Genomic DNA, 144179 nt, shown 5'->3' with positions numbered 1-144179 from the left:
TCGGGTATGGTCCACCTGACATTGTAATAAGTCCCTAAGTCTGAAAACAAGACTCCTAGTAATCACCTATTGTTAATATATAAGTAACATATAATTATTCAAAAATAACTTTTGTTTTAAATAGTAAATGTAAGACGGTATAACAAAAATTTCCATATAATTCTATGCAAAATAATTGTTGACAAAGAAATAAAAGAAAAATCACTCTTCAAAAGTATGTCATTTGTATAGAAATAAAATATTCTCTTTCAGTTAGTAAATGTCAGTAAAAACAATACCAATCTAAAATTAATATACCTTGTCGTTATATTTTTAAAAACAAATATTTTTTAATATAATATGTAAACAACCTGTCAAAACCAAATATTAATGTCACTTAATCAGACTTATTAAAATAACACCTGCAAACAAAAAAGAAGTTTGTAAATTTGTTACAATTAAAATAGATTAAATAAGTAAATTACAATTTTTAAATTATTCTCAAAATAATATAAATAATTTGAAAGAAGTTTTCAAGGCTAAAAAATATTAAGCAAAATAATTAAAAACTTTTGTTTTGCCAATAATAAAAAAAAATGTTTAATGTAATTAACCTCCAAATGTTAATTTAAAACAACATAAATAACTACTTAATTAACATCACACAACAAACATCCCACTCTGATATATAAACTAAATGTAGATAAATGTAAAAATGTAAAATGAAATGTGTTTTCATCATGACCAAAATGTTTATAATGTATTTAATTACTCCCCTTGCTTATCCACCATAAACAAAAAAAACCTTCACAAAAAGTTCTCAAAATCTATTTATAATCTTAAAAAAATATATATCTTATCCCACTTTTTTTAAAATATGGAATTTTATTTCCCAAAATCAATAAGGTTATAACCTGAAAAAAAAGTTGGTAAAAAAAAATGTAAACATTAGAAAAACCAATAATCGTACAATTCAAATTGTAAACAACATTTAAATTTGCAACAAAATAAAAGAAATATTATGATAAAGTTCCAATAAGTAAGAAAACATAACAAAATTAAGACTATTTTTAAATTTTAAAATCTCAATTTCATTGTACTTTGTTTTTAACAGACTTATTTCACATAACAACAATGAGCTCATTAAAATGTCAGTTTGAAATTTTGCGATCAACACCGCCTCATATTAGGGATTTGACCAACTACTGGTCGGTGGTTGAACATGACAGAATACAATGCTTCCCAAAAAATTTGAAATGACTCCCATTCACTTCTATGGGAGCCTGTGTTCGCCCCAACAACACAAACTCCTATAGGGGAAATAACTATCTGCGGAAAACCATACACTATGACAAGTGTCCTTATAGGAGCCCCAAAATTCAGTTTCCAACAGCCTTTTTACGGGTTGGACATACCAAGTAAGAATGGCTGTCAGAATAACAAATCGTAATGGGGCAGTCGTAAACTGTATATGCAGAACTGTACGGATCACCTCAGACCAAGTCAGTATCTTCGATTGCCATCCGTGACCGATTCAGAATGACCAAACAGTTCCCCTTCCGACCGTGAGCATTTGAATCGGTTAGGAAGATTTTATTCCGGCTGACTCGGGCAGATGGGTCATGACTCAGGCGATGGGAACCAGACTGTATGTCAGATGCTTTCAGAAGAAGAAAATAATGAGGGACTTAATTTTGATTATTTTTAACTTGTTATTACATTCCAGGATATTTGAACATTGCAATATTGTTTAGAAGATATTTAGGTAACACACATTTTTTTCTGTTAAGTTTGTTAACATACCAACTTCAGGACCAATTGTGTTTCTACGCTGTGGGGTTCCCGACGCAGCCTTAGACTCTGTTTGCATGCCCCCTCTACCGTGGGCATTCAGTGACAAACAACTCCACGCCTTAGGAGAACTCTGCACTTGTCACCTCTGGACTGTGAAGAAGAGGACCAAAGGTGTCCCAAAATCACTGATCATCGTAAATCCTGGCTTTGCCAAACAATGACTTGCATTGTGAATCAAATTTTAATTTGATGAATTTCTTCTTTGCAGCCTACTGCCACTGGAAGTAAACCGATGTTGCTGCCATTGAACTTGCCCATATTAAACTTAACAGAAAGTGGGTTCTGTTGTAAGTTGCATCGAAGACATTATATTGAATATCTGTTTCTCCTCCTATAGGACAATTTTGGAGCCTCTGAAAAATGCATTGGCGACATTGTAAACGTAAAAATGTTTATCTTGCTAACCGAACTTAACTGATCTTATTGGTTTTTGGGCCAAAATATATATAAAGGTACGTGTTTTTTATATATTTGTTTCAATCTACTTGAGTCGTGTGAATCAATGTTTGAATATTGTGTGTGTTTGCAGTTGTGTAACACTCCTCGCTTATGAGCATAAGGATACTCTACGACACTACCACGTAAAAGAAACCTTTGGATTGATAGAGCAAGCCATGCCCATTTATTTTTTAATACTAGGACTCTTTGTACAGAGTATCGATTTATGAAATACTATATAAAGAGCCAGCTTCCTATAGGAAGGGGCAAGGCCATCCGGATTGTAAGCCAAGAGCAAGACCAGAAGCCCAACAAGTCCAAGTTGCATGCGAGCAGCGTGGACACAACCCAGCATCTAAGTCACAACATCTGTTTTGGAAAGTTTTTTATAATGCAGCCTTATGAAACATTAAGACACGCCTCACTTAACAATGTGGCTAATTCTTTAAAGCATTTGGGGACACATAAAAAAATGTTGGCCTTTGCTTAGGGGTACCAGCTATTGTGTCCAAACAGCATGTGGAGCGCCTAGGGGCTCTGAGGACAGTTGTAGACCGCAGCTGGAGCCGCTCGGCTTGTTAGATGCCCATCACCCTCAGACACAACATGTAAGTGGACTTTAGGAATAGTGTTTACCTCTCTTCAGCCCCAACACGTTGCATTGCCCTAAAGGTCTTGCAGATTTGATTAGCAGTTAGGCATGGATTTGAGTGTGCCTGTCACAGGAAGGATCGCCCCAGGTACGCTGCTGCTGTGGACGGTCATTGACACTAGACGAGAGTAGTCCAGCCACAATACCAGGGAAATTTCAAGAAGAAACAGTTTAAAGTCCACAGACTGTGAACAACAGCTTATATATTATAGTCTTCTGACATGCTAGAATGAAAACCGAGTCAAATGTCAATGTCAACCACTTTTCACTTGAAACAGGATTGTCATACATGCTCTCGTTCCTTGGATTGAGGGCAAGCACAGTGGTTTCTGTACCCTGTTGACACAGTGCTTTTCTGCCCCTGGAGTCCTGCACTGGTGTTCTATGCCTGGAGTGCACACAGAAACCTAATTCTGTTGGTTTGGAAGTGGAGATTCCATTTCTGAACATCTGATTCGGTGAGCTACTTCTTACCCCTAGATGTAACTTGACTGTCGTAGATGTCCAAGCTCAAGTCGAAGTACATGCACCAACTCTGATTATGTGAAGCTGTCTCCAGTGTGACTATGCCTACTGACTCAAAAGCAGAAGACATGGTGCTGGTACCCCCATGTTTTCATCTTTGGTTCTAGAAAACCTGCTTCGTAAGCACTGTGATATCATATGATCCATGTGTTCAAAAGTGACATAAGTGTAAATTCTTTTACTAGGCTTCAAAGCCGAGTTATGTACATTAGTTCTTTTGTTTTGGATGAGGTGAACAGTGGCATGTGTTTTAGACTTATTTTTCCCCTTTACCTATACAGCAACTATGGTGGTGTTGAACCGCTTTCGTTTGATAACTGTCAATTTATGAACCAGGGAATAAAGAACGCTGACCAGCATTTTTACTATGTCTCTGGTCTATAGCTTTCTTGATACCACTAGAGGTCGAGACGTTGGTAGGCATACACTTCACTGTGTTCTAGTTTAGTTATAATACACCCTGCCAGGGGACTTGGAGAAGGAATTTTGTATAGTCAGTTGTTCTCCACAGGTAACTGAATTCAGGTACCTCCTTCCCTTGTAATAGCAACCTTTCCCTTCCCTCCCACAGAATCATTACATACGTTCTCCTCAAAACATGGTCTAACCTGCCCTTTGTCGATACTACTCTCTGTTCAGCGGATGCACCTCCTTGATGTGGCATTGGTAGGGGTTACCTGTCCCACACAGAGCATGACTAACCCAGGGCCCAATTACGATGCGGCCTGTCAGGGCTGCGAACATCGAGGGAAGAACTACAGCCCGCGTCGTATTGTCCGTTTGGATTCTGTACAGACAGACCCATTTCAATAAATTAGTTTGGAAGTGAATCCAATGTGGTTTTCAGAATGTCTTACCACGGGCATCGATAGCCCGTCAGCCATTCAGAAGTCATGCAGTAATCACTCACCTTGCTATATTACTGTAGATAAATTACAATGGCATATTACCACTGCAATTCTGTGCAGGCCTTTCTGACACTGAAAAGCATTGGGAATCTATGTTTGGGGCCCCCCAGCATGGACAATATTGGTGAAAGGATGCAGATTGGCAACCTAGGGGATACCTGTGACTCACTACTTTAGATCAATGGATACAATTGCTGGTAACTTAAGTTACCTGCGACAGGGTGCAGAAATTAAATGCACCCATGCTCTTTACAATGAGAGCATGTACTCCTGGCCGGCTCCCTATGGATTTCTCAGGGTGCATGACTTATTCAAGTGAGAAGCTGCATAGGCTTAGCATTTCTAACTCCAACTGTAATCGAAAATGCATCTTTCCGGATATTTCAACTGGTCCCAGTATGACCACTTGTACTAATTGCGGAACAAAGATTCAGCTCCTAGGGCATAAGATAGCCAACAACAAAAAAAACACAACTAGGGCAGGTATAAGTAACAGTATCAAATGTCTGTTACTTAATGCTAGGTCCCCAGTAAAACATAGCATTGAACTGGCCCACCTCATAGAAAATGAAGGGACTAAAATAGCATTTATAACGGAGGCATGGACAGATGAAGCTTCTGGCCCTGACATCGTGAAAGCCACACCCCCCGGTTATAACTGCCATACCCAGAATAGAATTAATAAAAAAGGGGGCGGATTAGCCATAATCTACCATGAATCTTTTAAAGTCACTTTTAACAACTCCACCAACGCTGACTGTGAGGCATTGGACTTTTGTTTTCGCCTCTCCCATCGATATACTTTTAGAGGTACCTTACTATATAGACCACCTGGTCCCAAAGCAGGCTTCCTAACAAAAGCTAGTACCTGGGTTGAAAACGAACTAGGATCGAGTTCTTCTCAATCCTAGGTGATTTCAACTTCCATTTAGAAGTGGAAGAGGACCCAGACACTATTAAACTCACCGATCTATTTAAGACAATAGATCTAACTCAACGAGTTGCTGGACCCACGCATAAAGCAGGTCACACCTTAGACGGTATTTTCACCAATAACACGGAAGTTACCGTGAATGAAATATTACCTATGACTTGGTCGGATCACAATGCTATCATTTTCCTGATCTCACCTTCAATGCAAAATTTAATAAAAACCACGACCAACCACACGGAGTATCGCTCCTGGAAAAAAGTTAATGCCGATGTCCTTAACAATCTGCTGAAAAAATCTCTCCCCATTATTTCGGATGATTTGGAGGCCGCAGCCACTGACTACTCCATGTGGTTGGACTCAGTATGTACGGAATTGGTCCCTAGGATAACTCGCCGCAATTTCAGAGTTCATCCATCCGCCCCATGGTACTCTCAAGACCTGAGAGAACTGAAACGTGAGTGTAAACGTTTGGAAAGACTATGGCGCATTAATTACGACTCACAGGACAAAAAACGCTATAAGGTTTGTTTAGCTCAGTATAAACAACATCTCTTTAAAACCAAACAAGACTTTTTTTGCCGCCAAAATTAAAAAAGCAGGAAACTGCTCCAAGGAACTGTTTAAAACGGTTAAATCCCTAGCTGAACCTACCACCCCCCAGTTCGAATCCAGCCAAGAATTGTGCGACAAAATAGCAAACTTTTTCTTTGAAAAAGTGGATAATATTTTTTCAACCTTTACCCATTCAACCATTTTTGGGGCGCCAAACTCACACGACTCCTCTAATAACTTCAGGACGCTAAAGACTTTCTCACCCACCTCCCCTGTGGAGGTTCTTAAACTTCTAGATTCGACTAGATCAGGCTCCCCGATGGACCCCTGCCCCCTTTCAGTACTCAGGCTAGCCCCCGAACCAGTCACGGAAACCCTCACATCTATTTTTTAATTCTCTATTTGTCAAGGGTTACTTTCCGAGGACCTGGAAAATAGCCTCCATTATACCGCTATTAAAAAAAACCCAGCTTGATCCTCTGGACCCAAATAACTTCAGGCCCATATCAAGGCTGCCTCTCCCTGCCAAACTAATTGAGAAAATCATGAACACACAACTAAGCAGATTCTTGGATGCGGCCCAGGGATTAGACCCTACGCAGTATGGATTCAGATCAGGACATAGCACCGAATCGGCGCTGGTCAAATCAACAGAAGAAATTAGAGAGACTTTAGACCAGGGTGGTAAGGCGGTTATGATCATGTTGGATCTGTCTGCAGCCTTTGACACGGTCCATCATGGTTTATTGATGGACCGGCTTCAAGAAATTGGAGTCAAAGACAAAGCTTGGAGCCTTATCAAGTCCTTCCTAGCAGACAGATGATGTCATGAGTGATGTCACTGACCATGTCATGAGTGATGTAATATGTGACGTCATCAGCAGTGCATTGCGGGCGCGCGAGTTATAGTTAGCTGAACTAACTATAACGGGGGAATTTCATTGGTTTTGTACGAGTGAAATGTCCAGCTAACTATAACATGTGTGAAACCTATGGTTTTTTCAGTGAATTTGCAAGGTTTTTTAAATGCTAATTCCTAACTATAACGTGTGTGAAACCTATGGTTTTTTCAGTGAATTTGCAAGGTTTTTTAAATGCTAAGTTATGTATTTTTTATTTATATTTTTAAAATATTTGTTTTTTAAAAAATTTCCTATGCATTCATTTATATATTATCTTTATCCTTTAATTTTGTTTGGCTCATTTTTTTTAAAATTTGCAATTAGGATAAAGTTGAACAGCATAGTTAATATTTTCTATTAGGTTATGTCCTTTTTTTTTTTTTATATTAATTCTTAGGGTGCGCGCTCAGAGCGCGCACCTAGTACGTTTGCGTAAGTTTATTTAGAATTCCGTTTTACATTAGTTACGTACGCATACATACGTTTTCTTTCGCGCTCGGAGCGCGCACCCAGTACGCATGCGTACGTACGCGTACGTACGCATGCGACCGTACGCATGCGTGCGTACGTATGCGTACGTACGCATGCGTGCGTGCGTCGTACGTGCTCCACGCGGTACACTTCCGTATACGCGTAGAGTACGCGCGCTGTCGTTCGCGTATACGCGTGTGCTACGTATGCGCGTTACGTACGCGCATACCACGTATGCGCATGCGCTCGTACGCATTTGCGCATGCGTAATTGCCGGGTGCGCGCTCCGAGCTTGCTCCGTGCGCGCACCTCGGGTTATGTTCATAATAAAACAACACTTCTAATTGGTTTTCATTACTTTCAGTTTCTGATTGTTTCAACACCACACCCAATCCCCTCATTGCAAGTCATGTGATCCACAATAATGACTTTTGATTGGTTTGAAGTACTTTCAGTTCCAGTTTCTTCCAACACCACTCCCACTTTCTTCATTATTAGTTCTGATTCCCTTGGAGAAGGAGCTAATCTGTTGTTGAGAGACAATGGCTGACCAGCAACCATCTTCAGAGAGTGAACAGGACACTCTTGAGAGACAGAGGAACAGGAAGCAGAAAGACAGCTTTATATGGCAGTTTTTTACTTTCCCTGAGGGACAAAAAAAAGTGAATGCACCGATAGTTACTTGTGTATTGTGTCAAAAAGTCTTATCACGTGGGAATGCTAACAAGAAGTATTCTTTTAGCATACACACAATGACGAGGCATGTTGAGGCAATGCATCCAGTATCTTTTCGTCGAGCTTCTGGAGCAAACCCTCCACCTGCTCAGCCGACGTCATCTGCAGCAGCTCAGCCGAGCACATCTTCGGCAGCTCAGGCAAGCACTTCTACTGCGATGGTGCCTTCACCTTTTTCTACTCCTCTTGTTGGTCCACCTTGTTTGGCGAGGTTGTCTACACGGTGCACTGATTGCGGTAGTCTTATTTCTGTGGGGGAGACCAGTCTTAATCTCCTTCAACGAAAATTTGATGCGCATCAGTGCTCTAGGCCATAGATGTTTTTTCTTTTTTTTTGTTTTTCTCTTCCTGTTTCCCTACATTAACTCAAGGGCTCTTTTCAGAGCCACCTAAAAACTAAGCCCAAAAATATTTTTGGGGGATTTTTTTTTTTTGGGGTGCGTGCACGCTGCGCGCACCCAAGGAGGTTTTTAATTTATTTTTATTTTTTTATTTTAATGAACAAAGAGAGGTGAAGAAAAGGAATCATGAAAAGGAAGGATTAAGAAATACAAATATTTTTTACTTATTTTTAAAAAAACTTATTTTGATAAAAAACATTTTTAATAATTTGCAAGGAAACAGAATTTCATTTTTTAATTTTTCTTTCAAGTTCTGAAAAAAAGAAAAAAAATATTAATATTCAATCATACATTTTATAAAGCAGTACATGTTTTTACATATTTTACAAAGCAATTTTTTGCCCTTTTTTTGCTGTTTTCAGAATTTTTTAATTTTCACTAAAAATAGTGAAAACAATTTTATTCATCATTTAACAGCGGGCAAAAAAAAAACAATCAGAAAGATTGTTTAAAAAAGCCCCAAAACTATCCACACTAAAATATACCTTGTTACAAATGTTACATATATATTACAAATACCTTTCTAGATGAATAATTTTTTTTTAGATATTCCGTCTTTAAACCTTGTTGCAAAAGCACATATGCCAAAATAATATCTATCAAAGAAGTCCACAATTGTTTTTATTACTTTTCCTTTAGGCCAAATAGTTATTTCAAAATCCTTTTATTACTTTTCCTTTAGTCCAAATAGTAATTTCAAAATCCTTTTTAAGTGATATCTTCAATTATAATCCTTTAAAATTACAAAAAATGCTTTCTTCAGATGCAGTTTTTATTTTTTTAAATTTAGGTTTCAGAAAAATTAAGTAAGAATTGGGTAAATCATAAGGCAAACGTTGCTTGAAAATCAATTGGGAATCATTACACAATGCCCAGCCTTTTTCACATTTAAGATAAACTGTGTAATGTCCCGAAGTTACAGTAGGTCCTTCATGAAAAATTATTGCAACTGTAACAAAAGTTTTTCCAGAAATTGATAATTGTTTTCCTATAAACTTCTTTATTAAAGTATCCAATTTAGAACCATCAGCTCTACAACGTTGCATCATTAAAATAACATACTGACCGTATTTCTGTAAAAATAACGTGGAAAACATGTCAGATTTACATTCAGAACATTCCATGTTATGATTGGCATCTTTAACTAATTTACTAAAAGTCACTGATTTACTTTGTGGTAATGGTAAATATATGAACCTTTCAGAATCAACATTACTACTGCATGTGTTCATACAGTTTTCACAGCAATGTTCCCATTTATAAGAGACACCAAATAAGTTTTCTACTTCTACTCCTTCATCTTCAAGTACCATCAGCATATATATTAAGAATTCCTGTGCATCTTGCTGGACATTTTGACTAAACTGTGTACTTCCTGAACATACATCTAAAAGATTTCTAACATCAGAAGCACTTTCTATTTTAGTTTTATCATTACTCAGCTTCTCATAGAGGAGACTCAGCAAAGAACAGAATCTTTTTTCATGATTTAGTATTATCTGCTCTTGCAAAAAATCAAGATAAAATACAACATTCAGCACTACATTTGCGTAGCAGTTGACACCAGAGCTATTTTCAAAATGACAACCAACAACCTCTTCCACACTGTCCTTTTTCTTTTTGCTTGCAGTCTCATCACTCTCTTTTTGTTTTCTCTTCTGTACATCCTCATTACAGATATTCTCAAATCTCCTTTTCCGACAAACAACACGTTTTTCAAACACAGGATTCTGACCTAAATGAGGAGCATAGCTCCTTCTTAATCTATTATACTCCTTTACACAGTTTGCATCAGCACTTACTTTTGAATCATCAAAGTCTATCATGAATAACCCAGATAATTTTTTCACGCGTGACAAAGCAACATATGCCATACCTTCTTTAAACACAGTAGATCCAATGTTTACAAAAGCACTGTCAACAGTTAATCCTTGAGATTTGTGAATAGTTACAGCATATGCTAGAGAAAACGGAAACTGCTTCCTACGCACATATAAGTCTTTCACAAGCAAGAAACGAACTGAACAACGAAAAATGTCTTTAACCTCTTGTATCTGATCAAATTTTATTTTTAAATATTCAATTCCAACTTTTTTCTGGTAATTAATAAAACCCACAACTCTTCCCATAGCTCCATCCACTAAACCTTTCTCTACATCCAAATTACGTCTTAAAATTACTCTACAGTTCATACATACATAAAGATTCTTTTCCAAACCAGCTGTTTTTGAAATGTTTTTCTCCAGAGAATCCAATTTAGTACCCAATTTGCCTGTCAATATAACAGTTATTCGTTCATGTTCTATTTTATCCACAGCTTCCAGTTTTATGATCTCTTCATTTTCCAATTTCAAAAGTTCTTCATTGAATACAGAGCATTCATGTAGTGTTGGCATTAAGCAGATTACAGTATTTTTTTCCGCAATTTCCTTGTATATTTTCTCTGGAACTATTTGTTCTGTTGGAAACAAATTACTCAGCAATCGACTCTGTAATGCTTTTCTGCCATGTTCTGTGAGTAGTCCAATTCTTATATCTTTCAGAATACTTGCATAGTCCTCATCATTGGCTTGCCTCATATTGGTAATGAGTTCCTTATACTCAAAATATGTCCAAATATTTACATTGCCTATACTTCCTAATGACTTTTTCGTGTCTTCATGTGTAAGAGTATGGAATACCGGTTGTCCTTTAACAGGAGTAAGTTGCAAAAGATCTCCAAAAACTATGACGTGTTTTCCTCCAAATAGGACGTCAAAGTCTGTCTTCAGAATTTGCAGCATTCTTAAATGCACAAAGGCAAGCATTAAGTTTGATACCATGCTTACCTCATCAATAATGAGTACTTTCATTTTCTTCAATACTCTTGAAACTTCCAAGCATGCTTCTCCTGCTAGTTTGTGGTACTGTATTTTGTTCTCATGCTCTACTGGTAACATTAGCAAACGATGTAAGGTAACTCCTTTGATGTTATACGCTGCTAACCCAGTTGGAGCAGTAACAACACAAGACAAAATGGATTCCCTTTTCTTCTGTAGGTAGCTTCTAATTACATTAATTAAGAAACTTTTTCCAGTTCCTGCTTGTCCACTTACATACATTCTCATTGGTTCAAAAGATGTACATGAGCACTCTTTATTTTCATGTAGTAATCCGTGATCAATTTTTTGTCTGACTTCTTCATAAATTTGTTTTTGTTCTTCATTCAGTTGCTCCTCCAAATATGTTAAGTCTACTAAATCTTCTTGAGCTTGATTCATAGCTGTTTCCACTTCGTTCATAGCTATTGCTGCTTCATTTTCGATGATCGGTTGTCCTAGAGGATTTTGACTGAATCTCCCAGAACTTTGACTGTCTTGAGAACTGTCTCTAGCTACTTCAGCTGCAATTGTTGCTTCTTGTTCAATTTCTTCATTTAACATTTGAACATAAGTTGTGAAAGTACTACATTCGATGCTGTCTTTCCTAGCATTGAAGGAATCTTCATAGCTCTGAAATTCTCCAAGAAGTTCGTCCTCTGAACGCCATGGTTTAAACAGCTGCAAAAGTGCCAAGTAGTAAAATTCCTTTTTATCAGGAGTGTCGCAACTCAGCTTCCGGTGATTTATCAAACTTCCTTTTGTTTGCTTCACCAAACATCCTTCCTCACCAATGACTTTATATTTTCCATTGTTGATATCTTCTGTGACATTCCGTTTAAACATAAAGTTCTGCAGCACTTCATAGAGACACATGTTCTCAAGGTGATGACTTCTTTGTGGGTAATATGTGTCCAACATGTTTGTTCTTAAAATGTCTGTACTTTCTGGTTCGAACTCTGCTAAATATTCAATTTCTCGAATAGATTTCAGTACCCGATTTCGCATTCCTGCAAGACCTAAACTTGCCCAAATTATTCTTCTGGATTTCGAGTAAAGACTTGCAGATGATAACCTATCTGAACATTCGTAGGATCCAATTTCTCGATGCGATAACATCTTTAAACTGAAACTGTATAGCTTCTTACTGACAGTCTTCTCATGAGAAATCTCTTCCCACATTTCCTTCAATTCTGTTTTCTCAGATTTAGTGATGTATGATGTGACATACCGAGCAACAGCAATAGAATTGTCTGCCTCATACTGAATATCCATGTTAGCATTCCACATGGATAAAATGACTGGGTTGTAGTCATTTATGTATTTCGACTCTTCTTTTCTTCTTAGGTTATAGGTATTTTTTGGCGATTTTCTTGTAATAGTATGTCGCACAGCTGACATAAAACTGTTTACCCTTCCTTTTGAAAGGACAGGTCTTGGAAATCCAAATCGACATTTTGTGTAGAATTTTTCTTTGCTCTTGTACTTTCTTCGACAGTATTTTCCACACCGATGATTTTGAAAACGTAGAACTTGCTCTTTTAACTTTTTCTCTTGTGTGCTTTTAGGTATAGCACATGTTGCATATTCTTCAATAAAACTTAAAACTGCTTCATCTGCATCTGTTCCAAATTTTGGGGCATCCTTGATCCACAACAGCATATGAATATGAGGAGCACCTCTTGCTTGGTACTCTTTTCTCCAAAAGAAATCCATAAATTCTCCAAGAGGTGGATTTTTTTTATTGCAGATGAAGGACATCATAGCCTCAAATCTGTGATTGAAATATCTGCAAACATTAACCGGATCCAATGAGCACAATTCTCCTGCTGTCTTGTATTGGATGTTTTTAATATTAGAATTTGCCTCTCGAAGAAAATCCAGTAAATCATCCCAAGCATACTCGGCACAGCTTAGGGTAAGAAACCATGTTGGAGTTCCTAAATTCCATAACATGCATTTTAATTCTCCATGGCGTCGGTACCAATATTCATTCGTCCCACGCTGACAAGCCATCAGATTGATCAATTGTGTTTCCAAATGATCATCTCGGTGCTGCACTTTGTCCATAAAATCCTTAGCAGACACATTATGTAGATGTACTCCACTTTTTAAAATGTGATTTACTGCATAAGATAGTGCAGACAAGTCGCTTTCAAATAAAAGATGAAACAAATAAGGAATACTTTGACGAAATCTTGAATCTTCTGCATATAATCTTGTAGTCCGATACTCAGAAGCTGGTATCTGTTCTGGGCGATCATCGTATCGTCCACCTTTTCCTGTAGGAAACAGCTGGGGAAAACATCGAGCTTCCAAGCTCTTCTCCCATACACTAACGGGAGTTCCTTTTGCTTTCTTCATCTGAAACAGATCAATAGTGTCTCCCATAACTTCTTTAGAATGAAGAGGATGTATGCTAAAATGTTCATAAATTTCTTCTTCTTTTGACTTGTCCACTTTTTCAATTTGCCCAGTTGGTGTTTCTGTGTCTTCTTGTAAATCTTCTTCATCTTCATCTATATAAATTGATTCATACCATTTATTATTCCTTTTCAAATATAAATTTGCTCTTTGTACTTTCCGTACATCTACCAGCTCCTGCCAAATCTTCTTATTCTTTGTAGGTACACCATTAACCAGAATAACTAATGGTTCAGTTTCCAAACTATCTACATCAATAGTTTCCATATTTTTTTTCAAATCCAATGGCAAATACACCACTCTTCCTTTTAAACCTCTCAGTAAATCTGAAGGAGGTAATTTACCAGTTTTGGGCTCCATACGTACTATGGTCTGGAACGGATGAACACATTGAATGAGTATAGACTCATATGTATTTAAATCAGAAAGTTCGGCAGGAATAGCATCCAATTCTAAATTATTATGTACAGCTCTGGTCGGCATTCTATTTTCTTCTAACTTATTATAACAGTATTTACAAATACGCTGATCTTCACCCAATTCAAAACAATTTTCCAGAAATATATATGTTGCAAAATCCTTCCACTTATAATTATCTTCATTTTCACTTTTTTTATACAGATCAACATTCCTTGTTTGAATTTTGTAATGGCTTCTCCGGCAACAAATACAAGTAATATTTGGTCTTTCATTGGAGATGATAGTACATTTTGTCATTTCATCTTCAAAATTTTTAGTAACAGTGAGTTCTACATTCTCTTCCACATTTTCCTCATTAACTGTGTCCTTTTCTGCACTTTCTTGTTCTGGACCGAAGTAACAAAACTGAATCTCATCAGTAACCTTCACTACATCTGATACAGATCCACGGAACAGAGCATTATTTAACTCCTTTAACTTTACTGCTGGACTTTTAGCAAAATACAATGTTCTCACAAACTTTCTCATTTTAGTATGATGAACAGCCAGCATCCTAAAATGGTGAAAAACACTTTGACACACTTTCCTAGATAGACAAGCCAGAGAATGTCCTTGCAAACCAGTATTCTCTCTCACTCTGCATGGATCTAGTCTTTGAAGCACCTTAATCTTCTGTTTTACACTCTTTTTACTATATTCTCTTAGAAACTCACGTAATTTATCAATAGATTCCTGACGCACAGTACAAATACTACTACAATTCCAAGTGTACACTGGGGCTTTTGGACGTCTCCCCATAGCCTCAGCAGCCATCACTTCTTCCTCATTTCTTGGAACCATTTTCTCCTTTTCCATCACACAACCATCTCTAACTTCATATGCTCTACCATTGGTGTCAACTGCATGCAACAAGCTATTACTTTGAAGATAACTCTCTTCATTAAAAAATGGTTCAGTACTTGATCTGTGCTTCCATTCTCCCAAGAACACTTTACAAAAGTTACTTTTTTTCACTTCTCTTTTCCTTTTGCTTTGTGACTTCATTGCATTGACTAATTTATCTAATCTACGCATCCTATTCAAAATTAAAATAAAAAGTTTTCTTTTTATTTCCAAAGCCTTACTTACAATATTTTCTATAAAAAAAAATTCTTAATAAATTTTGTTTTTTTCTTATATTTTTTCACATCTTTTAGCAAATTTAACATCACTCTTCTCTGAAACATTTTTTTCGACGAATGTTTTTAAAATCTAATTTTCGTGTTAAATCACTTTTACTTACTTCTGATTGTACATTAGCTTTTGTTTTTTGCTGTTGACTCTGTTGTTGCTTTGTACCTAAACCACTGTTTGTTTTACATTTATTTTTTCCATTTTTTTTTTTTGAAGATCTTTTTTAAGAAATCTCTACTCTGCTTACCAGTAGACTTTTTCTTTTTGCCATCACCAGCTTTTCCTCCTATTTTTTTTTTCCAGTTTTGTCCAGATATAGTTGTTGTTGCTTTTCTTTCCTCTTTCTTGTCCTTAAAGGCATTTTTTTATTTTTTCACTGTTGCTCAGCAATACCTGCAAGAAACTGTAAAAAAAAATACGTTTTTGTAATTATAATTCATTTAAATTTTTTTTTTTTTTTTTTTTTTGAAAACCTTTATTGACAGTTCAATCAAGAACAAGTATGGGCCTACAACCCCCCGGGGCCGGCCGCTAAGCAATCAGAGCAAAAACAGGCAAGTGTAAACACAGGCAGCACTTCGGGGAGCAGAATCGTAATGCTAATACTGTGAACAGCGTAGGTAGGGCACCAGGAGAAAAAGGTTTTCATTTTATAATGAGACAAGGCAGAAGGATCAGGTGCCAGACAATTTTAAAACAGCAATTACAAATATGCAGAGCAATAAACGTAAGTGATTTACAGCAATCCATTAGGTCAATGGCGCAAACACAGGAACATCAGGATGGGGAAGAATATCATAAGCAGTTGCGCCTGCAGTCCCACGCCAGAACTCCCGGAGAGCACCCCGGAAATTGTGGTACACATGGAGCGGCAACGAGTCATAGCAAAGGAGGTGTATCACGCTGATCCCAGAAAAAGGAAAACGAAAAGAATCAGAGAAGAAAAAGGAGGCCATGGAAAAAGAGATAAAAGACTAAAGAATCCCCTCCCCCAACCCCCCACCCTGCACCTCTGCAGATGAGTACGGCCCCCCCCCCAGCAGTGTGCCTGTCGCCCTGGAACCAGACCCGAAATATAGGAGAATAGGGAAAAAGAAGTAGGAAAAGAACCCCACCAGACGGGGGGTAGAGAAAGTATTAATAAACTGGAGGAGGGCCTTCAAAACATACCCCCGGCTTCTCCCTCCCGCACGGTAAGTTTCCCCCAAAGTGAACAATAAACGGCACAAGATCTATCTTCTCAGAGAAAAATGGGGAGCATCATGCACCTATTATGCTGTTAGCTATGCCAGGAGAGCACGCAACCCATGAGCCCGCCCGTCCACTAGATGACCACCCCTGAAGGATCAGCCTCATCCCTGACCACTCTTTGGGAGTCTGCCCATGCCTACCCCTCGACCCAGCACCATATCCGATGTTCCAAGGTAGAGGATTGTCCAAAAACGTCCGAGAAGCGACGCACACAGATGGGGTGGAAGTCTCTGAGCATCAACACAGTCCGCAGCGTGGAGAAACAGGCTTCCCAGTGCTGCCCAAGGATATACACTGCACTCCAGGTCCAGGAAGGCAGAAGCAGCCAAAGCAGACAATAGTTGCTGGAGTTGTCTCTGGGTCGCAGGAGGGCACGTACGGGACGAGGCTACCACCTCCCACTCAGGTCTAATGCCTCCGGGGCAGATCAGGTCCTCAGCTGGACGAACACACTGTAGCATACTGGCCGGAGTGTCCAGCTGTGCACTAACCTCAGGGGTGGCCGCCAAAGTGTCCTCCTGTGCGCAGTGTGGGTAGTCCCTGTGTACGTGCGGACAGGCGGGCCGCCACTGCCCCAACGCCGACGCCACACCGTCGAGCTTACTCCCCAAGACCCCGACACCATGAATCAAGGAGGAGTGGAGAGCGCCAAGGGCCTCGAGGAGGGCGCCGTACCCCAGCACCGCTCTCTGCGATCGCGCCGCCACACTCCCGAAAGTCGCACTCTCACAATCCCGCTGCGACCCAGCGGACAGGATGGTAGGCTTCATCGCAACAAGATGGCCGCCAAGTATGCCCGACCCTCACCGGGGCCGGGACCCTGGGACAAGCGTCTCGATGTCCACGTCGCTGGTGACCGGGTTCCGGGGGCAGGCGAAGAGTTATCCGTTGCGTGGTCACGGGCAACAGTCGTCCCCACTACGGACCAGCTCCCGTAAAAATTCGGGGGCGGCCCGCAATGATCAGGGCAGGATACGGGCGGCGGCCGGGCAGCTCACCATCAAAGGCAGGGGCAGCCACCGGAGGATCTGAAAATTGCACCCCCGGGCATGCACTCGGTCCGCTACGCTTGACAGTAGAGACGACCACGACAAAATGTAGGCCGAGTTTGGCACCGCTCCGGTGGACCGACACCACCCAGTCACAACAGGCCGCTGTTGTTGAACTGCCACCCGGCCACGGCGTCCACTCGAGGTCCCGGCTCCAGGGCCGCACAGGCCGCAAAGTTCAAATGCACATTTCTCCGGCGATACCGCAGCCAGAAACCTCGGAGTCACACAGTCGGGTGCCACTCTCCTTCAGAAACACGACCGCGTAGCACAGGTTAAGGATCTCGTGCAGGATATCCGTGCGGGATGCGGAGGTTCACGGAGCCGGGAGTCTACGCTGCCGTCCCGGTCGCCATCTTGGCTCCTCCCTCATTTAAATTTTTTTTTAGCTTTTCAATAATTTAAAATGTTTTAGCATTTGACTCTCATTTGTGATTTACTGATTTCTGCTGAGTGCTAACCACCACTTTTGAAGAAAACAAGCAGTCCCTTTCCTGCAAGTGCATGTTTTACAGAACAACTGCAACACAAATTACAACTCTGGCCACAATTTCTGTGCGCACACAGCCTCATGGTGTGATTCTAAGCAGAAAACAGAATTTGATTGGCAATTTCAAAGCACATTTACTACTGTGGTAGAGCAAGTGATAATTACTGTTACAGCCTGACACATTTTCCTTGTAGATTACAGAGGCAGAAAAGAGCACATGTCCTAACAGCTACTTCATACCATGAGCATGTGCAACCTGGGTGAGTGACTACACTAGAGCAAAGGAAATGAGCCTTGGTGACGTTGAATGTGTTTGCGTTACACAGTGCTATCTGAAACAGCACACAGAGCTGAGTACTACGCATGGGAGTGTTGGAGAAGCTGCTGCGTGTGTGCCAAGAGTGTGTTTCTGGAGACTGTGTATTGTCTGGTGCAAGAGAAATGAGCAAAGAGACTTCCAAAACTGCATGAAGACTGCTGGGATGTATGTAACAGTGCATGTGTGCTAAGGGTTAATTTCAGTTTTGAACATATGGCAACTACCTGTGCCTTTGCTATTTTGAAAGGAAAATCTACCCTGTTGGTTTCAAATGTTTTAGCTTTTGCCTCTCATTTGCGATTTAGTGATTTCTGCTGAGTGCTAACCACCACATTTGAAGAAAACAAGCTGTCCCTTTCCTGCAAGTGCATGTTTTACAGAACAACTGCAACACAAATTATATCTCTGGCCACAATTCCTGTGCGCACACAGCCTCATGGTGTGATTCTAAGCAGAAAACAGAATTTGATTGGCAATTTCAAAGCACATTTACTACTGTGGTAGAGCAAGTGATAATTACTGTTACAGCCTGACACATTTTCCTTGTAGATTACAGAGGCAGAAAAGAGCACATGTCCTAACAGCTACTTCATACCATGAGCATGTGCAACCTGGGTGAGTGACTACACTAGAGCAAAGGAAATGAGCCTTGGTGACGTTGAATGTGTTTGCGTTACACAGTGCTATCTGAAACAGCACACAGAGCTGAGTACTACGCATGGGAGTGTTGGAGAAGCTGCTGCGTGTGTGCCAAGAGTGTGTTTCTGGAGACTGTGTATTGTCTGGTGCAAGAGAAATGAGCAAAGAGACTTCCAAAACTGCATGAAGACTGCTGGGATGTATGTAACAGTGCATGTGTGCTACGGGGTTAATTTCAGTTTTGAACATATGGCAACTACCTGTGCCTTTGCTATTTTGAAAGGAAAATCTACCCTGTTGGTTTCAAATGTTTTAGCTTTTGCCTCTCATTTGCGATTTAGTGATTTCTGCTGAGTGCTAACCACCACATTTGAAGAAAACAAGCTGTCCCTTTCCTGCAAGTGCATGTTTTACAGAACAACTGCAACACAAATTACATCTCTGGCCACAATTCCTGTGCGCACACAGCCTCATGGTGTGATTCTAAGCAGAAAACAGAATTTGATTGGCAATTTCAAAGCACATTTACTACTGTGGTAGAGCAAGTGATAATTACTGTTACAGCCTGACACATTTTCCTTGTAGATTACAGAGGCAGAAAAGAGCACATGTCCTAACAGCTACTTCATACCATGAGCATGTACAACCTGGGTGAGTGACTACACTAGAGCAAAGGAAATGAGCCTTGGTGACGTTGAATGTGTTTGCGTTTCACAGTGCTATCTGAAACAGCACACAGAGCTGAGTACTACGCATGGGAGTGTTGGAGAAGCTGCTGCGTGTGTGCCAAGAGTGTGTTTCTGGAGACTGTGTATTGTCTGGTGCAAGACAGATGAGCAAAGAGACTTTCAAAACTGCATGAAGACTACTGGGATGTATGTAACAGTGCATGTGTGCTAAGGGTTATTTTCAGTTTTGAACATATGGCAACTACCTGTGCCTTTGCTATTTTGAAAGGAAAATCTACCCTGTTGGTTTCAAATGTTTTAGCTTTTGCCTCTCATTTGCGATTTACTGATTTCTGCTGAGTGCTAACCACCACATTTGAAGAAAACAAGCTGTCCCTTTCCTGCAAGTGCATGTTTTACAGAACAACTGCAACACAAATTACATCTCTGGCCACAATTCCTGTGCGCACACAGCCTCATGGTGTGATTCTAAGCAGAAAACAGAATTTGATTGGCAATTTCAAAGCACATTTACTACTGTGGTAGAGCAAGTGATAATTACTGTTATAGCCTGACACATTTTCCTTGTAGATTACAGAGGCAGAAAAGAGCACATGTCCTAACAGCTACTTCATACCATGAGCATGTGCAACCTGGGTGAGTGACTACACTAGAGCAAAGGAAATGAGCCTTGGTGACGTTGAATGTGTTTGCGTTACACAGTGCTATCTGAAACAGCACACAGAGCTGAGTACTACGCATGGGAGTGTTGGAGAAGCTGCTGCGTGTGTGCCAAGAGTGTGTTTCTGGAGACTGTGTATTGTCTGGTGCAAGAGAAATGAGCAAAGAGACTTCCAAAACTGCATGAAGACTGCTGGGATGTATGTAACAGTGCATGTGTGCTAAGGGTTATTTTCAGTTTTGAACATATGGCAACTACCTGTGCCTTTGCTATTTTGAAAGGAAAATCTACCCTGTTGGTTTCAAATGTTTTAGCTTTTGCCTCTCATTTGCGATTTAGTGATTTCTGCTGAGTGCTAACCACCACATTTGAAGAAAACAAGCTGTCCCTTTCCTGCAAGTGCATGTTTTACAGAACAACTGCAACACAAATTACATCTCTGGCCACAATTCCTGTGCGCACACAGCCTCATGGTGTGATTCTAAGCAGAAAACAGAATTTGATTGGCAATTTCAAAGCACATTTACTACTGTGGTAGAGCAAGTGATAATTACTGTTACAGCCTGACACATTTTCCTTGTAGATTACAGAGGCAGAAAAGAGCACATGTCCTAACAGCTACTTCATACCATGAGCATGTGCAACCTGGGTGAGTGACTACACTAGAGCAAAGGAAATGAGCCTTGGTGATGTTGAAGGTGTTTGCGTTACACAGTGCTATCTGAAACAGCACACAGAGCTGAGTACTACGCATGGGAGTGTTGGAGAAGCTGCTGCGTGTGTGCCAAGAGTGTGTTTCTGGAGACTGTGTATTGTCTGGTGCAAGACAGATGAGCAAAGAGACTTCCAAAACTGCATGAAGACTGCTGGGATGTATGCAACAGTGCATGTGTGGTAAGAGTTAATTTGTGTTTTGAAAACAGACTGCCCCATTCCTGGGTCTGCAATTCTTACAGAACAACAACTTCACAAATTAAATCTCAGACAACAATTCCTATATGCACACAGACTCATGCTGTGTTTGTAGGCACAAAACACAGGCTGCCCCTTTCCTGGGACTGCAATTCTTACAGAACTAATGCTAATTTCAAATGTGTTGCCATTTTCCTCTCTTTTCTTTCAAAGTGATTTCTGCTAAATCCTAACCATCACAATTAAAAAGAAGCTGGCCTTTTCTTTCAACTGCAAGTCTTACTTTTCAACAGCAACACAAATTAAATCTCTGTCAACAATTCTTCTTTGCACACAGACTCATGGTTTGATGGTAGGCACAAAACAGTATTCCTCATTGTTACCAGTACACATTAACTTATGGTGAAAACATACTCCATAATATCTTACAAGTTCAAGACAGTTAAATATCTCCCAAACCTCAAAATGTAAAACATAACTTTTGAAGAAGATTCACAATTCTAATATTTATCTCAAAAATCACCACAAACTTCCCCTCTCAAACTCATAACTCACCTTTAAAATTAGTTAGTTGTGAAAGAAATGTGCCACTCAAACAGCAGACTATCAGAGTCAGAATATCAGAGCTCTACACCTCTCTCCTCTCTCCAGAACCAGTAAATGGCAATGTTTCCCTCTCTTTTTTCACACATATACATGTTAATTTCAAATCTCAGTGCTTCCCACTTTTTTTCAAATGAAATCACACATTTCTATTGGTTGAAAACTTCAACCCCTTTCCAAATGTACCCTTCCCCCAACTTGACTTCTGCCTGCTACCATAGCAACAGCTCATGGAACACTGCTGTGAGGAGAGAGGTCAGAAGTTCAGCACACAATGTTTCAAGTCCAAAGAGCAAGAGTGGTTCACCTGTCCAACCTAACAGCAAATCCAATCTAATCTTCTGTGGGAACACAATTTTCTGAACCAATACAAAACATGCTTCTAAAAATATACACATACAGCCTACTTTTTTCTGTTAAAAGATTTGAATCAGCCAATGTGTTCTTTTTATGTTAAAAAAATATGTATGCCTCCATTTTACAACTGTCTTTCATTTCATATTGCCTTTCTACTGAAAGACACCTCCTGAGTGCATCCAGATCTCCTTGGAAGATGTTCACAGTGTGGATTGTAGGTCACAGCTATGTCTTCTGGAGTGAAAAGTTTGCTGAAAAAAGAGGTATGGTGAGAGACCTTGCTTTGCCAAATGTAGACATTAAATGGATTGGTCAGAGAGGGTTAAAGTGGCACCAATTAATGCCTTTGGTGAAAACCTTTCTACATCTCCCGCAGCCTAACCTTATTATTGTGCACTGTGGTGGTAATGACCTAGGCACTCTAACTGGGGTAGGTCTGGAAATGCTTATTAAGGACACCTTTGTGCAATTGATGTCGCTTTTTCCACAAACTGCATTTGTATATTCTAATATATGCCAAAGGCAAAAGTGGAACTGGTCCAACCAATTTTGTCCACAGATTGACAAAGCAAGGAAGCACGTCAACAAATCTATTTCTGCTTTCCTCAGAGACTATGGTATGGGTTCTATATACCACAACAAATTGCGTTACAACATGCAAGACATTTATAGAGGAGATGGTGTACACTTCACTGATGAAGGCAACAGAGTCTTCCTCTTGAACTTTAGACTCTGCATCGGTACTTACTTGTAGGTACCAAAAAACACACAATGAACACAAGGGCTCTTTTTAGAGCCACCTTATATCTAAACACTTAAATGCGATTTTTTATTCTTTTCTTTTTTTAGTTTTTTTTTCGGGTGCGCGCTGGGTGCGCGCACTCGGCGAATTTTTTTTTAAAAATATTAATCTTTTTTTTTTGCCCTACAAGGTCCTACTGTGACCCCCTTACAATGCCTAGTGGGTCAATATCTCCCCACTCTGCCCCCTTTACACATTCTCCCCCTTTGTTTCTCACCCCCTCTTTATGCGAGAGACAAAATGGCGGCCGCCGCTTCCTGATTTCCACTGATTCGAATGTTTACTTACTTCTAACAACCAATCAGAAGTGCGCTCGCGCACTGCCGAGTGCGCGCACCCAGCGCGTACGCTGCGCGCTTACAGATATATATATTGTTTTAAATGCTTTTTTCTCTGGAAATACTGAACAGATTTACACCAAACCTGCAAAAGGCACTTCATGGACCTTTTAGCTACCTCTCTGCCAAATTTCACATAATTATGTTAAGCCGTTCAGGCTGTAGCTGCGACTAAAGTCCCTATGGAAAAATCCATGGGGAAAACGTGTTTTGGGACCCCCCCTTTTTCTCAGCCCCCGCTTTACGAATCACCCTGAGACTTCCAGGGTAGGAGCTGAGCGGAGCGCCCCATTAGTTTTGAAAATTTCGCAAGGATTCGTCAACCGGCGCCAAAGTTATTCAAAATAGAATTTTGAGATTTCCTATGGAAACTCGGTCCTAACTATAACTATCTACTGGCGACCGCCAGTAGATAATATATATATATAAATGTATATATATATGTGTGTATATATATATATTTTTTTTTGCACCAAAAAACAAATAAAGTAATAATTTAATTCTGTATGTAAATTCAATGTTAAAACTATTATACAGTAACACGTTTTGCCAATTTTGTTTGGTATTCAAATGTATATTAAATACCCAAAAAACCTTGAAGAAAAAAATAATACATATTAAATAAATGAATAATTTAATATTTGAAAATTCTATGTAACCATAAACGTAATAATAACAAATTTAAAAATGTAGATTATACTATAAAATCTGTCAATTGAAAGATATAATATTCCCACTAAAATGTATAAAAAAGTAGTAAAAATGTTAAAATTATAATGTGTAAAATGTACGCTACCCACAAAAGAAAATCCTACATTAGTGACAAAGTTGGATTTGTGGAGGGCTAAAAAAAAGTATTTCCATTTCAATAAGCACACAAGTAGGGAAAGAGTTATTTGACAAAGGGGTCAAATTTACTATTGAGACTCTAGTAAGCGCAATAATAGGGAATGAGTTGTATTGCATAGGGGTAACTATTATTAATTACTACTCCAGTAAGTGGAATATTATAAACAGACGAACTTACTTAAACAAAATATAACAGTTTTTAAATAATACTAAATACACACAAAAATTAAATTTGAAAATACATAATATCAAACAAAAGTTTTAGAATAACAAAAAAAATATCATAAGCATTTATCTCAAACACTAATACCAAAAAAAAAAATATTTCAAGAACTATATTATATATATTTGTTATAACTCTAAAAACAATTTGCATGAATATGATATCTGTAGGACCGTCAGTATCTGTAGTACTAAGATCTCTACACACGGGCGAGAGCCACATTAGGATGCAGGCCGAAAGAATTGCAGAGGGATCAACCGAGCAACATCTTCCAATTGCCTCAAGTAGCACAGTGGTCAGTACGATTGCATTCCACCACAATGGATTATGATGCAACATTCTGCCAACCACTTCGCGTAGCTTATGCTGACTTCAAAAGGCTGGTGGAACATTTTTTTGGGGGTATGTATCGGGGTCTGTGCCACCTATGACCCTCCCCAATGTTGAAATCCTTCCATGGTGCACCACCTAAACATACTTGCATGCCGTGCCTGCCATGTGGTACAGGGATGTTTGAAAACAGGCCTCCTTGGATTGAAGCTTGTGATGCGGTACTTTTCCATGCTTCAGCACAAGCCTTTATAAAATAGACATGTTTAGGAATGACTGAAAGGCAGTCTGATCATAAATTTGGTACGGTGCGACTAATGACTACCTGTTGGTCCGTCACATTCTTGCAACAATGGCGGCAGGACAGTCTTCCAAATGCAATCATAATCAGAACTAATGTTATTTACATGCAAAAGCAGACCACAATAAAAATATACAATAACCAAAAATTGTAAAAAATCAAATAACTCTAAAGACATTTATTATTAGTTTAAAAAATGTATACACTTTACAAATACAAAGTACACAAAAAGAATCTTAAACAAAGTATTCAAATGATATAATATACACAGGTTATTAAAATTGTAATATGTGAATATATTAATAGCAAGTAATAATATAACACACTATTTCTAATTATGAACATACATACAGTCAAAGGATAGAATAAAAAATCAACCAAAACATAATATACAAATTAAGATAATATTCTGTGCTCTTTTGATGATTGCCAGTTAAATTATTATTATTATTTATTAACTAGAGAAAATGAATTATATTAAATTAACTTAATTTCAAAAATGTTCCGACAAATGCCAAAAGTCCCACCAATTATATCAAATAAACATTATCAAAAGTACAGAGTAAGCATAAATATTTAACATTTCATTAATTATTAGGGATTAACATTGTATTTAATGATTAACATTACATTAATTCACAGGGTTTAAACATACAGGAATAACATATTGTATTACAATCAATCAATCAGTACATTTGTAGAGCGCACAACTTACCTGTGACGGTGTCAAGACGCTTGGGGGGGGGGCGGGGTTGCTGCTACTGCTCAAACAGCCAGGTCTTAAGGAGTCTCCTGAAGGCCAGCAGGTCCAGGGTCTGTCGTAGGCGTGTGTGGAAGGTGTTCCAGGTTTTTGCGGCGAGGTGGGAGAACGATCTGCCGCCGAAGGTCGCTCGACAGATGCGAGGGACTGTGGCAAGTGCGAGGTCAGCATAGCGAAGCTGGCGGTTCGGGGTGTAGAAGGTGAGTCGTTCATTGAGTCCAGTGTTGTGGAGAGCTTTGTGAGGGTGGGTGAGGAGACTGAAGGTGATCCTCTTGTTGACAAGGAGACAGTGCCGGTCTCTCAGGTGGGCTGTGATGTGGCTGTTGAGGGGGTTGTTGAGGATGAGGCATGCAGAGGCGTTCTGTATGCGTTGTAGTAATTTCTGGAGTTTGGCTGAGGTTCCTGTGTAGAGAGTTTTGCTGTAGTCCAGTCTGCTGCTGACGAGGGCATAGGTGACTGTCCTTCTGGGACCGGTGGGGATCCAACTGTAGATCTTGCAGAGCATGTGGATGGTGTTGAAACATGAGGAGGAGACAGCGTACACTTGCTGGACCATTGACAATGCGAAGTCCAGGATGACTCCCAGGTTGTGTGCGTGGTTAAAGGGCTTCAGTGCAGCTCCCAGTGCGGACGGCCACTATGAGTCGTCCCAGGCAGAGGGGGTGGATCCAATGATGAGGAACTCCGTATTGTCCGATTTCAGTTTAAGGCGGCTGTTCCTCATCCGTTTGGCGTTGGCCTCCATTCCTTCACGTTGGTCGATTTGGCGGTGGTGGGGGCCTTGGTGAAGGAGAGGATCAGATGGGTGGCGTCAGCGTATGAGACGATGTTGAGGTGGTGCGATTGGGTGATGTTGGTGAGAGGTGCCATGTAGATGTTAAAGAGTGTCGGGCTAAGGGACGATCCTTGGGGTTCACTTGGGGTACGTATTACAGAATAAAATCAATGGGCCCGATTCACAGAACTAACTTAGGACAAAATCCTAAACTTAGTACCATTTTGGTATTCACAGAAGGCTCTTACTCATTTTGGTATTCACAAAAGACACTTACTCATTTCGGTATTCACAGAAGTTAGGAGTCCTAACTTTAGGACTCCTAAATGCCTTCTGTGAATACCGAAAGTCTTAAAATTAGGATTTTTCTCAGTTTAGGAGTCCTAAAGTTAGGACTCCTAACTTTACTACTACTAAACTGAGAAAAATCCTAATTTTAAGGCTTTCGGTATTCACAGAAGGCATTTAGGAGTCCTAAAGTTAGGAGTCCTAACTATACTACTACTAAACTGAGAAAAATCCTAATTTTAAGACTTTCGGTATTCACAGAAGGCATTTAGGAGTCCATGTTCCCGATCCGATTTGGAAGGAGCAAATGCCATTAGGAGGCATTCCTAACCGCATCAGAATCAGGCCCTTAGTGTAACAATAGGGAAAGCCTTGGATAGCGTACGGGTAAAAAATAAATATTCACAATCCAAGTGCAACAGTTAGCAAAGTGCTGGGTATCGGAGGTGTACAAACTACTATTCCCACTCCAAGTGGGTGCAACAGTGGTGAAAGTGTTGGATAGTGACGGGGTAAAATGTACTATTGCCAACAAAATGAGTGCAACAGTAGGGAAAATGTTGGATAGGCGAGAGATAACATTTACTATTCCCACTCCAATAATTGTAACAGTAGTGAAAGTGTTGGCTAGCAGAGGGGTAAAAATTAAGCTTCACACTAAAATGAGTGTAACAGTAGTGAAAGTGTTGGATAGCGGATGGGTACAAATTTACAATTAGAAATGCAATGAGTGCAACAGTAGGGAAAGTGTTGGATAGTGGACTGGTAAAAAATAATATTCCAACTCCAATGAGTGCTACAGTTGAGAAAGTGTTGGTAAGCAGAGGAGCAAAAATTATTATTCATACTCCAGTGAGTGCAACAGTAAGGATAGTGTTGGATAGTAGCAAGCTAAATGTTAATATTCACACTGCAATCAATAAATAGAATTCATATTGTCTCTACAGTCAGTACCAAATTAAAAAGAATACAAATATTAAAAACAGCAAACTTATTTACAAACAAATATATATATATAAATATGATACAAATTCAATTGAAAATATATTTAATATTACATATTGAGCAAAACATATACTAAGGATAAATGCATATAACACATACCTATTAAGATTATATTGAATTAAAAAAACTTAAGAAATTGGCTTGACCCAAAAAAAAGAAAGGAAAACATTTATTTTTACTTAAATGTACTTATTTGTATTACCTCCCCTATAACACCACAAAAACCACCTCTAAATTTAAAAAACAGGGCTTACCTAATACACTTAGTAATTACCAATTAAAGAATATTAAGAATTAAAAAACGAAAAAAAATTATTAAAACTTAAGGAAATACCCACAATTTATACACTTGTAATTGCGAAACATCACAGCTAAAATTAAAATGTAAAAACAGAAATTAGACAATTAAAACATATTTTAAGTTATAAAGCTAATTTTGTTCAACTTGTAATTATAAACTTAGTAAAATTAATATACTTCACACCTTTTACCCCTATAAAAGTAAAATGCACACAACAAAATGATAAACGATAACCATAAATAAATATCAATGAATGAATTAATATTATAGAACAAATACTTAAAAATTAAAAAAATCAAATTTACTTACCACCCCACCCTTAAGCCCCTATAAACCCCAAAAGCCACGCCTAAAATAACTTACCCAGTTTAGATATTAAAATTTGCTAATAAATAGTTAATATTAACTAAGAAGTTATTCTAAATACATTTTTTTTAATTACTTCACAACACTTTACCCATAAAAACCCCACAAACTGCATCGAAAACAATTAGAAAATTAAAATAATTAGTTAGAAAATTATTATTATTAAAAAACAAACAATTCATAATAATTTTTAAATTACTACCCCCAATTTGCAATATAAAACCAAAAATAAATAAAAATTAAAAAACAAAACATAATCATTATGGTGTTAAAATTAATGAATTAACCTATTGCATTTTATAACATGACAGAGCTTAAAATTGCAATTGTTATAGACTTTGCCACCTACTCGGAAGCTTCTATTTTGACAGATTTCAGGCTGGAAAATGACTCTTAACACACTTATATTAGCAACAAAAGTTATAAACCCACTACCCGCTAGGGAAGTAAGAAACGTTAAATTTTATTACAATAAAATTGGTAACTCCTAAAAACCTATCACATATATTAAACAACATAAACAATTATTAATGAAATACATAAAGTCACATACTTTTAAAATATATACTACAATACATGAGAATAATTTCCAATTTTTTTTTTAAACAAGTAGATTATTTACAAAATTAATACAATTTAGGGCCATATGTAGGAAGCCAAATACCGGTCGGTAACAGCCGATTTTCGGTAAATATCCCGTTACCGACCGGTATTTTGGCTTTTGCTATGTAGGGGGCACATTTCAGGATTCGGTAATTTACCGAATCGGTAAAATTACCGAATCGGTAATTTTTACAGATTCGGTAAATACCGAATCCTGAAATGATATGTAGGGGGAGTGTCTCGTTGGTGTGGGGATTCGTTATTTACCACCAACTAAAAGTTGATGGTAAATGACGAATACCTGTAAAAAAGCATTTTTGAGCAATTTGAAGTGTGCAATGTGGCAGACATACATGCCCTTAGGGCATGTATGTGCGCCACATGTGCACATATGGACGAATCAGGGGTGCAACAGGGTGTCAATGTGACACCCTGCCACCCATGATGATGCCTCCCCCATTACCGATTCGGTATTTACCGAATCGGTAATGGCAACTGGCTTCCCATTCATTCCTATGGGCCTCCAGGCCCATAGGAATGAATGGGAAGCCAGTTGCCATTACCGATTCGGTAAATACCGATTCTAAAATACCGACATTTACCGAATCGGTAATAATTTACCTACATTACATTTACCAATTCATAAATACCGAATCGGTAAAATTCGGTATTTAAGAATCGGTAAATGTAATTTACCTACATATGGCCCTTAATGTATTATTTAAAATGATATTTGAGTTATAACCAATATTCTTAAACACGATATTCTCGCTTTAGAGATTTCAGAATCATGATATCTAAGAATAGATTTTTCTGTAGGTCTGCATTTACTAAACACTAAGGGCTCAATTAGGATGTAGGGCGGTGGCACCACCGCCGCGCTGGCGGTGCAGAAAAATGCCTTTTTCCGCCCGCTAGCAGCAGACATCACGTCTGCCATATTATTATGGTCAAACATAGGCCAATTCACGAATGCCGCGGTTCAACGGGCACCGCCATCAAAGTGAGCCCGCCACCGCGGCGATGGGAGCCAATGGAGAGCCTCCGCCGTGCGAAATGACGTCCGTCCCAGTCCACAAATTAGGATGGCTCAAGCAAGCGACGCACCGCAGCGGAGACACCGCCCAACCAGAGAAGGCGGAAACTCGACAGCGGAGTCCACACCACCCGGACACGACCGCAATGGACCCAGCTCTACACGTCTTTCCGGTGCTGTACCTGCTACATCAACAGGAAATTCATGGACCGTCGCGGACGCCACCGCAGGTACGCAATATCACAACACACAACCCACGGCCTGACACAGTGTCCAAATTCAAATCAGACAACCTAGAGGGGATAGGGACACATCCCCAAGGGCACCCACACATCACCCACCTGCCACAAATTCACCACGCAGCGTCCTGGACACATAGCTACCACCACCATGCAGCAATGTCCCGGTCACATCACCGCAGCAGCGAACACAAGCAAATACCTGTGCAATGCAGAAGGCAGGGCCAGTGCCAGGCATGGGCAGGGCACAAAGACCACAGGGCAACACCCACACACTAGCACACCCCATGAAGGCACATGCCATGTGCCCCCCCTGTGCACCCCATGCACAACAACAAGCCAGGGCAATACATACCCTGCACCACACAACCAACAATCATGGAGACACACAATGCAGGAGTGGCTGCAAAGGAACAAACAACACGCAGCACAGTAGCACAGGGCCAGGAAAACACACACTACACCACACTCAGCGAAAAAGACATGACGACAAGCAACAAATGAGCACACGCATGGAAGCAACATCCAAATGGACACACAGCCTGCACAGTCACACATACATGCCACAGACTGACACACACATACACACCCCACATGCCAACTGCAATGAAGCACAACAAATAGGGAAACCAAAGTGGGATGCACACAAATGGAAGGCCTTGGAGATGCACAAAAAGCATGTGTACATCACATCAACACAAGGAACAGAGCACAACACCCACACACCATCAAAGCACACATGGCTGGCACAGTCAGTGAAATCAAACCACAGGGAGACAGCAAGGCAAACCATGTATAGGCACAAGGATGAAAGGAAGGCCCTGAACTTAAACTGGGAACAGCCACACATACATACAACTACTTCACAGGAGTACGCAAGCAGCACTACACACAGGGACAATCTACATACCTCAGGACTGACAAATACCAGTAAGAATCTACGCAAATACCCCCCTCACACCAGCAGCACACAACACCGGTGCCAAACACACTGAAGCCTGCCAATACTTGACAGGCAATACACACACAAACAACCACACACCATGGGCTCAGCCACAAAAATCATAAACACACACACAGGGATGCCACCACAAATGTGGAAACAAATACAACAGACAAACACATCACCGAACTGAAACACACACAGAGCCACAACAACAACAACAGACATGCCCTGTGCAGCTAAACTGGGGAAAGGCAATGGGAGCACAGACACAACAGGAGTGCACAACCTCATCACCCAGGCACAATGCACAAACAACATTACACAACACACACAAGAAGTGCAACATCACAGAACAACACAGCCACAGCAAACAAACAACAGATGCACAGGCAGAACAATAACATAGTAAACATAGCATGACATCAGGAGATGCACAACAGGCAATCACAAGGCAACATACACACAGCACAGCAAGCACAACAAGCTGTGTGTGCACACCAAGCATACCAGACACACACAGAAATCAGTGACAGAACAGCAACCCACACAACACAATACAGCACAGCACAAAGACAACAGCACACCCAGGAAGTGAAGCAATAACACAAACAACACACATACATCCAACAGAACACCAAATAGGTGCACAAGTCTGGGACACAAAGGTGGAAACAACTTGACCACAGGACTGGGCAGCACACACAGTTGAACTGCATAGCAGCAACCATGTCTGACAAACAGCAGCAGAACATCACACATGACCCATTGGCCATGGATAAAGAACTGCACCACAAAGCACAGTAGCACAAATGAAGTCATGGGGAGGCGCACACACATACAAACCAAGGGGACAGCTCACAACCAAAGTGAAGTGTACCTGTCACATTGTGCATTGAGAGGCACAGGCTGCCTTTGTGGCATAGCGGCGGGCGGCCAGTGTGGCGGGCGCGTGCTAATCGGGAGTGCGGGACCGTCGCACCCTCAGCGGGCACTACTGTTTCCCGAGGGTATGGCGGGCGGACTTTGTCCACCCGCCATACTAATGGGGCCCTTTGCGTCCGCAATGATACCCACCGCCATCCTAATATAGTGGTGGGTAAATCTTAATGTGATGGCTATCATAATGAGCTCATAATATACTACACATCGCAAAGCCTTCAAGGTTATCATGGTAGTACATATAACTGTAAATATGTATTACACAACATATTAAAATGCACAAAAAGACAATACAAACAATACAGTAAACCTAACTACCTCCCCTCTAATATTAAATTAACTAAAATTAAAACTAACCTTAACCGATAACCGTAGCTACCAAATGCAAGCTTCTCTCTCCAAATGCGTCCAAACAAAAACAGGGATAGATGAAAAAATCTACTTGGACACCAAATAAAAAATGGAAAAAATATGATGTACCTTTGAAGTCAATATAACACAATATGATTCTAAAAATATATATAAAAAATGATATCACTTCAAAAAAATGTTATACAAATGTTTGACAAAATGATGAAATATATAGTAATTATTATTATAATATACATACATTTTTAAAAATATATACAAAATGGTTTGGTTAATTTGTTGTTGATTATTTGTAACAGAAAAAAATACACAAATGTTGCAAAAGTAATAAAAAAAATGTGTAAATATAAAAATATAATGTATGAAAAAAAAGATTATTATGTATAAAACTGTATTTCGGGTTCAAGTTATAAATTAAAAAACATTATTTAAAAATATAAGATTATTTAAGGGATGATTAGCATGCAGCTGTAAAAGCCTCCGACCCTTCATCAGAGCCTTTAAAGCTGCATCGTAATATGCCTGTAAGATTACTTTACGAGTGCCTCATTTTCATGATAGCAGTCGTAATGGAATTCAAACGGTCATTCAGGCTAACTTAGAGGCGTAAAAAATAAATTATGCCAATTCTGTATTGGGCAACCGACCAAGTGAGGTATCATTTTACTCGGAAGACTGAGGAGGACACTGTGGGGTAAGACATTTGTGCCAGCATGGTGATCACACACAAAATATGTGGAAAATGTGATTTTTAAAACTAAAATTGAGGTTTGCACGGAATTCAGGTCAGGAATATTTTTGGGGGGATACACGCAAGCCATACCTCCCTGTACACGCCTAGATGTCTAGTTTTGAGAAACGTTTAGTTTTTAAAAATGTATAAATTTGCTAGGTTTCGCTAGGTGCAGGCAGAGCTAGGATTCAAAATCCAAAGCTTGGCACTTTGTGGTAAATAAAATAAATATTACCGGACTGAATTTCATGCGGAATCTTAAATTAAAGTAAATAGCTCAAAATAACAAGAGGCAGAATCCGTGGTATAAGAGGTTTTCTAATGGGCTTTATTCCATTCAAAATGGCCGACTCGAGTCGCGGTCCTCAGGTTCCGTCACCACGAGGGTTCAGGAAGTGAAGTACAATAATTCATTAACAGACATGTATTTTTATAATAAGTGCATTACAATGAAACGAATGTAGAAGGCGTAACATTTGATAAGAAAAGTGACAAAACAGTGACATAATCGAAACTAGGCGTAATAAGGAATAAAAGAAACATGATTGGTTAGAATTATCAGACATAGGTGGATCTATAAGATAATATTTGGCATAGATGCGCGCGCGGCAGCATGACGTGTAATTGACGTGCAACTAGGGGGTGAAGGGGACTTGACATTTAGCTCTACATGTGGAGACGAGAAGTCTGGGGTCAAGTCAACCTAATCCCAAATCATATCTAACATCCTATGTTTAAAGAACTATGTTATCCACAAGGAAGAACTCTCGGACAGAATCTATTCTATACTGACTGTGTGCGTGTACAAGCGTCTAAGTGTCTATATGAGATGCGAGGGGCAGAAAACTTTCCATGGCAACAGGGCTATGAATCACTTGCAGGAGGACGGAAAGCTGAGTCCTTTGCTTGTGAGCTAAAGGAAATGTTTACCTAAATCACTGGACAGGAATGCATCGGCTGAAGAGTAAAATAGATAATTCGAAGGTGAAATACAACTTCTTGGCAGACAGGCGAAAACTGGCCGAGGCAGTCACCGTTAGCTGCACAGGGAGTAGGACAAAGTTCATGGATACAGATGCGAGCTCAAGCTGAAGCTGTCAAAGACAGAGAGCAGGGAAAGGCTTTGAGGACAGAATCGGGCCTACTTGCCTGAACTGTAAAAACGGAGTAACTTAGCCATATAAAGTCGGTGGCTTTTCATACTTAGGAATCGAATATCCAGCCCATTGATGGCGGATCTGACAGAGAACATGTCGACGGTAGACACACATATGTTTGCGTCTTGGAAACTGGAACTGGAGGGAACATACATGTACTTGTAACATGCATATAGAACCGTTGGGGTCCAAGATAGGGGACATAACTGATCAGGAAAATCCACATTTCCACATTCCCTCCTTGTCCCCTTCTTGCCCTTCACGAGACATCAATCTTCATCATTCCATTGATTTGCTCATGGAGCATCATTTCTTCTTCCTTCCGGTATTCTGAACGAAAACCTTGATGTGGAATACACGATGTGGCACACAGACCACAAATCGCTGGTCCACATTGTAGGCATAAACAACAACTGAAGAGCATAAGAAGGCCAATACCTAGGAAGGATAGAACTCTCCATCCCCAGGCTGATATCACACTCCAAAACCACCCGGACCACGTCCAAGTGCCTGGATTCTCGTGTATCTGGCTTACAATCTTATGAAGGCGTGTTATAGCTTTATATACAGATGGCGAATTTTCTGGTATGAATATGCAGCAGCTGGATCCGATGACCCTGCAAGCTCCGCCCCTATCGGCCAGGATGACGTCAAGGACAAGACGATTCTGGAGAACAACAATTCTCATCACTGATTGTTCCTCTGTCAAATTGCCTAGGGCGGCTATAGTCTCGTTTACTACAGCTTCAAGAGTCTTGGTGAGTCTGCGTATCAGCTTACTATTTGATATTGTACCTATATAGGGAAAGATACCTTTATTGAAATCTACATACTTGTCCCATGCTGTTTCAGTATAATCGACAACTGGGAGATCTCTTTGCTCTCTATTGTGTACTAAATGAACATTTCGATAATAATCAGGGGGAGCTAGGAAAACAGGTGGCAAAAGGAATGCTATGTAACAAGTACCATCCCAATCTAGAGGCAGACGCATATATGCCGTCTGACCACATATAAAGTAAGAATGGCGAGAAGCTCTAAATGAAGATTTACCTTGATCACTATATTCTACTGTAGTAACGCATTGGCTATGGCCCATGTGTATGGAACCAACTTTTCTTACACATAATTCACCCTTAACTGGAAATACTGACATAGTGGGCAGAATTAGTTCAACCTCGGATTTGACATTCAAAATCATAAGATTAGGCGTAAAATTACCTAATTGATACACTTCATTTTCTAAATCAGTTCCTGTTCTACTGGGGTGACCCTCCTTATTAGGGTGACAGACTTTGAATAAAACTAAATTCAGATTTCCCCATATCCAATGTTGTTGATAAACTGCTGTGTCTGGGTCTATGGAATTTAATAAACTAAACCATGCTCCACAGGAGCCATTGTGTGTGAACGGATGTGGAAAGAAAGGCAGAACTCCTCTGTTATTCTGATAGGGAGGGAGTCGGCCACACACCCAACAATTGGTGGCATTACTAGTCTGATGGGAATGATGTAACATACTAATGAATGTGTTATTACGCAGCGCAAGTCTATAGGACAACTCATGTGGCGGTAGGTCACTAAAAGAGTGTTCATCAGTTATATTGAAAACACGTTTAGAATCAGGATAATACATATGCAACAATATACTTGCAGTAACTATTAAAAAACTCAAGAAAAACAAAATTAGTAAAGTCACAATACAGTGGCTACGCAGTGATTTACAATACGCCTGTCGTTTCAACATTTCTCGGGTATTTTCTCTACTCAGGTCCAAGGGATACATGTCGGAGACAATTCAACCGCTTCACCTTGGAGAGGACTTAAACAATCAAATTGCTCGACTGTTTGGGCCTAAGCTTTAATTTATAGCACTGAGAGTCATTCTTTTCAACAAAAGGAAGTTTTGAATCAGTCTGTGAGGGAGTGCAGGGCACAGTGTCTATATCTGAAGGTAGTCCATGGAATTTTTTGACGTGACTTGAATGAATCCACCCTTTACGTCCCTCGATCTTCACGGCTGTTCTTGTGGTCAACAGGACCAACTTCGGTGCTTTCCACCTGGGCTCCAATTGACTTTTCCTGTCGAAATTTCTCACAAAGACAAGATTACCCGGAACAATGTCATGGGGTTTCGCCTCAGTGTTGTCGGGAAAGGCTGCAGCTACCTGTGAACGAGAAGATTGTAGTGCAGACATCAAGGAAGCCAAGTAATCTGTCAGCATGTTACAGTCAATGTCAGTTATTTTACGTGGTATAGGCGTCCCCCACATATTCGGTGGTCTACCAAAGATCACCTCATACGGGGATAGCCCTGTTCTAGAGTGTGCTACCATTCTCATATAAAAGAGTGCAACTGGTAATGCTACTATCCAGTCGACACCTTTCTCTCTACATATTTTGGACAGTCTGATTTTCAGTGTCTGGTTATGTCTTTCTACGAGACCTGCTGCCTCGGGGTGTCGGACACAGTGGAATTTCCACTGATATCCTAACAAGAGTGAGACATGTTTCATTAATTCGGATGAGAAAGGCTGACCGTTATCTGAATATACAACACGTGGTAAACCATACCGTGGGAAGAATTCTCGAACTAGCTGCTTGGCAGTAGTCGGGGCAGTGTAATCTGATACGGGATACGCCTCTGTCCAACGGGAGAGAGCGCAGACAACTACGAGAACATATTTGAATCCTCGACAACGTTCCATCTGAATATAATCCATCTGGAGGACTTCAAAAGGATGGTCAGGAGGCTGAAATCCACCCTGCTCTACGGGAACACTCTTTCCTGGATTAAACTGACAACATATCATACAGGTACGAACTTTTTGTTTAGCTGCTGCTCGTAAATGTTTGTTGAACCAAATGTGCTGAATGCTGTCTAGCATAGCCTTCTCTCCTAAATGTGCTGGACTGTGAACTGTAGCTATAATGGCTTGAACCATGGAATCAGGGAGAAACCATACAGATTTCTCCTTTGTCATCCACCCTTGATCTGTCTGGATCCCTCCTAGTTCAGTCCACTTCTTTATTTCTTCTGCTGTGGCATGTGTCTGTATGTCAATTACATCAAGTGCGGGATCCTTAATTGTCATACACTGTGTTGGTGTCTGAACTATTGGCTTTGTCATGTCTAATGTGCGATTCTGAGCAGTCTGTTTAGCTGTTCTGTCAGCTAAATCATTGCCTTGAGAAATGGTATCAGTAACCTTCGTGTGTGCTTTACATTTCATAATCGATATAGCAGTGGGTAGATGTATTGCGTCTAACAAAGCATGAATGAGGGGTCCGTGCTGAATGTGGGCACCATGGGACGTTAAATAACCTCTCTCTCGCCACAGCACGCCGAAGTCGTGTACAACTCCGAATGCATAACGTGAGTCAGTGTATACATTAACTTTCTTATTTGTGGCTTGAATACAGGCTTGCGTTAGAGCAATGAGTTCTGCTGCTTGGGCTGACAAAGTGTCTATACAATTTGTTTCAATAACTTCAGTGTCTGTTGTGACTGCATACGCGGCCACTAAATCTCCTGTACTTGCTCTCATGCATGATCCGTCTACATACAACGTCAGGTCTGGATCTAACAATGGAACGTCTGTCAAGTCTTGTCTAGGTTTCGTCTTTATTTCAATGATTTCAACACAATCATGAGCTAGTGGGTCTGTTCCAATTACAGGTAATAGTGTAGCAGGATTCAATGTATTACACCGTCGGATCTCTATGTGTGGTTGAAACAATGTTAGTTCATAACCGGTAAGTCTTGCTATGGTCAAGTGTTGTGTTTGTGTTCGGTTCACAAGAACCTCTACTGCATGTGGTACTTGAACTGTCAATGGGTGTCCTAATACTATGGCATCGCTTTGTCTGATTGCTAAAGCTGTCGCTGCCACTGATTTCAGGCATGCAGGCAAAGCCTGAGCTACGGGATCTAATGTACTGGAAAAATAAGCACATGGCTTGCATGATCCTGCTTGATCCTGAGTGAGTACTGACAAGGCAGTACCTTCGCGTTCTGTAACAAAGAGTGTAAAATGTTTGCTATAACATGGCGTTGCTAAAACAGGTGCTTGACATAAAGCTTCTTTTAGGCTTTCAAAAGCTTGTGTATGTTCCTGAGTCCAAGGGAGAACAGTCGATGTGGCTGCCTCCTGTGTGGTTAACTGAATAAGTGGTTTTGCTAGAAATGCGTACTGAGGGATCCACTGCCTACAATATGAAGTGAGGCCTATGAAAGCTCGCACCTCCTTTTGTGTCTGGGGTATTGACATGTTAGCAATTAACTGAATGCGATCTGGTGTAAGCTGCCTTCCCTCCTTGGACAGCGAGTGACCAAGATAAATAACTCGCTGAACACAGAATTGCAGCTTAGAAGGGGACACCTTGTGCCCCTTGTCGGCTAGGAAATGTAAAACTGTCAGAGAAGCTTTTTCACATTCTGACTCGCTTCTTGCGGTGATCAGCAGATCATCGACATATTGAAGCAGTGCAGTATTGACTGGCATGTGGATACTGTCAAGTTCTCTTTTCAGTGCTTGGCTGTAGATGCTGGGGCTTTCTGTAAATCCTTGGGGAGCGCGTGAGAATTTAAAACTGCGCCCATTTAAACTGAATCCGAACAAGTATTGGCTTTCCGGAGCAGTAGGATCAGTTCGTTTAAGAATCGGAATTATCGGTGAATTACATACATTGGAGTCTGTTTCTACAACTACTCCCTGGGCAATTAGCTCATCAATGATTTTCAACAAAGCCACTACAGCATCATGCGGTAACTTGTATTGTCGCATTCGTGGTAGTACCACTCCTGCTTTCAATGTAACTCGATAGGGTGTAATGTTCATGCAGCCAACATCAGTAGGGCCTTGTGCCCATAGATGTACTGGTAAAGTCTGTAGTCGGGGATCCATGTCTCTAGACACATAGTGACCTTTAAAATCACGTAAAAACAACCTTACTCCTTCCGGAGAACAACATATTATGGCTCCTAGTGCTTTCAGAGTCTTAATTCCTAACAGATTTTCTGGGCATGATTTAGTAAGCAATAAATCTGTAGTTCGTGTCAAAGGTCCTAACGTAAGTGGTAGAGGCTGTGATACTTCATTAACAATAGGTTTTCCTGAAAAACCAAGGGAAACATTTTGAGAGCCTGAGAGGGGTGCCCCTGGAACTTCACTACGTTTTATGGTTGTTCGACTTGCCCCTGTATCGAGTAAGAATTTTCTATCTTGACCTAATAATTCACTATGTACATAAGGTCCTTCTTGATCTACAGGAATCTCGATAAGCGGTAAGTCGACTTCCCTCTCTAGGCTGGTTCATGCGTAGCGCTGATACTCAGGGTATTCATACTGTGCAGTCTGATACATTTGTCGTGTCGTTGTTTGTGTGGTAGTAGCAGGCAACGGTGGTGCAGCTGGCACAAACTGTATGGGTTGCTGTGAGGCTGGCATAGACTGTTGCTGAACTGGCATGGACTGTCCATGCTGCATAGCTCCTTGTTCATTCTGATCTTGTCTAACTAATCGTGGTCTCTCTTTTGCAATACCTGTAGCTATATTACGTTTCAGGACTTGACAATCATGTACATAATGGCCTAGTTGTTTACAGTAATTGCAGGTTCCTTTTACAGGAACTGCAGAATCACCAGAATGTATCACACCCTTTTTGTGACCATCTGCTGGTACTGTCTGAGAAACTAGCATTTTCATTTTTGTATCCTTCATGCGTCTATGCTCGTGTTCTTGTTCATCCCTAATTCTATTGTGATGATACTGTAACATTTGTAGCATTTGCGACGGAGTGTTACTTTGCCAGGTACTCTCGAATTTCAATATTCTATTCTTCACTGGAGGCAATGCATTTTCCACCAATTTTGTCACAAATAAATGTGGATATGAGTCACTACTTGCTTTTATACCACTATTTATACCAAAACATTTTTCAAATCGAGCATAATAATCGCTTGTGTCTTCATCTTGCTTTTGTTTGCAGGCTGTGATTGCACCCCAATCTTCCTTTTTTGTAGTTAATAAACGTGGCAGTACCTGTACTAGTAAACCTGGTAACAGTTTAACTTTATCCCCGAGCCCTGAACCTGCAGCTCGGCTCCTTTCTTCCTCTGCTAATGCTGTCCAGTCTATCTTTTGGTCTCCCACTTCCCACTCTTTTTCTTTCAGTTTTTCATATATGCCAGCAGGCAAAAGCACCTTTAATATCGTCATAATATCAGGAAAGGTGTACTCTCCCATCAGTAACATGTCTTTAATTTCTCGGTGGAAACCCGCTGGGTCTTTGTCATGACTAGGTACTACTTTCTTCATTTCTAATAATTCCATTTTTGATATGGGTGTGTAAACAAATACACGGTGAAACTCATTGTCTTCGCCTTTTATTGGGTGCACTTCTCGTAAAGGATTTTGTCTATCCATATAGTACGGCGTTCTTTCTCTGTGGGGCAGCGAGAGAGAATCCGGACTTACAAAAAGGACGTACTGCTTACGTGACACTAATATCTCTTTAATTAGCTTATTACTAGAACCTCTCCATCTGTTTGTGAGTAGTTCCGTTAATATATCAGGTAAAGGACCAGGGTCAGCATGTTGGCTCTTATATAATATGAGAAGTTGCTGAATCATATAGATTCCAGCTAAGCGTTGTTCATCTGTACTGAGGTTGAGAAACGTGTGTGCTACGGTCTCATCACCGTATTTTTCAGGACTGTCAATCCAGTGAACGGCTGATCTGGCTAATTCTTGCTCATCCATAGAATCGAGGAGGTGGTAACCTCTTCGTTCTCGTAGTATCTTATCTGCGGCTTGAAACGAATGTTCAGGAGACTTCAGATTTATTACAGGCGTCGGATACGTTCTGCTATTATTTGGACATACGGAGTGTATGGGATCAGAAAAACATCTAGTATTTTCACAAGATCTTCCTCTGCCTACATAAGCTATGGTCTCTGACTGTCTTGCGGAATTCCCTGATTCGGACACTTCATCTTGCTCAAACTCGTCTGTTCCCAATCTCTCTTCATGAATACGCTCTATTTCTTTACGTATTTTTCGGCACATGGCTATTATACAATTTTGCTTATCGTGTCTCCCTTCTGATATATTCTGACTCCATCTTGTAAGAATAAGCATTGCATTCGGGTCTACCCCCGGACGATCTTGATTTCTGATTACACAGTTTATGAGGAAACGTAACAGTTCCCCCTGTATCTCTACTTTCTGGAATTCCATAGCTCTGTTAATACATCCTGGATCTCGTCCTGTTTGAACAAAATGATATATGTTATCTAGATGCGTAGTCATCCCTGGTAACCTTGCTAAATATTCTGCGGCTCGCCTGATACGTAATGATGCCAGGACCATTTCGTCCTCTTTACCAACCACTGGGTCATATCTACAATTTACAAGGAGTTCTTTAAGCGTACGTTCACTTACGAATTTAGGTGTACGTGAATGCGCTGACTCTTGAAAGATAAGTTTATTTATTCTAGGTGGTGTAAAAGTACTGCTAGCACCTCCCGTGGCCCTATCTGGGGCGTCGGGTGTGAATGGGTTCGTTGAACGTGACACAGCAACTATGGGTGTCGATACCTCTGTAGAGTCGACTGCGGAGACAGATGCGGAAACAGATGTGCTTGCCGAAGCTTGTATCGGGACTTGCTGTTGCACGGGGACAGATACCTGATCCTGACGTTGGACCCCTCCGCCAAACGGTCTACGTGGTGTGGCGTTAGCATACTCGGGAGCTGCATCGTCTAGATATGAGGAAAGAAAAACATCTTCTGCGGTTCTGGGATGCCCCTTTGGATGTACCTTAATTGGAAATAATGGGGGTGGCAAGTCTTTTGGTATCTCTGGAGCAGCCTTAGGTAGTCCTTCGGCTAGAAGGGGATACATACCATTCATAAGAGCATTTCTTTGTCTATTCACTTGTTCTGATTTCACTCGGATACCTTCCTCAATTAATAGATTTTCTTGAACTTTATTTGAACTTTCTTTACTCCTCTCTTCTTGTCTACGTGCTTTTTCTGTTCGTCTATGAGATTCTTTACGCCATAACTCAACAGCGTCTTTCTGTGACTGTCTGACCTTTCTTTTCCATAACTCTTCCTCCACTTTCATGATGCACTCTGCATCCCAGGTTCCCGCTATGGGCCACCTTTGACTTTCCGGTAATCCTTTGGTATAATCTACCCATAGATCAAGAAACAATATGGCATCTAAGCCATGTTTATGGTACATGAAATGCCCTGGAGTATCCCTAGGAGGAATAGGAACTGCTTCTTCAAGCACCCCTTTTCTGGTAGTAATCTGTCTTAACTTCGAGAAGAGCGGCATATTTACAACTGATCTGATACTTACTCTTGAACTTGCTTAATACGAGAAACACAATAATGAACAGTGAACAATGAACAGTCATTCATACCACAATATGCAAGACATTTCTGAATATTTTAAACTTTAAACATTAAACATTATAACAATGGTCGACAATGATGACAGTCTGCCTAACTAATCACCACGCTGAATTCTTGACAATAACTGAATACTTCGGAATACTTGATATACTGCTAAACAGTACATATACACTGCTAAACAGTGCAGACCGGATTTGTGTACCCAAATCCGTCTTGACCGGCACAACCTATGTGCGCGTCAACACGCCTCCCCGGCGATGGTACTCACCGAGTAGCTCCTTGAAACGGAAGGCCTCAGAGAATGGACAGGACTCGATAACTGCGGACATCGGACCCTCTGGACGTCGGGATTTCGGAAAACCTGGTGGGCCTCTGTATACCTCGGATCTTGCTCTCTCAGCTAGGCTCTGGTCGGGATACTTCGCACTTCTCACCGCCTCGTCTGGGTTGATCGCAGCCTCAGTCGCCCCCGCTTGACCGGAGGGAGCTTTACAGGAAATCCTGCTGGTACGCGTTTATGGTCCGTCCAGCTGTGGCAGGAGACCGGGCCTGCAACGCACCGCCGGCGCGTGAGATGAGAAAGTGTCCCTATTCGGGCGCCATTATGTGGTAAATAAAATAAATATTACCGGACTGAATTTCATGCGGAATCTTAAATTAAAGTAAATAGCTCAAAATAACAAGAGGCAGAATCCGTGGTATAAGAGGTTTTCTAATGGGCTTTATTCCATTCAAAATGGCCGACTCGAGTCGCGGTCCTCAGGTTCCGTCACCACGAGGGTTCAGGAAGTGAAGTACAATAATTCATTAACAGACATGTATTTTTATAATAAGTGCATTACAATGAAACGAATGTAGAAGGCGTAACATTTGATAAGAAAAGTGACAAAACAGTGACATAATCGAAACTAGGCGTAATAAGGAATAAAAGAAACATGATTGGTTAGAATTATCAGACATAGGTGGATCTATAAGATAATATTTGGCATAGATGCGCGCGCGGCAGCATGACGTGTAATTGACGTGCAACTAGGGGGTGAAGGGGACTTGACATTTAGCTCTACATGTGGAGACGAGAAGTCTGGGGTCAAGTCAACCTAATCCCAAATCATATCTAACATCCTATGTTTAAAGAACTATGTTATCCACAAGGAAGAACTCTCGGACAGAATCTATTCTATACTGACTGTGTGCGTGTACAAGCGTCTAAGTGTCTATATGAGATGCGAGGGGCAGAAAACTTTCCATGGCAACAGGGCTATGAATCACTTGCAGGAGGACGGAAAGCTGAGTCCTTTGCTTGTGAGCTAAAGGAAATGTTTACCTAAATCACTGGACAGGAATGCATCGGCTGAAGAGTAAAATAGATAATTCGAAGGTGAAATACAACTTCTTGGCAGACAGGCGAAAACTGGCCGAGGCAGTCACCGTTAGCTGCACAGGGAGTAGGACAAAGTTCATGGATACAGATGCGAGCTCAAGCTGAAGCTGTCAAAGACAGAGAGCAGGGAAAGGCTTTGAGGACAGAATCGGGCCTACTTGCCTGAACTGTAAAAACGGAGTAACTTAGCCATATAAAGTCGGTGGCTTTTCATACTTAGGAATCGAATATCCAGCCCATTGATGGCGGATCTGACAGAGAACATGTCGACGGTAGACACACATATGTTTGCGTCTTGGAAACTGGAACTGGAGGGAACATACATGTACTTGTAACATGCATATAGAACCGTTGGGGTCCAAGATAGGGGACATAACTGATCAGGAAAATCCACATTTCCACAACTTGGAAAAATAAGGGTCAGTTTTCACTTTAAAAACGTGGTGTGTCTACATTGCATTTTGGGACATTTCCTGCTGCAGGCACTAGGCCAACACACACAAGTCAGCTACCGTTTTTATCAGGAGACTTGTGGAATACAGGGTGGGTAGAATGTTGTGGGTCAAGGCAGATTCAAGAACTTTCCATCCCAGAAATAAGAGGAAAATGTGTTTCATTTTTTAGAAGTTTGAGGTTTGCAAGGGATTCTGGGACACAGAACCTGAAGAGAGCCACAGAAGTGACCCCATACTGGATTTCACTTGGGGGCTCCTTAGTATGTCGTAACGTTCGACACCGCCGAGCCTGCAGTGGCGACCACCACCACATCGTAACGACTTAAACCACCCGTCAAATTACAAAACATGCCACTTTGGCTTTGCGGCGGGTGCTGCTTACAGGAGATGTGCAAAACACACTGCTTCTAAAATCTATATTTTGTTTAGGAAATATTTGGCTTTCTTTTGAACCTATATTTATCTGTTTATATTTACCAAATGAATTGCGATAAACACAGTACACAATGAAAAACAAGTACAAGATGCAGCTCAGTTTTTGGATCTGTGTTCCGCAGGTTCTTGGTGAACCTATAAGTCCAACATATCCAAAAAAATAGAAGGGTTATGCAGATTAAAATGTTATATTATTTGGCATACTTTAAATTGCAGGTGAAAACGTTGACACAATTGGCTATTTTTTTTTCAACATTAGTGCAATATTTTCTATTATCAAATGTACATTTTTATAGGAAATCATTAAAGGATTTAGACAAATGTCCCCATTACTTAATTCATAATTTTGTCTAGTTTTCAGAAATGTCGAGTTTTCGGGACTCCATTTTTGTTTTGAAACCCATTCCTAACACAGTAAAATTTAAAAACTTCAAAGAAAATGTTGATTACTGTCAAAGGTTTACTTGCCCCTGAAATCAGAGATGATGGTGATTTTATCACCACAAACACATTGTTGAAACACATCAGACGCTTTCTAATGTAGAAGTTTTTTATTTAAAAAGGCAAAACATTAAAATATTTAGAAAATGTATGGGTCCCTCCCAGGGGAATTAAAAAACCCTGGGTACCTTTCGAATACTCAGGTTGTTGGGAAAAAGGGGACACATTTAACATTGATACCTTATGTGGACAAAAAGTTACAAGGGCCTAAGTGCGAAATGACACAAAAATAAAAAAAAAGAAGGATGAGCACAGGGGGGTGGGGAAAAGCCTTATTATATTTAGGTATAAATATATACATAATGGAGACACACAAAATGATGGCATTATTCAAACAAAAATAAACTCCTTTTTTCAAAATCTAAAAATACTTTAAATACCAAAGATGTTGAGAGAAAAAAAAAATTTCCAATGCCTCATGCATATGAAAATATATTCAAAAGTATTGCTTAAAAAAGTAGAACCGTGAATGATTAGTATACCGTATTGTGGACATGCGCAGTACAGCTGTGAGGGATTAGTATGCTGTATTGTAGATATGCGTAGTATAGCCATTAGTGATTTCTATACCTGCTGTGGACATGCACCGTGAGTGATTAGAATACCCTGTGGACATGCGTAGTACAATCGTGAGCGGATAGTATACCATGCTGTGGACATGCGCCGCACAACCATCGGTGATTAGTTTTTCTGCCCGTGCGCAGTACAGCCGTGAGTGAAAGTGTACCGTTCTGCGGACATGCGCAGTACAGCTGTGAGTGATTGTGTACCGTGCTGCTGACATGTGTAGTACAATCGTGAATGGACACGTACCATGCAGCGGACATGCGCAGTACAATTTAGTGTACCGTGCGGCGGGCATGCGCAGTACATTAGTAACCTTTCCTGCAGTTGCCTCCCCGGGAGGTTACATTTGCCTGAACACCCCCCGAGGTCTCCCCTCTGCTCTCGGGATCGGCTCAGAATCGGACGTTTCCCCGCAAGAGATCACCCGAGAGGAAGGGATCCAGCGTCCCTGGAGAGGAGTGACCCAGCAGGGATCCGAGGAGGTGAGTCCTGACCTTGAATATCCAAAAGCCCAGCTAGTTATCAGGGTCTGCTGCCCCCAGACCAGCCCTGCTGCCCCCATTACTGACCCCCGACCAGCCCTGCTGCCCCCATTACTGACCCCCGACCAGCCCTGCTGCCCCCATTACTGACCCCGACCAGCCCTGCTGCCCCTGACCAGCCCTGCTGCCCCCATTACTGACCCCCGACCAGCTCTGCTGCCCCAATTACTGACCCCCGACCAGCTCTGCTGCCCCCATTACTGACCCCCGACCAGCCCTGCTACCCCCATTACAGCCCCCCGACCAGCCCTGCTGCCCCCGACCAGCTCTGCTGCCCCATTATTGACCCCCGACCAGCCGCCCCATCTACTGACCCCCGACCAGCCCTGCTGTCTCCATTACTGACCCCAGACCAGCCGTGCTGCCCCATCTACTGACCCCCGACCAGCCCTGCAGCCCCCCGATCAGCCCTGCTGCCTCAATTACTGACCCCCGACCAGCCCTGCTGCCCCCATTACTGACTCACCGACCAGCCCTGCTGCCCCCATTACTGACCCCCCGACCAGCCCTGCTGCCCCCATTACTGACCCCCCGACCAGCCCTGCTGCCCCATCTACTGACCCCCGACCAGACCTGCTGCCCCCATTACTGACCCCCGACCAGACCTGCTGCCCCCATTACTGACCCCCGGCCAGCCCTGCTGTCACATCTACTGACCCCCGACCAGCCCTGCTGCCCCATCTACTGACCCCGACCTGCCCTAATGCCCCATCTACTGACCCCCGACCAGCCCTGCTGCCCCCATTACTGACCCCCTACCTCCCCTAATGCCCCTTTACTGACCCACGACCAGCCCAGTTCCTGGCCCCTCTGAATGGAGGTGCTGAGCTCACATGTTGTGACGTCAGTTTCAGCCTTAGAGCTTGCGCAGTGTGACATCAGCATAGCCCCAGAGAACACGCGCTGTGACGTCAGCACAGCCACGGAGATCATAAGTTGTGACGTCAGCAGAGTCTCAGAGATCACACACTGTGACGTCAGCACATCCACAGAGGTCCCACTGTGACGTGAGCGCAGCCTCTAAGCTCATAAAAGTAGTGTGACTGGCCCCATCCCAGTATCAATAATGACTTCTCAAAGCTCTCCGCGGTGCATGCACCCACGCCCACCTCCTCGTTTTAGTCCTATAAAACACTGAATTCATGTGTATTTTAATTATAAAATCTTTAATAGAAGCAAAGTAGGACTACAACACCCAGACTGCATTAGGCTTCTACATGAATCCTGCAGGCTGCAAACACTGTTTGTAATAACCCAGATATAGATGGCAATCCTATTACAGCTCTAACTAGGGGTGTCACTAGCCCCGATCTTCGGGGGAGGGGTTGCTAACACTCCCAGCCAGGGCTGGCCCTAACACTGGTCGTGCACAGTGCAACAGTCTTTTTTGGCGCCCCTCCCCCATTTCCTCCTTCTCCATGTATTCACACTCGCCAACAATGCACCTCATCTCTCTATAGCCCCTTTCTGACCAACATTTCATTGTTTATAGGGCTACCCGAAGTTTACGCACACTCGGTTCTGTGATCGGCATGGTACACGTAGCAGGCACATTAACCCTCTGCGCTGTGTGGGTGACAGGAGTGCCCATGTGAGTGCACAGTGAGCGATACAACAGTGTGAGAGCAGGGTGAAAGGAGAGACTGCAGGGTGAGTGAGGTGATCATGTGGATTTGGGTGCGGATGTAAGTGCAGAGTGGGACGAATGAATGTATGGTTAGTGATGGGCTTGTTTGAGTGAGATTGCAGAGTATGCAGCGAGGGGGACCGGTGAGTGAAGTGTCACATGAGTGCAGGGTGAGTAGTGTGCTCGTGTGACTGCAGGGTGAGGTACAGTGTGAACAGCGCAAGTGCATTGTGAGTGCAGAGTGATCCCTGTGAGTGCAGAGAGAGCGGTGTGCTCATGTGACAGCAGGGTAAATGGAGGGAGATCGATGTGAATTTATGGCGAGTGGCATAAGTGCAGTATAGTCACTGCCAGTGCGGGGCAAGCAGGTGAATGGTGTGAGTGCATGGTGATCAGTGTGAGTACAGAGTGATCACTGTGAGTGCAGAGTGAGCGGTGTGCTCATGTGACAGCAGGGTAAATGGAGGGAGATCGATGTGAGTTCATGGCGAGTGGCATATGTGCAGTATAGTCACCGCGAGTGCGGGGCAAGCAGGTGAATGGTGTGAGTGCATTGTGATCAGTGTGAGTACAGAGTGATCACTGTGAGTGCAGAGTGAGCGGTGTGCTCATGTGACAGCAGGGTAAATGGAGGGAGATCGATGTGAGTTCATGGCGAGTGGCATATGTGCAGTATAGTCACCGCGAGTGCGGGGCAAGCAGGTGAATGGTGTGAGTGCATTGTGATCAGTGTGAGTACAGAGTGATCACTGTGAGTGCAGAGTGAGCGGTGTGCTCATGTGACAGCAGGGTAAATGGAGGGAGATCGATGTGAGTTCATGGCGAGTGGCATATGTGCAGTATAGTCACCGCGAGTGCGGGGCAAGCAGGTGAATGGTGTGAGTGCATTGTGATCAGTGTGAGTACAGAGTGATCACTGTGAGTGCAGAGTGAGCGGTGTGCTCATGTGACAGCAGGGTAAATGGAGGGAGATCGTTGTGAGTTCATGGCGAGTGGCATACGTGCAGTATAGACACCGCGAGTGCGGGGCAAGCAGGTGAATGGTGTGAGTGCATTGTGATCAGTGTGAGTACAGAGTGATCACTGTGAGTGCAGAGTGAGCGGTGTGCTCATGTGACAGCAGGGTAAATGGAGGGAGATCGATGTGAGTTCATGGCGAGTGGCATACGTGCAGTATAGTCACCGCGAGTGCGGGGCAAGCAGGTGAATGGTGTGAGTGCATTGTGATCAGTGTGAGTACAGAGTGATCACTGTGAGTGCAGAGTGAGCGGTGTGCTCATGTGACAGCAGGGTAAATGGAGGGAGATCGTTGTGAGTTCATGGCGAGTGGCATACGTGCAGTATAGACACCGCGAGTGCGGGGCAAGCAGGTGAATGGTGTGAGTGCATTGTGATCAGTGTGAGTACAGAGTGATCACTGTGAGTGCAGAGTGAGCGGTGTGCTCATGTGACAGCAGGGTAAATGGAGGGAGATCGATGTGAGTTCATGGCGAGTGGCATATGTGCAGTATAGTCACCGCGAGTGCGGGGCAAGCAGGTGAATGGTGTGAGTGCATTGTGATCAGTGTGAGTACAGAGTGATCACTGTGAGTGCAGAGTGAGCGGTGTGCTCATGTGACAGCAGGGTAAATGGAGGGAGATCGATGTGAGTTCATGGCGAGTGGCATATGTGCAGTATAGTCACCGCGAGTGCGGGGCAAGCAGGTGAATGGTGTGAGTGCATTGTGATCAGTGTGAGTACAGAGTGATCACTGTGAGTGCAGAGAGAGCGGTGTGCTCATGTGACAGCAGGGTAAATGGAGGGAGATCGATGTGAGTTCATGGCGAGTGGCATACGTGCAGTATAGTCACCGCGAGTGCGGGGCAAGCAGGTGAATGGTGTGAGTGCATTGTGATCAGTGTGAGTACATTGTGATCGCTGTGAGAGCAGGGTGAGTGTGAAGGGCGAGAATAGGGAGTGAGTTGTCAGAATGCAGGGTGCATTCCCAGACATTTGAAGTAACTCAGCAGGTTATTGAGGGCTGGTGTAGGGTTTCAGATAAAAGTGAACCTATTGCTATTATGGCATTATTCGGGGTCCTAGGATCGAGGGCGGAGGTTCTAAATATTGTGCTCATCCTGCAACAAACTTACAGTCTGGTGATTAGGGTCGCCAGCTCATTATATTGATGTCCCAGACGGTACAAAAATAAGCAGTCACCTAACTCCTATTTTCAGCACTTATCTGTGCATACTTGAAACAGCAAATATAAGCAGAAAACCTCTTTTAATTGTGTTCTAGGGCTGCCTGAATGATCCATGACTGATAATTACAGGGAACAAATACAGGAAAGTCACATTACAAATGAATACATTCTATTTTATTTATAGCCCTATTTAGTGTCAAGACGAGGCCTTTGCAGGTTCTTTAAACAACAAATGGTTGGATTTTTTTCTTTAGGTACCCTATATTCCTTTTCATGAAATGTATTCTCACACTATAGCAGTAAAAGTAAAATACAAATGTAAGGAATAGACAGAGTGGGAGCTCAGGGGTACTGGAACCAGATACAAACGAAGCTTTGTTAGGCAGTTTACACAGGTATGTAAATATACAAATGGTCTTTCAAAGACCTGTGAAAAACTCGGGTATGCAGGAGATAAGAGTCCAGATACCGCCCAGCCGAGCCCACAGCAGTTTGAGCTGCAGCAGCCCTGGCTGAGACATGACAGGGGGTGGGGGCTGAAGCCCTTTTAGCCCTCTGGGCGTTGCACGCCTGGCTCTAACCGACCTAGAGGTTTGTGCGTTCATCCAGCAACAGATGGGGATCCTTGCAAACTAGGTGCTACAGTGACAGAAGAGGCATGGAAACACGAAACTGACAGGTGCATGAACCTGAGAGAGTGCCATGGGTGAACTAACACGGGAGAGGGAAACAGGAGTGAGGGGGTTCAGGAGTAAATCATGTGAGCAGAGCTGGAGAGGGGGCACGCTGAGGGATGGGATGTAGGAAAAGAAAAGCAGGGGAGGGCAGAAGGCGGAGCTTACAGCAGGAGAGGCGAAGAAGAGGCGGAAAGGGTGAAGGGAGAAGGAAACGAAGGAAAGGAGGGGTCAGGTTGGGAGCGTTCGGCAAAGAAGAGAAAGATAGGATAGAAGTCACACTCTAGGTACAAAGGATGAAAGGAGGGATGGGATTGACACTCAAAGACAATGAATAAATAGACTAAAGGCTAATTCTTTTGTACAATTGTGGAAAGTTCACTTTAGGATTGTGTGTTGTTTAGTGAGCTGTAGTATCTCTCCCTCTCGCTGGGGGCCACTACTTATGTTTCTCTGGATGTGAGCACTTTAACGAGGCGCTAAGCACTGTTTGTCTGGATTCGTGACCTAATTACCCAGTTACTGAGAGAATCTGCTACCATGAATAGGTCCCTGATGAAGGCGTGAGGCTTGAAATGCACAGGGGCTTTGTGTGGAAATAAATTAAAATTCATGGATGATAATGATAAAGTATGATTTCTATATTAGACGAAGAAACAAAAGTGAAGAATGAAGACTGAAATATGAACCAAAAGAATGTAAAGTTTTTATTTTATTTCAGCTTGGGAACGCCATTGAAGGAGATGCTCTGAAGTATGCTAATTAGAATCTGGCCACACCCCCTACTCCGTCAATCACTCAATTCAATTTATAGAGTGTATATTTATTTATGTATGGTGTAACCCCGAAGGCGTTATACAGGACTACAATGGACTTGAGATACTGACGTACTGAGTATTAGAAAATGTGCCATTCCAGGAACATGATGTATGATGGTAGGACTCTAGCACTAACACAACCACAAACAATGAGATTTCCACTGATAGATGTATAACCCTGACACTCTCAATAGTTTTAAAGAATACTTATTAGAAAATATTGTAAAACTGTGGTGCTCTGACCGTTGCTGTGTTGCCAGCTAGACATTTTTAGCATCCAGTTGAGATGTTTCACCGACCAACGAAACCTATCTGGAGGTACACTACAGAATACTTTACCATTTGAAGCAAAGTGTAATTTAGCAGAAATGAACAACACTAAATCTGCAATTAGTGGGAGCATCTGTAGATTCTTGCTAAGATTCTTTCAAGCAGGTTGGCGCAATGTCCCCAGAAAAGGAGACATTTATAACCTTTTAAATGTACAAAGTTTTCTGTAAAGACTATCAAAGATGGGACCCCGGTGCTGTTTTTTTAAAAAAAATTTCACTTTTTTTATTTGTTATTTATTTTTATTGAAGTTGAATGGTGTCATACATATTGTTCAGTTCATAAACTTTATTTCGGCCACTAGGGCCATAAAAGCAACAATGAATTACAAACAATATTAATAATAAAATTATCACATCAAGAACAGATCTCAAACTTAAGCCACCAAAATCAGGTAGAAATAATAAAGTTAAATTAATCAAATAATTAACAGTTGGTGGAAAATTTCCTGCGTTGCAACCATATAGCGTTTAGAAAGCGTGAGACTGCGAAAACAATTGGGGGATGGGTGTCATATTTCAAAACTCGCAGGGCTTTTTCACACTCTCTAAAACCAAGGTTATTGCAAATAGGTTTTACCCAGCGTTTTCTGTGCAAGTCATACGTTGGGCAAAAGAAAAACACATGATTTTCATCCTCCAATATATAGCCACAAGCAGGACATGAAGTATTTTTATTGGAATCCCATCTGGAAGTGAAGGACCTGAGCGGTAAAGTGCCCATTCTTAGTTGGAGATACAGCTTCCTAGCAACTGGGGGGGAAATCAAATCCAGGAATAACTCCCTCCCATAATTTGGTTTAATCTGTAGGAACTGAGCAGTCAGCCTACCTATATGTGAATTCATGTGTAAACATGATAGGAAGAAGTATCTGAATTGTTCGACCAAGTTGCTTTTGGAAACAGCCAGACAAGAACTTTCTGGAGTGTCCCAAAGTTCCTGGAAACCAATCTTGGCACAGGTGTCTCTAACATACATTAGCCAAGGGATGTTCAGATTTTTAATTGTAGGCCAGACCCCCATGAATTCATTTCTATAAGATTCCAAGTCCGGGTTGGACCAGAGTCTCTTCCAGTAGTAGACGGGCCGCACAGCCACCACCTCTTCCATAGGGAGCAGACCCAAATCGAACCTAATGGGGACCAACGGGGAACTGGATGGTAAGCTCAACAAATTCCTAATAAAGGTATTTTCAACCCTCGATAAGCTGTCAGTTTTAGAATGGCCCCAAAGTTCCGCTCCATAGGTTGTAGCAGCTCTAGCCTGCGATTTAAAAATTTCTATCACTGGCGCCGCTGGTTTAAAAGCCGAACCTTTGAACAATCTAGCCATGCCTCCTGTAGTTTGGGTCAGCTTTAGAGTGGAATTAGCAACTTGACCTCCCCATCCCAGGTCTTCTTGGAGTATAATCCCCAAATATCCAAACGTTTTTACCCGTTCGAGGGGTATACCATTTAGTACTGGGTTTGGGCGAGTGTGTTTGGGAGGGTTGAGAATCATAAATTTCGTTTTGGCTAGATTGATCTCAAGACCCCTATCTCTGCAGAAGTCTACAAAACCATCTAGAATGCGCTGGATTCCCATGGGGGTACGTGACAGTAGCAAGGTATCATCAGCAAACATTAGGGCTGGTACCTTGCCCGTGGCTAACCTAGGGACATCAGTATCCTTTATAGCTAGAAGATGTTTAATAAGCCCATTAATATATAAACAAAACAGCGTGGGCGCTAGTACACATCCTTGGCGGACTCCTCTATTAACAGGAAAACGTTCAGATAGTTCGCCATATTTCCCGCATCTAACCTGGGCAAAATTGCCCATATGGAGGCTCTTCAAAACATCCAAGAGATAAGTGGGAACATTGAGCGTTTGAAGAACTCTCCATAGGTTTTTGCACGTGACCAGATCAAATGCTGATCTAACGTCGACAAAAATGAGGTAGAGGCTGCCACCCTCCACATTCACAGTCGTCCAATATATGACCTGGAGACGAAAGATCGGGTCGAGAGTAGAAATACCCTTCCTGAAGCCCGCCTGTAGGGTGCTTAGAATATTATTTTCTGCTTCCCAGGCCTGTAGTCTATCCAAGACTATGCGCCCAAATAGCTTTTGAGTCGTGTCAATTAGACTAATCGGCCGGTAGTTCGAGGGCTGAAGTGGACAACCTTTTTTATGAATTGGCACAATCTCGGCGCCTCGCCAGGTTTCTAGTGGTTCTGCGCCGAGCAAGATGGAATTGAACAAAACACACAAATACGGTGCCCATACCTGGGGTTCAGACCTGAAAAGGTCACCTGGAATTTTGTCCAAACCCGGCGCTTTATTGGGTATGAGCATGTGAATGGCGTTTTCAACCTCCTTAATCTTTATTGTTGGGATGTCCTCAGCACAACGGGCTATATTAGGAGGGGAATCAAATGAAGAGGGTGTGTTACAATTTGTGTCAGAGTATAAACCCTCAAAGTGTGCTTCCCGAACTGCAGGAGCTATATTAGAGCAGGTAATGATATTAGGGTCTTTCTTACCGTTGCTGACAATGGCCCAAAATGATTTAAAATCTTTATTCTGCAATGCTATTCTTAACTCCTCCCACTTATCGTCTTCCCAAGACTTCCTTGCCCTGTGGATCAACAACTTATACTGTGCCCGAGATAGTTTAATTCTAGTTTTATCCTTGGCTTTAATTGCCAGGATTAACTCGCCTTTTAGTTTCCTACACTCGGGAGTATACCACGATTGTTTGTTAGCCACGTGGGGCCTTATGGGCTCTACCCGGGAAAAGACGTCGAGGAGTTGACTTGCTAGCTGGCCATGAATTGTGACAGGACTGGATGTGCTCTCAGTAGTAGAGCAATTTAACACTGCTTCAGCCATTTCATTAAGGCAAGGTAATGCCAATCTATAAGTTTCTGCCAGTTTCTCTGGACAAGCAAGAATGCTAGGCCACCTAACTCTGCGTCTGTTATTAAGCAGTATTAGGGGTTGGGGAGATATGGGTACCGCAGTGCCATAACTTGTGAGTCCCCAACTTCCAGATTTAAGTTTCAAAGTGAGGGCGTTGTGATCGCTATCATCGCGAACTATCACCCTAAAATCAAGCACCTTATCCCAGGATTTTATTTCGATGAGAATGTAATCCAAAATCGACATTTGTCCTGTTCTGTTAAAGGTAGTTTGTCCAGGATGATCTGATTTGAATCTGCCATTGCAGGCCCTCAGAGATAAAGAAAAAGTAAGAGCGAGGATTTGTAGCACTAGTGGGGTCCAGGCTTTGACCGTAGGAATCAAAGGCTCAGGGATATTCCGATGTATATCTTCCGCCACAGGGTCGTTGTGGTCTAGCAGACTTAGCGGCTCATATTTGCAATTGAAATCGCCACCTACTATAACAGAGTAATCTGGATCTAAAGTCAGAATAAAATCATTCAAAGTTGAAATCACCTTGAATTCCCTTCCACCTGGAGAGGGTCTTGAATAAACATTCAAAAGGGCTAGATGGTTATTTCTGGGCAGATCTAATAGGACACATTGAATGTCATCAGAACCCGTTTGAAGTTGCCTAGCTATGGCACCCAGGTGGATTGCAACCCAGGTGCTGAGGCCTCCAGAAGGTCTCCCCCTACCACTTGATAGTGCAAGAATATCAAAAGAAACAAACCCCGCCCATTGAAAATTTTCCAGAGCCCATGTCTCTTGCAATAGACAAATATCAAAGGTGTCTATAAAATTGCCCCACTCTTCGCAAATCAGTTTATTCTTTAATCCCGCTACATTCCAAGAAATGAGATTAATATCAGTCTTAGACTCTCCGTTAGTGGACAGGTTACTTGGGGAAATACTTTCCCTACCCAAATTTTCCCGGTCGTGTTCGTGCCCCGGCCCGCCCAATAGTGTCAATGGAGGTAGATCTTCCAAAAGTGCTGTGAAACATTCCAAAGGTCGATCTTTCTTGGAATTTGGGCTGGACGGTGGGGCGGATAACATAAACTGTGGATGGTCACCCCCCCCCACCAACCTTGGTGTTATGTAGCCCTTTCTGCTCCTTGGTCAAGGTGGTAACAACAGTGGGGGCCAGACGTCAATCCACCTGATCCAGAACACTGTATCTGTTAATATGGTGGAATGTTTCAAGAGTGGGTGGGTGTAGTAATTCACTCAGGAGCAGGTAGAAGTAAAGTGAATTTATTGAAGTTGAAGACTACACAGCTCTTGAACTGCCAACCATCTTCACCATCAGTCAGTATGCTCAGTTGAACTATAACATTCTAACAATGACATCACGAGCTGACATCACACACACACTCCACTAGGAGCAGGTGAATGACTCAGGTTTACTTAACATTGACTACAGCATATAACATACCTCCTTTCCTCCTGATAAACTAAACTAAAACACTAAACATATTATACAATAAATAAACTAACATAAAACTTTAGTCACGAAACCTGTGAGGAGTAACACGAATTCTTGAACTCTTTCTACGTTGTCCAGTAAGAAAATTGGAATTGGTGTGTGCTTTGCTCGACACACTTGAATCTTTAGAGGAAGAGTAAGATCTTGTTTTAATAAGTCTAGACAGATTCCACCAACAACCACCTTCAACCTGGGCAGCATTGTTGTAAATGCGAATAACCTTGACAGGATCACCAAATTTTGAATGTCCCTTCTTGGTGTGTACCGGCCTCTTAATGCGTACAAAATCCCCCACAGACAGAGCAACCATTTTTACACTTTTCTTGTTATCAAACCATGTTTTCTCTTTTCCTTGAGCAGAATCAGAATTGATTTTAACTTTACCCATAAGTACCTCAACATCACACAGCGATTCCACCCATTTACCCATCCAACCAGGACGGAAACTCGTGTTGGCTTTTCTACCTCTTAACAACTCAAAAGGAGAAACCTTTGTGGACGAATGAGGTGTAGTTCTATAGAACCACAACATACTCTCAAGCGCCTTGTACACATCATGTCTCCCATTAACTGCCCACTTGACACACTCACCTACAACCCTATTCATTCTCTCAACGAGGCCATTGGTTTGAGGATGATACAGTGAGCTTTTGAGATGTTTAATGCCACTAAGCATTAAGAAAGACTCAAATTCTTCACTCATAAATTTGGTCCCATTGTCAGAAACCAGGAATTGTGGGAACCCTTCCCTCAAAAATTTGTCCTTGAGAAACTTGACAACAGACAAGTGACAAGTGACAAGCAAGCTGTCATCGTTTTTTCTAGCTTCCCCTCACTGCTGTCTATATTTACTTATATTTACCTAAATGTGGACTGCCTGAATGGACTGCCTGAATTTGTGTTTCCTGTGTGGAGTGGGATTCAGTCTCACACATTCAATTTCGTTTGGGACAAGTTTGATATTTACATACTGAAGCTCAATTTCTACAATGTCAAACTGCCTGGACGATTTAAGTAATTATTCTGCCTGAATTTGTGTCCGGCGCACACCAGTTTAATTTCAAAGTGTAAAGTGATGACTGTCAGAGTGCTCATTGTGCCACACGAGTTCCGAGCTGTACATGGATCTGTTCAATCTGTGTGTACAGGTACTGCAGCTTGCGTTTATTCCACTGTTGGGAGGTGAGGCCTTTCTTTGAGACATATAGTACCTCGATTTTACCAACTGCTGTGTTGTGTTTCAAAGTATGTCTCGTGCGCCTGGAGCAGAGCGCGCGCTTACCTCCACCTTTTCCATAGTGCTTGTGACGTCCTCCGTCTTCCCTGCGACATGCTGCTTGATCTTCCCTGCATGCACGCACATGCTGTGAGCCACCCGGCTCAGCGCCACTTTCTGTGCCGCCATCTTGGGCTTGGCTGCATCACCGTTTCATAGAGTCACGTTGTTCCTGCTTTAAAGTGATCTTTTACTAGATTGTAGTGGCTCTTCGCATTTCTTTAAACAATGCTGTCGCTTTCCGGGACTTTGTGTTACGGTGCTTTTGGAGGGTCGTTTTGGGCTCGGAACCTGTGGAAAATTGTGGTGGAAAATACAGCAGCAATACATTATTGCCATCTGGTGGCCATCCAGCAACACTGCAGATCTTCGAGCTGTGAAATACACGAGCTGTGAAATACACGTTTCAATTCAAGGTACTTTTGGTAATAACAATTGGGACTTTGCAACCGGCATGGTGTCTGCTGACAAGCACTTTGTTTCTGGCAACTATTGGTGTTCTTCTGTTTTCAGCGGGTACTGTATCTCCTCCAAAGTGATTTAAGATGGGAAGTCTCCTGGAGATGTTGATTTTATTATCACCATGTACTGTTTACCTTCTTTTAATGCCTGCCCATTGGATCACGGTGACAGGCACACCTTTGGCTTTGATGTTTTGCGAATTTCTTATGCATTTTGACATCGTACTGTTAATGTGCTTTGTTTCACAGTCGTTAGACATTTAGCAATCTTCAGTATTTTTTTAGTGTTGTACGGTGCACAATATTTTACCTTCACACAGTGCACAATGTCTAGGCTTCAGTCCTGGGTGTTTTCCCGTCACTTCATGTGCACGTCAACAAGCCTTTTCATAAGGTGGTCGTTTCTTGTTTTTTACCCTACTTAGGGTGTGTTTTATGGGTTTTTTGCTCATTAGCTATTGTGCACAATGGTCTACATGTTACGTTGACATTTTACCCTACATAGGGTGTCTAGGGTGTGTTTTATGGGTTCTTCGCCCACATCTTACAGTGCACAATCGTGCACAATCTATGTACCTCTCTGTGAGGTGTGTTCTGGGGTTTTGTCCCACTTTTAGGTGCACATCAGTTGACCTCTAATTGAGGTATGTCGCACGGACGTGTGTCCCGTGTTTAATGCACAAATTCTTGACCTCTCTGGAGGTGTGTTTTGGACTCTTTACCCATTATCTAGTGCATAATGTTTTTACCTCCAGTCGAGGTGCGTCCGTAGGTGGACATCACAATATGGGTCTATGGCCTTCACGGCAGTGCACATTTACCTTTCTTAGTTTTCTAAGGTTGGTCAGTTTTTTTATGTTCTAAGGTGCACATGTTCGTAAGTGCACATGTTTTTACCTCCACACGAGGTTGCCCATGCACAAGCAAATGTCTTTACCCTCAGTGGGTGTGTGGTTAAGTCGCCACAGTGCATGGGACACGTTACTCTGGGCGTTTCTATTGTTCTAGTTTTAGTTTTTACGCTCTAGCCCAGTTGTATTCGATTTATTGTTATTTCTTTTTCTTGCTGTCGTCAGGGAAGAGTGAGCATTATGTTTCCGCTTTTTCTCTGTCGTCTTGTTTTGTCCTGATGTGAGCTGCCTTCTTGTATTTCTACCTGGCCAGTGGGTTTGCAGAGGACAGCCATTAATGGATTTTTTCTTCTTCTGTTTCTTTCTGTCCTTGGAAGGGAAGATGGGTTTGGTTTTTGTCATTCTCTCTCGTCTCCTTTCGTTATGTTTTACCTCTACTCTTTTACGTGTTTTTCGGTTTTCTCCTTTCTGAGCCTGGTCTAGCTTCTGTTCTTTTTCTCTCCTGTCATTCTAGTTTTTGGCGTTTTTTTTGTTTTTGTTGGAACAAAGGAGGATATGTAGTATCCTGGTTTGGGATGGTTTAAGATGTGTCAGTGGAATGCTGGCAGTATGATGCTAGATGGAATGTTGGGAGTGGGAATGGACAGTTGGAGAAGGGCTGAGCACCTGAAGGCTGCTCCTGGTGGGGCTGTATTTATCATCTTGTAATCAACCTCAATAAAACTACATGAAACTACATCCTGGATCCTGGCTTGATTACTACAATTTTATGGGCAAAAATGATTGTTAAATTGGGTCCCAATGGATGGAAAACCAGCCTGTATCCTCCCCAAACCATCCACGCCACCTCCCCAGGGGGCTTCGCGACCAGAAAAAGAGGGACCCAGGTAAAAGTAGGTAAGAGGGAGGGCTTTTATGGTTGTTTCAGAACTGCCAGAATTACGTGACTGCGTGTTACAGATAAATCTGGCTGTTCTAAAATCTCTAAAATTAATTACAACGCAGTCACCCTGTATATCTTTAGTTCAAGGACCCACCCAATCTAACCGTCTTGCGAAAAGAATTTCACTCCTGCAACGATTGGGAAGGGGTTTGTGGCAGTTCAGCCAGTGAATACACTTATTTTTAAGCATACTAAAGTCCTCCCTTGTACCCTGGGTTAAAGATGGGACCCCCGTTAGGACCACCACATAAGGAGCTGATTCAGGAGGCAAATCCAGACAAGGCAACTTTGGTGTAGTTAAAGTGTCTGGGTTTGGACAGCTAAGAATATTTTGAGAAGGATCAAGGTTCCCCAAATCAACTGGGGGGTTAATGGTAACATGATTTCCCTTACTCAATGTATTCTCTATTAAGGCTCGTGTAGTTGGACCATGTGGTGCTATTTGGGCGATGGTGCCTGGTCTATCGCACTGCAAGGAGGATTGACCTGCTAATTCTGGCCTTATGTTAGGTAATTTGGGTACAGAGACATTTGGTCCGACTGGATCTTTAGCAGGTAAAAGAAAGTCAGTGTTAACGCCCCCCCACTCATTTAGCTCCTTAGCCCCCGAAGGAGCAACAAACAATAGTTCAAAAGCAGAGAGTTTTTTATCAATTAAATCAAGTCTGTTGTACATAGGGAGGCATGTTGCAGTGAGTAGCTGTTCCAATTTGGTCCAAAATTCTCCTCTAAGCTCCACACCGAGGGCACACTCAGTGCTTTGAGTCACCAGGTTGACAGAATCTGTATTAACTGCACAGTCTAAAGCACCTGATTTTGCCCGTTTAGAAATTTTCGATCTTTTGTTGGGCAGGGCTGTACCTCTTCGCTTACGTCTAGCATCCTGCTGTATCGGTTTGGCGTTAGATGCCTCTAAGCGAATTGGTAAGCCAGATCTGGTTGTCCCAACAGAGTTATAGGTGTGGAGGGATCTTGGTCAGTAGACTCTCCGTGCTCAAATAGGCAGTTGGTACTAGAATTTACAGCTGAGGATAGGCTGTCTTGGCAATTGGGAACTAGTACTTGACTAGCAGTACAGAAATTTATAGGTGACTGCACTAAAGCTATGTTCCCCAGTGAAGACCGTTTAGTAAAAACTTGGTCCAGCGAGAGCCTTTTTTCCGTTAGCTCGATTTCCCTCTGTAGAACTGAGGTAGCCCTTATAATAAAATTATCCAGTGTACCAACAACTCCAGACCCAGTGAGGGACTTCCTCCCCTTCCCCGAGCCTGCAGTTGCCATAGCCAGTGATCCAGCAATGTAGGTGCACAGAGAGGGACAGGATTCCTAAAGGCGTTACAGGCAAATATTACAAGCAGAACTCTGTACTGTACAGAACAGCGATGACATGGAAAAACAAGTAAGGACCCACAAAACCGAAGAGCCAGGGGTTATGCCCCGTCCCGTCCTCTGCCGTACTCGGACGGGCTCAGACGGGCCCGCCCTTTGCCCGGGCTTCGCCCCGGTCTGCGCCCCGCTCGCGTCCCGCTCGCGCGCTAGTAGGCGTGGGTTGTGTAGCGGGAGGAGGAGGGGCCGGGAATAGGCACCAGGTGCGGTGAGCAATTACGAGGCAGGGCACCCTGGGCCTCGCAGTCCCAGCAGCAGCCTCCAGGAATGTCAGCGCTATGCAAAGTTTCCCAAGAGCTCCTCGATGAGATGGCAGGTAAAATAAATTAAAAAACCAAAGTCCGCGCCTACGAGCGGCTCCCGCGAAGCGGGGGCCGCGAGGCGTTTTGTAGACAAGGTAATGAGAGGAGGGGCCGGGAAGAGGCACCAGGTGCGGTGAGCAATTACGAGGCAGGGCACCCTGCGCCTCGCAGTCCCAGCAACAGCAGCAGCCTCCAGGAATGTCAGCGCTATGCAAAGTTTCCCAAGAGCTCCTCGATGAGATGGCAGGTAAAATAAATTAAAAAACCAAAGTCCGCTTACGAGCGGCGCCCGCGAAGCGGGGGCCGCGAGGCGTTTTGTAGACAAGGTAATGAGAGGAGGGGCCGGGAAGAGGCACCAGGTGCGGTGAGCAATTACGAGGCAGGGCACCCTGGGCCTCGCAGTCCCAGCAACAGCAGCAGCCTCCAGGAATGTCAGCGCTATGCAAAGTTTCCCAAGAGCTCCTCGATGAGATGGCAGGTAAAATAAATTTAAAATACCAAAGTCCGCGCCTATTGAAAATACGAAATATATACGAGAAATAAAAAAAAAATTACTGGAGCCCAAAACTTTCTCATAGAGCATGCCCCGCTTTCAACAACGGATATGGACCAATAGTTAATTTGCAATTTTCCATACTCAAAAGGCAGACAAAAGATTTATACAAATTAATCAAAAAATGACCCCCAGATTTTTTCAAATTTCCTTCCCCCCCCCCCCAATCCTCAAAGCGTAACCTCGCTCACTCATCTTTACTCTTTGCATTTTGGAAAACCATTCGTGCATGGATGGAGTTTGATTTGTACGCCAGTTTTGAAGTAACAACGATCTGGCAACTGCCATGCAAATATAAACTAATTTAGCGGATGATACAGATAAATTGAAATGCGAATCAAAACCATAAAGCATCAGTTTTACATTTGAAGATATCTGAATATGACAATTAAGGCTTAAAAAAACAAAAATGTCATCCCAAAATGCTTTAACCATACAACAATCGGCGATTACATGAGTCCAATTTGCAGGGGCAAAATTTAAGCATCGAAAACAATTCGGAAGATAATTGCTGTACACTTTGGCTATTGCCGCCGGGGTACGATACAGAAGCCATTTTCCAAAAAATAGCATTCTACGCCAGTTAGCTCCCCTTAATGTGGAAAAATTAAGCTTATTAATAGTTCGCCACGTAGACAATGTCAAAACATGGTTTTCTTGTTCCCACCATTTTTTTACAGCTTTAGCGCACAGATCCCTTTGTCTTGATTGAGCGAGGCAACGCTTCCACTCTCCGGGTTTCCTTATCAAATTATTATTTAAAAAAAGATCATTGTTTAAAGAAGAGATCTGAGTAAACGATGTGGGAGCATGTTGCTGGAGGAGTTGATAAATGTGAGTGTAAGACCTGGCTAACAAAAAGTTTCTTGAAATTAATAATCGCATCTCCGGCGGAGTTATCCACCTTGTATATTGCAAGAAATCACCCACTTTGCTAAATCCAGCATTTGTCCAATGACCCATTAAATCAGAACCAACCACCTGTCCATAAAATTAGAGTAGATTAATCAACGAAGATGAAGAATTAAACAGAGAAAGAGAATATCTTCTGAGCATAGCCGTACGCTTCCTAAAAAACCAGGCAATTATTTTGTACTTGACCAATTTGGGAGATTTAGGAACTTGAAGGGGGGGGGAAATTTGACTTTCCGAAAAAATTAAATCAAAGAAAAAACTAATAAATACGTTAGAGTTTGATATTGAAGATTTAAATCGAGTCAAATACTGAGCAAAGTAAGCATTATAATAATCTCTAATATTCGGCAGTGCGAGGCCTCCGTTATGTAAATCCTCATAAAGAGTGTTCAGCGCAATACGAGGCGTTTTATGTGCCCACAAAAAGCGCAAAAATATAGATTCGATTTTGGTAAAAAAACTACCCGGAAGAAAGCAGGGAATCGTTGAAAACAAAAAATTAAACAACGGTAAAATTGACATTTTAATCAACGCGACTCGGCCCAAGATTGATGGTGGTAATTTATTCCAGCGGGTAAGCATTGAGCCAACTTTCTGAAGGAGGGGATCAAAATTAAGACTATAGAGATCTTTAACTGAGGCGGTGAAAAAAACCCCAAGATATCTTTTGGGTTTATTATTAATGAAGCCCCTTAAATCCGGATATAATTCAGGTTTATGATTGCCACAGACCAATATTTCTGTCTTTTTTTTTTTTTTAATACGATAGCCCCCGAAAGTCTCAAATTCCTCATAGAGCTGAAATACACGAACTTGTGACAGCAAATCGGATTTAATGAGAAGCATAATATCGTCAGCGTAAAGTTTTATCTTTGACATTGATGGAATCGGAGGCGAAATCTCTGCACACTGCCCAATTGCAAGGGGTTCAATAAAAAAAGCAAAAAGAATTGGTGATAAAGGACAACCCTGGCATGTACCCCGATTAACTGACACAGATCCTACTGTCAATGAATTAATAATAATATTTGCTTTAGCACCCGTGTAAAGATTACGAATAAAATTAATAATAATTAATGGGATATGAAAGTATTTCAAAATAATAAAAAGAGTCTCCCAGACCACCAAATCAAAAGCTTTATAATACGGGTCATAATGTATTTTCTGACCATGCTATGCTTATTAGGGAATTTATTCTAGGGGGTACTAGAAGGTCTTTTAAAAGATGGGTCTTTAATAAATTATATCTTGGGGATGAAATATGGGTCTCCGAATTCAAAGATATGATTAGAGAATTTATAATTTGCAATACTGGCACAGCCCCTCTCAGCATTATCTGGGACGCCCTAAAGGCTTTTATTCGTGGAATTATAATTGGGAAAGATGCTGCCACATCTATCGCTGCTATGGCTATAAAAAACTCTTTTGAACATTGTATACAGGTTCTCAGTGCTTTAAGACAACAAAATCCCTCTAGAAATATCAAAGATCAACTAGATGAAGCTAAACGTGAATTCAGTACATACTTATTTGAGCAAGGAGAGGCGTTTTTTCGTAGTCAACACCAGAAAGTCTACGAAGAAAGTAATTTTATGGGTACATTTCTGGCCTGGCAGGCCAAAGAACAAGCTGCCTCCAATCTAATTCGGGGTTTAATTTGTCCCGTCACTAATCAATATGCGACTGATTCGGATGGGATAGGTAAGATAATGCACTTTCACTATCAAAAAATATATAGCCATCAGCATGAAATAGATCAGCTAAAATTAAACGCTTTTTTGAGAAAGGATGTGATCCCTTCCCTTTCCGAATCTGAGCAATTAAATATGGTTAGTGAATTTTCCTTACAAGAGGTGCAATCGGTAGTGAAAGAACTTCCTTCAGGGAAAGCTTCCGGCCCAGACGGATTACCCGCGGAATTTTTTAAAGTCTTTTTTCCTGCCTTCTCTGATATTTTTTTACAACTTCTTAATTCCATTCTCGCTGGAGCTTCCATTCCAGATTCGTTTCTCGAGGGTACTGTGGTCAGCTTTCTGAAGAAGGGGAAGGATGCTAAGGATCCTAATTCATATCGCCCCATTACCCTGTTAAACTCGGACTATAAGATCGTTACTAAATTACTCGCTATTCGATTTAACCATATTGCCCCAGATTTGATTCATGAAGATCAAAATGGGTTTATCGCTGGCAGACAATTGATGACTAATACTCATTATCTTTCGGAAGCCCTGGATTACTTTCAGACACTGAGGATTCCAGCTCTAATTATGTTATTTTATGCGGGACCCCGGTGCTGTTGATAACATCGTCAACCCTTATCGCTATGTTGGACCTCAATGTGATTGGTTGTTGTAGATGTTGAGGAATTCCAAAACGGATGGCTTCTCTTACCCCCCTGTCATTCTATGTGCCAATCTGTTGAAGTAGTGAAAAGCATAATATTTGTAAAGCGCACGGTGTTAGACCTGGCATCTTTTGGCGTGTTTCCCCTGTTTTTTTGCTTTCTGACCTCCTGGTTTTGACTCTGTTTTTGCTGGTTTAGTGTCTCTGTGCACTTTCTCACTGCTGTCCAGTGTTAAAGTGCAAGTGCTCCTATTGTAAATTGTGCTATGGATTGGTGTTTCCATGATTGTCATATTTGATTTACTAGTAAGTCCCTAATACAGTACACTGTGTGTACCCAGGGCCTGTAAATCGAATGATGCTGGTGGGCCTGCAGCACTGATTGTGCCACCCAATCCAGCAGCCTTTTAAAGGTGTAGCAGACCCTCCACTGCAGTGTCTGCGCTCATTTGTGACTGCCAGATTGACAATGCAAGTGCACCCACTTGCAAAGCCCTAACCTTCCCTTTTATTGCATGTAAGGCACCTCTAAGGTAGGCCCAAGGTACCCCTATGGGCAGGATGCAGTGTATTTGAAAAGTAGTACGTGTCCTGATGGTGAACTACAGCGTAATTCGTTTTTCACTTTTGAAAGGCTATATGTCCCATGGGATAGAATGGGGAATACTCTGTAAGATTTTGCTAGTATATCTTCCCATTGGGACAAAATAGAGAAAGGGAGTTTAGTATGCCTGAACTCAGAATATAAAAATGCATATTTTAGTAAAGATACATTTTATGCTCTGTGTTTGAAAATACCACTATTAGAAAGTAGGTATTTTTTTGCTTAGCCATCCTGTGTGCCTCTGCTGAGTTTGTGGATTGACTATCTGGCTTTGGAGTGACAGGGGCTGGGGATGTGCATTCTCTTCAGACAGCCACTGGGGGGGGGGGGGGTCAAGGTGTGTCCTGCCTTCAATGGATGAGTCAGGGCTGGGCTGAATAGACCTGGGCTGCATTTAGAGTAGTGGGAGGAGATTTCCTTACACCTGAATGGGCCTAGTCTGCCTTGGACAATGCTGTTTCCACCTCCTGCCAGGAAGCTGGGCCAGGGAGAACAGAACTGGTTTGGGCTGGGCACAGACACTCTCTGCCCAAGGGAACAAAGAGAAACTGAGTATAAATATTGGGGCCCAGACCCCAGAACTTTAGAATTCTCTGGAATCAAGGAACCTGCAAAGAAGAAGAGCTGGAAGAACTGCAGGAGGAGTACTGCCCCTTTGCTGTGTTGTTGCTTTGTTGGGTTGGCCTGCAGTTGCTACTTCTGCCTTGGGCAGTGATAGGACTGGACTGAACTTTCTTAAACTTGTACTGAGTATCTCCAAGAGCTTGAAACCGAACTTGCCTCCTGTTCACAAAGTCTCCAGGACAGAAAAGACTTCACTTACCTCTGGGTACCGCCTCTGGAACTGCAGTTTCAGTTGCCACAGAGTGGGAAAGCAGCCGACTTCATCGTCGACTCCGTGTCCTGAAGACACCGCAGAGGGCACAGCCGCATCTCGCACTGCAACTCTGGTCTTAGCGACGACCACCGTCACCAAGCTGCCGCCTGTACCGAATCTTGAGGGCACTGCACGCCGCACCGCTACGCTTCATATCTCAACCATAACGGTTGCAATGACCGGCCCGCACCAATGTGTTCGGCCGCAACTAAAAGTTACTGTTTACGAGTCTGCCGACACCATGACCGATGCAGTCGGACGAAACTGTTGGATTCTGTTGTTCTCAGCACCGCTGTAGCACCAGACGGAGCTACAGACTTCAAGGAACTGCATTTTAAGGTTATTCTTGAAAAGTGCATATTTTGAACTACTGTATGTAGGATTTTTATCGTTTTGTTTTTGTTTTGAATATATAAAGTATTGGATACTTTTCTAAAGTGGTGTGGTGTCCTTTTGTAGTGTTTTCACTTTGTTACTGTTGGTTATGTGGAAATGCTTTACATACAGCCTCTGAGATAAGCCTGCCTGCTCGTGCCAAGCTACCAAGGGAGTGAGCAGGGGTTATTTCAGTAGTGTTACCCCCCCCCCTCCTCCCCCCCCCTTATCCTGACTAGAAGGAAGGGCTCTTGTTTGGACAAAGATGCAAACCATTGCCAACTAGAGACCCCCATTTATAACACACGGTCACCCAGAAGGGCCTCATTCTGCTGAATAACAGATGTTTATCGTTACCCAAGTCACTGGTACACATTTTATCGACTTCAGAAGGATGAAAGACTGAGTGGACCTGCCAGGATTTGAATCTGTGACCATACGGTCAAATACAGGCCCCTACTGTGGGCTCATTCGTCCAATAAACCACCAGACCCAGCTGGAAAAGCATGAATGACAAACAGTGACCTGGGACCCTAAACTGAGTGAGATCCTAAAGGCCAGCAGGATCCTACAAACGTCCAGCACTAAGTGTAATCTGCAGACAGAAAGCATTTTTAAAAAGTGCAATTCTTGAAATGTTTTTATTGTAAGATCTGCTGTGAGGCATGCGCCAGATATACAGAGCCTTATCACAAACCCCAAACTGCTCACCCACCTTATCCCAGAGACTTGCCTTTTAGACTCCTGTGCCGTGAGCTGCAGCATCTCATGCTTCAGACATACTCCCTCAAACACACCAACAACACCATGGGGTTGGAGTAGCAGCAATACTCCAATCCCTTTCCATGACCCACTTCATGCTAAAAAAAACGAAATCTGTGAGATTGTAAAGATCAGAATCAAACTGTGCCCCAATGTCAGCCTCAGAATCCTCTCCTGCTACTGCTGTTGGCAACTTCATGAACCATTCCTCCACCCCGATGACAGACGTGTACCTCCACCCACTCCTAATATCAGAAGACTTTGCATTCTGGCTAGAGAATAGCACCGCCCCATCCTTTAAAGTATTCAGATACCTGTGGGAGCTTGCAACTGAAAATCGGGTAAACACTACCATCAGACAACAGGCAACACTGCCCAGATACTGTACACACTACCCTCAGACCTCAGATAGCACCACCCAGACACTGTAAACGCTGCCCTCAGACAACAGGCAGCACTGCCCATAACATACCAGGTGTATTTGTAAAGCGCATGATTACCCGAAGGTGTCCTGGCGCTGAATAACAGATGTTTATTGTTACCCAACTCAATGGTACTCATTTTATCGACCTCAAATTGATGAAAGGCTGAGTGGACCTGGCGGGATTTGAACCTGTGACCATGAGGTCGAATACAGGCCCCTGCAGTGGCTGCTTTAGTCCACTGAGCCACCAGACCCGGCCCAGACACTGTAAACACTGCCCTCATACAGCAGGTAGCACTGCCCAGACACTGTAAACACTGCCCTCATACAGCAGGCAGCACTGCCCAGACACTGTAAACACTACCCTAAGACAACAGGTAACACTGCCCAGACACTATAAACACTCCCCCCCCAGACCACAGGCAACACTGCCCGGACACTTTAAACACTCCCCTCAGACAACAGGTAGCACTGCCCGGACACTGTAAGCACTCCCTCAGACAGAGCACTGCCCGGACACTGTAAACACTACCATTAGACATCAGGCAACACTGCCCGGACACTTTAAACACTCCCCTAAGACAACTGGTAGCACTGCCCGGACACTGTAAGCACTCCCTCAGACAGAGCACTGCCCGGACACTGTAAACACTACCTTGACAATTCGTGTTCAGAATCCGTTATTATACGAAATTCATGTTCACAGCCTAAGAGGAGACATAACAAAAGAGGGGGGGGGGGGTGTTAAAAAACAGGGATGGGGGGAAAAAAAGACAAAAGTAGTGATATATCAAGGCTATTGATATAACTCAGACACTAGTGCACAGTCAGTGCTATGGTGCCCAGTGCATGAGAACCCACCGAATTTTATACAGTGGTCATGCTAATTAGGTCACTGCATACGATCGGCTTTTGCACCACTTCGTGAGATCTGAGCCTAAACTTGGTTGTCGTTACTGGACCCATCCCCTATTACCAGGTGATGCTCAGGCGCCGCAGCAACGTACCAACCATCTTGACGAGATTGCTGCACACCTGCACTTACTAAGCACCATTTCAGTGTTGTATTTCAATGTGTTACCATTACCTCGTGTGTCGCACTCCATTCCTTGATAGCACCTTCACCCCTGGACCTTATGTCCATTCAAACTGGGTAGTATCCCGGACACCTAATTAGCATGACCACTGTATAAAATTCGGTGGGTTCTCATGCACTGGGCACCATAGCACTGACTTTGCACTAGTGTCTGAGTTATATCAATAGCCTTGATATATCACTACTTTTGTCTTTTTTTCCCCCCATCCCTGTTTTTTAACACCCCCCCCCCCCCTCTTTTGTTATGTCTCCTCTTAGGCTGTGAACATGAATTTCGTATAATAACGGATTCTGAACACGAATTGTCAAGCGTACCAGACCTAGGTAACGGATGGGATTACGGGTTGTCTCTTCCCGAACCCACCCTTGTAATTTTCTTCTCTTGGTCCTGACGAAGCGCTCCTGGATCCAATAGGGACCACCTAAAAGCGCGAAACATGTTGACCTAACCTTTCTTACAGCACTTTTTGTTATTACACTATACGGGTTGAGAGAAGTGGGACATTATTTTGTTTAGTTTCCCCTCTCATAATAAGCACTACCGTGCATCTCCATCCCCGCCAAGTTTTTAATTTGAACCAGGGACCTCCCAATTAAACTATTTTTGGACCCTGTCTCAATTTTAATACCTGCACTCACTAGCACACCCTTACCCACACACCCACACTCACAAATGCGGCAACTCCTAAAAGAACTCCAACAGAGAGCCCCTAACCAAGGGCCCGTGAGGGACTGCAGCGCCACCCCCACGAGGAGCAATTGTGCCCAATGATGATGCTAAACATCCGCAAGGGTGTGTGAGGGCACTCAGTATCACAACAAGGAGTATCCTCTCCTCACTCTACACACTCACTTTGACCTTGGAGACATACCTTACTCTCTACAGCCTATACTTTGGCTATTGCTATCCCTTTCTTTATATAGGAACTGTAAACCATCCATGGAATAATTATATGACCTTCAGGAGCACTGGTACAGGACCTTTTTCATTCGCTCCTAGTCCCCTCTCTCATTGATTGGTGGCAACACTGCTCAGACACTGTAAACACTCCCTTCATACAGTAGGCAACACTGCCCAGACACTGTAAACACTTCCCTCATACAGTAGGCAGCACTGCCCACACACTAAACACTCCCCTCAGACAACAGGTAACAATGTAGAGACACTGTAAACATTCCCCTCAGTCAACAGGCAGCACTACCCAGACACTACTCCTGGAGCTAACAGTGCCCGGACACTGTAAACATTCCCCTCAAACAGCAGGCAACACTGCCTGGATACTGCAAAAACTCCCCTTAGACAACAGGCAACACTGCCCAGACACTGTAAACTCTACCCTCAGGCACAACAGGCAGCACTGCCCAGACACTGTAAACACTATTCTCAGATAATAGGTAGCAATATCTGTAGTATTCACTTTGCCACTTAAATATGTCATTCTTGGAATGTTGCTTGTGTTCCTTTCACTTCTGTGTTCTACTCCAGACGGTTGGCAGATTCCTTCTGACATCCGACTGGAGTGGTTGTTGAAGCTGTCTTCTCTTTATGAATAAATCTACCTGCAAACATATTTTCATCCATGCGTGATTACTTCACGATTTGGCGACGGACGGGATTAGTGGAGAAGACAGTGTTCACTCTTGCGGAGCAATTTCAAGGTACTGTTCGTGCATGAACGCACCAGCGGGCGTATGAAACTAGAGTGCTCATGATTGCACCTGCGGGAGTTTGGTTATAAAAATAATAATAAATCGTCAGCTTTAAAAGTAAGACGTGATCGGGGACTGCCCGACTTGGCGCTGATGTAGATTGAGTGCAGCTGCGTATGAGTACAGGATTAAGAGTAACTGCGGCAGTGTTGAAGATTCGGCGTTTTGATCGCGCCTGCGGCTGGTTTCTGGACAGCGTGGGATATATATATATTTTTTTTACACTGATTTAGAGCATATTTGATATTTCAACGTAACCAGGAATTCAAAAATCAATACCTTCGTTCCATTCTACATCGGTCTCTGGACGTTCTAAAATCCTCTTTTTTTTTTTTTTCGTCTTTCATTCTACGGAGGATGATGGGAAGACTGCATTGCCTCCTGGGAGCGTGATGATGTCACACGCACCCGGCGGCCATCTTAACAACATTCTCGGCTGAAAAGTTGTTTTCCTTGTTTATTTTGATTTGTTTTTCTCGTTTTTTTTTTCTTCAACGTAAACGTGCGAAAATAGCAGCGGTGATTCGCACACCTTTTCAAGTAAGGCTAATTTACATTGGGAATTTGAACATTTAAAAAAAATATATATATATTTATATAGAGAAATATAAAGCATTCATCAGTTATTCAAAGAGTCTATGGTATATGTATTAATAGCACAATATCTACAACAATAATATTACCACATCATTAAAATTACCATGTCCAATATTTCAGCACCCCCACATTTTTTACCTTCGGCTGGCGAACCTAATATGGAATGGGACTTATGGTATCCCATGTTTCTAGCATATGTGGAAGTGTTAGAGGAGGACGGCTGTTCCCCAAAAAGAAAACTTGACTTGTTAAGACATTGTTTGGGGGGTCAAGGCATTAAAGAGTTTGACAACCTACCTCCTCTGGAGTCTACGGAAGGAATAAATGTATTTGAGGTAGCCGTCAAACAAATGAGCATTAGATTTGGGAAGAAAATAAATACAGTAATGGAAAGATTTAAATTCTATTCCCGTGCTCAGAAAGAAGACGAATCTATTGAGAACTATGTATCTGCTTTACGTTCCCTAGCTGGTTCTTGCGCATTTGACACCATTAACTACGAACAAGTCCTCAGAGACCAAATAATGATGAAAACTAAGAGTAAAAAAATACAAGAAAGACTGTGGTTGGGCACTGAATCATCACTTAGTGCCGTAGTCAACATTGCAAAGGGGATTGAACAGTCGGAAAGGTTTGTCAGTGAAATTAGAGGCCAAACACAAACCCAAAATGTGAAAATAACAGACTCGGTACCAGAGGTATCATTGGTAAAGAACCAGTTCACTCCTAAAAAATTACCATATGTCAATAGGAAAGACCCTGGACCGAAGGACAATAAATTTGGTAACAAGAAAAATCTTATAATTTGCTACAGATGTGGTAGTTTTGATCACGTGGGAAATTACAAAGGGTGTCCCGCATGGAATAAAATTTGTGTGAAATGTAAGAAAACAGGTCGCTTTGGGAAAATGTGTAGATCTTTGCAAAAGGTTAATTGTGTCACTTGTGAAGATGATGAAATTTCAGCGGAATTCAGTGAATTCAACTGTATTTCTTGTGTGGGAGAGAATAATTGCAATGGTTTTCCCTCGGGTATAATATCAATAGATGGGAAAGAAGTGTCAATGATGATAGACTCTTGTGCTTGGTATTCTATTATTGGGAAAAATGTTTTTGAAGAATTGTGGAAAACCAGGGAACTATTTCCTCCTGATATCAGACCGGGTAGTTACTCGGGGCACAAGATTGATTTGGAAGGATTCTTTTGGGCAGTTTTGGATTTTAAAGGGAAAAAAACCAAGGGTAAAGTGTACGTAGCTTCCAAGGGCGTATCCATTCTAGGATGGCCTCACCAACAAGAGTTGGGTATAAAGTTAGATCCTAATGCTTCACCACCTGTGTATAGTGCCTCCATAGATAATGAAGCATATGTATTGAACATAAAAAACATGTTTCCCAGTGTATTCAATGATACCCTTGGAAAATACGTTGATTTTAAACATAAAATAATTCTCAAAGATTCTGCTATTCCGGTTAGACATAAGGTTCGTAATGTACCTTTAGCATACCGAAACAAGTTGAAAGAAATGTTAATGGACCTGGTTGCACGGAATATTATTGAACCCATAGAATCCTCTCCATGGGTTTCTCCAGAAGTCCTTTCACTTAAAAGCAACGGGGATCTTCGTTTATGTGTGGATCTCCGCAGTCTGAATAAAGAGATCTGGATAGATAGACATCCTTTACCAAACATACACGAAATGATTTCAACCTTGTCTGGAGCCTTTGTGTTTTCCACGGTAGATTTAGCCAGTGCGTACCACCAGATAATGTTACATGAGGATTCTAAATGTTTAACAGCATTTATCACACCAGAAGGCATGTTTCAGTTCTCGCGTATGCCATTTGGCTTAGCCAGTGCTGCCTCAGTCTTTCAAAGACTTATGAAAGAAGTTTTGGAAGGATGTTCTGGTGCCATTGCTTTTCAAGGTGACATTCTGATTTTTGGGAAAGACTTTGAGGAGCACGATTCAAACTTAAAAACAGTTTTAGACAGTATACAAAAGAAGGGTTTAACACTAAAATTTTCAAAATGTAAATTTAGAAGGAATAAAGTGGAATATTTGGGACATGAAATATCCAGTGAAGGCATTAAACCAAAATTAGATCACGTAATTAGTATTACCAAAGCTCCTGCACCAACATCAAAAGAACAATTATTTTCCTTTTTGGGTCTCACTGAGTTTTATAGCAAATTTGTACAAAATTATTCATCAAAGGTATTTCCTTTACGTATGTTGTTAAAAAAGAATGCAAAATATGTCTGGGGTGATGATCAAAAGTTAGCTTTTGAAACACTAAAAAAAGAAATAAGTACTGCCCCATTTTTGAGACCTTTTACCGTTGGGAAGGAATGCATTGTAGCAGTTGATGCTAGCAGTACTGGTTTAGGCGCAGTGCTTATACAAAAGAATTTTGGAGAAGAGTATATAGTGTCCTACGCTTCCAGATCTTTGCGTGGTGCAGAATATAATTATTCCACGATTGAGAGGGAATTATTAGCTTGTACTTGGGCTGCTCAGCATTTCAGACAATTTTTATGGGGCACAAAGTTCCAACTAAGGACAGATCACAAACCTTTAATTAACATGTTAGCAGCTGGAGGTGGTAGAACTCTTACAGCACGTTTAGCAAGATTAGCTGCCAAATTGCAAGAGTACCAATGCTGTGTTGTGTATATTCCTGGCCGTCTGAATGTACATGCCGATTGTATGTCTCGGTTATCTTTACCTAATGTTCCCGATGTAGACAAAGACATAGTAGAGTGCGATGTAGCCTACACTATTGAAGATGTTAATTATGGTACTAATTCTGAAACTATTTCGGAGGGAAGTTGGGTGAAGGCTATGTCAGAAGACAATGTTCTAAACAATGTTGTAAAATATCTGCAAAATGGTTGGCCTGAAGAAAGGAAGTTGTGCGGAGAATTAGGTTCATTTTTAAAAATTAAAGATGAACTTATGTACTTACATGGGATTGTGACAAGAGGTGACAAAATTGTTCCTCCTCAAAAAATCAGACAGAAATTAATTGACTTGTCTCATGAAGGACATATGGGCATGTCTTGCACTAAGCGTCGCTTGCGGGAATTCTATTGGTGGCCCAGTATTGATGGCATGGTAGATAGATGGGTTAGAGAATGTTTACAATGTTCTAGAAGTGACAAGTCAGTCAAACCTTTGTCAGTAAATATTTCCCCCATTGAATACTCGCAAGGACCTTGGAGGAAACTGGGCATTGACATAATTGGTCCTTTGTGTCTTCCTTCTGCTAAACAGGTGTTTGCTCTAGTGTTGGTTGACTATTTTTCGCAGTGGCCAGAAGTCAAAGTTGTAGACAAAATCACTTCTACTCAAGTTATATAATTCTTAGACAACATTTTTAGTCGGGAAGGTCTACCTGCTGAGCTTGTTTCGGACAATGGCCCACAATTCATAAGTAAAGAACTTGAAATGTTTTTAAGTAATCAGGGGATTGTTCATAAAAGAGTTTCAAATTATAATCCTCAGGCCAATGGTCAAGTTGAGCGCTTCAATAGAGTTGTAAAAGAATCTATACAGCTTGCTGTTAAGAGTGGTATTGACTGGAGAAAAGCTTTACGTGCCACTTTACTTACATATCGTACAGCTCCTAACTCAGTTACTGGTTGCTCCCCTTTTGAAATGTTAAGAGGTAGGAAACCAAGTTCGAGGCTTATGCCTTGGTGGTTGAAAGGAAGTAATTCTCATGATCCCTTTTTGGATTTTTCACGAGTCAGAGAGCGTGTTCTGAGGTACCAAGGAAAAATGATGAAAAATAAACATAAAAGTAATTCTGTGAACTACAAGGTTAGGGTAGGAGATCTTGTGCGTGTCAAATTTGGTGGTTTTGATAGGAGATGGTCTAAATGGTCTGATCCTCTTAAGGTAACTGAAGTTTTTAGCAAAGCTGTCAGGGTGCAAGGTGGGAAAATTTGGAATTTCAGACGGGTATCTATGTACAGGACAAAAGATCTGGTTGAAAAACCTATGGTTCTTCCACAAAATGAAAATGAAGACATTAATGGAAAAGAGGATTTTCAAAATTTTCTAGATACAATCGGTTGTTTTGATTCTAAATCTGATTCTCCCATTTCAGATTCTAATAATTTTAATACTTGTGAGTCTAGTCCTGATGATGATAATATGGAATCAACTTTAACTTCGGATACCAGCATGGAATTAGTTACTGTTCCTATTGTGAAACAAAATGTTGTTCCTGTAGAATGTATACCTGTTCAGGAGAAAGAGTTGGTTGTTCCAAGGAAGAGTTCTCGCATAAGGAGACTCCCTGTGAAAATGAATGATTTTGTAAGATACTAATTACTTTATTTAAGAGTTTATCTTGTGATTTCTTTATTATTATTATTATTTTTTTTTTTCTTTTCAAAAGGGGGAAGGTGTGTAGTATTCACTTTGCCACTTAAATATGTCATTCTTGGAATGTTGCTTGTGTTCCTTTCACTTCTGTGTTCTACTCCAAACGGTTGGCAGATTCCTTCTGACATCCGACTGGAGTGGTTGTTGAAGCTGTCTTCTCTTTATGAATAAATCTACCTGCAAACATATTTTCATCCATGCGTGATTACTTCAATATTCAGACACTGTAAACACTCCTCTCAGACAACACTGCCCAGACACTGTAAACAGTACCCTCAGACAACAGTAACACTTCCTAGACAACAGACAGCACAGACCAGACACTGTAAACACTACCCTCAGACAACATGAAGCACTGCCCAGATACTACAAACTCTACCCTCAGACAACAGGTAACAGTACCCGGACACTGTAAACACTACCCTCAGAGGTAACACTACCCAGACACTGTAAACGCTACCCTCAAAGGTAACACTGAATAGACACTGCCCTCAGAGCTAACACTTCCCAGACACTGTGAACTCTACCCTCAGACAAGAGATACCACTGTTCAGGCAATGTAAACACTACCATCAGACAACAGGTAACACTCCCCAGACACTGTAAACACTAAAAAGAGACAACAGATAGTAATACCTGGACACTGTAAACACTCCCTTCAGACAAGAGTAACACTGCCCAGACACCTTAAACACTACCCTCAGACAACAGATAACACTGCATAGACACTGTAAACGCCCCCCTCAGACAACATGGAACACTTCATACACTGTACACAGTACCCTCAGACAAATGAATCCCTGCCCAGAAACTGTAAACAGCGCCCTCAGACAACAGTAACACTGGCCAACACTGTACACACTAAAAACAAACAACAGATAGCACTGCCCAGACACTGTAAATACTGCCCTCAGACAAGTAACACTGTCTGACACCGTAAACACTAAAAGCAGACAACAGACAGCACTGCCCAGACACTGTAAATACTGCCCTCAGACAAGTAACACTGAACAGACACTGTAAACACTCCCGCCAGACACAGATAGCACTGCCCAGACACTGTAAATACCACCCTCAGACAACAGTAACACTGCCCAGACACTGTAAACACTACACTGAGACAAGAGACAGCACTGCCCAGACACTGTAAACACTACCCTCAGACAAGTAACACTGCCCGACACTGTTTTGCCTCTATAAAAGTGAATTGGGGGCGTGGCCAAGATGGCGGACAGCTAGGACATGCTCTTAGATTGCGCCGTGCCGCTGCCTAAATAAGCATATAATTTGAGGCCGCGGGTCCCCAGTAGGTGCCCCCTGGGTGTAAATACAAGCTCCTGTGAGAAGGGGGTACAAGTGGATCCTTGCGGAAGCAGCGTAGCACCCTGGGTGCGACAGAACGAAAGGCTAAGAGGAGCGGCGGTCTCTGGACCGGGCCTGCGGCCTACAGTATACGAACGTTCACCGGACGAGTGACGATCCTCCCAGGGGTAGAGCTCAGTGGACCACGGAGACGGAGGAGCTGATTGATTCCCCCCTCCCCCAGAGGCTGTGTGGGCAACCTGGACCGGTGAGGCGAACAGAGCTCGCGGACAATGCCACGGTCCTGGAGTACAGAGTGGGAGAACAACGGAGCTTGCAGGTGTCCCGGTGAACAGTAGGGATCAAGGGCGTGCCTGCTCCCGTGGCCTGTGATGAGCGGCCTGACCCTGGAACAGAAGGATCTCCCCACAGCGAAGTCGGAGGCCCCGGTGCTTGGCCCCCCCGAACCAACAATGCTCACCTTCTGGGCTAGAGGCAAGTGCATCCGGCCTCAGAATGCTGAGCAGTGGAGTTCCGGCCCAAATAAGGTTCTCGGGCATGGCTGGGCCTGCCTTGTCCCCGAAGGGGGGCAGGAGAAGACCACCGGTGGGGACGATTCAGAGCCGGCGAAGCGTGAAAGGCCCACAGAACCTGAGGTAGGCCCTCTTTGCCTTCTCCGCATGGCATCGGCGGGGGTTGAGGCCTAAGCACAGATTGCACCCCCGTCTGGGCCTAAAACAGACTCCGCCTCTCTGCCTCCTGCATGGGCTCATTGCCGCCCGGACCTCAGCAAGGACTGTCTTGGGGAGAAATAGTGAGGCCTCGTGAGGGGGGGGCACCTGGCCACGCAGAGGACCGCATGTAGCCCTGGCCTGAATCTGCAACATGCATGTTTCCCCGGCTCACACCGCATCTGCTTTTGAACTGAAGCCTTCTGCCAGTTCGCCCTTGCACTTGAACTTGGCAGAAAAGATTCTACGAGGCCTGCGACGCCTGGTTTTTCTTTCAAGGTAAAATTCTGAATTCAGTGCCAAAACGACAAGCGTTACTTTGGCAGCTTTTAACCTTTATTAATTTTCGTTCTATCCCCTTAACTTGCAGGTCTTGACAGATTAATTCAGTTGTCTGATGATCATGTCATAATTTACGGTTTTAAATACCGGTGAGGACTTCACAAGGTGGGCCCTCACAAGAGGATTTCAGCTCACTACTATTGGGTGAGTGCATAATTAGAGTAACCACATACCTTGTGCCACATTGCAGATATATATGCATATTAATTTTAGATTTGGTTTTCCACAGAAAACCCTGACAGAGCCATTAAGTACTCAACCTCCAGTGTTATACCTGAGATGCCTGTGTGGCACCAGGATTAGGTCAGTACTATATCGTCACTTAATGCTTTCTCGAGTCCGTTAGTAGGCGCCAATTATCGCACAGTTGATCTTTCACCTCTAGGTTGCCCCCGTCCCCCTTCGTCCTAAAGAAGACTCAAAGCGGAGGTTTAAGTCACCCTCTATGTACAAGCCGAGTCGAAACGTCGACGCACCCCACCCACTAACGGCCTGTATCACATCTCCTTTGCTTGATGTCGCAGGTATGCATTTACAAAAAGTATATACATTTTTTTATAAATGATTTGTTTGGGACAGGCCTTTCTGTACTGGTCTCTTTACCAGTCCATTGCCAAAGCCGTAAAAATGTATAAACTCTGAATATTTGTGACTATTCACTTTTCCCTACCCATCACGAGCACACCCATTCTTCTCTCTTCCTTTGAGCAACCTTTGTACCTTCCTTTTTTCAAATTAATTTTGATCTGTTTCAAGTATATGAACTAAATATACTGAACTTAAACAATTCTTTGGCGCTTTTGTGTTTTACATTGACTGTACGTTTGGAACAATGCTATCTTAGACAGCAGGGTATGTTGTTGCATTTATTTTTGGTATTTTTTACCAGTGTTTGACTTATTTAAGCTACACACACGATAAATTATAATTTATTCTTCTCTAAAGCAGTCACTGACAACTTGTTTCATTTCTGAATCTACAAAAGGGGCACTGGAAGCAGAGGTCACCATGGTGGCCGGGCCCTACTTGGGGTAATTTTCTAGAACCATAGGCAGAGCTGAGCGCAGCACAGGGCGTAACAGGTGGCTCTCACACGATGGGGCAAGCAGGAGGGCCCTGTTAATCTCCGCTGAAGCTTTAAAATCCCACAATCTAACCTGCATACCCCCTTCCAGAGACTTATTCGAACTGGAGTGCGGGAAGGAGAAAGCATCTACGAGCAAGCCCGAGTTTTGGCCCATCTCTCACTTTGCAGGGCCACATCGAATAATTGGCACGAAGATAGCTGTTGCCCCCAGCCTCGACGCCATGTAAGGAAACAGGAACAAAAAAGAGCGCTCGCTTAAAGACATGTTCGGAAAGCCAGGCAGTTCCGGGATAGAAGGTAAGGCTACGAGCCAAGGGCCTGAGGCTCGGCTACACGTGGATGCCGGAGAGGGTCCGGTCATTAAGGCATTCCTTGAAACACCCTTCTGCTCCCTACATGCAGACCTGCAGATGTTGAAAACCGAAATAGCATCGGAAATCTGAGAGGTGAGACACGAGGTGGGCGAGAGAGTCGTCAAGCTTGAAGACAAGGAGTTGGACCGGGAGGAGGAGATCTCCTGGCTTCAACAAGAGGGGTTACGGCTAAAAGAGCAGCAGCTGAACCTTCAGGCTCACAACGAGGACCTGGAGAACAGATCCAGGATGAAACATATAAGAATTAGAGGTGTGCCATCCAAAGCAGAGGGCTCCAACCTACCCGAGTTTGTCACAGACCTCCTATGACATGTCTCCGGACTTCCTGAAACCTCTGCCTTACAGCTAGACCGGGTTCACAGAGTGGGACCTGAACGCCTGAGGAAAGGTCCCCCGGCCAATATACTGGTTTGCGTTCACAATTTTCAGATCAAAGAGGACATTGTTAGAAATGCCAGAGACTCCCACCCGGTCCACTTCAAAGGCCATTCCCTGACCTTTTACCAGGATCTCTCCAGGATCATCTTTCAGAAACATAGGACCTTCTACCCTGTGACAGAACACCTATGGAAGGCTAATATACCCTATGCATGGGGCCACCTCTTCCGCATCATCTTCAAGTATGAAGGATCTCTCTATCAAATCAGATCACTCAGGGAAGCCTGTGCCCTCCTGCACATCACCACGCAGGAAGATTCCGCGGAGCGGCCCGCCCCTCCTAAGCGTATACGAACTGCATGGCAGAAGGTAATGAGCAACCACCACGGGCCCGGCCCGACTCGGCCACCATTAGTAAAAAGAGACAGGCGGTGCTACAGGTCCTATCGGCGGAATCCACCCTTTCAACTGCATTATGAGCTGAAGAAGACCCTGCTCCCAGGGGGTACAGAAGGACTTGCGAGGCATTGAAGGAGGCAGTGGAGGGCTGTTGGTAGGATGCTCCCAGTACTGTACCGCATGCGGCTCGCTCAGAGGTCCCACACAAGATCTCTTGGAGGGTGGTCCTCCAGAACAGTCCTCCCTTGGCTGTCGTCGCCTCATACCGACTCGTGGGTCTTGACAGACTTTTGTCTCCTGTTGATTTCTTTAGTATATCCTTTTGTTGGTTATGGGTTCTTTCTATCTTCTTTCACTTCTTCTCCTCCACACCAGCCAAGTCTCCAGAAGTGCTCCAAGAGTTCTACGAATTTCATGGTACATCGCTACATCGCAGGCGTGACATGGGCACAGTGAGCAAGATGCATAGGGGCTTCCTAAACACCTGTGATGCATAATATACGTCTGGCGAGCTTCAATGTTCAAAGCCTCAATAGTCCAGTAAAGCGCAAAGCGATTTTATCTTATCTAGAACACTCCGGGGAGGGAGGACATATACTTATTGTAAGAAACCCACTTACTTGCGAGGGATACCCACCGCATGCGCTCACCCAGGTTTCCCAGACAATACTGGACCTCTGACACAACTAGAAAGGGGTTGCCATACTGCTTGCCCAGAGCTTCCAGGGAAAGGTCACTGATGTGATAGCTGAACACAATGGCAGAGCATTAGGGCTTAGGCTCCAGTGGGGTCATACACGGTTCACAGTGGCATCTATTTATGCACCGAACGAACACCAGGAACGCTTCTTGATTACCTACCTTACACAAGTCTTAGCCACGCCTGACCAGGAGATGGTGATAGGGGGGACCTGAACCTGGTAATGAATGCAGACTTAGATCGCTCTGGGCATCACGCTACACAAGCTGAGACCCTCACACAGACTGGGCATCAATGGCTTACGAATAGCGCCCTTAATGATATATGGAGGCAGACACACCCCTCTGCCAAAGACTACACATACTTTTCTTGCCCCTATTGATCATTTCCTCATCAAAGATGCACTATTGGGATGCGTAGCTGGAGCAACAATTGAACCTCATTCCCTCTCTGATCATGCCCTGATCACGCTATTGCTGAACCTAGGTGCCTCTCAACCACGCCCGTCACTATGGCGTCTTTGTGACGCCATGCTTCACTCCGACCAGATAACTAAAGCTATTAGCAAGGCAATCAAAGACTATCTCACCACCAATGACCGAGACGAGGTTCGTCCGGCTTCTTTGAGGGAAGCGTTAAAACTGGTTATATACGAGGGGAACTAATGGCCACATCAGCAGGCGAAAACAAGCTATGGAAGGAACAGAGGAAGCAAGTAGAGGCATCAGTAGCGGAACTAAAATCCATACACAAACTCACCGGTGCTCCCCGCATCTGGAGGAAATCGGAAAAGAAACGCTTAATTCTCTGCCGATTGGACCTAGATAGAGCGGAATATGCCTTAGTGCATCTCCGGCACAAATTTTTCCTTAACGGAAATCGTTCAGGCCGCATGCTAGCCCATAAGCTACGCCAAATAGAGGATACCGGAACGATACCGGCAATCAAAGACCCGTCCGGGAAGCTAGTATTCGCAAAATTGCAGTAGCTTTCCAAACCTTCTACACCAAACTTTGTGCAGAAGAAGACTCTACACATGGAGACTTAGCTAGTTATCTCCATGGCGCGCAGCTGGCTGCGCTACCTACTGATACTGCGTCTCACATTGATCGCCCTATCCAGGTTGAAAAGGTAGTGACAGCAATAGCCAGTCTCAAAACCTCTAAGTCCCGGGGCCCGGATGGCTTTACCCCCGTTCTATAAGAACTTCTGTCAGATGCTAGCTCTTGTTCTGACACGGCTTTTTAACTCATTTATTGATACGGGAGCACTCCCTGATTCTCTCTCGAAGACCTCGCATCTCAGTAATCCTAAAACCATCAAAACATCCCCTGGAATGTGCCTCCTATTGTCCAATCTCATTGCTCAACGTCGACGCCAAAATATTCACGGGCATTCTGGCTGCCTGCATTCATCCATACATAACTGGTCTCATTGACCCAAACCAAGCCAGATTTATACTCATGAGACTATGCAGGGACAATACTAAATGCCTTATACATCTCACCGACTTTAGCGACTGCTCCCAAATTTAGGCACTCCTGCTATCTGTCGACGCAGAAAAGGCCTTTGACAGGATTCACTGGCCTTTCCTATTTGAGATGCTCCACCGCTTCAATTATGGCAAAAGATTTCTTGGATGGAGGAGATGCATCTGTAACTCACCTAGGGCATCCGTCAAGGTCAACAGATTCTCCCCGGGCTTTTCCCCATACACAGAGGCACATGACAGGGGTGTCCTCTCTCCCCTCTGCTCTTTTCCCTGTATATGGAGTCAGTGGCCCAGAGGGTTAGAGACAATCCGTTGATCTCCTGGGTCTGCCCGGGGGCTGACATACATACTATAAGCCTCTACGCTGACGACGTGGTCCTGTCCTTGACAAATCCTGAGACCTCGCTCGTGGCCCTGGTGGACGAATTCTCATGCTTCACTGAGGTGTCGGGCTTCAAGGTAAACCTTCCCAAGTCACAAATACTGAATCTGTCTACTACCCCAGACACGGTAGAGGCCCTTTCCAGGCATTTCCCATCCACTTGGACCAGCAATCACATACCATACCTGGGGATTTCCTTACCACGTATCCCCAATAAGACACTAACAGCTAACTACAGGCCCCTTCTAGAACAGACTACTAAAACCCTCTCCATATGGTCAAGATCGGGTCTCTCTTGGGCAGGTCATATTGCTGCAGTTACAATGACGAGAATGCAGCGCATATTGTACATCTTTCAAACTATCCCCCTTTCCCTACCTGCGGTTACATTGCGGACCTACAGTGGGCCATCAACCACTTCATCTGTGGTGGAAACAACCGCGACTCAGCTTTGCGCAGATCATGAAACCCACGTTAGGAGGGGGACTGGGTGTCCCAGTGGTGTCCTGTTATTTTCAAGTGTCGCAACTACGCTTCATTCTTGAGTGGAACCGCCCCCTTTCGGAGAAACAATGATCGTTTATGGACCAAATGATTGCAGGAGCGAAGATTTGGCGAGAGATTTGGCTCCCGCGCAGGCATTGAGCATGGGGGCTTTACTCCTCCCCGGTGATGCAACTACCCTAAAAGTATGGGATGCAACTGCATTTCGCCATGGTTTTACTTCATTCCCCTCCCCGCTAACTCCATTGGTGGACAACCCTGACTTCCCGCCTGGGTGCAAATCAGAAGATATCCAGCGGTGGCGTGAGAAGGGGTGTAAAAGGGTGGGTTCCCTATTTAATCAAGACGGGGTCATTCCATTTGATCCGCTTCAGAAAGACTACAAAATCCCCGCCACTGACCAGTATGCCTATAATCAAGCGTGTCACTGGGTAACCTACCCGGAGATGAGACCAGGAGCTTCTCGTCAATTAACCCAGTTTGAAAAGTGGCTTATTATTAAAAACGACGACAAGCGCCTTATATCAGAACTGTATTCTTTCCTCTCAGTAGACACCACACCAACGAAATCCAGGGGACAGTTAAGGTGGGAGGAGGAAATAGGCAGATCCTCACAGACAAGGAGTGGCAGGACATATTTTTTAGAACACATCACACTGCACACGACATCCCGGGTATGGAAACAGCTTTTACAGTTGCCTCATACTGGTACTTAACTGCGGTCCGACTGAACCACTGGAACAAAGACCGACCGGCTTACTGCTGGCGTGGCTACGGGCAGACAGGCTCATTAGTGCATCCACTTTGGCATTGCCCCAAATTGCTAAAATACTGGGACCTAATACTCCAGGACATAAATGAAACCTTCAAGACAGATATCCCGCGCTTCCCTGCATATACTTTGCTGGGTCTCCCTATTCCACTAACATTTCCCTTGCGTTCTTTAAGAGGGAGGCAGATAGCCTTAGCCCTTAATGCGGCAAGATTAGAGCTACTGCCCACTGGGGTACTGAGGTGGTCCTAGACCATGTAGCATGGCTAAGAAGGCTGTGGACGTTACTGGGGATGGAGCTCCTTTCAATGGTGGCAGAAAACAAGGCTGAAGCATATATGGAACTGTGGGCTCCCTTGATCACGATCCTCACTAAGGAGTTTAGGGAAATAACGTGCCCCAGATTATAACAGATCCTGCGCCCCTCGCCTGCCTCTCGCCTGCCACTCAAAACACTGAAGCCTAAAAGCGGGGAATGAAGACAATGGAGCGTTCGCTCTGGACATAACTCAGGAACTACTTAGGGTGCGGAGGAGACGGTAGGGGTGGGAGGGCAGGGTTTTCTCAATCGAGCTTTGCTTCTGTTTGTAAGGTTACTTTGAAGTTGTTTTTTGTTTTCGCCCCAAAGTTAAACAGGACATTACTAATACAGGCAGCTCTCCATTTGCACGGTATTTTAATATGTGATCCACTGCATTTCAATATATTCGCTGCCAGCCTCCGGATTGTAGGCATTCCCTCGCATAAGCACATTCAGCCAGTTGTCAGCCACTGATGGTGGCCGCATTTGTTGTCATATTGATGTGTTAATGAATAAAAAGAATTGTCCCGTATAAAAGTGAATTGGTTAAAAATGCTGTTGGTTAAAAATGCATAAGGGCAGGGTCTAACGTTCGCTGATCTTGGCTCAGCCCTGCTCGTGCTTCCGGACGGACTCCTGGTACTGGGGGGGGGGGGGGGGGGGGGGGGGGATTTTAACGCAGTGGTTTCGGGTACTTTGGATAGATACCCCCCTCGAGAGGTGAGACCGTCTGCGCGTTGGCTGCCGGATTTCCTTGAAGCAATGGGGCTGGTTGATGGCTGGAGAGTACATCATCCAGATCAGGTTCAGCACACCTTCCATTCTGGGGCACACGGCAGTCTCTCCCGACTCGATTATTGCCTTATGCCAGCGGCGCAAGCTACATATATCAGCGAAATTAAACACTTGGCCAGAGGTATTTCGGATCATTCACCGGTGTGGGTCCGGTTGCGCGCGAGTGTGGGTGGAGTCGGCAGGCTAGCCCCAATCAATCCCTGGCACCTTTGTAACCCCAAGATCCGTAGCGAGCTACTTAAAACGATTGACAATTATTTTTCAGAAAATGTAGGGTCTGTGTCTTCCTCACAGTCTCTATGGGAAGCATTTAAAACTGTAATTCGGGGGCAAGCCCTGTCACTGATATCTGGCGCCAAGAAGGACAGACAGAAAGCGGTCCTCGAGATTGAGGCGGACATATATAGTCTGGAAATGGACCTGGAGTCGGGTGTCACACCAGAGAAGCTCCATCTGCTGAGTCTGAAGCAGCACGACTATAAAGCGTTTACCTCAGAAATGGCCAGGTCCCTGAACAGGGAGCGGCAGGGCAGACTCTATGACCTGGGAGACAAAGGCGGGAAGCTCATAGCGTGGCTAGATAGAAGGAAATGGACCAGTCGATTGGTCCCGGAGCTTAGGATGCAGGGAGGTCCCTCAATCACTGAGCTGCAGGACATAGTGGACCGATTCGCAGACCATTTCTGCACAGTATACGTGGCGGATTCCTCCCACTCAGTAGAAGATTCTCAGAACCTATTGCGAGACATTAAACTTCCTTGTCTTTCTCTTGATGACCGGAACTTTATGGATAGCCCCCTTACAGCCGATGAGGTCGCACTTGCGATCCGTTCTCTGAAATCTGGGAAAGCCCTGGGCCCGAATGAACTTCCCATTGAGCTCTACAAGCTGCAACCAGATAAGTTGGCCCCCTATCTAAAATCTATGTTTGAAGAATCTAGAGAGGTGGGAATGCTGCCCCGGGAACAAAGAATAGCAACTATTGTCACCATCCACAAAGAAGGGAAAGTCAAATCCGATTGTGCCTCATATAGACCCATCTCCCTTTTAAACGCTGAGCCTAAGATCCTGGCCAAACTCCTGGCTAACCGTTTGGTGAAGGTTATTGGCGGCCTGGTGCATCCAGACCAATCTGGTTCTATGCCGCACCGAAATACAGCTTTGAACCTACGTAGAGTACATGGGGTCATAGCCAGAGCTCACACACTTCGAGAGCCGGCCGTGATCGTATCGTTGGACGCAACTATGGCCTTTGACACCATCGAGTTGCCATACCTATGGGCGGTCCTGGCAAAATTAGGGATTGGCCTGAATTTTATTCAGTGGGTACGTCTTTTATACGCGGAACCATTGGCTCAAGTTGTAGTAAACAATAAGGTTTCAGCCTCCTTTGTGCTTGGCCGGGGAACTCGCCAGGGTTGCCCGCTATCCCCCCTTCTCTTTTCCCTGGCCTTGGAACCTCTGGCTGCCTGGATCCGTTGGGACCCAATGATAAGGGGTTTGCGGTGGTCACATGGCTGGGAGGACCGTATATCCCTGTATGCGGACGATATTTTACTCTACCAGGAAATCGCTTGCAGCGGTGCTTGACATTCTTGCAGTTTTTGGCAGATTTTCCGGGTACTCCATTAATTGGGGCAAATCCTTATTGTTTGTTCTTAGTGGGGACCCTCCAGTCCCCCCGCGGAACTGCCCAATACAAACCAACCTAGATGGCTTCAAATACCTGGGGATCTTTGTCTCCCTGGACCCCTCGGTCCGCTACGCCCAAAACCTCATTCCCCCACTCTGCAGGCTCAAAAGTGACATTGCCAAATGGAAGATGCTCCCTATTTCTCTACTGGGCAGAGCTACCCTGTTCAAGATGATGGCACTGCCGCGGTTCCTGTATGCCCTACAAAATACCCTAGATCCAGTTCCGGCACGATACTTCAGGGAGGTTGAGAGTTTACAGAGAGATCTGTTATGGGACGGAAGGCCTCGAATTGCCTTGAACAAGCTCACGTTGCATTGGTATGATGGGGCATCGGCCTTCCAGACATCAAGAAATATTACTGGGCCGCTCACATGGCAGCTATCAACCATGGCACATATGGAAGGGCGGATGACCCAGGCTATGCCATGGACAAGTGTCTCCTTCTGGGCGGCACGTATGGTTGAGCACTATACTCCCGCCCACGGCGGTTCCGGTTAACAGGCCCCACGATGCACTCGATCCAAGTCTGGCACGACGCTACCAATTCTCTCGGGTGGAAAAGCAGACTAACGCTAGCCACCTCTCTTTGGGATTCAGAAAAGTTGGGTGATCTGTGGAGGACGAAGGGGTTCGATAAGTGGGACATCATTGGGATCTCAGCGATTAGGGATGTCTGGGGGAAAGGGGAAATCAAGTCCTTCAGCACGCTTCAGAGTGAGTATGACCTGGTAGATGCTGAACATTTTCGCTATATACAAGTATCACACTCACTTCAGTCCCTATTGCCTAGAGGAGCTGATCCCCCGGAGGCCTCCCCCCTGGAGGATAGAGTCTTAGATGGATATCTCCCAGATAAAACGATATCATTAATGTACAAAAAGTTAATCAATCATATGGCAGACCCCCTCACGCGATTGCGAGATAAGTGGATACAAGATGGGGTGTAGCTGGACGATGAGGATTGGCAAGCGGCGATCTCCTCCCCTAAGGTGGTGGCCATTTCGGCGCGTCTGCGGCTGGTTCAATTGAAGATCCTCCACAGAACTTACATAACAGGGCCTAGATTGGTGCACATGGGGTGGTTGGATGCTGGGGATTGTAAACGGCGGTGTGGCCTAACTGGTACATTTATACACATCATTTGGGAATGCCCGCATGTCAGCCTCTTTTGGCGTCAAGTGAATGACACAATTAGTAAAGTATTGCAGGTCTCCCTCCACCCCGAGTTACGAAGGTGCCTCCTGAATATCTGGGAGCCCACGGACTTAAACGCATCGCAAACCCAGTGGGCCACTTTGGGGTACATGCTGGCTAAACGAAATATAGCTCAACTATGGGGGGCAGCGCACGCACCCACATTGGAGGATTGGGAGAAGAATCTCGACTGGTGTATGTTTAGGGAAAAGACAGTGTATTTGGCAAGAGGGTGCCCTAGGAAATGGTCACTTGTTTAGAACCCGTGGAATACTTTTGCACACCACCTCGAAATGTTGATCAGGATGACCCTATTTTGCCGTAATGTTCCACTCATATGTACTATCTGTATATCCTTCCATTCATGCACGATGTAAAGTATAAACTGCTTGGCTCCTCTGTAATGTACCAATCTTCGGTTACTGTTTAATAAAAAGAATGGTAAAAAAATTAAAAAATGCATAAGGGATAGTGGGGTATTGAAGACTTTATTGAGACCTCCCTTTGGCCTCAGTAAAAGCAGTGCACTCAGGAGCCTGTTCAATGCATATCTTTGGTAGTATGTTGACATGTTTCGGCCCGCATGCTATTGTGGCCCTAACTGCTCTGGGACATTCTTCAGGAGTAGGCACCTCCCCTAACTATCTCATACCCTACTGTAGTGATAAGTCACTAAGTGTGTTAGTGTTGGGAGATAGAAAGGATGAAGAAAATGAATATTGGTTACACAATTCCTTTTTGGTTCACCAACTGGTCATCTGACTTAGGGTAGCTAAAATTAAAACCAACTGACTGTAACCAGTCTAGTAGACAAGAGTCACTTGAATGCTGGGAGTATCTAGACTAGTACCCATTGACACAGGTTACAGGGCCAGGTGGCTTGAATGTTAGTAATGCCTGGTGAGATGACAAGTTAGTAAACCAAACAGGCAAGGTGTCCTGTGACGCTATTGGTCCTGTTGTCAGTTTACCTCCATTGGTGGCTCTGACACATTCTGAAAAGCTGGATACCAGGGTTAAGGAGAAAGTCCTATCTTAAGTCACATCCATAAAGCTTACAGTCCCCCCTGAATCATTGGGTGTGTGAACATAGACGAGGGGTGAAGAGGAGATCTGCACAACCACTGGAAGTGTCAAGTGGGTTTGTGAATTGATGGCATGTTATGTTGACATGGTCAGGGGAGAGTTATATGGTTTTTGTGTCTGGTAGTGCAGTTCTGACCACTTCAAGCCCTTTAGTTTTCTTGTACTTCATGAGTAACCATGGTCACTCTCTGTGGAGCCTTAGTTTTGGCTTTAATCTGCCATTGTGGACAAAACGTTCTACTTTTCCACAGCATAGGCATATGTTTTTTGTTGTTGCTTTTCCTCTTTAGTTAGGGGCCCCCTGACCTCTCCTGTATGCATGGGCGTGGACTCTGTATTCGCCAGAGAACTCCACACACCACACATAACCATAGGGAGTACGGAGTCAAAAAACTCTGCACATTGCTTGTGAATACCGAAAAGTACTAAACTTACTACAAAGTGTATGTTTACCTTTGAGAATCAGGCCTAGTGTATTTGCTTTGGCCTCTGAATGTTTACAAGAACAGGATCTGGCAATGATATTGGCTGGATATAAGACCAACTTTGATCTAGAATTAGTGGAGGTAAGGATCGAGCCATGTCATATGGCAGTCCACGAGACATGAATTATATCCATATCTTGTCTTAATGCTTGGGTTCTCCATGTAAAGCAACCAACATCCTTGCTCAAGAGGCTCCTTAGGGTTTTCGGTTGCAGGATATTCACCAAAAATTGGTGACTGTCCCACCTGCCGTATTAAGAATTTAAACCTGTCAGTATGCTCTAAATAGGGTGGTTAGGACACCCACCAATTTCTGGTTCATGGCCCACATCTGCCAAACTCTTAAGTGATCCCCTAAGTCTGCTAAAGTTACCACCACGGGAACATCTCGCTCGGACGTGGTGTAGTTGTGGAACACTTTCTGCCAACAACTAAATCACAACCATAAAGTGTTGTGTTGTGTTGTGTCTTGGGCTTCATCACTGCCAAGGCCCTGGTTGCAGAACCGCTGCTGTGTTTGTGGTCACCTTGCGATACAATAGAATAGAAAATAACACCCTAAGGAAACTAGGAACTGATTGACGGGATTTAAGGTACTTGCATACAAAATACGCTAGCTGGTTATATGGATTACTGCTTTGCTTTGTTCTTTTACTTGCCCCTTTATAGCTTGGGTCTTTACTGTTTGCCCCAATCTTTGTGTGTATGTAGTATTTTATAGCACAAACATTGCCAAGAGGTAGCACATGCTGTACAGGGTCAAAGACAGGCTAAAAGTCATCAAGTGATAGGAGTGAGGAATGTTAGCAGCACCATGGACTAGAGTGCCACTTGCTTGCCTAGGGTGCAGAACCAGTGGCGCTTACCCTAGTCATCCTCTCTTCTTATTTGCGTGGCCCACACAAAGGACGCTGTAGTCTGCGGGAGGAAGGATGTCTGCGGTGTGGGGGAGAACCATATTTCTGTGATGAGGAGGGCATCAAGCTTGTGATCGGTGATGAGGTCTGCAATGTCTGGTGTGTGCCGTACTCCAAAGAGCATGAGTTGGAATGTGTGTTCTGCAGTTTGAGGTGTGTGATAGTGGGATGTGTACGAGGCGGGTTGTACATGCTTTGTGAATGCTATTTCAGTGTTTTGGTCATTTAGGTCTGGGTGTGATTATGGGGATTTACAGTATGGGGTGCTGGATGATGCCCATGAGTTTATCTTCCCTTGTAAGTTTCAGTGGATCAGGAGTCTGGCCCAAGGCTTTCCTAGCCATGAACACACCCAAGCAGGTGATAAACATGTGTGTCCACCCTTTGCTGGAATGCCCGGGTGACAGGACATCATGAAAAGTTAATTGAAGTATGGAGAAGGAAGGAAGTGATGTCAATTCCTGTGTACTTAAATGATACAACTTGCAGTGATGTCACGCCCTGTGCAGATGGGTGATGGCAAATATAGTTGGATGTCAGGAAATGAAGTCCTCTGGCCTGGTAGCTTCTTTTAAACTTGGTTGTGGCAGGAAACTACTGATGTCGCTTCCTGTGCAGACTGATCATAAGAAATAAGTGAACACAGGTAATGCTTTGATCACACACGTCATCTAATCTTTTGCATGCACCTGTAGAACTGAGTTACTTGTAGATCTGGGAATGAGCGTGGTTCTCTGTTCCTGCAGACAGGATGATGTAACATTAGTCCAGTGTAATCAGTTGTGCTTTATTTTGTATTTCCACATGCATCCAGCAGTCTTGACAACCTTACGCCAATACGGAAGTCTAACCACAGATTTTTGTTTCTCAGTGTCATGTTTGGTATCCAAACGTGTTTTGGCATGTTTCAACTTTTGTGATCTTGCAATTTCCCTAGAAATTACCCTCTCATATATCCTCCTACCCGAGTAAGTATTTGGGCTATACTAGAAGTCGCTTACCTCTATTTCATCTTAAAAGTAAATATAGGTTCCGGATAGGTTAGATAGTGTGTATTGATCAGACTTTGTATGTGGTATGATTAATTTGTTGGTTACAATCATGGATAGCCGACTGTTGACGATATGAAACATTGTTAACAGGGTTACGATAACCGTTACATGTACATTTCAGATACAAGTACTTCCTGATCTTGACGAGCCTGGTCGCATGTAGTCTGTGTTTAATGATCATCACGACAACGAGGCAATAAATGGATATTTAAAGGCGGTAACATTTCTTTTGTTGATCTTGGGCCATATTCATTAGCATGAATACAAATGTAATTTATGACCAGTATGCACACGTTTGCGGTTTTGATGTGATTTCTTCTTTATTATTATGAGACATCCATATTAGATAATGTACATCATTCTGGTTTCTAATGTGGAACGATCAAGCCGTTTTGTATAGCAGAGCAATGCTGTAGAAGGTGTCGATATTAAACAGTGCCAGCAGCTCTAACATGGCTGTTACTTTTACCTCTTGGATGTGTTGACTTCCCCATCTTGAAGAGCCTGGTTGGGTGTAGTCCGTGATTGAGGAAGTATTAAAATATTATAAATGTTAATGCAATATATGCAATAGTATGCATACATTCACTTCTTTCTAAGATGCTTTCTTTAACTTGACGAGGCAAGTCGGATATAGTCCATTGTTTATTGATGGTTATGTGATTTTAGATTCTACCTACAGTCCGTTGTTTATTGATTGTTATGAGATTTTAGATTCTACCTACAGTCCATTGTTTATTGATGGTTATGAGATTTTAGATTCTACCTACAGTCCGTTGTTTATTGATGGTTATGAAGTTTTAGATTCTACCTACAGTCCATTGTTTATTGATGGTTATGAGATTTTAGATTCTACCTACAGTCCATTGTTTATTGATGGTTATGAGTTTTAGATTCTACCTACAGTCCATTGTTTATTGATGGTTATGAGATTTTAGATTCTACCTACAGTCCATTGTTTATTGATGGTTATGAGATTTTAGATTCTACCTACAGTCCGTTGTTTATTGATGGTTATGAAGTTTTAGATTCTACCTACAGTCCATTGTTTATTGATGGTTATGAGATTTTAGATTCTACCTACAGTCCGTTGTTTATTGATGGTTATGAAGTTTTAGATTCTACCTACAGTCCATTGTTTATTGATGGTTGTGAGATTTTAGATTCTACCTACAGTCCGTTGTTTATTGATGGTTATGAGATTTTAGATTCTACCTACAGTCCATTGTTTATTGATGGTTATGAGATTTTAGATTCTACCTACAGTCCGTTGTTTATTGATGGTTATGAAGTTTTAGATTTTACCTACAGTCCATTGTTTATTGATGGTTATGAGATTTTAGATTCTACCTACAGTCCATTGTTTATTGATGGTTGTGAGATTTTAGATTCTACCTACAGTCCGTTGTTTATTGATGGTTATGAGATTTTAGATTCTACCTACAGTCCGTTGTTTATTGATGGTTATGATATTTTAGATTCTACCTACAGTCCATTGTTTATTGATGGTTGTGAGATTTTAGATTCTACCTACAGTCCATTGTTTATTGATGGTTGTGAGATTTTAGATTTTACCTACAGTCCATTGTTTATTGATGGTTATGAGATTTTAGATTTTACCTACAGTCCATTGTTTATTGATGGTTATGAGATTTTAGATTCTACCTACAGTCCGTTGATTATTGATGGTTATGAGATTTTAGATTCTACCTACAGTCCGTTGTTTATTGATGGTTATGAAGTTTTAGATTGTACCTACAGTCCATTGTTTATTGATGGTTATGAGATTTTAGATTCTACCTACAGTCCGTTGTTTATTGATGGTTATGAGGTTTTAGATTCTACCTACAGTCCGTTGTTTATTGATGGTTGTGAGGTTTTATATTCTACCTACAGTCCGATGTTTATTATAGCCTTATAGCCCTTCGTCGCAGGGCTATACCGGCTGTTAAAGGCCCGCTGCAGCGTTAAAGGCCAGAGCCGAAGGCGAGGGACTTTAACAAAGCAGAGGGACTTTAATAGCTGGTATAACCCTGCGACGAAGGGCTATAAGGCTATTAGAACATTCTGCCACTAGAGGGCAGAATGTTCTAACAAATAAAACAAAGCCTTCAGGGAGCGCGAGGGGATTATAATCCCCTCAGGCTCCCTGAAGTCTTTGTTCACAGCCAGAGCTGTGAACAAAGAAGCATTGGAATGTTGGCGCTCCGGGCTTATACCAGCCATTATAAGCCCGGAGCGCTCCATTGTTTTCAATGGAGCTCCCAACATTCCAATGTTCTAATAATAGTTATGATATTATATAGATGGTGACAGTTGGTTTGTGGGCTCTGACTCATATTAAATAGTGAGAGTGTGAATATATTCTAAGTACGCATAGGCCTATCCTGAGCTTATATATGATCCAAGTTCCTTGATAGCGGTGCGGCCAAGAGAATCATGCTTTATTTTCCTCTACCAGCTTTGCTAGCAGCAGCTTCTAAAGAGCTGCCATGATCATGTCTGGCTTTGTGATTTGGATGCACCGGGAAATGTATAGTCCATAGTTGTTTTCTATTACCAATGGGAGAGTATATATGGACTTTTTAAAACTGCGCTTATGATCCACGCTAGTCATACAAGTGGCTGTCGCAGTACTCTCCGCTGCGACATAGCGCTGTTTTTTGCAGTAAGAAACCTGATATAGTGCATCGACTTGATATGTTACTGGACGTCTGAGAGGACTTGTAGCAATTTGTCTTTACATGTTATAATTGCAGCGTTGCGTAGATGTTGGCGTACTCTCCGATTCCACACAGCGTTGTTTTGCAATATGAATCATGTATATGCCAGCAGAATTTTGAGAGTACTGGGGATATTTTGGTATTCACTGTGTGTTACATTTGCACTGTGACTTCGAGGCACTGCATATTGAATGTCAATATACCAATGGAATGGCAAACGTATGTGTCCATATTTTGTACAATTGGAAGCATTAGATTTGTTACATCGTACATGTGAAAGTTTGCATACTGGATATTTGTACACACTTTTTAGTGCTATATTTCTTTGTATGTAATTGAATTTGCCTTGTTGGACAAAACAAGGTGTAGGTAGAATATCCCTTGTTTAGATTTAGTCTCCTTGTGAAACTCTCATTATATACATTTTCAACTACAGAATTTGATCTTTCAAGATTTGAGAATTTGGGATATGAGCATACTGTGAGTTTATTAGACACATCGTAAGACATAGAATTTTGGTTTTCATTTCAGATATTGTATGTCTGAATGCTTGTGATACTATAGGCACAAGATGTCTGTCTTGGAATGAGCTATTTCTTCCGCTTACGTAAGAGGTGTAGATGGAATATTATTCACTATTTTGGGTAATATGATTGGTTATGTGAGTTTCCTATTTGTATTAAATATTCACCTGGTATTCTTTTTGCAGTCTGTTTCTGGACAACTGTTCTCCACACACATGGGTTCTTTTGAGGTGTCACTGGGTTTCTTCTCTTTAGTGTCGAGGATGCACTGCTCAATCTCTTACCTTTGGATGCATTGTCTTGTTTGTGGTTTCACTGTTCTTAACTGTAATTTTAATCTCAAGAAATAGCCTTTTGGAATGCGGTGTAACACAAAAGATCATGCACCAGGGATACCGTGGTTGATAACTACATAAGGATGAGACTATGCAGTTCATGGAAGGTTTTCTGTTTATTTGTAGCCTGATGAAGTCGATGGTGGATATACCCTATTGACGAAACATATGTTGGCTGCAAAGGTTGTTAAGACTGCTGGATGCATGACGAGATACGAAATAAAGCAATGCTGATTGAACTGGACTATTGTACATGGAATAACTCTTAATTTTGGTGTTATGGGGATCTTCTATTTTAGTGGTGGCTCCCTATTGGATTGTATGGTGGCCACATCTTCTCCTTGGAGCACCTCTATGAATTAGTTCTTTCAGATAAATTAGGTACACACATTTTTGTGCAATCTTATGACCTTTCCACCTGTCTTTCTTGCATTGTGTGATGTAACTTTAGTTTGTTGCTGCAGAAAAGATTAGTTCGCTCATAGCTCTTTTACTGGCAGAGAACTTTATTGATTACTTCTTGATGTTTTTAGGTCCATCAGTTAATTCACTGTCATCCTTATGTGAGGGCAGGCTAGAATATCTGGTATTGTTGTCCTGCAGATTGGTTTGCCTGAGTTTGGAAGTGTCATCTGGTGTATACTTTCAGGATTACGAGCAAGGTAAGTAGCATCTAATGGGGACGTGGAAATGGCACTTTTTTCACATATGTTCTACTGTGTGAAGGATCGCTGACTCACAAGCCTTCAGATGCTAAGGATCGCTGACTCACAAGCCTTCAGATGCTAAGGATCGCTGACTCACTAGCCTTCAGATGCTAAGGATCGCTGACTCACAAGCCTTCAGATGCTAAGGATCGCTGACTCACAAGCCTTCAGATGCTAAGGATCGCTGACTCACAAGCCTTCAGATGCTAAGGATCGCTGACTCACAAGCCTTCAGATGCTAAGGATCGCTGACTCACAAGCCTTCAGATGCTAAGGATCGCTGACTCACTAGCCTTCAGATGCTAATGATCGCTGACTCACAAGCCTTCAGATGCTAAGGATCGCTGACTCACAAGCCTTCAGATGCTAAGGATTGCTGACTCACAAGCCTTCAGATGCTAAGGATCGCTGACTCACAAGCCTTCAGATGCTAAGGATCGCTGACTCACAAGCCTTCAGATGCTAAGGATCGCTGACTCACAAGCCTTCAGATGCTAAGGATTGCTGACTAACAAGTTCCTAGTTCCAAGGATTGTTTTCAACAGGTAAGGATTGCTGACTGGTTACCACAGGGTGAGGGCCCTCAGTCAGAATCTGTAGATTCACCACAGATGTCTCTTCTCCATGAGCATCTACAAGGTCTGCATACTCTTCATTTTTTCAATGTTTACCTGGGCACGTATGCTGGACCTCTTATAAGCCCTTTGGTCCCCCCTTTTTGATAATATAGTTGATGCACGGGTTACCCCCGTGGGACTACGTACAGGTTACCATACGGTGCTATCTGCACTGAGTGGACCCCACTTGCTTTAAAACCTCCATACAATTGACGGTTGGTTTTGTTTATCTACCCAATATGGATGATAACCTAGGACTCAGCTTCAATGATGAAGCTGTAGCTGATATTTTAAGGAAAACCCCCTCCCTTCTTGGGGTAGGGGGGACTGTGGCTTCAGGGTCACAATCAGAAGACTGGACTTCACTCACAGCATTGAAAAGGGAATGGGTGAAAATCACGCTCCATGGGGCATTGATGACTGAATACCTACGAGCTAACATCGCCCCCAGTGGACTCATAATCAATGTGTTTCCAAGGCTATTTCTGGAAGACCCCACTTTTAAAAAAGAATGGTGTTTGGTCTCATGGAAGTGCACCAGAGACCTCCTGGTTCTCATTATCAATACGGCCCAACGGCTAGCAGATGCCTTACTAGCGAGAATTCAGGCAGCAGAGGGTGCACTTAAATCCACGATCCAGAATACTGCCTTCAAAGCGAAATTAGCAGAAATTAACAGTGAGATCACTGAGAACAGGGAATATCTACTCAAACAAAAGATAGCTAAGTTGCAGAAGGATATTCAGAAATTCGATAAGGAAAAGATTTACCCCTATTTGAAAGCTGATTACCAGACAACCAAGAATAGTTATTCTTCTGATGACAGCTCTGATAACTCAAGAAGGGGATCTACTAACAGCGACTCGAGTACAGGCAGTTGGGGGGGGGAATCAGCAAAAAAGGAATTATCCACCTTCCTACCCCATCTACAATAACACACCAGCCTACACAGGTCCACCACAACCACCCTTTTGGCAGTTCCCCATGTTTCCTCATGGGCAACCCCAGTTCTATCCCCCTGGCAACCCTCCTTTTTTAGACAGAGGTTGGGGCAGAGGAAGAGGGCGCAAAAGAGGGGCTCAAAAGGGAGTGCAATGGCAGGATCAGGAACAACTCCCGTCGACATCCCGGGGCAGGTACAGAGGGAAAAGGAACTAGTTGTCAATTTGTCCAAGAGACCCTTGAGTGCTTTAGAACAATCGGTCCTTGAAAGAGGACTGGGATATGTCCCTACACCCAGGACTGACAGATTCAGAGACCACTGTGAAATTCAGGAACTCTTCAGAAAGATACGCTTGAAAGCGTTCTTTCAAGACCAACCAACTGTTGAGTCTACCGACACTGGTTTACGCAATCCCTCTACATTTACTCCAACTAACAGTATGGTCCCCCCGGAAGTGCTAACATTTGAGAAGGCAGTTCTTCGTGAGCTGGAAATGATCCCTATAAGACATACCTTTCACAATATGTCAAATGCGGAACTTTCAGCAGCTAGAACTCTAGCCAACGACAATAGCATCACCATTAAACAGGCAGACAAGGGGGGTGCCACGGTGATACAAAACACCACTGACTACGATCATGAGTGCAGACGTCAACTTGATAACACCACTTACTACACTCCTATCACGATTGATCCAACACTTAGACTTACCACCAAGATTGCTACCATCACTTTTGAAGCAGTAAGCAATGGGTGGATCAGTAAGAAGGAGGCTGAATTCCTCAATACGAAGGATCCCAAGACCCCTTACTTCTATACGCTGCCCAAAATCCACAAGGGTACCACACCAGTCCCAGGACGCCCCATTGTATCTGGAATAGGGTCACTTCTAGAACCCCTTTCCAGGTTTGTTGACCATTTCTTACAACCTTTGGTCAAGAATACCCCCTCTTATATCCGTGATACTACGGATATCCTACAGGTCATAGAGGAGACACATGACACAAGTGACATTGACCTATTGGTCACGCTGAATGTGGAAGCATTATATACCAATATCCCCCAGCGTGCCACATTAACAGCAATTGAGAATGTCCTCATGAGAGAGGACTGGACCTCTCCTACCCCGATCTCCTTCATAATGGAATGTGCGACCTTGGCGCTCACGGAGAATTACTTTGAATACAAAAAACAACTGTTTCACCAATCCCAGGGCACTTCGATGGGGAGCACCTTCGCCCCTAGCGTGGCCTGTATCTACATCGCCACCTTTGAGGAAGAAGTCATTAGACACCCTAACAACCCCTACATCAACAATTTGACCATGTGGAGGCGCTTTATAGACGACATACTTATCTTCTGGAAGGGGAACCATCAGACCTGTCTAGCCTTCTCCGAATGGATTAACACACAGAACCAATTTTTGAAATTTACTCATACTATTTCTGACTCCCACGTGCCCTTTTTAGATCTGAAGGTGTCACTTCATGATATAGGCTTAAGTACCACACTTTACAAGAAACCCACAGATAGGAATAGCTTGCTTTTATACAGCAGCCATCACCCTAGGGCTCTCAAGGATAATCTGCCCTTTGGCCAGTTCCTCCGCATCAGGAGGAACTGTAGTTCCACTAGTGACTATCTGACTGAGGCCCACCACCTGAGCTCCAACCTTAAGCTTAGAGGTTATCCTGAACGTCAGGTCAGAAACTCACTAAAGAGGGCTCGGAATAATCCACGTGATGTCCTACTACAACCTAACATGAGGGAACTTACAGATACCTTGACCTGTGTAACATCCTTCACCCCCGATTCCACATGCATAAAAGGCATAATAAAGAAACATTGGGGTATCCTGACTACGGGTGATCTTACCATTCCCTCCCCACGATTTGCCTTCAAGCGAACACAAAATCTTAAGGACATTCTCATCAACACGAGACCGAGACACTCTGAGCACAAGGAACAAAGAACCTTATGGGATCTTCCCCCGGTGAGAGGCCACTACCCCTGTGGTTCCTGTGCTGTATGCCCACAAACTACAGTGACTAAAGAAGTGATTTTGTCAAACTCCTTCACTTGGAAGATTCAGAAACACACTAATTGCAATACTACTCATTGTATCTATTTACTCACCTGCCCGTGTGATAAGAGATACATTGGCATGACCCTGAGATCAGTCAAAACACGCATAACAGAACACAAAAGCAATGTGAGATGCCAAAAGATCACTACCCGACTCTATACTCATTGTAGAGAAAACAATCACACACCTGACTCCCTAAGATGGCTAGTCCTTGAGGCACACCCTGGGATCACACATAAGGCTCTGTTCAAGATTGAACAGAGATGGGTACACCGTCTTAGGGCAGATTCTGAAGGACTCAATGATCAAATTCCATGGGCTACACTCAATAACAGATAGATTACCCTCCATTCCCCGTGCGCTAGTACACCCCTGTACACGTAAGTCGCATGCTGTGACTACCTTTCTCTCCCCCCTGATGGCAATTTTTAGCTTCTCCCTCCATGCAGGCGTACATTATGGAGGTTCTCCTTAATTTATTTATTTGTAACCTTCTTTGATCGGGGTATAATTACCATTGATGATTAGCTATTACTCTATGTACATTAAGATTAACTACATCTTAAGATGGCCGCCGTCTTTGACACATCAATACCATTCACCCAACTTCACGCCGGATGCTCTGACTCCGCACACACCTCCCGGAAGCCGACCAGACTCCGCCCACACCGGTTAGCATTTCAGCAAGGGACCTAGACCAGTGCTGCCCTTCCCGGTTCAAGCAGCGCCTTGGGTAGGTTAACGGCCAATCCCGGCAGCACCTAACACGTAAGTGTAATGACATTGTTTGCGTGTCCTCAAATTTGCGGCAGGTGTTGGCAGCTTGATGTTTGTGCACCCGTGATTGACGGATACGGCGGTTTCTGCAAATAGAGTACCGTAAGTGTTCGCGAGTGACTAAGATTACGCTGTGGTCTTTCCCTCCCACTGGAGGCTTCTACTTTTGGCGGCCACAGCGGGTTGCACCAGCTCGGTGTCAGTCGCATCTTCCGCGTACTTTGTTTGACCTTTAACGGGTGACAGGGCTCCGCTGATTTGCTGCTTTGCATCCATTATACACCACCACCTGATGTGTGGGCTTCTTGGGTGCAGAGACAGCGTGCCGGCTATTCCCAGGACACCCTTGTGAGGTCCGGCAATTTGGTGGTTCTGCATGTGTACTGTTCACTTTCCGTATTTCACCAGCTGGGTTCATACTATGCTGCTGCTGAAGGTTGAGTGCACCATCGCCTCATTCTGACATTCGTTGGTCCTTGAGGTTCACTCTTGCGCTCAACCACGGCTCTGTGTCACCGCGCATTTATTTCCCCTGTCATGGCCGCTCTACGGGCGACATTTCTTCATTTGTACTTGACCGCGTGTTGGGATAGTAGCCCGGTTCCTTACCCCTTCTACTCCTTCCCTGTTTCCCACACAGGACACCAGGATCTTGGTGTCCGGGCAGCGCAGCGAACACGGACAGAAGCAGGGATATACACTCTAATGGGTGAGTGCCCTGTTACTCCAAGGTGTTAATACCAGTTCTATTCTGTAGCTACCATTATTTGTCCAGTGTTCTGATTTTTAATGGTTCTTGGTTTTAACCTCACCTTCATGTATAGTTTTTACTATACTTTTTTGCTCAATTACCCACACTTGACCACAACTGACATAGTCTATCATCATTCCCCCCAGGAGGAGAGACTTTGTTTGTAATCTATGTTCGGATTACCATACTTCTGTCTTGGTTACCTTATTTTCTTCTTTTTTTAGGTTCCCAATTGATACATGGCGAGACCGTTTCCCATATCATAGGTGGTAGGTAATATATGCATCCACCACACTGTGTAGATAGTTAACACTTTCAATAGGTCCTGAAGAATTGCCAAGGATCACTAGGACCGCTAGGCATGAAACATGTTGACCTCCACAGAAGAGCATAGCTAAGCTGAACCTTTACGTCAGCTAGCTGCCACTCTGTTTTTGTTTTTAATCAAGTGGATAGCCATCCTTAATAAAGTTTCATTTTTGGATTATCCAACTTGTTTTAATCACCAACACTTACTCACATCTACACCACTAGACCCCTCACACACACTTCACCATACGGCCAGGAACAGAAGATCTCCGATAAAGAGCCCCTTTAAGGGTGCCCGTCGGGAATTGCAGCGCCGGCCCGACGAAGAGCAGGTCCATATGATGAAGCATGACACCTAGCTTGCTTGGTGTGTGAGGACCCTAGTTCCGACTAGAGGAATTCCCTTCCTCTTCCTTACGGTCTCCTTGTCACCTACACCCTCTCTCTTCCTTCCACCTGAGGAACTGCATACTCTTCATTTTTTCAATGTTTACCTGGGCACGTATGCTGGACCTCTTATAAGCCCTTTGGTCCCCCCTTTTTGATAATATAACATCTACAAGGTCTGGCACAGACATGCCTATCAGTGTGTCTCACATACTAAGCCATGTCCCAAATTGCCACCTGTCTCACTGGCTCTGGGTCCATTTGCTCCTAGGAGATTGATAGTTCTCGCTAGAACAGAGCAGATTCAGAGGAACCCACTGCCCCATGACGTTTATTCGAATTGTTTTTTCCTCTTCTAAAAAGACGCAAGCAGAACCAAGTTCAAGTGGGAAGCAGATTGTTGCCATGCCGACCAATTCATAACAGGTAGAGAGCGGCCAAATGTTCTGACAGTACCATTTGGATCCAGGCACTCGCTGGGGGTAAGCCATTAGCAGTAATCTCTCTTCACATTGGCTGAAAGCGCAATGCCAGCACGGAGACAGCAGAACCTTTTTCACTCAGCTCATTCCAACCTTGTGGTAAAGTGAGAATGAATCGAAAAACGTTAGTGTAAAATATGAGACTTGGCGTAACGGCAACATTTCTGTAAACCACGATAAATATTTGTATTTTTACTTGAACGTATATACTATACATATGTTTCACGGGGCATGGTCTAATTCCGCTTTTCACTGCAATGGTTTCAGATTTTGTGGATCATAGGGCGAGAGAGAGAGATAGGACATTTGTCATTTGATCTCTGATTGCCATGCTCTTCACCTGTGTTTCCCCTCCCTACATCCCTTATTGCACCCAATGTTCACATTTATAAATATTGGATCCATCGATGACACAATTTGTACTTTGCAGTGGTTGAATGCAGAGCAGTAGCACAAGTCTCCAAGTTTTGTGACATTATGACTACACTGTTGAATAAACTCCATGTCCATTGCCGTCCATAACATGCGCAATCATTCTGTGAGGGTTCCATGTGGTGTTGAGCCTAAATTTGTGCTCAATTAATTATTCGGTTTTACTGTACAACCTAATTTTATCATCCTTTAAGGTCTATCTGCAGCATCGCTATTCACCGTTTTGTGCATTGTGTGCTACGGGGGCCAGTCTAACCCCGGACAATTATTTTGTTTGTGGTTTTTAAGCATTGTTTGATCTGGAAGAGACTATTAGTAATGGATTCCTCACCTTAGAATTACCCCCAGGCGCCAGCCTGGATCCGAGGAATTTTTCTTCAGCAGTACCCCTGCGTGTCGGTAGGTGGTGTCGGTCGGCTCCACATTCGTCGTTGGCGTCGTGATCGCCGGAATGGCGTCATGGTATCTACTTAGACGCCGCCCCTGTGCGCTGACGTCAGTTCCTTCTTTTTCCGCACCAGTCAGCGCAGATCCGGAGAGAGGGGTGCCTCTAGTCATTTTTTGACTTTTGTCGATATCTTTTTTTGAGTCGTTCAACTCCTGGTGCACAGGGTTGTCATCTTGGCAGACCAGCTTTAAGCCTTGTGGCTCCTGCCACAAGCTGATGTCTGTGACGAACCCACATCTAGTGTGCCTCTGGTGTCTGGAGCTTGACCACAACCCGAAGTCGTGCTCCGACTGTCGAGCCATGGCCCCAAAGTCTTTGCGGGAGTGGTCCTGAAAGCTTCTGGAGGCCTCGCAGTCGGCTCCACTCCGCTCGAAGTCCTGGTCGAGAGGGAGGTCACGGGACCGGTCGTGGAGCTATCACCACCATTCCTCGCCGAAGTCTCCGTCTTCGGGTAAGTCGAAGCACAAAAAAAGGCAAAGAAGCACCGTCGGCTGACGCGACGTGGGATGCAGAAGGTAATCGTACTGCTCCGAATGCGGAGCCTGTTTGGTCGGTTCCGAGCCTCCCTCCCTTCCTGGGAGCCGAAGCCACTCCTGCCCAACTTTGTAGCTTTTACGAAGCCCTCCACTCTAACTTTGAGCAGCCCGACTCCGCCAGTGCTCCTTCGGACCCCGCAGACTCGGCTGGGGGTTCTTGGCCTTCGATGCTGGCGGCTTAGGCGCCGCAGGGTCCCCAAGGATCCACGCCTGGATCCGGATCGGCGCCGGTCGACCTTACGACATCTCCTCCGGCGTCGAATCCATTGACGACACCTCCGCCCCTTCTACTACCGGTTGTGTCCCCAACCGGCATCGACCCCAGCCTCCCCCTTGTACCGACCAATACTTTTGTACTCTTGTTCTACCCTGGTGTTCACTATTGCCCTGAGTGGCAACCAGAGGAAGTTGAGGACAACTGGGAGGGGTCTGTGGACCCTCTAGAAGACCAGTTGGAAGAACCGGACTGGAGAGAGGAGTTTGGTGAGGCCAGTGGTCTGGACACTTCTCCAGACCTTGGTATGCTTTCTCCCCCTACTGTGGCTACGGAAGAGGGTGCATCATACGCAGTGGTGTAGCGTAGGGTGGCTAATGTCTTAAACCTTAAGCTTCCTACGGTGGTGGTCAGTACTAACCTCCTGACCGAGGTGATTCAACCGTCAGCTGCCTCTTCGGAGCCCCTGCTGCCGTTCAGTGAGGCCCTTACAGACATCCTTCTGGGCACTTGGTCCAAACCCAGCACAGGGGCTCCTGTGGATAGGATGATTGCCCCACCCCACCCCACCGCCCGGACCAGGGCGACCCCATTTTCCTCTCCCAACACCCTACCCCTGAGAGCTTGGTGGGACAAGCCTCTACTTCCAAGGGCGCATTCCCTACTGCTCCACCTGACAGGGAATCCAAGAAGCTAGATCACCTTGGGAAGAAGATGTTTTCTTCCGCCAGCTTTGGACTGCGGTCTGTGAACACCGCATGTCTCTTGGGCCGTTACACCCACTCTGTGTGGGACACGGTCCCGCAGGTGCTGCCTCAGTGCTCGAAAGAGACACGGCCGTGCTCTCCCGTGCAGTTGCCGAGGGGAGAGATGCAGCGAAGTTCGCCATACGATGTGGGCTGGACACCGCCGACTCACTAGTCAGGACGATTTCAATGTCAGTAGCCCTACGACGCTTCACCTGGCTGAGGTTCACTGGCTTTTCGTGCGCTGTCCAATCGATTCTTTTGGACATGCTCTTTGATGGCCGTTGTTTGTTTGGCGACAAAGCGGACACCGTGCTCGAGCGCTTTAAGGATTCTAGGGCTAAGGCCATATCCATGGGCCTTGCTACGACCTCTCGCCCAGCGCAGTCTGCTTTTTAGCTCTTTTCGTGGCTACGGAATGGGTGCCCCACCACCTTCTGCCCAGAGCCACAGGCCTGCGCAAACTGGCCAATCTCTGCGCGGCCGGGGACATGGGACCCAGAGTCGTGGTCAGCGGGCCAGCCGGTGGGCCAGTCCACCAGTGACCCCTCTGCAGCAGCCTCTAAACCTTCCTAGTCCGACCCTTCAGGGCCACCAGTTGACAATAGGCTGCAGGATTCGCCATCAACTCCCCCACTGGCAGAACATCCCGTCGAACAGGTGGGTTTTGCAGATAGCCCGAAGGGGCTACCCCGGCCCCTTCGAGACTACTCCTCCATCAATGCCATCTACATTCCATCGCATGACGGAGGATCACTCGGCCCTTCCCTGCCAGGAAGTTACGGCTCTCTTGGCCAAAGGAGCCATCGAGCGCGTCCCTGTGCCAGAAGTAGGTCATGGTTGCTACTCCCACTACTTTCTGGTACCCAAGAAGGACAAAGGCCTGTATCCTATCTTAGATCTCATGGATGTTAACCGCTTCCTCCGGAAGGAGAAGTTCAAGATGTTGACATTGGCTCAAGTTCTGTCTGCCCCAGACCCTGGAGACTGGATGGTAGCGTTGGACTTGCAGGATGCCTATTTCCACATCCCTGTCCTGCCGGCCCACAGGCGTTACCTACGGTAGGCCACGAACATTTTCAGTTTACCGTATTCCCCTTTGGCCTTACCAGCTTCCTTCGGGTGTTCACGAAAGTGAGGGCGGTGGTTGCAGCTCATCTGCGCAGATCAGGGGTTTCAGTCTTCCCCTATCTCGACGACTGGCTGCTGAAGCCGGGCCCTCCTCCAGACTACGGCGGACCTCCTGCAGTCGCTGTGGTTCACTATCAACGTGCCGAAATCACACCTGATTCCCTCTCAGAAACTCCTTTTCATCGGAGCGGTTCTTGATACAACGCAGTTTCGGGCTTATCCTCCCAAACAGTTAGTCTGGGATATTCGGGCTATGATTCCGATCTTTCAGCCTCTATCCTGGGTTTCGGTCAGAATGAGCCTTATGGCTTCCTGCATCCGGCAGGTGGATTATGCCAGGTGGCATATGTGGGCTCTGCAGTGGGATCTGAAGTTCCAGTGGGCACAGCATCAGAGGAATCTTTCCGATTGCGTCCAGATCTCGCAGAGCTCTGCACGCCAATTGCAGTGGTGGCTAACGAACCACAATTGGGTCAACGGCAGATCCCTCTCCCTTCCCCAACCAGAGTTCACAGTGGTGACAGATGCATCACTTCTGGGGTGGGGAGGCCATATGGGAGAGGCGGAGATCAGAGGCCTCTGGTCTCCAGCGGAGTCCTGGCTCCACGTCAACCTTCTGGAGTTTTGGGTGATTCGTCTTGCACTGAAATGGGAGCCCGTTAATCTTTGTTTGTCTGCCTGCTACAAACCTGTGCCTGACAGGGGAGAGGAACTACATCTCCCGGCACCACCAAGGGGTGAGCACGCCACCCATGTTCCACACGGGAGGTGCTTTATCATCGGCCAGGGCCCCCGCAGCACGGGAGCCCGTTAATCTTTGTTTGTCTGCCTGTTTGCCTGCCACAAACCCGCGCCTGACAGGAACTACATCTCTCGGCACCACCAAGCAGTGAGCAGGCCGCCCACGTTCTGCGCCAGGAGGCGCTTTATCATCGGCCAGGGCCCCAGCAGTGCGGGACGGGCCTGGGCCAGGGCGGGCCCGTCTGCGGCCGAATGAGGCTGTGCTGGGCCAGGCCCTTTGATCCTCGCTATCGGACGAAGCTACACTGGAGTGATTCATCAAGGACAAGATTAAGAAACAGTGCGTGCTTCCTCTGTATAGGGGACTGTATTAAAACCCTGGCCTACATATCTGGTTGCTCTACATTGAATCAGGAAGTAACCTGTGTGTCCTCCTTTCTGACTCCTGACCCCTGAAGAGTCTGTTATGTTGCAATTCAGATCTCACTAGACAGCGTTTCTTGACTGATTAGCTATGGGTAAAAGGAAGCTGGTTATCGGATAAGGGGGCTCGCAAGGGATCAACGTAGCGGGGCCAGCTGGGACAATAGACTCCTTAACTAAAGCTGCTAACGTTATCACAAAGGAAATAGCTCTAACTGAAAAAAGGCTGTCTTTGGAATCTGAGAAATTAGCATTGGCATCGGTAAGGGAGGGTGACATGATGAGTTCCGTCTCGAACACCATTGATGTAGATCAAAAAGAAGAGATGGAAGCACCTATTTTCACCCCGGCAACTGTTTTGACTCTGGGTGAAGGCTTGGGTTGCCCGCCCACCAAAAGAAAGAGAACTGGCGGCATGGAAGCACTGAGGAAATCACCGCGGCCAAAAATCACCACACCTCCTGCTAATTGTAATATGGAACTGTTGGTGGACAATCTCGCAGTAAGGTTAGAGAGCCTGACCAAAGACTTGTTAGCATCTATATTTTTTAAATTGGAAGAGATGAGCTGAAAATTAACTCTTTCATCTCCCTGCATTATATTTGCCCCTCTGGAAGTGACACAACAGCAAAGGGGAGGGGGGACTCCTGCCTGGGGTCTGGTGGTGAAACCCAAGTTCCTCAGATGAGCAGCTCCCAAGAAGTGACAGCACTATCTTTAACTAGCATGTCTAACACTAATTATATCAAGAACACCCCTGGGGAACCGAATTCGAACGAGGGCCCACCATCCATATATCCTTTTTCAGTCCCTAATATGGCCACAGCTAATAACCTTAGTATAATTGACCTCCCCCCCCATCTTGCCGTCTTAACAGGGGTTCCCATACTTACACCTGGCACTAAGAAAACCTCTCTGGATCTCATCCATAAGACCACTCATTGGTGTAATAACCATGTGATTAACGGTCCTAAGATTACCTCCGACATCACTATGGCTAGAAGAGTGGGGAGGATAGGCCATGGGACCAGGAAAAACGTTGAGAGAGATTGTCCTGTTGTTAACTTAGCCCTAGCCTGTCCCCTGAGCCTCGACGAAAATTCTTGACTATCGTGGGTGGCTGAAAAAACCCAGGGCAAGATGTTGTCATTGAACACCTCTACTAGAATTTGTGTATCCACGCCTCCACCTCCACCATTGTTGGACAATCTCTCCAATTCTATCTCTACCTTGACCAACCCTGTTGACCCCTTCGTGAAAGTATTGTCCTGGAACATAGCCGGCCTTAGTTCTAAGCAGGGTAAAAAAATTTGGGAACAGTTTCTTGTTACACACCACATTATTGCTTTACAGGAAACATGAGAGCCCAACAATTGTTTTTGTTTGGATGGTTTTTTCACTTTTTGTAAACATGCTATCCCCTGGAACATGGGAAGAGCTAGGCGGGGTCTTCTTTTAATGTTCTCACTCCAGCTCTCCTACAAAGCCAAACTGATTGATTGTCGACCACCCAATGTGTTAGCAGTGGAACTGTCATGTAAGAATCTCCCCACTCTGTTAGTGGTTAATTTTTATAACTCCTTCTCCAGATCTCATGAGACAGAACATTTATCAGCCTTAGAGAATTTCCTAGAAAGCTTTGGGGAAGGAAGTCATGTCTATCATGACACACTAATCTTAGGAGATTTCAACATCCATCAGTGTTGTCTCAACTGTACCTCCATATTGAAGGTGGGTGATGGTTCTGATTTGTCCAATCATTTAGAGCATACTGTCAAGTCTCCACTCACCTGAAATCCAGGATGTTCGCTTTGCGAGATGAGACGCTTGTTCTCTACGCCCCCAAAAATCTAATCCTGTCAAACCGTATGTATAACACAGCTTAACAAGAGCAAATCTTCAGGGGAAGGAGGAAAATGGGACAAAATAAAAAAGAACAGAAAGAAAACACTGCTGGATTCGGATCTTGGCACGACTGTGGCTCTGATCGCGATACCTTAACCACTCTGTAAACACAGCGATTCTTCTGGGAAAATATCTATGTACAAACGACAAAGATCAATAAACAGTCATTAACCTACTTTTTTTTTTTTGAAAATTCTTTTTATTGGCATTTAGTTATATAAACTGACATTTATCACGTTTCACATAAATGGCTGCAACATATACGTAGCGGGATAGACCATTATTGAGTGTAAGATCACATGTACACCGTGGTTGGTGTAAGTGTGGTCTGCGGTATAGCAGGTCTGTGCCAGTGAAAGAAAGACTAGGGGGGAGAACTGAACTGGGGAGTGCCATGGGATGCTTAGCGTTGGGGTGAGGCGTATACTATGAGTCCGTTATTGCCTACTCCATCATGCAGCTACTATTCACCTAGGAGGGAGTGTGAATGCGGGCTGATATGGATTGCTGTGGAGCGTTCCCACTGGGGGGAGCCAGACCCGATGCATCCGAGGGGTTCGCGGAGGATTGTGGAGGGGGGGGGGTCTCCTATCTCGGGAGCCTGTGCGGTGCGAGGTGGTATGGTGCTGGGGGCATGTAAGTCAATGACTGGGGTCTCTGGAGTCTGGGACTGCCTAAATTGGTGCAGCAGGAGCGCCCATTCTAGGGACATTGGGACCTTACGTATACCTTTGGCTTCCTCCTCCCGGATTGCATCTTCCTCGGCCGCCGCCCATTTGAGAACCGCCCCCACCCATGCCGCAATCGGGGGACCTGATGGGGCCCGCCAGTGCATGGCTATACAGCGTTTGGCCAGTAGGTGTGCTAGGAAAACAACATTCATTAACCTACTTAGTTGAATACATTCACTAGTATCCTGATTTACGTTGCACATAAAGATTATACCTATCACTTTAATTTGCTGCTCAACATATAGCTGAGATATTGTTTCCCTTTTATCATCAGATGTATCACGTGCTCAAAGTGACGTTGTTAAACACGTGTATAATGCTGCTCTCTGTAGTGAAATAAAAGAACACCTTGTCACCTTTTCAGCATAACACATCAATAACTAAAATTCAAATGTTCCATGAAACACTTACTAACAAAACACCTTTTTCTTGTCTTCAAGAATATCATAAAATAAAAGTAATACAACACAAAATAAGGTTCAGCAGAAAATGTCCACTTATTTCTGAGTAGGAAATGAGTCTGTCTCTCTTTACTTTGAAAAGTCTTATTTGTCTCACTCTAGAAATACGAAGACACTATTATTTAATGAACCTTGGAGCATTTCCTCTGCGAGCGCAAAAGTCGTAAATGATTAGCCTTTGGAATAAAACAGAAAAGTACCTGTTTAATCTTTGACGTGCTTCCACTGCAAGCTTTGTTAATTAGAAATGCCTTACTTGACCGAGCGCTGCTTTTTCTTTCTTTGTTGCAGGCCGTAGTTATTTCCTAGACAGAACGAAGGAGGAAGTTGTGGCGTTGTCCTGGAAACCACCAAGAGCTGACTGGAACCGATGAGGAAGAACGCTGCCTGCGGCGCGGGAACTTGAAGGAAATCAGGTAAGTGGGGAGTCGTGACGACGAGCGCAAGCACGTCTCATTCTGCTTTCAAGCCTTTTATAGGCTTCAGGTGGGTGGGGTGGTTTAACAGAAATGCAAATTGCCAACTGTCAAGCGGGTGTGGCAGGCGCATGTCAACTGTCATTAGTTCTGCTGAATCAAGTTGTTTCAAGCTAAATGGATTCAGATACCAAGAACTACTTAATGTGTATAACAGTATTACAGCAAACCAATCCAGTTTATACAAGAAAAATAAAAGCATGAAAGTTCACACTTGTGCAATTCCATAAAGCTAACCAAAATAAAGACTGAACATGCTACATATATTGGGCCAATTCTAATACACAGTATGAGGGTTAGGCATGTTTATGGCGTAAATCCTAACACATACACCATCGGGCATCTGTTTAGAAAGTTTTCTCTCAGCCCACAATTTGCAATGTCTACAGCAATCAGATACTGGATCGCTCCCTCTCGGCCGCCATAAATGGGGGGTTCCGAGTCAAATCTCTAACGCAAACATCAGTACTAAACATCAAGCAAGGAGATTGAAGGCTCATTCCGGAGAGTTTTTTAGACAATTTGTTTTCCACCTGTGCCCCGGAGTTCCAAGTCTGCATGGATCCTGTCTCACACGACAGAGCCACTCTTGAAGCTTTTGACAGACTCATTAAGCAGGTAGAATCTGATTTAACCTCCAAAACCAGAGCCAGATGCCCAAAAGCCAAAAGGTGGCTTGACAATACGTGTTCGGCTGCCCATAGGCAATTTAAACAGGCCCTTATGCGAAACCCAAGGGACGCAATATTAATTAGGAGCCGCAGGAAGGCCTATAAACTTGCAGCCCAGGAAAGGAAGAAGCAGATAAGGGAGCAGGACTGGGAAGCGCTCAGCCAAGCTAGTGTCCTGGCTGACAGCACCAGATTTTGGTCGGTGGTGAACACTCCCTATTTCTCAGATACACCAAACTCTAGCAGTGATTGTACGATACCTGCTGAGCTCTGGGTCCAGCATTTTGGTAACATCTATAGCGATGTAAATTTGGAATCTGCCGTGGGACAATCAGTTCCCGGCCCACCTAGCAACCCTCTCCATTTCAGCAAAGATGAGGTTTACAAAGCTATCATCTCAACCTTGGCAGGAAAGGCGCCTGGTCCTGTTAAATGGTAGCGGCAGTTTCAATCGATAACCTTTCAAGTATTTGCCCGGCGGTAATCGCCTCTCATACCACTCGATAATTTACCAATGAAAGAGGCAGGCGCCGGAGACTGGAAGGCAGGAAACAAAGTTTTATTCCGTCGGAGCAGATCAGACAGCAAGGTATCGTCACGAGGTGCTCTAACTGCATCTCTGAGACCTGGTCTCTTATACACAGGTTTATTGCTTTATTACACATGGTACATCCTTATTGAGACTTTGATGTACGGAAAGACATCCCTGGAACCCCCACTTCAAGCTCGTTCCCACACATATCTACAGTAGGAGATGGCTATCTCACAGCTGGACATTCCGCCAATTCCCGGGGGTGAGTGCAACCGGCCGGGTCTCAGGGAGTAGGGCTTTGATCCACTGTAATCCCTTTGATGTGGGGTGTTTCCCTTACAGTAGGGGCAATAAACTGCATCCGCAGGGCTAGGTGATGGCCTAGGATCGGTTCGGACAATGGGGCGCAGAGGAAGGGGGTTATCAAAGAGAGGCATGACCATGTATGGGATGTCGGTCAGGCGTGGGATGTGGTTCCATGGCAGGGTCGCGCAGAATGAGAGGGTTTATGGCCCATGTATGAGAGAGCGGGGGTGGCCGGTGCGCGGGGGATGCTTGCAGCGTCATGGGAACGCGCTGGCGATTGACAATGAGCGGGGAGAGAGTGGGGTGCCTAAAATGGCTGCCGTGTGCTCGTTGTGCGTGGCACTGGGGAGAGGCAAGATTGCGCAGATAATGTTCAGTTTGCAAGCTAAATTTCCACAGTCCTCCCTTTTAACATATCTCGCCAGCTTGCCTGGCCAATATTCACCTTCGTTAGCCCTTCAGCTATAATATCGTCAATGTTTGTCATATATTCCTTAAAGATACAGAGTTTTTAGGGCAGGCAGGAGTAATCTGACACATTTGTACATTGTTTCATACAGTTTGATAAAGTAGGCGAGGAGGAAGTACATTCAAAATTACATTAGCTGCGCCGCATGTCAGGCCCAGGTGAGCTTGTTTGAGTATGAATAGGATACTGTCCCAGTGTATAGTCGGAAGTGATTGATGCAACATCATGAAAACTCAATAGGAAGATAGTTAATATAGAAAAAAGGGTGGTTGGGAGAGGGTTTTCATTTAACATGGGTTCTTCTTTCCAGTGTCCTTTTATAAAGAGCCATCACTGGTAAGCTCTTATTGTCGTTCTTCTTTCGTTGGCACTGTTGAGCACCGGCGGTGGAGCTAAGGTCCAGCTCAAATCCAATTCTCATGTGGCCGGGTGTGATCATTCGCTGTTCTCCGATCACAGTCCTGTTCCTTAACACAGTTCATCATAGGTACTTTGAGACAGGGTACCTGCCTTTTGTTCTTCGGTAGTAGGTCAAAGTCATAATCCATATGAAAGAGGGAGAGAGAGAGAAGGGGGTGGCGTGCTTCGGGATGCGAGGGAAGAGGGGGTGGAGTGGGATCGGATCAAATGCAGACCAAGGAGAGCAGAATCTTCCAGCACTGGGCCCATCAATCGGGCCCGACGGGTTGGGACTTCAGGAACGCTGGTCAGTGAGCAGGGGGCCTTGGTATAGCCCTTCGCTCTATCGTCTATCATCCTGATAATGGTGCCTCGTCTCACGCCCTTATTGCTTCGATGCTTCCCCCTTGGTCGATGCCATAGATGTTCCATGGTCCGCAGCCAGGCTGTGCGTAACGTCCGACCCCTCTCTTCCGATGGCCGCAGGTTATCTTTGAATGGGTACAAGAAACAAAAATCTTAGAGAGTTTGGCAGGGAAGACATTCACATACTTCATCCTCTCTCTCTCAACCACCGAGTAGTTGTGGAAAGGCTTTTATCGGTTGCTGTATGATTGGTGTCCATTAATTCTGATGTTAGTGTGCATGTTACTAATCTATTAATTATTGCTGTGGTGCAGGTTTCTGTGGGTAGCCCTGTCCATCGTCTGGCCTTCTAGGTGACGATTCCTGTGCCCTATAATCGTTGCAGGAAGCCTGACATCTTTCAACCTTCTGGTCTATTAAAAATTCAAACTGGCTTCTCCGGTAGAGACTCGCTCATCTCAACACAAGTTTTTGGTAATACACATCTTCCTCCGAGGACTACTAAGTTTATGAAAAAGTAAGTGCGAGGCGCTACTGTCATGTGTTCACGAGTATCCTTTTCGGGGAGGAACATAAGCTAAGCATTATTTTTGCTGGGGACAATAGGTAACCCTTTATCAGTTTAGGCGATGTATTATTAGAAAATAGGGTCATCAGCCGTTTCGTTCAAAATGCTCTGAGACGGCTAGTATAGGGCTGGGGTTATCTTTGGGAGAACAGGGTGCTTTAGACATTCTATTCGGGGTAATTGGTCAGGGGTAATTCTGGGTGGTGGAGATGGCGTCTTCTAAAAACAAAAACCACTGACATATAGTCCCCGTGATGAGGGCCAGATTGGGAGACATCAGCCGTCTTACCTGTCCTTTCTTTCTCAGCCGATTAAGCTCAACATTTGCAAAAAGGAGAGGTAGTAACGTGGTAAAGTATGGTTGTTTTGTTTCTGTCAATTGTTCGAACACCACCGTGTTTCAGGCCAATTATACACTTACCGGAGAGGTATGTGTCGTTAATTTATTCAAGAAGAAAGAGGGCAAGAAAGAGCCTTTAGTGAGGAGGGGGAGGGGAGGGGGAGGGGGAGGGGGAGGGGAGGGGAGGGGGAGGGAGGGGGAGGGAGGGAGGGAGAGAGAGGAGAGAGAGGGAGAGAGAGGGAGAGAGAGGGAGAGAGAGGGAGAGAGAGGGAGAGGAGAGAGAGGGAGAGAGAGGGAGAGAGAGGGAGAGAGAGGAGAGAGAGGGAGAGAGAGGGAGAGAGAGGGAGAGAGAGGGAGAGAGAGAGGGGAGAGAGAGAGAGAGGAGAGAGGAGGGAGAGAGAGGAGAGAGAGGGAGAGAGAGGGAGAGAGAGGGAGAGAGAGGAGAGAGAGAGAGAGAGAGAGAGAGAGAGAGAGAGAGAGAGAGAGAGAGAGAGAGAGAGAGAGAGAGAGAGAGAGAGAGAGAGAGACGTGTGCATCAAGTAGGCTATTTGGCATACATACGACACAAAACGAGAGAGACATGGGTAAGATAATAGGCCACTTGGTGCACACACAACATGGAGTAGCATGGGTCTGTTCCATGTAAGAAAACACAAGCGGGAAAAAGACATCAATTCGGTGATCACGTACACACAAATGCCGGATAGGGTGTGACAGTACATGCATCAAGACAGAGACTCAGGGCTACGTTGAGTATGGGGACCTCTCCTTTCCTGTCCTCTTTTCCTATGCTGCGTACTTTCAGTATTTTGTAGTTCATCTTAGGGGGTGTCGGACTCTTTATTCTCCTCCCTTTGATCGGTGGACGAGCACTTCAATCATACAGTGACGCTCTCTTCAAGTGACCCAAGCATAAAATGCATACACATCCATGCCGTATAATCGTAGCACACACGCACAATCATATCATACAGTTTTTCATGTTCCCAATGGTGGTCTGTACTTTACGCACTATCTCACAACGTTTGTCTATGTTTTCCCTGATATTGAACTCGGTGCGGTCCATGTCCACTCCATTCTTCAGTCGGAACTTCGTCGTGACCTATAGAGGGGAAAAAGAGGGGAGGGGAGGTGCAGTATAAAAATACCCTAGCGCGCGCAGACACGAAAAAGTTCTACCTACCACGTGCCAGGCTAGTCGCAGGAATGGGTAATACCGCAGACCTATTATTCTTTTTGTTCGAGGCAAAGATGCTCTAGTTTATTCATCTCCTAAATTCGAGTTCCTTAGTCGTACATGCATTTCTCAATAGGTCGTGTACTATGGTGCAAGATACCATATCTGGCGTTCGGCATATACCTTAAGTTATAGTTGATCATTGATTTGACAACTCTTGGAAAAGGACAGGCGTGATGGGTACAAATTCCGTTAAACAAAAATATTTTAGGCAAATTGAGTCTGTATTATCTGTATGCTTTCGCTTAGGAGTAACAATCATTTATTCAAAAGAAAAACCTTCAACAACCTAGATGATTTGTCATGACACTGATTCCGTAATTCCTTTTTAAGAAGCCCTTTATTTAAAACAATGTCAGTGTAGAAATACGGGCCTACAACCGCTATAGGCCGGCCACGGTGTGAGAGGCGTCGAGCAACATGAGCAACACTATATTAGCATAAAATCGGTTCCCCCCCCCCCCCCCATCATGTGTGAAAGCATCGTATATATAAATATATTTCTTTTTAACACAAATGTCACGTGACTGGAACGCCACAAGGAGTTGTAGGCCTCTCCTACATCGGCGCCATCTTGGGGCGGGGTCGGGCCAGTGTACAGTCTAAGTCTTTCCATGAATTAGCTGTTGGACCAGAATTCCTTTCGGTAGTTCGAGAACTTTCGTTAGCGTCAACTTTGCATCAGCATGGCGTCACTGCGACCTCGTAGCAATGCCATGGTTCGTTCTTGGGGCGGGGCGGCAGGCGGGTTCTTCCGCCGACGCTTTAAACCAGTCTTTCTCACTGCACCAAGCGGAGGCAAGGTGGCTGCCGCCCGGGGCAAGGGACAATGGTGGTGGTTTGTCCTTACCGGAAGTCCGCGGGAGTCGAGTGTTAATGACTCCAGCCGATTCTGCAAAGCTGAGGGGAGCGTTCTGTCAAGGGTGGGGCCCACGCCCAAGCAAACAAGCTTTCGAGTCCAGAATTGTCTCGCGGTGGGCCAGGCCTGGAATCGGAGGGGTCAACCGCCGGAGTCCAAGGGCAGCAGTAGCAGCAGCTCTTCGGTACGGCCATCGGAGAGGAGCCAACAGCAGCGACAGCAGCAGTTCAGATGGTATCGCCACCGGGGTGATTCCAGTAGCAGCGACGACAGCAGTTTGGATGGTATCGCCACCGGAGTGGGTCCCCGATTACTCGGCTGCGGGGGCCCAATTCCCGCGTCGGGTGTTAGCGGCAGTCCTGGTGAACCCTGTGCTTGGGTGGTTGCGTGGCGGCCGCGTGCAGGGGCGCCAGCTCAGCTGGCCGGTGAAAGAAATGGTTGGGGTGCCCTCACCTGTTGGCGAGCCTCCACCTGGGGAGGTGGGGGAGGCCCGTTCGCGTCGCCTCCCCCTGCCAGGGCATCAGCCGTTATTGAAGAAAGAAGAGAATAGGAGGATCCACACGATGTGGCAGGGTGCGACTCAGCAGACCGATGAAAAAGACGGGTGGGGTGCCCTCATCTGCTGGTGAGCCTCCACTTGGGGAGGCGGGGGAGGCCCGTCCGCGTCGCCTCCCCCCCCCACCAGGGCATCAGCCGTTATTAAAGAAAGAAGAAGAGAACGGGAAGGTCCGCACAGCGTGGCGGACCCTGCCTTGGCGCAGCCAGAACTTCGGCGCTTCGTGCAGCCTCCGGCCTATTCGCACAGTCATCCGGCACTGATGTAAATGGATTTTTGCATGGCTTTTATAGCCCAAAGTCAACTAAAAGGACCGCCCAAAACAGGCCAATGTTGCAACTTCGAGGAAGGAGAGGCGTGGATGGTGTCACGTGGACGTAAATGCTTTGGGATGCAGGTCGCAGCAGACTGTCATGTAAATAGTTGTTTAAAACATGTTTTAACCTGTTCATCTTTGTCGGAATGTTGTTATACCTATAAGTTATTAAAAATGTTTAACCATACTATTTTGTTGGAGCGTTGTACGTATCAGCGATTTAGTTAGTGTATTCGGAAAATGGCGTTGTTCGATTGCACGTGATCCTAATCAAGTTTGGTGACGTTGATGGTGGGTATCAACAAACTTCCGGTTGTGTCTATTGGGGTCCCTATTTTTGTTCAGTTCCAAAAGGACCGGGCACTGGGATTTCCAGTGTCCGAACCCTTTACAGAACGCACATTGGTTCCCATCTAAGTCTCTCCGTCCGTTGTAGGGTGCAGGTGTATGGTCTCTAGGGGGTAGCTTTCTAGGGGCGGTTGGTTGGTAATTCTCTTTCGGGGGTTCCCTTCCTATGGTCACCCCTTGCAACTGTGCTATCATTACCCTCTCCTTTAGTTCCTTTTTCTTCTTCTCTGACGCCCTATCGTTCTCGTTCTTCTGGTTTTCGTAGTATTGGGCCATCTGGAGAATTGCTGCGGGTTTGGAGGCTGCCCAACTACTCTCGCTGGTCTGTAGTTTCTGGGAAACTTCTTGTGACAGACCCTTCACATAATTCTGGACAAAGAGGTGATGTCCGGTTGCGGTGGTCATGTCTTGGCCACTGTAATCGGAAAACACAGTCTCGAATCGGGAGAAGTATTCAGACACATCCTCCTGGGGTTTCTGGCGGCAAGCCGTCACTATCGACCAGTCTACCTTTCTTTCTGGGATTAGAGTCTTCAGCTTTTGTACAATCTTGTCTGGGAGCTCTAATATGGCTTTCGGGGGTTTCTGTCCTGGTTCTCGCTGTTTATCTATGGTATCGAGTTGTACCCAGGTATATCCGAACGGCTCAGCGTGGTCAACTTTCCGGATTTGTTTCCACACATCAGCCGGCAGACATAGCCCAAAGAACAAGTCGATATCTGCTAAAGTCATTATCGTTGAACCTAAGGCTGTACCCAGTTCAGTGTAGAAGGCAGTCGGGTTCTTTCTCAAGTCGGGTAGAGTTTTTCTAAAGGTCAAAATATCTTGCCGGTCCCACGGCTGGTAGACCCAATTATATACAACCCTTCCCTTCGCATCTTGGTGGTTGATGTCGTCATGTGTTCCCTGACCTCGTGGGGGGACCCAGTAGGGGGCAGCTTCTTTGATGGGCATCATGGCATCAGCCCTTCCTTCCTGGGGCTTAGTCGCTATGGGGGTTTCTGCTTTGGTGGTCTGCCTGTGTTCTCTAAGGTGTCGATAGACCTCGAGTGTACGAGTGAAGAGGTTCGTTACATCGCCCTCTCCTTCTTCCCCAATGTCTACCTTCCTATATAGGGTCGCTAAGCCTTCGGGACCTTTATCGCGGTACCTATCCTCATATGAATTTAGGGCATGATAACAAAGTCGTACGACAAAGTGTCGTCTGCGGCTGTCTGCATACGAGTTATATACGTCTGTTATATACTCCTCACTTTCCTTACGCTCCACTAGTGTCTTTACTATTTTGTCGATTCCTGCTCGTTCGTCCTTCGTTAGTCGATTCATTCTGGTGGACTCTTTCTTTCTCATCTCAGGGTCATTTAACGTTATAGCCGACGTTGGGTTCAGTACAAGAGGCTCGGCCGGCGCGGAGGCCGTGGGGACCGAGGCCCCTGTACTGCTTTCGCTCGTGTTTGGGGGTTGTGGGTGTTGCACTACTGATTGGGAGGGTGCATATGGAGGGGGCATGTAAATGATCGGGGGACCTAACAGTAATTCATCATTCGTTCGCTGCTTGGAGGACAACTCAGGGTAGAGCAAAGAAGGGGTCCTAACAGCGTACTGGCCTGATGTTTCGGGCTCCTGCCTTAGTTTAGTTTCCCTTCTCTCCTTTATTTCTTCTTCTAACCTTCTAGCGGCAAGGTGAGCTGCCTTTCGTAATTCCTTTTCTGCTTTTACTTCTTCCCTCTTTTTCCGTTGCGTTGCTTCTTTGCGCCACATGCCGATACTGTCAAGCATAGTAGGCGTCGTCTTATTGCTACGCAGAGCTATTTCTAGCACTTCTATCTTATGGTCGTCGAAGGATCCCATCAGTGGCCACTGACTATCGGGGTCCTTCTTGGTATATTTATGCCACAGCTTGCTATAAGCTACGGCGACTAGTCCATATTTAGTGAACATGTCCTTATTAGGGGTGCCTTCCAGTGGAGCCGGATGGTTCACCTCTAATAAGCGGTCCGGGCAGAACCAACTACCAATCAGTGGGGAGAAGATAGGCATGACGGGTTTCAACGGGGACAAAAGTCAGCACTACCTATCTTTTCACTGCTTGCAAAGACTAGACAGAATATCTCTATTCTTCGTTATTTGTAATCAGAGAATACCTCCAAAGAACCAATATCGAACAACTAGTGTTCGGACAATCAATCAATCAATCAATCAATGGGGAGATAAAGATAGGCACGACGGGTTTCAACGGGGACAAAAGTCTGCGTTACATACCCTTCACTATTTGCAAAGACTAGACAGAATATTTCTATTCTACGTTATTTGCAAACAGAGAATATCTCAAAGAGCACTATTCTTCAAAACAATCAATGTTCGGACAATCAATCAGTGGGGAGATAAAGATAGGCACGACGGGTTTCAACGGGGACAAAAGTCTGCGTTACCTACCCTTCACTATTTGCAAAGGGAGAGAGAGAGAGTATTTCTACTCCTCCCCGTTTGTAGACAGCGAATATCTCAAAGAGAACAATCAATGAGCAATACTAGTATTTAAAAACTTCAAACAATCAATCAATTATTTCGCAATTTGTCGTGTATCACGACCTTACCCGGACCGCGTGGACAGTTTCTCGTCTTCCGCCTCCAGCGCCCGATCGTCCTCTACTCTCCGTATTTGCCGCGGCACTCCTGATGGTTCCCAGTCAGGACCGTAGATCACTCGAGAGAGGTCTGCTCGGAACCAGTGAAGTTCGGATGATCGGCTGCCAGACGAGGGTCTATTGGGCAGGAGCTCTCCCGATCGTTGCAGTCGTTCATTCTGTCGTCGGGACCTCTCCCACTGGATCCACGTGTCGCTGATGGGCCCCACGTTTGGGACGCCAATTGTTAAATGGTAGCGGCAGTTTCAATCGATAACCTTTCAAGTATTTGCCCGGCGGTAATCGCCTCTCATACCACTCGATAATTTACCAATGAAAGAGGCAGGCGCCGGAGACTGGAAGGCAGGAAACAAAGTTTTATTCCGTCGGAGCAGAACACATCAGATCAGACAGCAAGGTATCGTCACGAGGTGCTCTAACTGCATCTCTGAGACCTGGTCTCTTATACACAGGTTTATTGCTTTATTACACATGGTACATCCTTATTGAGACTTTGATGTACGGAAAGACATCCCTGGAACCCCCACTTCAAGCTCGTTCCCACACATATCTACAGTAGGAGATGGCTATCTCACAGCTGGACATTCCGCCAATTCCCGGGGGTGAGTGCAACCAGCCGGGTCTCAGGGAGTAGGGCTTTGATCCACTGTAATCCCTTTGATGTGGGGTGTTTCCCTTACAGTAGGGGCAATAAACTGCATCCGCAGGGCTAGGTGATGGCCTGGGATCGGTTCGGACAATGGGGCGCAGAGGAAGGGGGTTATCAAAGAGAGGCATGACCATGTATGGGATGTCGGTCAGGCGTGGGATGTGGTTCCATGACAGGGTCGCGCAGAATGAGAGGGTTTATGGCCCATGTATGAGAGAGCGGGGGTGGCCGGTGCGCGGGGGATACTTGCAGCGTCAGGGGAACGCGCTGGCGATTGACAATGAGCGGGGAGAGAGTGGGGTGCCTAAAATGGCTGCCGTGTGCTCGTTGTGCGTGGCGCTGGGGAGAGGCAAGATGGCGCAGATAATGTTCAGTTTGCAAGCTAAATTTCCACAGTCCAGATGGGGTACCAGCAGACCTTTATAAGGCCGATTCCAAAGTCTGGGCCAAGATTTTAACCCATGTTTTTAATGCAGCCTGGGGGCGTGGCTTGGCAGCCGACGGGCATGGACGCGTGAGCGACGAGCTCCGCATCCAGCCCAGCAACTGATCCTGAATTGAGTGTCCCCCCGGCGGTTAGACGCTCCCGGAGGGCTCCCCCTGCCACCTCGGGACCCCTGGAGCAGTCCGACGAGGTGGAACACAGTGCAGTGGGCGAACGCGGCGCCGGAGCAACGGCGGAGGCGGGCGGCCGCCGGCCATCTTGGGCGGCCTTTGAGAGGACGGGAAGCAGCGGCCCACAGTGCTGGAGAGGCGGGCCGGAAGGGAGGCTGCATCGGCCGCGGGCGCCGGAAGTGCTGGCCTGACCCGGTTGGTCGGAGAATGACTGCGGGGATCGCCCTCAGAACGGAGCCCGGGGCGGGGATGCCAGCCGTAGAGTGACCTAGCAGCGGTGGCAGAGCTGCAGGGCAGCGGCGACACGGCGGACGGCACTAGGATTGTGCTGGCAAAGGAGGGCCTGATACCAGAGCACCCACCGTGAGACGCCACGTGTTTGGTGGGCCAACGTGGTGGGTTCAGCGACCCCTTGGAGGTGGTGGCTTGACTGGCCACAGGCAGCGGACGTGCGGTCCTGGCTTCTGGGTGGTGCGGCAGTCCCGCCGGTCCTCGGGGGACAGTGGAGAGGGCCGGACAAAGCCCTGGACACGGCAGATCTAGCGACGGCTGGTGGGCCCCCCCCCGTCAAGAAGCCCGGTGAGAGACAGGAGAGCGCTGGTTCCCTGGGGAACCGAAGGTACGGCGGAGCAGGCCCCTGAGGCTGACGAGGGGCTGCACTGCTCACGGGGCTGGTGAGCGGGCCTGGAGGCCACTTGGGGAGGACCTCTCGGACGCACCGCCTGGCCGGGAGAATGGGCAAGCCGCGACTCAAGCCGGGAGGGCATGCGGTGGAGTCGGCGGGGGACCCAATCGATGGCGGCAAGAGTGGCACTGGCGCCGACTCTGCGGCGGGCCTACAGCAGCGACAGCTCGACCAGATATTACAGGCCATTGCGGACACAAAAACGGCGCTACAGACGGATATCGCCCAGGTATCCTCGGACCTGGGGCTGCTCCGGGCGGATCACAGGAAGTTGGTGGACAGGGTCAAGACCACGGAGGACAGGATGGACCTGGTGGAGCCAGCGCAGAAGGTATTGGAGGATCAGACAGCGGATCTCCTACGGCGGGTGGTGACTCTGGAAAAAAGGGCCGAGGATGCTGAAGGGCGCAACCGCCGTAACAACATTCGCGTAGTTGGGCTGTCGGAAAAGGTCGAAGGGGAAGATATGCTGAACTACCTGGAGGCCTGGCTGCAAGAGGTGGTGGCGCCCGAGGGACTTACGCGGTTCTTTACTCTGGAGAGAGCGCATAGGGTTCCGGCCCGCCCCCCGGACCCGGGCAGGCCGCCCCGGCCGGTGGTGGCCCGTCTGCTGCACTACAAGGACCGGGATATTATCCTTCAGAGGGCTAGAACTTCAGGACCCTACCATGTGGAGAATGCTCGGGTCTCTATTTACCCGGATTACCCTATGGAGGTTCAGCGCAGACGCACCTCATTCCTGGCGGTGAAGAGGGCACTGCGGGAAGAGGGGCTGCAATACTCTTTGTTGTTCCCGGCCCGTCTCCGAGTGGTGATGGATGGGGCGGCTTTCTTCTTCACTGACCCTGCCGCAGCCTGGAGTTGGCTGGAGTCGGCTAGACCCCGAGCGGAGGCACACACTGCTGGAGAGGGGCCGCGGGGTACCCCGACGAAGGCACGTCGCAACAGACGCAACAGGGCGAGGTCGGCGGGGGCCCGATCTCCGGGTGCGTCCCAGACGGCACTGGAGAGGAGAGCCGCGCTGCGGGCGGTCTCGGTGATTTCCGGAGCCACGGCCTCCCGGCCCAGCGAGGATTCGGGCTCTAAGAAGAGCACGGAGGACTCCCATTCAGATGGCGCTAACAACGAAGAGGAGGTGCTGCCAGACGTTACCCCGGGGACGGCGGATGGAATGTTGGACGCTTGAAGGTTTGGGGAGTGCTCGGGCTCTGAACTAAGGGACTTGGGCAGGGAGGTCTGGGTACATGTGGAGAGGGCCGCTGATTCGGGTCTGATGGGGCTTCAGGAGGGCCGGATACCAGGTGATGCACATGGGTGGAAGGTCTGGAGACTCATGGGGACCCCGGGGGAGGGGGTGGGGGAGCTTGCCGGGGGGTGGACCGCTGGGGGGGAAGGACATTGACGGAGACTGGGCATGGATGCTTTGGGAAGGACCACCGTCAAACCCGTCAGGCGTAGAGTCACCACCTCAACCTCACGGACATAGTGAGACTCTGGTGGCTACCAGAGTATTTGGTTTCGGTTTGGGGGCATATTTGGATGGGTGACTGCGGTTTAGAGCCTGTTCTGGGGAGGGGTGGGGAATCGGGGAGTTGGGATGTTTTAGGGTTTCAGGGGGTTGTCAGTGTGCCTCGGAGGGGTAGGAAGGGATGGTTGGTTCGACGATGGGATGGGGACCCCCCCTGAATTGAGAATTGTAACTTGGAATGTGAGAGGGCTCACCTCTATGGTGAAGAGACATAAAATCCATGCATACTTAGTGCGGAGGGGGGTTCAGGTAGCCTTCCTTCAGGAGACCCACTTAGATAGAGAGGAGGGGAAGGCATTGCAGCGGCGCTGGCGGGGTCAATTATACTACACCACCTTTTCGAGGTTTGCCCGGGGGGCCCTGATCTGGGTGAGAGCGGGTGTCCCTTTCCAACCCCTGATGACATTGGTAGACCCAGAGGGCAGGTTTGTAGCAGTGCAGGGGCGGCTGGATGGAAGGGACTTGAGCATGTGTAGCGTATATGCTCCTAATATGGACCAAGCGGCGTTTTTCTCCAGGCTATCGGGGCAGTTGGCGGCGTATTTGACGGGGCCGGTGGTATTGGGAGGGGACTTTAATTCAGTGACGGATGTGGAGTTGGATAGGTCCCACCCCCCCCTGGCACAGTCGGCGGTGCGTCGGGTGGCCAATATTCGACGTAGCTGGCAGGACACCTGGGGTCTGGTAGACACTTGGCGTACTCATCACCCGCTGGACAGGGATTACTCATTTTATTCTGCCCCCCATGAGCTGTATGTCAGATTGGATGGTATACTGTGTTCTTCGGACGTCCACTCGATGATGCGCCATAGTGAATATCTAGCGAAAACTCTCTCGGACCATAACCCCTGTATGGGGGTGTTGCAGTGGTCCAGGCAGCGGCAGGTTATTCCTACGTGGCGTCTTAACCCTCTGCTCCTGGAGGACCCGGTCTTCCGGGCTGAGGTTAGTGACTGCTTAACACAATATTTCGAGCGAAACGCAGGCACGACGGCAAGCCGGGCGACGGAATGGGACGCGCTCAAGGCGGTTGTTCGGGGGGTTTGTATCTCGTCCACGGCCGGAGTGAGGAAGTCGCTATTGAAGGAGGTGGATGAGGCGGAGGCACTGCTGCGGACGGCGGAAAGGGCACATCAGTCGGGAAGCGGCGAGTTGGCTGCGGTTGCTGAGGCGCGTGAGGGTGTGGCGGCGCAGGTGGAGAGGCTCCGCTGCTTTGACCATAAAAGCTACTTAATGCGCGCGCACGCGGAGCGTGATAAGGTGGGATCCCTTTTGGCTTGGTTGGCGAACCCGGCGGCCCGGGGGGAACCGATACTTGCCCTGGCTGACGAGGGGGGTACCCCGGTTTATTCCCAGAAGGGGATAAATCAGCAGTTCGCCGGATACTACGCTGGGCTATACGATAGCACCATGGAGGGGGAGCCTGAGGGCCTAGCGGACTTCTTGCTGGAGGCCCGCCTACCTCGCCTGGACCCGGAGGTTGGGAAAGAACTTGGCGGGGCCATATCGCTGGGCGAAATTCGGGCGGCGATTAGACACATGGCACGTCGGAAAACCCCGGGGGCAGACGGGTTGCCTGTCGAGTTCTATGCGACGTTTCCGGATCTGTTGGCCCCGCAGCTGCAGACCCTCTACAGCGAAGCCTGGCGACGTGGGTGCTTGCCCGCCACTGCTCGGGAGGCGATTGTGATACCCTTATTAAAGCCTGGAGGGAAGGCCGATGCGCGCACGGCGTATCGGCCGCTCTCCATGTTGACGGTGGACTATAAGATATTGAGTAGGATACTGGCGTCGCGCCTCTTGGGCCATATGGCCGCCTTAGTCCACCAGGATCAGGCGGGCTTTATTCCTCGACGCAGCACCGCCACTTCCGTGAGAAGGTTACTGCGAGTGATGGAACTGGACCGGGAGGTCTTCCCGGAGGCCTGCACGCTGTCGGTCGAAATTGAAAAGGCCTTCGATAGTGTGGAATGGCCGTATTTGTATCGGGTGTTCCGGGACTTCGGCTTGGGGGAGGACTTTGTGCGCTGGACCGCGTTGCTTTATAGCGAGGCCACGGCCCGGGTGAAGACGGGGGTCACTATATCGGCCTCCTACCAGGTCCGGAGGGGGACGAGACAGGGGTGTTCCCTCTCCCCCTATTGTTCGCGCTGGCCATTGAACCATTGGCGGCTCATGCCCGACGGGGGGGTGCGTATGTAGGGGTCACCTTGCGGGAGGACACGCATTATATCTCCCTCTATGCGGACGATCTACTGATGTTCTTGGAGGATGCGGCGGGTGCACTGGAGGGAGCGGTTGCCCTTTTGGAGGTGTTTGGTCGGCTGTCTGGGCTTAAGGTCAACTGGCGTAAAACGTGTTTGTTCCCGCTGTCGCGAGGGGGACAGCCCCCGCAGGCGCTGGGCCCTATCCGCTGGGAAGGCAGCTGCCTCCGTTATCTGGGGGTTAACATCTACCATGCCCAGGCTGATTTGCTGGAAGGGAATGTAGGTAGAGCGCTTCGAGGCCTCAGGAGCAGTATGGGATTTTGGAAAACGCTACCGCTCTCGTGTGCTGGGAGGGTGGCGCTGCTGAAAATGGTGGCGCTGCCGCGGCTTCTTTACTATTTTCGCACCCTTCCAATATGGATCCCAGCTTCGTTTTTTGCGAGGCTGCGGGTACTCACCACGAGCTTCATATGGGGTTCGGGAAGACGTCGAGTGGCGCTGACCACCTTGCGGCGGCCGCGGGCGGAGGGGGGCTTGGCGGCTCCGGATTTCGAATGGTACTATCTGGCGGCCCAGCTCCAGTGGCTCACGCAGGCGGTGGCCAGGGAGTACAGGGGCCCGGAAGGCCCTCAGGGCAGACTAATCCCGCGCCACGTGCTGGCCTTTATAGTCCTTCACCAGAGGCTGGACCTAGCCCAACTCACCATGGAGGAACGTACCCTCCGGTTATGCTGGAACAGATGCCAGAGAAAGGCCGCCATAGTTCACCCCTATGCCCCGGAGATCCCCCTGGGGATGTGTACGGCGTTCCCGCATGGAGGCGATTGGTCGGGATTAGCGGTCTGGGAGGAGCTGGGGGTACAGATGGTGGGGGACTTATTTCGAGAGGGAGTACTGCTGCCTTTTCAAGACTTGCAGGACTCTTATGGGCTTCCGCGGGGAGACTTCCTGCTTCATGCGGCCTTGGTGGCGAGCCTCCAGCGGCATTGGAACGTGGGGTTGTCGGAGCCCCCGACTGCCGCGGGTTGCCAATACGTGGTGATGGCGGCGGGGACGGCTAAGGCCATCACATGCCTTTATCGCCGGCTGTCGACGGAGAGCCTCCTCCCCTTGGGCACCTTGAGGGAAAAATGGGAGGCGGACCTGGGGAAAGAGATCCCGGAGTCTACATGGTCCACGCTGGTGCGGAGGGCATGGAAGGGGACGAGGAATGCCAGGTTCCAGTTAGTCCAGTTTTTTACATTACACAGAGCGTACCTGACACCGGCCAAGATACTACAATATTTCGGGGGAGCGCACTCTCAGTGCCCGCGGTGCGGGGTGGACAGTGCGGACTTTCGACACATGTTTTGGGCCTGTCGGCAATTGGGCGACTATTGGGAAGCGGTGGTAGATTGCTTGAACCAGGTCACGGATCGCTCCATTGAACCAGAGATGGGGACCTGCTTGCTGCTGTGGTTCCCCCACACTCGTCGCACGAAGGTCACGAGCAAATTTTATGATCTAGGGCTGATACTGGCCAAGAGGGAATTGACTCTGCACTGGAAATCCCGGGGGGGACCCAGCTTCCTGCGTTGGAGGGCGGCCCTGGCGCGTTGGGCGGGGGCTGAGGGCACGCTCAGGGTGCAGCTGGCTCTCCGGCGAGAGGACGAGAAAGCGCTAGCGACAGCCCGGGCATGGGAGGCGTTGGTGGTAGAACTCCAGGGGTTGATGTCTGAGTCGGGGGAGGGAGGGAATGGGTCTGATGGGGAGGTGGTAGTGGGGAGTGGGGAGTAGTTGAGGTGGGATGGCGGGCCCTGACCGCCTATGCTTTGGACTGGGTTAGTGGGAAGGACCTGTTGATTTAGGGAGAGGTGAGGCCCCTGTATTGCCTTGACCAGGGGGAGGGAAAGCATCGAGAGTGGGGAAGGGGTAGCAGATGGGGGCACACTGACAGAGGGTGGGGGAGGGGGGGGGAAGGGATCGGGTGGGACGGTTGAGTGGCAATGCTGATAAATGTGGGTATTTCCTGTATGGGTGGGGGGTGAGAGTTGATTGCTGTATTGATGTGTTGGAAAAATAATAAAAAAAATGTTTCAACAAAAAAAAAATGTTTTTAATGCAGCCTGCACCTGCGGTTTCCCCCTCTTGGGCTAAGGCGGTTATTATACCCATATTTAAAAATGGAGTCCGGCATGAACCCGCCTGTTATAGACCAATCTCCCTCCTAGATTCTGCGGCTAAAATACTGGGGAAAGTAATTCTGGATTGCCTAACAGGCTATCTTGATCAAGTCACTATCATCTCTGATCTGCAGTATGGCTTCAGGCGGGGGAAAGGGACCCTGGACCAGTGCCTTAACCTGCATTTAGTTATCGGGATGTACACAATTGCCAAGAGGGGAGTCTTACATCTGGCCTTTATGGACTTAACCTCAGCTTTTGACTATGTCAACAGGTCTATGATATGACTGGTGTTACGTGATCTGGGGATAGATGCGGAGCTGGTCTCCTTTTTGCATACTGCCCATGAAAACACCACAGCAGCAGTAAGGTACAACACAGATGGCAGTCTGACAAGCTCTTGGGAAGTAAAAAGGGGGGTTCGGCAGGGGTGCATTTTGGCGCCTTTGCTGTTCATATTTTATATTAACAAATTGGGAGAATCCCTAACAGCTTGTTGCAAAGATATACCCAGAGCTAGTTCCAAAATGATTCCTGAATTTCGCCAAAAGACTGGGGCCAAAGCCACTTCCCGCACTATTAAAGGTCTATAATGCAAAATGTATCCAGATGACTACGTACGGGAGTGACATTTGGGGTTGTAAGGATGTGAAGGCGATTCAGGTGGCCGAGAATAATTTCATGCGAAAACTCCTTGCGGTCCCTACTGCAACCCCTGTTTTTAACCTACATGAAGATTTGGGAGCGGGTTACATTTCAGACCAGATTGCGGTTGCCCCACTGCCGCGCTGGCTCAGAATTTGGGCAAGTCCGACCCCAAATTTAAATCAACTTATAATTACTGACTGCATCGCAATGGAGGGGGTGTTACTTATTCCCTGGCTGAAATACATAAAGGAACAGACCAGATGGCTCGGCCGTCCTAACCTGTTCCTGAGTCCAGGGGCTCTGGGCAAGACTGCCATTAGAGAATTCAAAAAGCAGTTTCTGGACAAGCGGCAGAGGCTTGGGGAGGAGGCGGAATTAGCCAAACCGTCTGTGAGAAGATTTTCCATATAGACCCTGGGTCCACAGATGCAGCCATTTATCTTATGTTAACAAAGCACGTCATCACTTTGTTTTTACCAGATTTCATTTGAATCTGGTCCCCTGGCTTCTGGCTTTTACCCAAGGCTATTCCAAACCTGGTTCACTTAAACCCTGCCCCTGTGATAATTTTTCAGAGCAGGATACACTACATTTTATGTTTTTTTGCGCCCACTACGATTCCCAGTGCAAAAATAATATTTTACCACTGCTCAGAGGCTGCCAGTTTGTCCAAGTTAAGCCGGCTCTGACCTATCTTACAATGTTATCCTCCCCCATGGTTTGCCTGGGGGTTGCAAGCTTTTTAATAGTGGCTATTAGACACAGGAAAAAATTGCCGCCGCTGTAGCCAGTCTGTTCTCTCCCTAATGTGTCCTTATAGCCTTTGGTTTTATATTTAGCGCTTTTGCACTTTATATTGTTGCACTATTTGTAGATTTATACATGATTGATGAAATAGTAAAGCCGGGCGCCCTTTTATTGCTTTGCACAGGCATTTTTAGGTCTCGCCTGACCCAGCGCATGCGCTGGTATGGCGAGACTTTTTGTGAGGGCTCAAAAAATGCTACCATGGCCAGCCTAGAGCTACAGTGCATGTGCGCGGGCGGGCGCTTAGGAGCAGAGGCACCATATGGCAAACCTCATCATGCTCACTAAGCGCCCACGATCACATTCACTTTCACCCGCGATCACTTTCGCGGAGCCCCTTTGATGTTCTCGTTCAAAGAACATCAAAGAACATGTTGTGTTAATGCTTAGCTGCGCCTGTTTGACTTGCAATGTGCTTTCTCTTTCCACAAACTCGATGTTTGTGTTCCTTTATTTTGAGATGCTTTTAGTATTACTGTTTTGTGACTTAAAGAACATTAAGGAAATGTTACTGTGAAACTGGACAACGTTCACAGTGTTTATTTCTGATCGCAGCGGCTGCTTCATGTCCGTTGCACCATTTAGGGAGTCCTTTCGTTGGCGCTTTCATGAGGACATGATGAGGAAGCTGGAAACTTTTGGCACATTCTCTTTAAAAGCACAGCATGTTGGTGACTGGTAAATCGATTAGACCTATGTAGCGCTTTAGATCTCAAAGCGCTATGGTGGGTGCAGCAGTTACAACTCATGAAATATGGGGTGCAACTCGCAAGGAGGGGGCAGGTTTGAGTGCACATTGGCTGCAATCAAACTCTTAAGATGATGGGCTGTGTGTATCCATTATCAGCACTCAGTCTTCGCTAAGTGATCTTGTTTGTTTTGTTGTTGTGTTAATGCTTTGTTGTGTTAATGCTTTGCTGCGCCTGTTTGACTTACAACGTGCTTTCTCTTTCCACAAACTGGATGTTTGTGTTCCTTTATTTTGAGATGCTTTTAGCATTACTGTCACACACACAACCACACCCACAACCACACACACAACCACACACACACACACAACCACACACACACACACACACACACAACCACAACCACATACACATACATAACCACACATACAACCACACACACACACAAGCACACACACAACCACACACAACCCCCCACATACACACAACCCCCCACAAACACACAACCACACACACACACACACAACCACACCCACAACCACACACACAACCACACCCACAACCACACACACACAACCACACACAACCCCACACACACAACCCCACACACACAACCACACACACACACAACCACACACACAACCACAACCACACACACAACCACACAAACAACCACACAACCACACACACACAACCACACACACAACCACACACAACCACACAACCACACCCAACCACACATCCACACACACCCACAACCGCACCCACAACGGCACCCACACACACAACTACACACACAACCACACACACACACAACCACACACACACACACACACACACAACCACACACAGACACACACACAACCACATACACACAACCACATACACACACACAACCACACGCACACAACCCCACACACACACAACCACATGAAGCATTGGTAAGCGAGACCTATTGGCTATGCCAATGCTTGTTAAAACTTTTATTGTGACCTAAGTTTGTATGTATTAATGTCTTTGAATGAATTGTGCTCTTGGCTGCCGATATCTTTCACTGACTGACTGACATTCCTTCCTTCTGTCAAAGGAAGGGTGGTGCAGGTGTTCACAGACAACACCACTGCCACGTGGTACTGCAGCAAACGGGGCCGGTTGGGGTGTGGACCCTATGTCAAGAGGCTCTCCGCTTTTGTTAGAATTATTCGCCACCGAAGAGAACACGCAATGCTAGCAGTTCTGCGAGTTGGAATTTCCAAGGTGGCACTCGCAAGGCGACACTTTTTCGTCACGAGTGGAGTTGCGGTCTTCTATACGCCTTTCAGGCTCTACCACTTCTACCCAGAGTGGTGAAGAAGATCAAGCACGACCGGGCCCAAGTCATTCTTGTGGCCAAGACAGAGCTTAAGGAGTCTGTAATCCTAAGCTCTTGAACATGGCCATCGATCCTCCGCTCAGACTGCCTCTTCGGGAGGATCTTCTCTCGCAGCAGCAGGGTCCTCCACCCGAACGTGTCCAGCCTCCACCTCCTTGCATCGAGATTGTGCGGCAGCAGTTGACAGCTTTTGACCTTCCTCCTGAAGTCTGTAACGGTAGCTTAGCAGCCAGGCGTCCCTCCACCAAAACGGTATACGCCTGTAGATGGAACACATTTGTGGCATGGTGCACAGCAAAGGCTGCGGATCCCCTTTATGCCCCTCTTTCAGAGGTTCTCCTCTTCATTCGATGCAGCAAAAGCGTTTGATTCCCTCGAATGGGGTTTCATGTTCACAGTCCTCATGAGAATGGGATTTCCCCCTTTTTTCCTTCAGTGGATCAGAGTCCTGTACACCGAACCGGTGGCCAGGGTTCGTGTTAATGGCTGGGGGTCGTCGGCTATTTCCATTGGTAGGGGCACGCGGCAGGGTTGCCCCTTGTCGCCGCTGCTCTTTGCTCTGGTTTTAGAGCCTCTCGCTTGCTCAGTCAGTTGCATGCATCGGCGGCATTGAGGTTCCGGCAGCGCCCACTTATACTACCTAGCCGCAAGGGAGCAGTGAGCCTGCTCAACAATGAACATGGCAGAGAGCAGTTCAGTACCAAAATTTCCTTAATCAAGTTCTCAATGAAGGTCTCCATTTTGCCCACGTTTGTTGATTCCGGCAGCCCCGTTATTCAAAAGTTATTACGGAGTGAGTGGGCCTCCAAATCCTCATTCTTGGCCTGAATGAGGGAGAGAACTTTCTCCATTTTTAGTGTTTTCCCTGCTATCTCACTCAGACCATCCTCTGTCACAGAGACACGTCGATCCACTTCTCCCACTCGGGCGCTCTGTTTCTCGAGCTGTGATGACATGTGGTTGAGACGTTGATTAACTGCAGCCCTGGTGGCTTATATGGATTGAAGGCTGCGCTGCATGGCCAGTAGCGTTGTCTTTTTAGTGTGGATGGGCCCCCATCTTGGGCATCCGCCTCTGAGTCAGAGGCAACTTCTTGTAGGATTTTAGATGTCTTACGTGCCTCAAACGTGAGGCGAGTTTGGGATTTATCAGTTCACCCCATCCTGTTGGCAAGGCGAGTCTCACTACCGTGGGCGCTTCTAATATGAAGTGTGGTAGGAACCGGCTGGAGAGGCGGCTACCCCGGGAAGCACTCAAGCAAACCACACAGCCGGACACCTAGGCCTGCACCTGCTCCGCACGGCAGGTCCCACAAAGTACACTCCCCGGGTCAGACAGTGAAGTTAGGCATCAAGTCCCCCCCCATCTCAAAGTGCAGCGTAGCGAAGCACCACAGAGAACGGCAGCCATAAGATCCCATCCGGTATAGGATAGGCTTACTCCTGAGTGGCATGGTGCTTCAGCAAGTACTCTTAACCAGCTTTGGTGCCGGGCAACTGCAGCAGTCACAGGATATAGGCCAGCGGCCAGCAGGAAAACCTCGGTAATTCTGGAGCAGCCAGAAAATGGCATTGGGGGCCTAAGCACCAGGGCAGTGAAGACCCAGCTCAGTCAGGAGACAGCGCCTCAATGTAGGCACTGGCCAGAAGCTGCAATGGAACCACCCTGGCAGAATCAGGTTCCCAGAGACAGCTAGATAAGGCGGTAGAAGGGAGCGTGGTGAAGACTCACATCAGAGCCCGCATTGTAGATCCCCTCGGCACAGTGGCCCAAACTCAGCAGCTTCGCGAGTATCCACAAGGTGGTACGATCCGGACGGCCGCAGCGAGCGCCCACCCGCCCCGGCCACTAGTCGCAGGTCGTGGCCCGCTCCCTGGCACGCACCCGCCTCCGCAGTCACCAGCCATGTATGAGCCGCGCCCCACTCACCGCAGCCTTTGCAGGCAACACTCCACTCACCCAGGCCGACTCGCAGTCCACTTCCACTCAGCAGGCTCCACAGGCACCAGCACACCACGGCCCGATCGGAGCTCCTCGTGCCTCCGGGTAGACCGTACACTTCCGCACAGTCGTCCACTCCTCAGTCGTCACTGGCCGCGTTTTAGGCAGCTCAACTCCTCTTGGGCTCCGGGCACAAGCGCGGCTACAGCAGCAGGGAAGATCCGCACTCAGGGTACGGCGGCCGCCGCCATTTTGTAAAAGCGCCATTTTGTAAAGGCGCCGCCCGGACTGATCAATTTGGCGCTTAGTGAACTGTGGTGCTCCACAGCGGCCCTAACTGGCACAGCATATCCCAGAGGGGCTCACAAATCAGGGCAGCTACAGTAGTGGCGTGGTTGCTGCAATTCACAGGCAGATGTTAGTCGGATTGGCGCTTAGCCGGGGAGAGCCTCACTAGAGTGTGGCCATCTTGCGGTGCGCCCTCTAGCGCCCCCTGCTCCAGTGAAATTTTTATATCAGTTTGTGTATGGTGAGTTAAAACTGTTACAACTATTTAAAACATACAAGGGGTTTGAAATCTCAAGTCAAATAGAAATGCACTCACCGATAAGAACATCGCAATATGGAAAATGGGCGTTTTGTTATAAGAAAGTGCACTTGGAAAAATCCGCATTGACAGTGGTAATGTGCTGGTGCAGAGGATAATAGCAGCACGAAGTACATTTAAAAGTGCCGTCTGGCAATATTGTCTAAAGTCACTGTCACATATCGAGAAGCACTTCCTGTTTCAAGGGTTTGACAATGGTAAAATCTCAAGTCAGTTTGAAATACACTCTTGGGTAAGTGCATCGCAATAAACTGAGCTAACGTTCAGTTGTAACAAAGTGCCAATGCAGGAACCCAAATTGAGTGATAAAGTGCCAGTACAATAGATCATAGCTGCAAGCCATGTCCTTTAAGCAGAGATGGTCCATCCCTAAGGATGTAAAGCCAGTGAAGAGATTTTCTGACCGGTGAAATGTGGTCACATAGATGTGCTGGAAGCTGTTGTGTAGCTACTGTGTTTTAATTACTGTTTAATATTATTGGTAGGGAGAGTGAAGCTCCGTAGTTGAGTCTGTTTACAAAATCAGGACGTGATAGGATGATACATGGTCACCGGGAGCTGCTCTGGGAATCCTAGCTGAGGGTAGATTAGTCTTATGGTTCGAATAGTATAAAAAGTGCTTCTCATCATTTGGTTTACTCTCAGAGCCTGTGAAAAACCATGATCACTCCAATGTTTCTTACTTCTGTTGATCTTTTAGGAGTCACTCTAACTTCCTGAGGTCGGAGCACAGTAGAGGATGGTAGTTCTCCCAGTGTCTGCATGTGAGGATCTGTTTTGGATGAGTTGAGTTTAACTTCACTAGTCACATCCATTGGTCGATGCCTTGAACATAGTCATCTAGACTTGAGCTATTCAGACTGCTGAGAATCTCCAGTTTCAGAGGAATTGGTGTGTCATCTGCCTGGCTGCAGCACATCAGGGGCCGTATTACATAAAGTTCCCCGGGGGTGCAACATGCGTTTGCACCCGCTTTGCACGTCCTCTGGGCACTTTGGTATTATAGAAGGGGGCTGCAGACGCTTGTGCGCCCCCTTCTGTTATACCAATAGCACTGGCGCACATAAAGTGCCAGTGCTATATATAGGGAACATCCCCTCATTTGCATGCATGAATCCCGTTGCCGTTGCGCCCATGCCGTATTACAAGCGCGGGAGCAGAGGCAAAGAAGTCCTCACGAGGCTCGCTGAGAGTGCGCCTTCTAAAAGGTGGCACACTGTCAGTGCGCCCCCGATGGAAACCCTCTGGAGGGGGATAGCGAGTCCCATGGACCCCCAGGCATCCCCTTGCAGGCAGATGCAGTCACTGTACCCGCCTGCAAGTGGATCTCAAATCCCCTTCAAAAGTGCAGCCTGGTTGCCGGTTGCACTGTGAAAACACGGAGCGGCTGTAGAGCAGCCGCTCCGTTTTTCACAGGAATGCGCTGCCCCCAGGCAGCACCAGTTCGCAGCTGTAATGGGGGCAGTGCATTCATGGTAATGGGGCACATTTTCACTGTTTGCACCCCGCGCACCTTTTTAAAGATGCACCTGCCGCAAACAATGAAAAAGCGCATTTACCATAATACAGCCCCTGGTTGTTATGTTTGAAGTCTGGTCGTGGGCTGAGGTAGGCCTTAAGCAAAAAGGAGCAATGATTGATCTTTGAGGTATGCCTTCTGCTTTGATGATGATATGATGCTGACATGAATGAAAAAAGCCAGGTAATGCTCACGCTGTTAGTGAGGTAAGAGATCGTGGAGAAATGTGCCAAAAATGGCAAATAAGCCCAGTAGAAGAAGTGTAGGAATATCATTCTTCCAAACTCTGGTTGTCAGATCATCTACCTTGGACATCAGGGCAGATTCAATGTCTACCCAAGGGTGGAACCCAGCTTATTGGTTTGATGGTGATGTGTTTACAGCAAGGACGAGGCAGATCAGTTGTCTAAGAAATGAGCCATTTGAGATTTTCCATGCGTCCTGGGTGGTACATGAAAGGATGCTGTCCACACCAGGTAAACTTGAATTATTTTAATGAGCATCCATGTATGCGATCAGTAGTGTTCGAGTGAATCCGCAACTGCTCAGTCAGTTCAACCTACACATTCCATGAATTAGAACCCGCCTACGTCACTATGTAAAGACCCAACAGTTTGTATATTTTTAGCGCACTAAATGCCTCTGGAAGCTTGTGTTATTTCTTTACAAGGTATGTGTAGTTTTAGTTTCTTCATAAAATACCCTCAACTTTAGGAGAATTCTTTTGTAAAACTTGTGTTTGAGCGTCCTTAAGGTCCTTATCTTTACTTTGATGCACAGTCCATACAACCAAATCAGACATTCACCTCAGAGTCATACTTCTCTTCTCACGTCTCAAAAGGCTACCATTTTGCATTGAATAAGCTAATAAATATTGTTTATTTTTGCTCATTTGCAATCAGTAACAAACTCCTATTTTCATTCTGCAGGTCACAGAAGCATCGATTAAAAAAGGAAAATTGTAAATTTAATTATACGCAGCACAAATCACCACACTGAAGTGGTTTATGTTGAAGAGATGACTGTCTCAGAGCCCCAATAAGTAAACAGTACCAAGAAGCCGAGAAGGAAACGGAAGTAGAGAGCCCGACTGATTGTGAAATTGATATCTCTAATTTGATATATTCATTATACATTGCTGAGTAACTAAATACAATTATCACAAACATTTAAAAAAAAATGGGTTATTAGGGTTATACAGCTTTGGAAAAATAAATGAGTAAATTAGTATCCAGACAGTGCACCTGAAAATAACCTCTTTTGTAAATTCTGTCTACATAAGGAAAGCCTTGGAGAAAATCCAAACCATACCTGTGCACAGAACATGAGAATTTTTGTCAGAAAGACCTATCACCTCAACGGTAGTGAACACACTTTAGTCGCAAGACTCACCTGCTGAAGTGGTAAAGAACACACCTGGTACAAAAGAAAGTCATTGTAAAATGTCCTTTCCAGTTTTTAGCAAAAACACTGGAGTTTGCCAAAGTTTGTGCCTCGCCATGCTGAATGTTGAATCGTGACACCACCAGTGCTCAGGTGTTAGCCACAGATCTGGAGACCACACACTGGACATTGAAGAGAAACAATATTCTGCTACTGATAAATGTGTAATATAATATTTTTGCCATTGCACATGTGTAGCCTGCAATAAATCAAGAAAATAACTTTGTCAGTCTTTTATAACCTGCTAAATAAATGTTAGTAAAGCTTCAGTCACAAAGTGAACCTAACTCTGCCGGACAGACTTCATATAGACATAACGGAGACCATAACTCCATGAGAGACATTTGGAAAGGTTGAGTGAAATAGCTTAAATTGCTTAAAGGGGTCACAACACTACAAGCTCAGACAGAATTGTTAATAGGCTCAATGCTAGTGTTAAGAATAACATGTGAAGCCCCTTTGAGAGGTTAGTGTTGAAAATTATTTAAACACGTCCGGACTTTAAATTAGGGAAAGTCTTAATCTGCTGTGTACACAAGAAAAAACACACCTGGAGACAATAACTCAAGAAAGAAATCTTTTATGTGCCCAAAATATGAGTACAGCATTAGTTATCACTTCCATCTCACCAAGATAATGTACACTGAGGAAAAACCTTACAACTACTTTAAATGTCAGAAAATGTTTCTTAACACAAATAGGGGGAAACTTTTTCAGTGCTCAGATTACCAGAAAAGTTTTCGTCATGAATTTTCTCACTCAGCATGATAAAACACATGAGGGCCAAAAACCTTACCAGTGTTCTGAATGCAAGAAAAATTTCAGGTATAAATGCAGTCTCACTGAACACGAGAGAACTCACACTGAGGAAAAACCTTATAAGTGCGCTGAATGCCAGAAAAGCTTCAGTCAGAAAGCCAGTCTAATAATCCACGAGAGAACTCACACTGGGGAAAAACCTTATCTGTGCTCTGAATGCCCAAAAAGCTTCATAAAGAAAATATATCTCACACACCATGAGAGAACCCACACCGGGAGGAGACCCTATTGGTGCTCTGAATGCCACAAAAGCTTCAGTTGGAAACACAGTCTCATTAACCATGAGAGAATCCACACTGGGGAAAAACCTTTTAAGTGCTCTGAATGCCAGAAAAGCTTCAGTCAGAAAGGCACTCTCACTCGACATGAGAGACAACACAGTGTGCAGAAACCTTATCAGTGCCCTGAATGCCAGAAAAGCTTCAGGCTTAAAGACAATCTCACTCGACATGAGAGAACTCACACTGGGGAGAAACCATACCAGTGCTCAGAATGCCAGAGGAGCTTTAGTGTTAAAGAGAGCCTTACTCGACATGAGAGAACTCACACTGAGGAAAAACCTTATAAGTGCTCTGAATGCCAGAAAACCTTCCGTCAGAAAGGCCATCTAACTCAACATGAGAGAAAACACACTGGACAGAAACCTTATCAGTGCTCTGAATGCCAGAAATGCTTCAGGCATAAAGGTAGCCTTGCTCGACATGAGAAAATTCACACTGGGGAAAAACCATACCAGTGCTCTGAATGCCACCTGAGTTTCAGTGTTAAAGGTAGCCTTGTTCAGCATGAGAGAACTCACACTGGGGAGAAACCTTATAAGTGTTGTGAATGCCAGAAAAGCTTCAGTCATAGAGTCACTCTCACTTACCATAAAAGAAAACACACTGGGGGAAAACCTTAAAGGTGCCCTGAATGTCAGAAAAGCTTCAGTCAGAAAGGCAGTCTCATTCTACATGAGACAACTCACTGGGCAGAAACGTTATCTGTGCTCTGAATGCCAGAAAGGCTTCAGGCTTAAAGTCAGTCTCACTGAACATGAGAGAACCCACACTGTGGAAAAAACCATACCACTGCTCTGAGAGCCAGAGGAGCTTTAGTGTTAAAGGTAGTCTTGCTCGACATGAGAGAACTCACACTAGGAAAAAACCTTATAAGTGCTTTGAATGCAAGAAACGTTTCAGTCAGAAATGCAAACTCACTCTACAAGAGAGAAAACACACTGGGTGAAAACATTATAACTGCTCCGAATGCCCGAAAAGCTTCTGGGGTAAGTCCATTCTCACTGTGCATGAGAGAAGCCATACTGGGCATAAACCTTTCTAGTGCTCTGATTGCCACAAAAGCTTCAGTCATAGAAAGAATCTGACTGAACATGAAAGAACCCATGCGAGGGAAGTACCTTATCAGTCCCTGAACACTGGAAATGCTTCTGTGAAAAAGTTACTCTTTCGTACTGTCAAAGAGCCTACACTGGCCAAAAACCTCATCAGTGCTCTGAGTGCCTAGAAAGCTTTAGTGATAAATTCCACTCATCCACGACAAGCCCCACTCTGGACTCAACCCGTATTAGTGCTCTGACTCTCATTAATGTTCCAGTCATGTAACCCATCTCAGAGAATACAAAATCACCCATGAAAGAAAAACCTTATCAGTCTGAATGTCAGAAGAACGCAGTGAATACTACCGAATAGTAGAACAAATTGTGAAGCGCTCATTATCAGTGCATTACAAAATACAACCGATAAATATTCTCACTGTTCCAGTTATGTTGTCCAGCTTTGTAATTTGGATGCAAGGAAGTTTAGGTAACCCCATTAGTTAATTTTCAAACACCAAAACTTACCTAGATTAAAAGTAAGCCTATAAACATACCCAACAACGTTAAAATATCCAAAGATGAAGAAAGTTTTGCAGTACCAATAACAGAGACCAGGCTCTCGCTCTACACTTGCAGAGGCATGTCACAAAACGCAAAGGATGAAAAACTACCCTTCAGTCCAAGGAGAAAAAGAAGAAGCAACACATTAAAAGCAACGTACAAGAAAACTGAACCCCGAGACAAACGCCTGTTAGAGAGCAGAAGATGCATCTTGGAGCAATGTAGTAGCTACTCTGAGGAGAAGTGAAAGTCATAGCTCAGTGTAATAAAGTCTGCCCAGTGTTGTTTTCTCTTGCTGCTTCATCGAGTGGACATAAGGTTTTTATTGAAGCTCAGTAAGTTAGCTGAGAAAAAAAAGGGGGCATTCCCTTAATAAACATTTGGAGAACAGGAACGCTTGAAGAAAGCAGACAACTGAGCGGATTTGCTGTAAGCTGTCACATCTTGCCAAAGATAGTGTTGTATGACCATAAAATGGTTACGGTGCACTTAGAAAAAACAAGCCAATAGGAAAAAAAAAATTATGTTCACAAAACAAAACATCTCTAAGAACTAGCATGCTGACAACTGAGATTTTCATCTCGGTGTTCTTGGCTAGTGGCCAGCTCGTGGGCTCGACGTTATTCCAAATTAGCTTTATAATGTTTTTTCTTCACTGACTTGAATGTTTATGACAATTGTTTGTTAAATGCTAATGGATTGCTAGTATTTTGAGTTCATTTGTTGAAGCACTCATTTATTGTCCTAACTAAACAGGATAAAGACCCTGAACATGCACGTAATTTCAGACCTTTTTGATAAATTGACCAATATTGACAAAAATCTTAGCAAATAGAGGCCCAGTCTACCAAACATGTCCAAATCCGGAAATTGCCAAGTCACACAGTTTGCCAACACAAGAGTTATGTGCAACATAATGTAGTATCTTACACCTCTGTCCATACTTGTCCTCCTCCTCATTGATCACATGCAATGCCTCGAGACTCAACTACTAATCTTCAATAAACCAAACTTGAAATACCTCAACGTGTCCGGCTCCATTACTACACATAATAACCCCATTTTGCGAGTTGGGATTGTTTTTTTGATGCTCAAAATGGGTTTCACAATCCATTCTGAATCAAAATGATATGTATCAATAGTTTATGGCTGCAATTTTATTCGCGAGCCATTGATCAACTGCCCAAACTTCAATATAGGTAGTAGCAGATTTGAAAAGTTGATCCCTTGGGCCCTAGTGTATTCCCACACAGAAAACATAGAACATAAAACATACAAAATCAGAAACAGGTCACAAAATGTTGGTTTGCAACTTGCTACCTCGGTTTGTGACCACTTTTAAAAGTGATTTGAGCCAGTTTTTCCTTATGATCAATTCTATATTTAGAGAATAGATTATCATCCAGTAACACCAGTGCTTCCCAAATGTTTTTATACCACAAACTTTTGGCGACCCACCTAGCTTTAATGGATTGTTTGTAATGTCATGACCTTGACCACCCCCTTCAGTATTGGATTGTGGGCAAGATAATGATCTGCCCATAGAATTGGCAGATGGTGAACCGCTCTGGAGTCTGAAGCTGGAACACCTCTACAAGTGGGATGCTGGCCTGTGGTTCCGTTCACTAAAATCGCAAGGCTTCTGAAAATCTTGGTGTTGATACCAACGATTTTAGGAAACATGAGAAACCCCTTTGGCGGCAGAGTATGGGGTAAGACTTCACATCTATTTTTGTGTTACGATGATGCTTAGTGATGCAGTTTGAACTCAATATATATGTGTATGTTTTAGAGTTTTTTATAATGTCAACACGGCCCAAGGGCATTGTAGCAGTTTACATTATCACGAGATTACATTACAGAAGGTCACATTGGTTTTATTATAAACACAGTAGAGTAAGTATTTTGCCCAGAATCAAAGGAGGTTGAGCCAATGCCAGGATTCAAACATTGTTCCCCAATTCCAAAATTGGCAGCTCTGGTCACACACAAGTTGTCTGATTGTCTATCATGTATAGTGATCACATTCTCTGTGGAAATGGCTTTGTGAAGTTAAAAGAAACAGCAGCAATAAATACTGGAAGGTTCACCCAGAGTTTTGTTTGGGAATACTTGTAAAGCTTTGTTGTAAAACTTATCTTAGGGACATTGTACTGCCTATTTTCAGTAGTGCACAACCTGGGCTAATCGTTTTAAATATGACTTACATACAGAACAGAACTTTTGCAAACCACCAAGAATCGGATCAGACTCCGCAGCCCGAGCCGCAGTTTTAGAGACGCTGCACTAGACCCATATGTCATGTATAAGTCTAGACCTAGTTCCTCTTCATCATCTATGAGTATTTTGGCACTGGATGCAGAAAATTTTAAATATGCATTTTTTCAAAGCAATTTGTTTCAGCTTGACCGCTTTTCCAACTATTGTTTATGCGCTGTATTACACCTACAGCAAGACGGATGGATGTTCAACTGACGCTAAATTTCTTTCGCGGTACTAAGTCGTATTGTCTATTGGCCCATCTTGGATCCTTACTAGCCGCTGTACTTTTACAATGTTGCAACCATAAACCATTGTTAATTAAGTCACAATGATGGGTGTTATTGAATGAGACACTGATGATTTTTTATTGCTCATTATTGATCCTATCACTGTAATTCCAAACGTCTTGGCACTCATTGTTTTGTATGCCGAGTTTCAGTTTGTGTCTTCACACAATAAAAATGAAATTGTATTACCTGAATATGTCTTTTACTACAAACATGTTAAAGGATATCGATTTAATATGGCATCCGCCTCAACTGAACTATTTAACCATCATCTCCACAATACAATTAAATACACAATGAATCCCAGTTGTATTGCCAAATATACAAAATATTGATAGGAGGTCGTCCCTCTTTCTACACTGGTGGAGGACAGTTCAACAGGTAAAGTGTTACTGTACCACAACCACTAAGCTTATTATCAATGTTACACTTGGAATTTCCATCCTCCTTTTATGAAAACAAGGTTGACCTTTTATATCTAAATGTAGTTGGAGAACTAAATGTCTGGATTGGTCATAAAAACTGAAGGGCCTTATTTAGAGTTTAGCTAGCCCGTCAAATTTGGTTTCCACTGTATGACAAGTGCCATAGACTATAATGGACTTGTCATACAGGGGACGGGACATCAGCCACGTCTGTGAGTATCCTGTTCACCAAACTTAAGATAGGGCCCTATGAACTAATACAGGTCTGCCTGATTTCACTCGATTCGGTACTGAGGTGACACTCACTTAGCAAACGTCAGTTAGCCTATGATAACTGGAGGACATGGCACAGTCACTTGA

At 45.0% G+C, this 144179-nt stretch overlaps 1 pseudogene across 1 annotated transcript; it reads left to right on the top strand.

Moving 5' to 3' along the window:
* Nucleotides 1-46579: 46579 nt before the first annotated feature.
* Nucleotides 46580-143588, top strand: LOC146839121 (uncharacterized; annotated as a pseudogene). Its single transcript, XR_014960779.1, has 3 exons — nucleotides 46580-46805; nucleotides 111476-111600; nucleotides 137634-143588. The product of XR_014960779.1 is annotated as an uncharacterized LOC146839121 (transcript).
* Nucleotides 143589-144179: the final 591 nt, after the last annotated feature.

The sequence above is a fragment of the Triturus cristatus genome, chromosome 4_2 (assembly GCF_964204655.1).
Source record: "Triturus cristatus chromosome 4_2, aTriCri1.1, whole genome shotgun sequence".
Taxonomy (NCBI): domain Eukaryota; kingdom Metazoa; phylum Chordata; class Amphibia; order Caudata; family Salamandridae; genus Triturus; species Triturus cristatus.
The sequence above is the reverse complement of the archived record's forward strand: the minus strand, read 5'-3'. Positions and strand labels throughout refer to the sequence as shown.